This window comes from Vulpes vulpes, chromosome 14, assembly GCF_048418805.1.
Source record: "Vulpes vulpes isolate BD-2025 chromosome 14, VulVul3, whole genome shotgun sequence".
NCBI classification, from domain to species: Eukaryota; Metazoa; Chordata; class Mammalia; order Carnivora; family Canidae; genus Vulpes; species Vulpes vulpes.
The window spans coordinates 27,061,797-27,204,703 of record NC_132793.1 but is presented as its reverse complement, the minus strand read 5'-3'; the positions used below and the strand labels follow the sequence as shown (position 1 = coordinate 27,204,703).

Here is a 142,907-nt window from a genome sequence, read left to right as displayed (position 1 = left end):
TAACAAAAAATTGTTAATGAGAGGATTTAATTTTTTTCAAACTAATGTATTCAAACTCTGGTATTTTATACTTAGTTTGTAAAGAAATCAGCATGGGAGCTAAGTTGTCTACGCTTAAAGTGAAATGTTGTTCTATCAAAACAATTAAATTGTGTTTAATGGATAAAATATTTTACCTGCTTAAAAATTCAAGTTCAATTGCATGAAAAAATTCAGTTTCCAGTCATACTAGCCATATTTTAAATGCTCCATAGCTTCATGTATTAAATGGTTACTAAATCGAGTAGCACAACCCTAGACCAAGAATTCCTGGCATGTGATCCAGGATGTATAGCACAGAAGTGAAAAGCCTGTTGGGTTTACAGCATAGATGCTAAATAGCCTTGAGCCTCGGTTTATGCATCCATAAAATGGGATTAATTATACCCTTCCTTGCACTTTAGTCCTAAGGATTAAATGCATCAAGGCATCCTTGAGGGCAGGACCGGTGGCGCAGCGGTTTAGCGCCGCCTGCAGCCCAGGGCGTGATCCTGGACACCCTGGATCGAGTCCCATGTCGAGCTCCCTGCATGGAGCCTGCTTCTCCCTCTGCCTGTGTCTCTGCCTCTCTCTCTGTCTCTATGAATAAATAAATAAAATCTTTTAAAAAAAAAAAAGGCATCCTTGAGTCAGATCACTTTTCTTGGGTTCAAATCTTACCGCTTCCAAGTGATGAGATTTTAGGAATATCCCTTAAGCTCTCTGTGCCTCAGTTTCCTCATCTGTACAATGGAAATAATCATAGTGCCTACTTCATTGGTTTGTCCTGAGGATCCAATGGCTTAATATTTGTGAAGTACCTGGAATATAAATGCTATATAAATATTTGTTAAAAAGTAAAAAAATAAATGATGACCAACTCCCCTCTCCAATTAAACATAAAAATGTGCACTTTTCCTAGAGAGAGAATTTGGTTTTCATGAATTTCCTTCTCTCCAGGCTTAGAACATTCCACTAACTTGGTTTCTGAGCCAAGCAGGCTATGTTTCTATTTGCTGTGGTTCTGCTGGCCCTCAGCACTAGGGGAGGAACTCAGGCTGTGCTCCCAGGAAGGAGAGGCACAAGGGTCCGAGGACCGATGACAGCAGCTGCTTGTCTCCTTCCTTTCTCCCTGGCCTCACTGGTCCTGCCACACGCCTGAGTTTCCACTACTGGTGTCCTTCATCTTTCTATGTACTCCCCCACAGAAGTCGAACCATGCCTTGGAAAGAATTCTGGTTGGATTCCAGGTCTGGTTAAGGCCATCAGTCCTGGTATCCCTGGGTGGCGCAGCGGGTTTGGTGCCTGCCTTTGGCCCAGGGCGCGATCCTGGAGACCCGGGATTGAGTCCCACGTCAGGCTGCCTGCATGGAGCCTGCTTCTCCCTCTGCCTATGTCTCTGCCTCACTCTCTCTCTCTCTCTGTGTGACTGTCATAAATAAATAACTTAAAAAAAAAAAAAAAGCCATCAGTCCTGTGAGATGGTCGGCAAGTCACCTCCCCTTTGGGAGCCCTACTGTTCTTCCCTGTAAAATAGGAAGAGAGAGTTGGATTAGGTCAGTGTTTTCCTAAATATAAAATGTACACCAATGGTAGGATGCCAGGTGGTTTGAAGGTCTCAAGATTATTAAATAATATTGAATCAGATCCTATTCCTCCAATTACTAGTAAGAAAATCTCATTTAATAGCTTCTATGTCTTTTTTTCAAAAGATTATTTATTATTTGAGAGAGAGGTGGGCCAGGAGGAGGGAGGAAAGGCAGAGGGAGAGGGAGAGAGCTCTAAGAAAACTCTTCAGCGAACCCAGAGCCTGACACCGGACTAGACCTCATAACCCTGAGGTCAGAACCCAGAGATCACCACCCGAGCTGAAACCAAGGGGTGCTTAACGATTGTGCCACTCAAGTGCCCTAGCTTCTATGTCTTTAACACCTCACTTGATAAAGAGGAGAGAGCAGACTCAGCCCAGTGCCTTCAGCAAGAGATAGGATTTAGCTAGAATCTAAGAATCTTGTTTGCTCTCATTGTATTCAATGACTTGACTCCCCACTGAACAGTGGGGCTTGATCCCAAGACAAGGGAATCATGACCTGAGCTGAAGGCAGATGCTTAAACACTAAGCCACCTAGGCGCCCCAAATTTCCCTAATTTTTTTAAAAAAGATTTTATTTATTTATTTATTTATGAGAGACACAGAGAGACAGAGAGAGAGGCAGAGACACAGGCAGAGGGAGAAGCAGGCTCCATGCAAGGAGCCCGACGTGGGACTCGATCCCGGGTCTCCAGGATCAGGCCCTGAGCCAAAGGCAGGCGCCAAACCGCTGAGCCACCCAGGGATCCCCAAATTTCCCTAATTTAAAAAAAATGAAATGATTGAGGGATCCCTGGGTGGCTCAGTGGTTTAACGCCTGCCTTCAGCCCAGGGTGTGATCCTGGAGACCAGGGATCGAGTCCCACGTCGGGCTCCCTGGATGGAGCCTGCTTCTCCCTCTGCCTATGTCTCTGCCTCTCTATCTCTGTCTCTCTGTGTCTCTCATAAATAAATAAATAAAATCTTTTTTTAAAAAATGAGCTGATTGAAAGAAAAACACTGCAGAACTAATAGGACAATTGGGTAAACAGATTTGGGCCAATGGATCTGGGAATGATAGTGGATGATTCAAGAGTTACAGCCCTCGGCTCCGGCTCCTCTTGGGGAGCCCTTATTAGGCAACTGGGCACCTCCTTCTTCTCTGGGGCCTTCCAAGAGCTTTGCAGAAATCCTTCATCATCTGAATCTGGCTCAGGCTGGGCCCCAGGAGAGACAGGAAGGCCAGTGTCTGGGGACAACATAGCCCAGGGGTGGCCCAGTGGCAGTCGCAGCCTTGCTGGGTGACCCAGCTCTGTCCTCTGAGTGTGGGAATGTGATTCTTTGCCCATGGATGGAGCATGGCCCTGTGTGGGTGCTTCCTTTACTTCATCATACTGCATCCTCAAACTTCCCCTAGTCCCTGTTCTCATGCTTGGAGGCAGATGAGGGAACAGCCTCGGACAATGGCATCACTGGCTTAAGGAGTAAATGGGGACAGTGAGATTAGGAACCAGGCAGTCTGGCTCAAAGTCCAGGTGGTCTTTATCTACTGCTCTGTGCCACCTCCTTGGCCTGTACCAGTTGTCTGACCCCGGGGTGGGGTGTGTGTATGTCACTTAGCTAGTCTGAGACCCAGAACCCTCATGTATAAAATGGAATTGACATAGTATCCTCCAGACAGGATAGGAGTATTGAATATGGCACATCCCTACTGGGAACTGTTACTGGAGTAAATGGAGGGTTAACTGAGTTAATACAAAGTGCTCAGAGGAGTTCCTGGCATAGGATAAGCACTTGATGGTAAGTGGCTGACAGTTTCCACAAAGCTGAGGGTGTCACCGCTCCACCCATTCCCACTGCAACATGTACCCTTGCTTGCTGAGAGGGTGGAGAGGTAGGGGCACATTTCCTGGGCATCCCCCATGTGGCAGGCTGGGCCGTGTCCTTTTCAGTTGCTTTCAACTGCAACCCTGACCAGTGAATTAAAGAGTGAATTTAGGCTCTTTCTCAATAAGTAAAAAAACCAGATGTCAGAGAGGAGAAGTAACCTGCCCAGAATCACACAGCAAGCTTTGAACCCAGGTCTGTGTGTTTCCAAAGCCTATGTCATTGGCTGTTTCAGAATCCTCCACTAGATGGATTGGAAGTTCCTGGAAGTCCCACACCCTCCTCAAGGATGAAGGGTCCTCTCCCCAGCCTGTGGTGGGAGGACCCAGGGACCACTGGAGGAGAGCTGATTTCAGTTCTCACCTGCTTTGCTGGCTCACAACTGGGTGACCTTGGGCAGCCACCAGTCCTCATAATTACTGGTTTGTGTGTGTTGAAGGTGGGGCTCTGCAAGCTTCCAGGGATTCTGATTCTCTCCCTTGCCTTCCCGCTGGGAGGAGGAGGAAGCCCTAGATCGGCCTGCTCCAATAATGGAGCTGTTGCTGAGTCACTGGATCCCTGCTCTGCCTGCCTGTCTGTCAGCCTGGCTCCTGCTGCTCCCAAAGCCATCAGGGCCCCGGAAGGAGAGGGATTATGTGTGTTTGATTCAGGCCACTGCCCAGCCCTTCTGTTTCTGGGAAAAGCTTGAGGAGTGGGGTGAAGAGTAGGAGAGGGTACTGAGGTGTTCAGCCAGCAGCTAGTTGCATCAGAAAGCCTTACGCAAGGTGCCCTCTTGAGTCAGGCACAGAGTCCTGCCCCAGAGCCCCTACCCCCACTCTGGTCCCCTGGGTGTCAGAACAAGGACTGCTAGGCTTTGTAGGGGACACTGAGCCAGGCCTGGGCCTCAGGGTCTGACCCAGGGAGAGTGAGGGGAAGGAGGAGAGGGTTTGGCATAGGTGCTACTTGTCTGTGTGGATGATGGAACTTTAGGCTAAAAGGGGTCCAGAGCCAACCCACCCACCCTGTCCATCCCTGGAGAAAAAGAAGACTAGACCAGTGCCCTGGACATTGACTGAGCCCTGATCCTTAACTCTGGTCATAGACTGAGCCTTATTCCAGACTTTGGGCTCTTAAGCTGAAAATTTGGACATAACATAACCACTGCTCATAGCTGGAGCTAAATCCTGACCCCAGCCCAAACCAAGCACTGCCTTGGTCACTGACTAGGCACCCACCTTTTCCCATTCTGACCCTTGACCTAAATTCCAATTCCAGCTCATGATTAAGTTACAATCCTGCAGACAGACTTGGCTCTAATCCTTTATTCCTGACCCCAGCCCCCAGAGCGACTCCAACTGGAGCCCTAGGCCTGGTCTCTCAAGGATCAAGAGAGTCGTCCTGAGGCATAGATATCATTGCTTGGCACTTGCTGGTCTCCCTCCTGGCAATCTTACCCTGTCCCGGGTTGCAGATGGCCAAAGGGCTGGATGGAGCTGGAAACCCCATGGAGCTATCCTCAGAGTGGCCCAAGACTATGACTCAGCAGGGTGGGGCAGGACATGGAGTCAGGCAGGGCCACTGGGGATGGGCTGGGGCAGGTGCGGTGTCAGTACAGGAAGAGAGGACAGTCTCCCTGAGGTTAGAGCTACAGGTGGGGTGTGGGGAGAATCCTGGGTCTGGAAATGGATGGTGCATGGGGCCAGCCAGGACCATTGAAGTAAAGCAGCCCAGCCCAAGTCTTGTCTACCTCCATCTACTCATTTATTGTCTTTTTCCATCCCTCATCCATTTCATTCTCTCAGAGCATCCTTTTTTCCCTTCATAACACACATTATAATTTGGAATTATGTATGTATTTAATTATATGTAATCATATATTAATATTAAATATATTAATTCTATATAATTGCATATATATTACATATCTACATATGTCTCTCCCATGAAACCATAAGCTCCTTTAGGACAGGCACTTGCTGGTTTGGCTCACCAGTGTATGGTAAGTGCTCAGTAAATAGCAGCTGAATGGGTTAAATCCCTCCATCAATATAGTCATCCCTCATCCATCCATCTACTGTTCACTTATAACCCATTCCCCACCACCTACCGCTTCGAAGATGTAGATCTGGTGCCATGGGCACGAGACTGGCTGAGATGTGGGGGACTAGGTCCTGGGCCACTTGAGCAGGAAGGAGCAAGGACAGCCAGCAGAGTGTGGAGTTCCGGATGCCAGATGAAGAGAGAAGGTGTAACAAGGAGCAGAGAGGAGCCAACTTTGGGAAAGTCTACTGATCAGTTGATAGATGAAGACCGAGAATTGAGTGTTGAATTTTGAGACAAGATGCCCTTGACAACGGCAGTTTCAGGGGGTGTGGGATGGGGGGGGGTGCAGGTAGAAATGTGATTGGAGTAGATTTAAGAGAGAAAAGGAATTAGAGACAGTGAGTATAGACACTCTTTCAAAGACCTTTGTTGCAAAAAAAGGGAGTACAAAAACAACCAAAAAAATAGGCGGTAGCCATGAGGAGGGCTGTAGGATTGAGCAAAGTCCATGGTCTTAAAGATCCATCCACCCATGAATCTGTTTAGCTGCCTTCTACTGTCTACCTGTCCATCCATATTCACCTTGCATCCGCCTGAATAGCCATTCCTCATCTGTAAGCTAAGAAGTCTATCCTAAATTCCTGTGGTGTACTAACTCCCATGCCAGGCACCAGGGTTGGGGGCTTGTAGGGCAAGAAATGGAGACGAACCTGGCACATGGGAGGTACTCAGTTTAGGTAAATCGGATGAATCAAGAAGCAAGGAGCCATTGTGCCCACCCTCTGGCTCTAGCCATTGTGCTTGGTCTACCAGGAGGACATAGAATGCCAGAGCTGGGGGCATCGTTTGGGTGTCGTATAATACGAACCGGAGAGGGAAAGCATTTTGCCCAAGGTCGCATTGTGGGTCAGTGGTGGAAGTAGAATTTACACTCAGGTCTCTTGTCTTTTTTTTCTCTTCCAGGATGTTTTGTCCAAGGAGACAAGGAGTTTGCTGAGGGCAAGGAGTATGCAGGAATGTGGCACTTTCAGGAGGATAGATTTTTAAATATTTGTATTTATTCAAATTTTGACTCAAAATTCAAAAGGTACAATGGGTAATACTTGAAGTTTCCCTTTCTTTCCTGTTTCCAGCCCCCTAGTTCCTCTTTCTGGGGGCAACCAATTTTCTTACGTTTCCTTAAAGACATAGTGATGACTATCATTCACTTTACACACAGGTGGGAGCATATACACAGTCCTTCAGATTGCTTTTTTTCTTCCTACTTAATGATTTGTCTTGGGGATCATTCTACATCCCTTCAAAAAGAACTTCCTGATTTTTTACAGCTTTGTAGTATTCCACTGTAGGGATGTACTGGTGTATTGAAATCATCCCTTGTCAATGAACACTTCGTTATTTCCAGTCTGACTAGTACAAACAATGCTGCAGTATTTGTACGTGGAGGAGTAGAGAGCAACTCTGAGCTAATTTCCTAGAAATAGAATGGCTAAGTCAAAAGTTTGGGCATTTGCACTTTTTTTTTTTTTAAGCAGGTTCCATGCCCAGCATGGAGCCCAGTGTGGAGCTTGAACTCACAACCCTGAGATCAAGCAGGACCTGAGCTGAGATCAAGTCAGATGCATAGCCGACTGAGCCACTCAGGAGCCCCTGGGCACCTGCACTTATAAGGGAAATTTCTGGATGGACCGTCCATTGAGATTGTGCCAATTCCTCCTAGCAGAGCCTATGACTGCTATTACCCCACAACTTCGACGGAACAGTGCCTTATCAAAGTTTTCCATCTCTACCAATCCGATTCAGAAAAACTGAAGTGCCTTCATGCGGCTTCCGTATGTTTCTCATTCTAACAGATGAGTCTTTTCACATTTTACAGCCACAAAGGCAGATGGGGAAGAGGAAGTTATCAAAGTCAGCCCCTCCCAGGCTACCTCGGTGAGCAGTGAGCACCCTATCTGGGGAGGTGACCCAGCAAAGGTAAGAGGAAGCCAGGTGTTGGCCTGGCAGGGACTATGCTTCCAAGAACGTTTCAACTCCCTCTGCTGCCTCCATTCTCGCCTCCATTCTCACCTCCTTTCCCTGCCCAGAAGTGCCCGTAGGCTGGGCTGTCACTTCTCTATCATCTCCCCCCATGTCTGCATCCCGCCCCAAAGTTCCCACTCACTCTGTCTTCCTGTCATTTGATCCTCCTTTGGCCCAGAACTTCTGGAATGCTGGCCAAAGGTGACATCTAGCCCTACTTGGCTCCACAAGACAGGGAAAAATATCAGAAATATTTGGCTCCTAGGCTCTCTGCTCCTCTGACACTTAGTGACAGTTGAGCCTGCAGCCCCTCACTGTGGGCCAGCGTGCAGTGTGTGTGTAGTGTGCACGTGTGTGCCAACAAGCGTATATTACTGGGTAGTGCACAGATATGTGTCTCGGCAGCAGTCCACAGTGAAGGAAAAAAATGCTTGGATCTAGAGCCAGGTTGGACCTAGGTTTGAATCTTTGCTTAGGCTCTAACCAGTACTGGGACGTCAGGCCAGTCGCTTGCCCTCTACCAGCAGCAGCTCCCTGTCTGTAAAGTTGGAATGACCATTGAGGAGCTGGCCCAGGCCAGCCTGGCCTGCCTCCTCCACCCCCACCTTGTTCAGTCAACTCCAAACGTGCTCCTTTTTTTCTAGTCCTTGTACAAACCAAATTCGTCCTGCCTTGGGCCCCTGGTCCTAGCCCTGTCTTAATTTACTCACAGTACTTGCAAAGTTTGAAATGATCTCACTTGTGTATTAAATTATTTATCATCTGTCCCTCCCAAACCCACTAGAAAGAACCTAGAGGGCAGCAATGCCACATTCTTACGTCTAGCACAGAGCCAGCTCCTTCTGGGTAGTCAATGAATTGTCAAAAGAATGAATCTAAAGTGCTCAGCACAATGCCCCACATATAATAAAAGCTCAGAATTGCTGAGTATTATTTTTTTAAGATTTTATTTATTTATTCATGAGAGACACAGAGAGAAAGAGAGGCAGAGACACAGGCAGAGGGAGAAGCAGGCTCTACGCAGGGAGCCTGACATGGGACTTGATTCCTGGTCCCCAGGCTCAGGCCCTGGGTTGAAGGCGGCGCTAAGCCGCTGAGCCACCCGGGCTGCCCAGCTGGGTATTTTTATTAAGTAGGTGCAAATGGCTGTCATTACCTGTAGGGAATGAACAGCTCTGCTCAACAGTTCTTTTCTTTTCTTTAAGACTTTATTTATTTATTCATGAGAGAAACACAAAGAGAGGCAGAGACACAGGCAATGGGAGAAGCAAGCCCTCTGTGGGGAGCCCGATGTGGGACTTGATCCCAGGACCCTGGGATCATGACTTGAACAGAAGGCAGATGCTCAACCACTGAGCCACCCAGGCACCTCTGCTCAACAATTCTTACAGCAAGTATTTATTTGATCCTATGTGATGATGAGTCATGAGAGAAACAGGAATATGAAGCCCAGGGCCTGCTGTTAAGGAGGACATGGGATCACTGGGAAGACCAAGACTTGGGGAAAATAATAAGACTGTTGGGATCATGGCTCACTGCATTACTCTAACAAGACTGGAAGTGAGTATCGCTACTCCATTTTTTAGATTAGAAGCCAGGGCTCTGACAGGCCGACATGCCTAAGGTCACTCACCCTGTCTGAAGCACTGAGCACAGTGCCTATGCCCACAGTGGGGACTCAGTGGCCAAGGACATCACACCTCTGTGGGACTCCCCAGAGGCACTTCCGATACCTTCAACGCAGGACACGTACCTGGGCACATACCACATGCCTGGGCACCCAGGCAGTGGCCCGGGGCTGCTCATGTGCCTCACTACTCAGGGCTCCTGGTAGAGAGGTCTATGTGAGGGACACCAGGAGTCTATTTGCTGGGAGGCCTTTACCCCTGAGCTCCAGAGTCTGGGCTGAGGGGGAACTTTTGTCCTATGATTGGAAGGGACTGGATGGGGTCAGGGGGAGACCTAGGAGGGGGAGGAATGAGGCCATGCTTGTGCTCACAGGACATACGTGGACAGCAGGCTGTACAGGTGCTTGTGTGTGTATACATACACTATTGCACACTCTTGCATACTCTTCTCCCTACGGACACATTGATGACTCCTCCCACTGGCTGGGTCCTCCCAGTTCCCCGGTCCGATGGGTGCCATTTGAGCTCTCTGAGCTCTGCAACAGCAGGACTCAGTGCCCCCTGCCCACCCCACACCCACAGTGCCCAGCCCAGGACAGGCACTCAAGATCTGTAGAGAAGATGAATTCACCCCTTTCCTCTTTCCGTGTTCTATTACTTACCCCCTCCCTCCTGTTTCTCTCCTCCCTCCCCCAGGGCCTCTGGGATCTGGCAACAGTGTGGCCCTGACCCCTCCCAGTGCACCCTCCACATCCCTCACACAGCAAGCATCCTGCTGAGTGTGCATTAGATGCCACAGCCTGGCAGCCAACACCCCCCCCCCCCGCCCCGCCCCGCCAGCCAAACCCGGCCAGGGGGCCTACCCGGAGCCACATACACCCGGTGGACATCCTGTTTTCCTCCCTCCCTCTCCCTCCCTTGACCACAGGTCCGGAGCCAGATGCTTATGAAATCCTATGAGGATTTCCTATGAAATCCATCACCAGGCTCCTGATGGCCTGGTGCCCAGGACCTGGCTTTGAGTTGTGTGCTTTAGGGCTTGGCAAGGCTGGGACAGGAAGCTCACAGCCCTTGGTGATGCCAGCCCAGCCTGAGACTGGGAGGGGGGCCAGGGTCACCAGCCCCACCACCACTCTGAGCAAGGGAGCACACCTGTGAACAAGCACGCGGGGATGTGGCCTGTAACAGGACACAATGGTCCAAGTTTACATGGAATGTCAATGGGAACATCCAACTATGGTGCTGTTCACTTTTGAACATACCCGGTAGTGGAGATAGACACCACTGCCCAATATTGCAGGACCAGGGTTTGAATCCCAGCCATTTCCTAGCTGTTTGAGCTTGGGCCAGCCACTTCACTTCTCCGAGCCTTAGCTTTACTTACACATAGTAGATGCTCAATAAATGTAACTGCAAAAAAAAAATCAGTGTAAGTGCAAATACATACTGAGTGCATCAGCATGCCCACACACATACCATTCTAATAATTCACACACCAAACGTGTAACAGGTTTATTCAAGGGGCTCACCGATTCATAGATGGAAGTGTGTGTCTGTGAGTTCATTTGCACTGATTACATTTTCCCAACAATGTACACCATTGTCAGAGTGGTTTTCCAGAGGATTTTCTGAGCACTTGTCATAGGCAGGATAAACCAGTGTGTTTGTCTGTGGAAACATGATGCCTGGGTACCTACTGTATACTTTGGTGCTTGCCTGTGTCTGTGTAGACCCTCGTGGGCGGCTACGAGTATGACCTCATTCCCTCTAAGGTTGATCAATTGGCAGAATCTGGTCATTTCTGCTGCATCTGTCAGTGCCAGAGTTATGGGGTACTCTGGACCTGGACCATTTGGGCTCAGATGTCACCTCTGTAGCCTTGGGCAAGAGGCTTACACACTGTGCTCAGGTTCCTTTATTGTGATTTGAAGAAATGATTACCACATTATGGTGGGATGAGGACAAAAAGTGCGTTTATGCAAAGTACTGAGTACACAGCATGGCACAGACAGCACTGTGTGTGTTACCCTCTGAATGTCCTGGCACTTGTCCTCTGTGATAGGACATTACCTCGTCCTTCAGCTGCAGCCCTGACTCTGTTATATTGCCACTGTTGGCCCGCAGGGTCCAAGGGCAGGACCACGTCTGAGTCATCCATAATTATAACTTGTGTGCGGCCTGCTAATTTGAACCCCAGATGTCTCCTCTGGCACGAGGACGAGCTGGCATTTATGGAGCACTCCTACATGCCAAACACTGTGTGTAGCCCACAGGTCTTCAAACTGTCTCAAGAGACTGGCATTCTCATTGGCCCTATTTTTGTTATTTTTTTAAAAGATTTTATTTATTATTCATGAGAGACACAGAGAGACAGAGACATAGGCAGAGGGAGAAGCAGGCTCCCTGTGGGGAGCCCCATGCCAACTCAATTCCTCGGACCTGGGATCACGCCCTGAGCCAAAGGCAGATGCTCAACCCAGGTGCCCTCGTTGGCCCTATTTTAGACGGAAAAAAAAACAGGCCACAGAGAGGTTAGGGATCACCAAACTCACACAGTGCCTTGCACCCTGGATTGCTCCCCTCTCAGCCTGCTCTCTACACAAGATTTGGGACGAAGAGTTGGGGCATGAATGTTGCTGGTCGTCTCCCCAGGGCTGGCGCTCTCACCCCATACCTCCCACTGATGCCTTCCCCGTCCCTACCGATATTGCTCTGCTCCTCGGTCTCACCCTGGGGGCATCTCCGCTCCCCGCCCCGGCACAGCGCTCCGAGGGCCCAGGCAGTGGCCTCGGGTCTCGTCTTCCTTGACCCAGTTGGGGGTGAGGCGAAGGGGCCCCTCCGAAGCTGGCTTGAGAAATCACCTCGCCCCTTGGGTCAGTAGGGATGGGGAGGGTACGCACGACTCCACAGCAGGGAGGGGCAGCCCCTGGGTTGGGTGCTCAGGCTCGGGGAAAGGAAGGGGTGGAGCCGAGGGGGAACCTCGCCCCACCCCGCCCCCCAAGCCCGTCAGCCCTTCCCACTCTCCCCGACCTCCCCCCACCTCTGAGAGGTGGGATCTCCGGCTAAAGGAAACAGCGGCCCCCGGAGGTGAAGAGGGCAGCCGGCTGAGCTGCCACCACCTTGCAGGAACACCAGAGGGCGCCCGAGGCTCGCTGTCTAGTGAGTTCAGAGCCTCCAGGTGCCCCTCGGGTCTCCGGGAGCCACCTGGGCCCAAGGCCTTGTGCATTCTGCTGTTGCAGGGTGCAGCGCCCTGTACATGTCAGTTAGGTTGGATGATGGTGTCGGCTGAACCTCCCCGTACTGATACCTTAACTGATTTTCTGTCTACTTGTTTCCTCGTTTATTGAGAGTATTAAAATCTCCACAACAGCCTGGAAGCTCCCAGAGAAGTCAGTTGGGGCCACTGTGGGGCTCCTCTCACTCACCAGGTTCCTGGTTGATCCTTTGTTTTTCTTGAGTTGGGAGGGCGAACCTGATTCTTGTTACTCCATCTTGACCAAAACAGTTGTATTATTATCTTTTTTAAAAAAAAGATTTTATTTATTTATTTATGAGAGACCCAGAGAGAGAGGCAGAGACACAGGCAGAGGGAGAAGCAGGCTCCCTGTAGGAGCCCGGGGACCCTGGAATCACGACCTGAGCCAAAGGCAGACGCTCAACCTCTGAGCCACCCAGGCGCCCCTTATTTTATTTTAAACCAGAACATTTATTGTGTGACTAATCATTGAGATCCTTCAGATGGACTGGGTGCCCTCCTGGGCTGAGTTGTCGTTCCTTCACAGAATCCAGGCCTGAATCTGTGGTAGACAATTTTTAGGTGCCTCATTCAACCGGTCTCAGTGGTGGTTCACCTCTTAGCCTTGGCACTCCAGTTATACTTTCTCTTCCGCTTGGCAGGGTAGCCACGTTTGCCACAGGTAGACTTCTGAAGGTGGTAGGCCTGAGAGCCACAGCGGCAGCATGATTTGTGCATCTTACTGCGACGCCTTCCAAATGATGACATCCCCTTTGTCATCTCGCTTCTGTGCTCCAGACCAAAGAGTGCAAAAGTAATGAGAGATTTGTAGAAGAGTTGCAAACATAATAGAGGGGGTTTCTTATATCCTTCAGCCATGTCTGCTCACTGTCCTCCACTCAGTGACAGTTCCTGGTCTTTCCTTGTCTTTTGTGACCTTGGCACTTTTGAAGAGTGCTGGTCAGATATTTTGCAGCGTGTCCTTCAGCTAGCTTTCCCAAGGTCAGGCTGCAGTTATGGAAGTTGGGAAGAAGAATGCCACAGGATGAAGTACGCTTCTCATCACATCATTTTAGGGCGTCATGCTATCTCAAGACTTGTTACTGGGGATGCTAATCTGACTGTTTGGTTCAGGCGGCACCTGACAGATTTCTCCACTGTCAAGTCTTTATTTTTCCCCTTTCCACATTCTATCTGTTGGAAGCTAAGTCCAACTCACACTTCAGGGGAGGGGAACCAAGCTTCACAGCCTGGGGAGGAGGGCATCAGAGAACGTGTGGACACATGTTAAAGCCACCACAGAAATGATACCTATTTGAAGGGGAGGTAGTTGCAAATATCCTTTTTCACCTTAAAGTTTCACCCACTAATTTGAATGTTTATAGGTGGATTTGGCCTACAGCAATTACTACTGTGGTGTGCTAGGGGGGATTGTTCTAATCCTGTCAATACTGTATCTATTAACTGGAATTCTCCTGTAAGGAGGATTTGTCCCTTCTCCCCCTACCAGATTTTGAATACATTAGTTTGAAAAAAAATTAAATCTTCTCATTAACAATTTTTTTTGTTATTTGTTGAAGTGATAATATGTTAGATATATTGGATTAGATAGAATATATTATTAAAATTAATTTCACCTGCCGGTGTCTGGGTAGCTCAGTCAGTTGAGTGTCCTACTCTTGATTTCAGATCAGGTCATGATCTCAGGGTCATGAGATAGGAGCCTCCTGTTGGGTTCCAGGCTTAGTGGAGAAGTCTGCTTGACATTTTTCTCTCTCCCTCTCCCTCTCCCCCTCCCGCCTCATGCGTGCATGCATCCTCTCTCTCAAATAAAGTGAATTATTGTTAAAAACATAATACATTTTACATGGTTCAAAATTCAAAAAGGGTGAAAGACTATGTAGTGTTGAGTTAGGGACAGATGGGGCTAGGCAGGGAAAGATAAGGGAAAGGCCCAGAGTCAGGCTCCCATAAATCTCTGGGCTCCCATAAATCCCAAGGACACTGAAAGACCCAGAGGCAGGCTCCTACTCTCCCAAGTAAACAGAGATAAGGCAGCAGAAACAGAGACAAAAATGTAAATCTGGCCCCTCACTCCAAAGTGTTAAGGAGTATCTTCCTTTGATGGTTACCAAGCAACCACAGAAACTGCTCAGACCCCAAAACAGCCATATGTCATTCTCTCCAGACAGCACAAAGAGACCTCATGGCTGTGGGCTCCCTGGTTAGGTTCTCAATAAAAGGCCAGCCAAAAAGCCTTCAGCAGCAACCTTGTCAGGACCCCTCTCACTTCTGAGAGCTTTCTCTATACCTTTGCTTAATAAACTTCCTTTGCTATCCTCTCTCTCCTTGGTCCTCGGGGTTCATTCTTCGACGCCGTGAGATGAGAACAAGCTCTCCGGCTTCATTTTGGTGCTGACACCCGGCATCGGTCCCACGGAAGGGTGAGTAAATGCAGACTCTTTCCTTTTCTTTCCTGGGAGACGTCTCTCCCTTGGATAACCTCTTCTCATAACAAACAGCAAAACCGGACACGTGTCAGCCAGTTAAAGGTGAGTAGCATGACTGCCGGTCTGAAGACTCAGGGGACAAGCTTCTGGGGAAAGGTTTGGTCGATCTCCCTTCCCCAAAGGAAGGGCATGTTGGCCTACCCCTAACTAGTTCTACTTTCAGTCTTCTGGCTTTCTTAATTGGCTTTTCCCTGCCTCAGAGACTTTGCTTACTGTGGGGTCATGCTTGCAAATGGGACCTCATGTATATGAACAGAAAAGTACCAAGTGTGAGGTAAGGAAACTTATTTGGAAATTGGCTTATAATTGGCTTGACTCATCATGGGGCTAAGAATGCAAGCAAATTTACATGACCAGACAATGAGGGCTTATGCAAGAGAGCTCTGAAGAATAAGTCATTTGTAGGATTCCAGGCTAGTCTAAGGTTCATTGCAGGGTGCACTGGCAATCCAGCGCTCTGAGCCTGCCCTCGGTTACCATTGGTGGCCTTGGGGTCTCTAAGACACATAAAAGAATGGAGACTGGCCCTGGGGGTCACACCTCCAGGGAAGCCTTATCCACAAGTAGCATACGCCTCCCACTGAGAGACCCTATATGTGTTTCGCTTGCTTCCTCAACCTTCTAAAAGGAATATCATAGTTTAAACTATTAACCTAAAAAAAAAAATTTTTTTTTAAAAACCTATTAACCTCGCTAAACTCTATGATTAGGCCAAACTTTTTCGGGGAGATCCCCAGGAAACCAGGAAGATTAGGTGAAGGATCGGTAAGAGTGGCTACTCCCACCAGCCTGATCCCACCTCATCCCAAGATGTTAGGCTACTCTTTCACCTTGGGAAGGTGAACCAAGGGACGCCTTGGTTTAGTTGAGAGCTGATTTGTAGGGAGGCCTTCATAGTCACCTCTCTATAACAGGTACGCGGTAAGAGACTCCTACCAAGATCACGAGATGGGAAACAAACCATCCTTGGTGGAGACACCTCTGGATTGCATTCTGAAAAATTGGGGGAAATTTGACCCACTGAGGCTTAAAAGAAAGTGTATGAAGTTTTTTTGTTCCCAGGCTTGGCCTCAATTATCGCCTGGAGGATGGAGAGACCTGGCCTCCTGAGGGAAGTATTGAATACAATACTATCTTACAGTTAGATCTATATTGTAAAAGGGAGGGTAAATGGTCGGAAGTTCCTTTTGTGCAAGCTTTCTGTACCTTAGGAGAGCAGATAGACTTATGTAAATCTAGTAAGACAAACACCTCCCCCCTGGCCTCTGAAAAATATCAGGAGAAGGGAATGCATAATAATCTGTCCCCTGAGGCTCCTTCCCAGGAAAAACCTGCCCCTTAAACCCTCCTGCCCGCCTAATCTGGGGTTGCTTCAAACTGACAACCCTCCCAGTAAGAAAAAGGCGCACTGGCTATACCCGATACCTGAAATGCCTAGTGAATTTGGCCCCAGTAAGGTACATGTGCCATTTTCTCCCCAAGACTTTAAACAGATCAAGAATGACTTGGGCAAGTTCACAGATAACCCTGGCCAATATATTGAAGTCTTGCAAAATATAACCCAAATTTGAATTGTTTGAATTAGATTGGAGAAATGTAATGTTGATTCTTACTCAGACTTTGACCGCTGTAGAAAGGCAGGCTGCCTTGCAGGCTGCTGAAACCTTTGGGGACGAATATATGTGGCCTTTGGGGAAGGAGTACAGATTGGGGAAGAGGCTTTCCCCACGGGTAAACAGGCGTTTCCTCTAGGCGACCCCCAATGGGACTATGATAGTTCTGTGGGAGTCTGGAAACAGAAACATTTTCAGGCATGTATTCTGGAAGGATTGAGAACTAGGAAAAAGGCTTTAAACTATTCCACGCTGGCCAGAGTAATTCAGGGACGCTTTAGAGCCCCCTTCTACCTTCTTAGAGAGACTAAGAGAGGCTTTATACAGCATACCTCTCTGACCCCGGATACTCCAGAAGGGGAAATAATACTAAAAGATAAGTTTATAACTCAATCAGTTCCTGATATTCAGAGAAAGTTACAAAAGATGGCTATAGGTTGGGACAACTCCCTAAACACCCCCCTGAAGATGGCTAATTCCATCTTTTTCAATAGAGATCAGCAGGAGGCCTGAGAAAAAGAAAGGAAAGATCAAAAGAAAGCTGTTTTTCTAGTGGCGGCCCTAAAAGGACAAGACTTTCAGTCTACCTGAGAAGCTCCTGGTGCCTGTTATAAATGTGGGCAGATTGGGCACTTCAAACAGGAATGCCCCGGAAAGCCACTACGGCCCTCTCCTAGATGCAAAGGAGACCACTGGAAGGTTGACCGCCCTCACGGAGTCTGCAGGCCCGTCCCTTTCTCGAGGGATCTAGGAGGATTGATGGGGCCCCCAGGGGCTCTATGTCTCTGCCCCTGTCACTTGACACAGGAGCCTCGGGTTATCCTGGACATAGAGGGAAATAAAATCAATTTCCTTCTGGATACGGGGCCGCTTATTCTGTCCTCCTTTCCGATCCTGGTCGTAAGGTTACTGTAAGGGGTGTCTCGGGAGAAATCTGACCAAGTACTTTTCAGAGCCCCTCTGCTGTGTCTGGGGAGAAATAATGTTCACTCGTTCCTTTCTAGTCATGCCTGAAAGCCCAACTCCTTTGTTAGGAAGAGACATCTTAGCTCAAATAACAACCACAGGATTAGTGGGCCCAGGACAACTTTTATGTCTCCCTCTAACAGACATGAAGGTCAACCCTCTGGAGGAAAAACAGGACAGGCTAAAACTGCCTCCCTAGTTGTGATCCGCCTGAAGGATCCTTCCTCCTTTCTCCACCAAAAGCAATTTCCTCTAAAATCTGGGACTAAAAAGGGATTAGAAAGCATCATAAATAACTTAAAGACACAGGGACGGTTAAAGCCCTACAACACCCCTGTAACTCTCCCATTTGGGGAATATACAAGCCTAATGGTGAATGGAGGTTAGTTCAAGACCTCCGCCTGATTAACAAAGCAGTTATCCCACTCCACCCTGTGGTCCCCACCCTTATACTCTGCTGGCACAGATATCCAGTGACACTACATGGGTTTCAATACTAGATCTTTTTTTTTTTTTTTTTTTAAGATTTTACTTATTTATTCATAGACACACAGAGAGAGGCAGAGACACAGGCAGAGGGAGAGGGAGAGGGAGAAGCAGGCTCCATGCAGAGAGCCCGATGTGGGACTCGATCCCGGGTCTCCAGGATCACACCCCAGGCTGCAGGCGGCGCCAAACCTCTGCGCCACCAGGGCTGCCCTCAATACTAGATCTTAAGGATACCTTTTTCTGTATCCCTGTCCACCCTGACTCTCAATATCTCTTTTCTTTCGAAGATCCGACAGTACAAAATACACAGCTTACTTAGACTGTTTTGCCCCTGGGATTTCGGGACAGTCCACATTTATTTGGTCAGGCCCTAGCAAAGGATCTTTTGGAGTTTAATTATCCTCAGGTTAAGGTTTTTGCAGTATGTGGATGACATTCTTATTTGTGCTCCCACCAACCTGATTTCTCAAGAGGGAACAACTGCTTTATTTACTTAACTTTTTAGCCTCTTGAGGATATAAGATGTCAAGGAAAAAGGCCCAACTATCCCAGACTTCTATAAAATACTTAGGCCTAATACCATCAGAAGGCATGAAGGCTCTAGGAGAAGAAAGGACTAAGCCTATTTAAAAAAAAAAAAAAATTATTTATTCGTGAGAGACCCACATAGAGAGAGAGAGAGGCAGAGACACAGGCAGAGGGAGAAGGAGGCCCCATGCAGGGAGCCCCACTATCCCGGGTCTCCAGGATCACGCCCTGGGCCGAAGGTGGCGCTAAACCGCTGAGCCAACCCAGGCTGCCCAGATTAAGCCTCTCTTGTCTCTCCCTCTCCCTTGCACCCTTAAACAGCTGCAAGGTTTTTTGGAAATTATAGGATACTGCAGGTTATGAATACCAGGGTTTGGAGAAATAGCCCACCCACTATATCACTAAATAAAGGAAACTTAATCTAATGGAACCTATATCCTACAATGGGAGCTAAAGGCCTGACAGGCCTTTTGCAAACTTAAATAAGCTTTATTAAAAGTTCCAGCTCTAAGTCTTTCTGTGGGAAAGGATTTTAACTTGTGTGTCACGGAAAGGAACAGAATAGTTCTTGGAGTTGTGACCCAGACTAGGGGATCAACTCAACAACTGATAGGATACTTAAACAAGGAATTAGACATAGTGGCAAGAGAGTGGCTGGCATGTTTATGGGCTGTAGCAGCTGTTGCCCTCCTGATACCTGAAGTCGTTAAGATAACCTTGAAGGCAGATATAACTGTTTATGCCCCTCATAATATAACAGGACTATTGGAATCAAAAGGAGGCTTCTGGCTGATAGTCACCTCTTACGATATCAAGCCTTACTCCTAGAAGGACCTGCTATTTGCATTAAGACTTGTACATCTTGGGAACTCTGGGTGGCTCAGTGGTTGAGCGCCTGCCTTCAGCCCAGGGCATGATCCTGGAGACCCGGGATTCCAGTCCTGTATCAGGCTCCCTGCAAGAAGCCTGCTTCTCCCTCTGCCTGTGTTTCTGCCTCTCTCTCTCTCTCTGTGCCTTTCATAAATAAATAAATAAATCTTTAAATCAAAAAACTTATACATCTTTAAATCCTGCAACTTTCCTACCAGAGGAGGAGGATAAACTCGAACATGATTATGAACAAATTATAATGCAGTTTTCTTTTTTTTTTTTTTTTTTAAGATTTTATTTGTTTTCTCATGAGAGACACAGAGAGAGAGAGAGACATAGGCAGAGAGAGAATCAGGGACCCTGATGTGGGATTGGATCTCAGGACTCCAGGACCACACTCTGGGCTGAAGGCAGATGCTCAACCTCAACCGCTGAGCCACCCAAGAATCCCCAAATTGTAATGCAAAATTATGCTGCCAGACAGGATCTGCAAGAAACTCCACTAGACAATCCAGATTGGATCCTATATACTGATGGCAGCTCCTTTACAGAACAGGGAATAAGGAAAGCCAGATATGCTGTAGATAATTGAAAAGTAATTACCTTCCAAGGTAATTGAAAGCAAACCCCTTTCTCCTGGCTCTAGAGCTCTGCTAGCTGAATTAATAGCCTTGACCTGAATGTTAGGACTAAGCAAAAATAAGCAGGATAATATCTATACAGGCTTAGATATGCCTTCTTAGTCTTACATGCCCATGCAGGAAGGAGTGACATTTCCTGATAGTAAATGGGTTCCCTATAAAATATCACCAGGAAATAGATACCCTTTTAAAATCTGGGCTTTTTTCTTTTTAAGATTTTATTTATTCATTCATGAGAGACACAGAGAGAGAGAGAGAGAGAGGCAGAGACACAGGCAGAGGGAGAAGCAGGCCCCCTGCAAGAAGTCCTTGTGAGACTCGGGTCAGGTCCTGGATCCTGGGATCACTCCCTGAGCCAAAGGCAGATGCTGAACCACTGAGCCACCCAGGTGTCCCTTAAAATCTGTTTTTCTGCTCCTAGAGGTAGCAATTATACATTGCAGGGGACATGCAAAAGGGACCGACCAAGCAACTATGGGCAATGCTTTTGCTTTACCCATATGCCAAAGTCAAAAAGTTTCCAGTATTTGTTAGTATGGGTTGATACTTTTTATCAACTGGGTAGAGGCCTTTCCATGTGACTGAAAAGGCACAGGAAGTTATCAGGGTTTTGCTTTATGAAATAATACCTAGATCTGGCTTGCCTAAAGTTTGTAAAATGACAATGGTCCCTCTTTTAAGGCCACTATCACCCAGGGAAGATCAAAGGCCTGGGCATAGACTATCACTTACATTGTGCTTGGAAACCTCAGTCCTCAGGAAAGGTGGGAAAAATAAATGAGATCCTAAAAAGGCACCTAAGGAAATTATTTCAGAATAATTTTGGAGCCCCAGCTCTCCTGGACGTCAGCCCTTCCCATAGTGTTAATTAGAATAAGGAATACTCCAAAAATCCAAGGACTTAGTCCATATGAACAGTTATATGGACTTGCTTTCCTAACCAATGATTTTCTATTTGATCTAGAGACAGATGCCCAGATTAAACACAGAACATCTTTAGCTCAATTCCAATAACAACTACAACAACTATCCAAAGAGCAGCCACAGGAAAAGGGACCCTCTATATATCAACCGGGGGATCTGGTGTTGGTTAAAACTTTACCCACTAAATCCCCGTTAGTGAATAAAATATGGGAAGGACCATATCCTGTCATTCTCTCTACTGCAACTGCTGTTAAAGTTTCAGGTCTTGAATCCTGGATTCATCATTCATATTAAGAAGTGGACATCAGGCCTTGATAATCCTGCAAGTGATCCTCCAACCTATTCCTATGGGCCTATAGAAGACCTTCATTTATTGTTCAAAAGACAAAGCAAGTAAACCTAAGAGCCATGATTTGAGGGTTACTTTTACTATGGAATAATATGTATTTGGGGGCCATGACAGAATGTTCTATTTTAACATCCCAGGCCATTAATATAACAGTGGGGGAATCCTTAACACTCTAGTACTGGTCCAACTGTTCTTTGCCTGTCAGCCCCATAGTATGGGGGCGGGGGGGGGGAGAAGACACTGCTATTTACGAACAGAAAATGGCCAGTACCTCTCGTTTTACCAACTTAACAAATCAATCCTATAAACAAAACAAGAATTATACCACACAATTGGCCGCTAGCGGCACATTAATGGATGCTGGAAAATACATCTGTGTAAAATGAAAACAGGATCTTCCGGTATTGACTACAGAAGTTCTTTTCCCACTAAGGTCACTATAAACCCTAACCCCATGAAACTGTTGGCTACATCTAATTTTGGGGTACATATGGCTCTCAATGTCATGAATCAACCTCAGTTTTGTATTGCCAACAACTACTCCCCATAAAGCTTACTTTTTAAAAAAAAATTTTTTTTTTTATTTCTTCATGAGAGACACACACAGAGAGAGAGAGAGAGAGAGAGAGAGAGAGGCAGAGACACAGGCAGAGGGAGAAGCAGGCTCCATGCTGGGACCCTGACATGGGACTCCATCCCGGGTCTCCAGGATCAGGCCCTGGGCTAAAGGCAGGCTCTACACCGCTGAGCCACCCAGGGATCCCCAAAGCTTGCTTTTCAATAGTCTAGTGGATGTGGGGGGCCACCCAGGCCAAAATTTTATGACTCAACAAGAGTCTTATTACTCAACAAGAGTCTTACTACTCAGCTTCAAGCTCTCTGTAATACAGGCCTCCAATACATCTAAAAACATATAGTTCAAGCCAATTGTATATGCATAGCCTGCAATAAACCTACTAATCAATGCAACTTTACACTTCCCATCCCCAACTAGTGACTTACATCTACCAAGAGGATGGGCCTTATTTTGCGCTGATATGGCCTATTACACCATTCCTAAACAATTCTTGGGGTTATGTACTGTAGGCAAACTAGGATTGTTACTCTTCCCACTCCCAGCAGCCTGTTCCAGCAAGAACTGCCTCATCTATCTCCTGATTGCGATGACAATGTGGTTCTCATATCAGACCATACCATATTATATGATATGATATCTTATATCATATCAGTTCTGTGGAAGCAGAAGCCTTAGCCCTCTCTTTGGTGGGTCTCCCAGCACTAGGAAAAGTCTTACATCGTGAGATAAAACAAACTCTTTGCTCAGCAGAACCAGAAACCACACATCCCAAGCATTAGATGCTCTAAAACAAGAACTAAGTAAAGTTAGGGCAGGATTTCTAAAAAATCTGGCAACTATTGACTACTAGCTTCTTATTTTTTTAGAATTTATTTATTTATTCATGAGAGACACACAGAGAGAGGCAGAGAGAGAAGCAGGCTCCATGCAGGGAGCCTGACGTGGGATTCGATACCGGAATTCCAGGATCACGCCCTAAGCCAAAGACAAGCTCTCCGGCAGCCTGGGTGGCTCAGTGGTTTAGCTCCGTCTTCAGCCCAGGGCATGATCCTGGAGACCCACGATCCAGTCCCATGTTGGGCTCCCTGTGTGGAGCCTGCTTCTCCCTCTGCCTGTGTCTCTGTCTCTGTCTCTCTCTCTGTGTCTCTCATGAATAAATAAATAAAATCTTAAAAAACAAAAACAAAAACAAAAACAAAACAAAGGCAAGCGCTTAACTGCTGAGCCACCCAGGCATCCCAATTGCTTGCTTCTTCAACATCACTTAGGTGGTAAAGAGTTTCCACACATGTGCTGTTTTAATATAATTGACAATTCTTATAAGGGCTCACAATTAATTAATAAATGACATTCAAACTCAACTGGACAAAAATCAGAGTCTCTCCAGGATTGTTTGATTGGCTTGGAAACTGGTGTCAATATTTCAGAGATGCTATTTTACTCTTGGAAATATTTTTGGATTTTGTATTTCTGTGTTTGTCAGTGCCTGTGGCACTTCATGCCTTCCAACATCTCTCGGGAGCCATACTATGGACCTCTTGACCAACCCCTGGGAATGCTCTGACTGCTGACCCCTTATGCTGTCCCTTTTTCAGCCTGAAGCAGCCAGAGAGGTTGTTGTCCCAATCCCTAACTGCAGTTAAGGTTATTATTCCAGGGGGAGGGATGAGTTAGGGACAGATGGGGCTAGGCAGGGAAAGATAAGGGAAAGGCCCAGAGTCAGGGTCCCATAAATCTCTGGGCTCCCATAAATCCCAAGGACATTGAAAGGCCCAGAGGCAGGCTCCTACTCTCCCAAGTAAACAGAGATAAGGCAGCAGAAACAGAGACAAAAATGTAAATCTGGCCCCTCACTCCAAAGTGTTAAGGAGTGAGTATCTTCCTTTGATGGTTACCAAGCAACCACAGAAACTGCTCAGACCCCAAAACAGCCATATGTCATTCTCTCCAGACAGCACAAAGAGACCTCATGGCTGTGGGCTCCCTGGTTAGGTTCTCAATAAAAGGCCAGCCAAAAAGCCTTCAGCAGCAACCTTGTCAGGACCCCTCTCACTTCTGAGAGCTTTCTCTGTATCCTTACTTAATAAACTATTACTGTCCTCACTCTCCTTGGTCCATAAGATTCATTCTTCAAATCTGTGAGACAAGAACCAAGCTCTCCCACTTCAGTGCTAGTCTCTCTTCCCGTCCTCTCCCCACCACCCTTTCTGCAGGCTCCTCCCCAGAGGTGACCAAAGTTAGTAGAGATTTTAGGCATCTACAAGCAATGTCCATAAATATTCTTCTTTTTCCACAAATGGTTTAAAAGTATTCATACTGTTTTGCACCCTACACGTTTTTTAAAAAGATTTTATTTATTTGGGGGGGGGGCACTACCAGGGGGAGGGGCAGAGGGAGAGAGAGAGAAGTAGGCTCCCTGCTGAGCAGGGAGCCTGATGGGTTCCAGGACCCTGAGATCATGACCTGACCCAAGACAGATGCTTAATTGACTGAGCCACCCAGGTGCCCCTACCCTACACCTTTTCATCTAACAATATAACTTGAAGGTCAGTCCAGATCAGTACGTAAAGATATTCTCATTTTGACATTCTGTTCCACTGTATAAATGTGCCATACTTTATTAACTAGTCCTCTGCCAATGAACATTTAGGTTGTTACCAAATGTTTTCTCTTACAAACAATTCTGCGGTGCTCCTACATGTGGAATTTAACCTACCAATATACCTGCACAAGAGGGAGGGATCAAAGGGCATGTGTATTTTCCATTTTGATATTGCCAAACTGCCTTTCTTGGAATCTGCACCAATTTACGCCCTGTGCTAGGTTCCTGGGGCTTCTCTACAAGGTACTGCAAACCACGTGGCTTCAAACAACAAAAATGTCCTGTGTCCCAGTTTAGGAGGCTGGAAGTCTGAAATCAAGTTGTTGGCAAGGCCACCCTCCCTCTGAAGTCTTTAGGGAAGATGGCTTTTTAATTTTTTTTTTAAGATTTTTAAATTTGTGTATTTGACACAGAGAGAGAGAGAGAGAGAGAGAGAGATAGAACACAGGGGGAGCGGCAGAGGGAGAGAGAGAAGCAGGCTCCTTACTGAGCAGGGAGCCCAATAGGGAGTAAGATCCCAGGACCCTGAGATCATGACTTGAGTTAAAGGCAGACACTTCACTCACTGAGCCACCCAAGTGCCCCGGGAGGAAGACTTTTATGCTTCTTTTAGCTTCTGGTGGTTACAGGCAACCGTTGGCATTCTTGGGCTTATAGACACGTCACTCCAGACTCTGTCTCTGTCTCACGTGGCCATCTGCCCTCTGTGTGTGTGTGTGTCATGGCCAAATCTCCCTTTCTTACTAGGGCACCAGTTATTGGATTAGGGCCCATCTTAATCCAGTAGCAGCTCATTTTAACTTTATTATATCAGCAAAGACCCTATTTCCAAATAAAGTCACACTCATAGACTCCAAGTGGACATGAAATTTGGGGAAACAGTATTCAACCCAGTACACATCTCTACTAGCAAAGTGTGACATGAAACAGCCCCCTTTACCATTCTTCAAGGGTTCATGTGACAGTTGGCGATGGTGGGAATTAACTTTGGTTATTGGATTCTGCTTCTTCGAAAAGAGATATTCTGTGGGGATGGGGCTTTGTGGGCCCTGGCATTTATTGGGGTTATAGATCAGGGCTGGTTACCTACTAGGCAGCTGGAAAGGAGAGCTAATGCAACATAGATACTCTGAGGTGGAGGTCTACCTCCACTTTTGGAGCCATTTTGTCGGTGTGAAATTCTGTCCCTGGTCCTGCTCAGCCCTGGGCACTAACTTAGTGTCCAGGTCAGAGGTTGTGCACCTGAGCTCATGAGTTGAAGCTGCCCCTGGAACTGTTTCATCTTGCTCAGTGCTTAGTCAAGTTTTGAAACAGATACTAATGTTTAAAAATGGATACATCTCATATACAGATTTGGATTCTAACTTCTCTGGGGAAAAAAAAAATATCTGTTAACACTGTGCTTGCATTTCCACAGGGCAACAAACACTCCTAAGTACCACTGCTGGCATTTGATATTGTCTCCCCAGCTCTGGGCCTTCGAACCAAGATGCAATGCATAGGCGCAGGCTGTTTGACTGCCTGCATTTGAATCCCGGCTCTGCCCCTTGCTACCTGTGCATCCTTGGGCAAGCTACTCAGTGTTCCTGAGCCTCACTGGCCTTATCTATAAAACTATGGTTGATTTATTTAACCCATTTTTCTTGAGCATCTACTCTGTGCCAGGCATTTTTTAGGCACTTGGGATATAAACAAAGTGAACAAAGATCCTTGTTCTTGTGGAGATCATACTGTGGCAGGGGTAGACAGGTAACAATAGTATAACAAATAGGTAAGTTATAGAGTGTACTGAAAGGTTGATAAATGCTGTAGGAAAGCAAAAACCAGACTCCAAAGTGCACAGGGAATGGGATATTGGGGCAGGGTCCCATTTTAAAACAGGCTGCTAGGGAAGGACTTGCTGAGAAGCAGGCCATTTGTGCAGACTTGAAGGGGGTGAGGGGGGCCGCCAGGTTGTGAGCTGGGGAAAGTGTACCAGCAGAGGGAACAGCTAGGCAGAGGCCTGAGGCAGGAGCTGGCCTTGATGTGGGAGAAACAGCAAGGAGGCTGGTCCCGTGGGAAAGGAGACAGGAAGGGAGTCAAGGTCACAGGCGAAGAAAAGGAGAAAATAGTGTCAGCAAATCGGTAAGGCCTTACAGCCACCAAGCATTTTGGTTTTACTGTGTGAGGTGAGAGCCATGGGAGGTGCCGAGCAGAGAAGGGCATGACCTAACTTTGGTTATACATGGATCTGCCTAATTAGAGCACTGCAAAGATTAGATTCCGGGGTGGAGGGAGCACGAAGGGGAAAGCCGGGAGACTAGGGAGAAGCTGGTGTAATAATCTCAGTGAGAGGCGATGGTGGCTCAGGCCAAGGAGAAGCTGTGATGATGGAGAGAAGTGGCCAGGTCAGGCCGCATTTGCAAGGTTGGCTAGGCGCTGGGTTGGATTCGGAAGGTGAGGAAAGACAGGATCGCTCTGAGGGTTTGGCTTAGAGCCAGCAGGGAGCTGGAGCTACCACCTTCTCAGGGGTGAGTGACATAGCAGGGGTGGGGCGGGAGGGGAGGGTTGACAGGAGCATTTTGGGATAGTTAAACTGGGATTCAACATGCAAGTGAACACGGCTGGAAATACAAACCTACCATCTGGGAGCCAGGTTTGGGAATGATAGTCCTCACCTCATAAGTTGTTAGGAGGGTAAAGGAATGAATTTGTGTCTTTAAGGCACTGAGAAGAGGGCCTGGCCTCTGGTAAGTGCTCATGGGGGTTAGGTGTTCTTGTTGCTCTGGAAGAAATCCCAGCTTTGGCTCTGACTCCCTCTTCCAGAACTCCAGGCTTCACATCTCCCTGGGGATGGGACAGTAGGTTGTCAAGATGGTGGAGAAATTTCCTTTCCAATAAGTTAGTGTTTAAATCCATCCTTGAGGGATCCCTGGGTGGCGTAGCAGTTTGGCGCCTGCCTTTGGCCCAGGGCGCAATCCTGGAGACCCGGGATTGAATCCCACATCACGCTACCGGTGCATGGAGCCTGCTTCTCCCTCTGCCTATTTCTCTCTCTCTCTCTCTCTCTCTGTGACTGTCATAAATAAATAAAAAATTTTTTTTTAAAGTTTAAAAAATAAAAAAATAAATAAATCCATCCTTGAGGGGCGCCTGGGTGGGTCAGTCGATTTAGGGTCTGCCTTCTGCTCAGGTCATGATCCTAGGATTCTGGGATGGAGTCCTGCATCAGCCCCACAGCATGGAGCCCCCACATTGAGCCCCCAGATCAGGCTCCCTGCTGGGTGGTGAGCCTGCTTCTCCCTCTCCCTCTGCGGCTTCCCCTGCTTGTGTGCTCTCTCTCTCTCTCTCTCTCTCTCTCAGATAAATAAATAAAATCTTTAAAAAAAAAATAAATCCACCCTTGGGTCATTTCTCTGACCACTAGTTAACTCATCTGTAAAATGAAGATAATAGTCCCCTTTCTCAAAGAGTGATCATGAGGAGCTAATGAGAAATAGTGGATTTAAGTGCCCAGCACACGGTAGGAGCTCCCAGTAGTCTTTTTCCTCTCCACCCGTGGCACGTAGGGAGAAAAGAAGCAAAGTCAGTATCCATCCCAGCTGTTTATTGAAAGGGAAGGTAAGACTGAAGGTGTGCAGGATGGGGAAGGGGCATGGGGCACAGGGGCAGTAGTGCCTGCCTGGTAGGGGAACGGAGACCCCTCCAGGCGGGAGGTGGGACCTGGGCCGGGTGCAGCGGCGACTCTCTCCAGCTATCTTGGAGCTCCCCCTCGTGGAATGAATGGAGATGATGTGTCTGGCTGCGGAGCCTGCTGGATGGAGGTGCTGGTACCCCCAGTAGGACACATTTGTTACAAGGTAAGTTCAGGACTTGTGGATGATGGTTTCTAGGGGAATGAATATTGAGGGACAAAGACATCCCAGCTCTCCTACCCCTGGCTCTTAGAGACCATTTAAATGCATGTTCAAATTATCTTCTGAGCCATGTAGGACCATCAGGCCTCCAACTAGGCTCTCTGGATCAACCATCTTCCACTCCTGGAGGTTCCCTGGAAGCCAGGAAAGTGTCCAGCAGGCCCCCTGTTCCAGCTGTAGAACAAGAGTTGGCCCAAGAGGGGACGGAAGATGTGGGTCCAAATTCCTGCAGACGGCTAGCCTCCCTCAGCCACCTCATCTGTAAACTGAGGCTAATCATAGCCCATGATGGGTGGGACAGAGGGGCTCTGATGCCAAAACACACATAGAAAACCTTCTGTGGGAGGTGACTATTTGCACCATCCTGGAGGTGAAGTCTAAGTGAATGTTTCTGACCCATCCTCGGACATCCTGGAGCAGTTGACATAGGAAGGGGTCAGGGGATGAGAAAGACTCCACTACCCCTCCCCCCAACTTTGTCTATGGAGAGTAATGCTCATAGCTGGGGAGAAGAGGAAAGTCATGGAACTCTAGAACCTGACCCAAACCCCTCATAGTATGGAGACAGGAACTGATGGTCTGAAAGGATAAGTGGCTTGCCCGGGGTCACACAGAGTACGATGGGGATAGATCAAGGAGGATGTTTTCTGCTCCTAAAGGGTCTTGGGGAGGAGGGTTAGGTGGGAAGTTTTGGGAGGACTTGGGAAAAGTTGGCATCTTGGATGAGTTGGGGCCCAATCCTTGGGAAGGGGCACTGGGATTTGAGCTCCAGACTCTCTTGACCTAGGGTTCTGGGGGCATAAGTGGAAGGAGCCCCACTGAAAGTGAGAAGTTAGGAAGACAATCGGAGGGCAGGGTGTGGTGGGACAGAGGAATGGTCCAGACCCAGGTCTGGCTCCTCCTCTGGCCTTGTGGGCAGCTCAAGAGTCCCGCTTGGGCTGGATGGTCTGCACAGACGATTGCCCAAAGGGGCTTGCAGGTGGTGAGAACCAACACTGGCCATTGGCGTCTCGGAAGATGGGCGACAGCTGCTGTTCTGGCTCATCCCCGAAGATCTCCACGTGGCCATCAGCGTCGGGGTCCAAGGGTTCTGCCTTCATGTCCTGGCTCAGCCAGCCAGTCACGGCCCAGAAGAGGCAAATGGCCAGCAGGATCCCAGCCGCCACACAGAGTGCTGTGCCTGCCAAGCGGCAGGTGCCCAGAGCCTGGTTGTAATCGGCTGCCCGCTGATCCAACACCAGGAACTCCCCCTCTCCGATGCCCTCCAGCTTGGGCGGTACCGCATAGCCGGTGGTCAGGGCTGCCACACCCAGCAGCAGAAGCAGGGTCCCCGAAGACAGACTGATCTGGAGACAGGCAGACAGATTTGGAGGTAGCCAGGGCCGGCCGGGGGGGCGGGGGCCCAGGTGATCCCAACTGGACTTAAAGGTAACACCTTGGTCTAACTTTAAGAGATAGGAATCACAGGGGATTCACAGAACACATCTTCTAAGATCTAACTGCTGAAGGGCACAAGCTGTCAGGTTCTATTTGGAATCTTGAGGCCCCTTGGTCAATGAATGTCCTTTCTAGCTCCCACTTAGTGGGTTTTTCTGTCTACCTTGAGTTTTCCTCCATTGTTATTTGGGTCCCGTCTCATCTCTCTGTCCCATCTACTTATTTCTCAGTCAAGATAACTCCTACACATCCTTCAGACCTCATCTCAAACCTCATCTCCTCAGGGAGCCTCTCAGGATGCCCCTGGGACTGGGTCAGGGTCCCCTGCTTTGCATTTGTACAAACCTGTGTACATTTGTTCTTCAGTGCACTCACCCTGGTGCACACTTGAACATGTACTCTCATTACTATGGGACTGAGGTCGGCCTGCCCTGCTGGAATGAGAGCCTGGAGAGCCATGAGAACAGACACAGTCTGGATCCCCATGGCACTGGCACAGAGCCACAGCTGAGTGAATGTTTGCAGAATGACTAAATGAATCACAGCGAGGAGCTCCTAGAGAACAGGGACCAACCACATCTTAAATTCTCTGTCCTCAAGAGCCTAGCACAGTGCCTAGCAATTAGAAGATGCTCAAAATTTAAAAATACATACTCACGCTCTCCGGAGAATCTTCCCTGATCACCCCAGGTACTGAGAGCGTTTCCTCTCTGATCATTTGTCCTGAGGTTGTGCATTCACTCTACGTATCTTGGCACTTTGCCTCCCCTCTAGAATGAAGCCCTTTGAAAGCAGAGAGGAAGGACCCCCCTCTGCTTCAGTCCCCTCACAGCATTTGCAAAGAGCTGTGCCCATTGTAGGGATTCAGCTTACTGCCACCTTTCCCTACACTGTGAGCCCTCACTGACCACTCTCCCTGGCAGTTATAGACACTGTTTCTCTCAAGTCTTCGACTGCCCTGGCAACGGAACCTCAATATATCATTGTGAAGCCACAGTAAGATTTAACTGAGATGAAGCCCACTTCCTGCCAGTCAGTGTTTACTAGCCCCCTGGCCACCGTAATTAGTTCAGAGAAAGGCATGTGATCCAATCAGAGCCAATGCAATGCTCGACAGGACTGGAAATGGGAAAGCATTACTTCTTTTCTGAAGGAAATACTGGAGGAAATTCTGATTTCCTGTAGATGGTGTGGAGTGAAACACTGAGGATCAGCATGGTAGTAACTACCTGGGGAACATGTGGGTAGATCCTAAAGCTAAATGAGTCACAGAGTAGGGGCACCATGGTGGGGTGGGGGGCTGAAGACTAAGAGAAATCTTGAACCGCTGGATTGACCTTTGTCTGAAGTTGCTCAACCTCTGTTTTTTTTCAATAAAATGACCTACATTTTCCCTTTATTGTTTAAACCCTCTTGAATTTTTTTAAAAAATATTTTATTTTTAGGTAATCTCTGTACCCGGTGTGGGGCTCAAACCTGTAACTCTGAGATCAAGAGTTGTACGTTCTACCAACTCAGCCAGCCAGGTGCCCCAAATTTGTAAGGTTTTGAGTGACTTAACAGTAGCCATTTGCCAGTTTTTTTAAGTAGGCTCCACGCCCAGTGTGGGGCTTGAACTCACGACCTTGAGATCCAGAGTCATATGCTCTACCAGCTGAGCCAGCCAGGTGCCCCCTAACTGGGTTTTTGTTGCTGTTGTGGTTGCTTGCATGTGCAAGACTCCTACCTGCTATACCTTCCCATTTTTTTCTATCCACTGATCCCATCTCCTCCCTGCAGCCACAGGAAATCACAAAAGTTGTTCTTCCTCTGGCCTTACCTTCCAGCACAGTGAGGGCCAGGGTCGGCGGGGACACAGAATAGGAGGCCCCTCAGGGTCATCGCTGAGGGCTGTACCTGCACAGTCTTCATAGAAGAGATGCAGGTAGGAGCGGACCCCATACCATTTGCCATCTTCCACATTGGGGCCGCGGCTACAGCTGCAGGAACGGTCACAGTCTGGCATCGTGGATCTCTGTGGGAGAAGTAAGGTGCAGTGGACAGAGGGAGCGATCCGTGAGACCCTCCCAGGCCCCTGAATCTTTGTGTGTCATCTACTTTTCCTCCCATTTTAGGTAACCCACACTCATAATACAGCCTGGTCTTCTACACATACACTGTGAATGAGTCAGTGCACAGGATCTCTTAAGGCCAGTGCTTGACATTTGTAGATGCCAATAAATAAGCTTGTTTAGTCTGGAGGCCACCCAGTGGCTAAGACTGTGAGTTTTGGGGTCTGACTGTCGGGATGAAATCCCAGATCCACAACTTCTTGGCTGTGTGGCCTTAGGCGGGTGCCTTCCCCTTTCTCAAAAATTGGTTTCCTCATCTGTAAAGCAGCTAATAATCACACCTGCTTCACACAGTTACCATATGTGAGGCCAAGAAATAGTACCAGTTGTCATTACTATTACTATAATTTCTTAATATTATTATGTTTAAAGATTTTATTTATTTGACAGAGAGAGGGGGAGGGGAGCACAAGCAGAGGGAACAGGCAGAGGGAGAGGGAGAAGCAGACTCTCTGCTGAGCAGGGAGCCCGATGTGGGACTCAATCCCAGGACTCCAGGACCATGACCTGAGCTGAAGGCAGATGCTTAACCGACTGGGCCACCCAGGTCCCTCTCTTCATTATTACTTTTATCCTAAACTTTTTGGGTCCCATATCTGGAGTAAGAGGTTCTCATCCCCCATCTCCTCTCAAAATCTTCCCCTCTTTTGGTATTCTTGGGGATAACTGTCATCATGGCTGACACTTGCCCAATCAGGACAACTTCCCCAGGTGCAAGGTTCTAAAAAAATCCCTCCCCAGGGCTGCCCCTCACAAGGCCACAGCCTCCAAACCCCAAGTCATCTTGACTCCAGAGGAGGTGAAAGTCAGGGGCCTTCTTAGGTTCAAGGGTTTTTAGCTTTCTAGGGAAACCTATCTAAGAACCCCTCCTTTTTAAAGAATACATTGTTTATTGAGGTATACTTGACAAAAAGCATATTAGTTTCAGGTGTAAAACATAATGATTTGGTATTTGTGATGATCACCATAAGAAACCATAAGAAACCTAGTTAACATCTGTCACTGTACCTAGTTACCAATATATTTCTTTCCCTATGAGAGAACTTTTAAGATCTACTCTCTTAGCAACTTTAAAATATGCAATACAGTATTATTAAGCATAGTCACCATGCTATACATTATATCCTTGTAACTTATTTATTTTATAACTGGAATTTGTACCTTTGACTCCCTTCACACATTTTGCCCTGCCTATGGCAACCACTAATCTTAAGAATCTCTCTTTTCGGGATGCCTGGGTGGCTCAGCCCTTGAGCATCTGCCTTTGGCTCAGGGCATGGTCCCGAGGTCCCGGGATTGGGTCAGGCATCGGGCTTCCCTGCATGGAGCCTGCTTCTCCCTCTGCCTATGTCTCTGCCTCTCTCTGTGTGTCTCTCATGAATGAATGAATAAATGTTTAAAAAAAAAAAAAAGAATCTTTTCACAGACAGAGACACTGAACACTTGGTAATGGAAAGTACTTGTGTATCCATAGGCAGACAGGACTACAACCAAAGTAGGGGATGAGGGGAAAGGTGGGTTTGGGAAGGGGGTGTGTGTTTGCACTGGCGAAGGACTGGGCTCCTGTGTCAGCACCCCTGAACAGTTTCAAACAAAATAAAGCAATGAGCGTGGTGCCTGGGTGACTCAGTTGGTTGAGTTTCTTACTCTTGATTTCAGCTCAGGTCATGATCTCAGGGGTTGTAAGATTAAGCCCCCAAGTACTCAGGGGGTGCATTTTGAGATTCTATCTTTCCCTCTCCCTCTACCCCAACCCCTGCTCACAGGCTCTGTCTCACTAAATACATAAAATCTCTAAAAAATAAAAATAAAGCAATGCACTCACACCGAAGGATAAGACAAATTTCTAGACCCCCCCTCTAATTTCCAATCAGATGTGGCCTTCAATTTCCTTCATGGAGACACTCACCAGCACCCACATACACAGCACAGACAGATAGGCATATACATACACAGATCAGAGACATACCGTGGACTGATGCACATACACACCAGAGACACACACCAACACGGATACACAAACCTAACAGAAATACCCAGACAGGCACACATATACCAGAGCGACATATTCAGATAGACACACGTAGCACAGAGAAACAGACACACAGACACACTACACACAAAGACACTCCACACACACACACACACACACACACACACACACACACACACAGAGCCAAAGCGTGCTGGGGCGACCCTTGGAGCCCCCACGGATCCACACAAGCGCCAGAAGTGCTTTTCTTAAAAGCCTGTCTATAAATAAATCGCGGCTCTTCACAACCCTCACCCACAACTCGGGGGAAAAAGAAAAGAAAAGGAAAAGACAAAAAATACATATTTTTGGACAGTGAATGGGAAAAGGCAGAGACCAAAAACGAAAGAGAAGAAGCCGACGGGCGGTCCCGGGAGGGAGCGGGGATGGGCCCGGAGGCCGGTGGGCGGGGCCCCGAGGGGTGTGGCCAGTGCGGGACCCGCCCCGGCCCCGCGCCCGCGAGGCTCCCGGGGGTCGGGAGGGTGAATGCGGGTGGGGGGCCGCGGTCGGCGTCAAAGCAGCGACTATTCGTTAAACACCCTAGGAGGGGAGAGGGAGCAGGGAAGAGAGGTCAGGAATTGTTGGTGTGGGCCAGCTCCTGCCCCTGCAGCTCACGGCCCCTCTCCCCCTAACTATACCTAGTCACTGGATCTTGCTGGGACTGGAGAAGGAAGGTGACCTTGACGCCGCCTCCCCCTCGGCCTGGCCCCTCCTCCTCCCGAGTTGAGGTTGCAGGGAGCGGGTCCGGCGATCAGGGGGAGGAGGACAGAGGAGGCTCCGGACCCCGCTGCGGGTACCCGGGACGCCGGTTGCCATAGGAACAGCTGGGGAGGTGTCCCTGGGCAGGAGGAGGGAGGAGCTCGGTGTGAAAGGAGCGGGAAGAGGAGGGGGCCGCAGGGTCCGAGGGGGGAGACTGCGGCGGAGGCGAGGGGAGGGAGGAGTACGCGAAGGTGACAGGCGCGAGGCCTGAAGACGGATGGAATCTGCTGCCTGCGCCGCCTCAGTTCTCCTTCCCAGACCCCAGGCCCTCCCACTCCGGTGGCCGGCGCTGCCCTGGCTCGGTGAAGGGGCGCCCTGTTGGGGGGCCAGTTCCTCCCGCTCTACACCGCACCACTGCTTCTGACCGGCCCACCAGTTCCCTGGTCGAGATCAACAGCCGCCTTTCCCCCAGGAGGAAACTGAGGCACGGAGGGTGGGAATGGGTTTTTAGCAAAGAGGTGGGTAGCGTCTCGTCCTCTGAAGCCTCTGCGCATCCACTCGGCACTGAGGTGTCTCCGGGAGATGGGGCTGGTGAGATCTCTGCCCCCTGCCACTTCTCTGGGACCTCACCTCCCAAAGCCCAGGGCACACCAAGGCTCGGGCGCCGCCGCCCCGTCCCAGGCTGGACGCGGCCGGGCTGGGGATGCGGGCTGAGGTGGGGCTCCCCGGAACCCGGGAGAAGGCGGGGTGGGGGTCAGGGCGCGCGTGGAGCAGGGCCGAGCTCACCTCTCCGCCTGCTGTCTCCGCCGAGCGGGAGCCAGAGCGAGAGCCGAGCAGAAGCTGCTTTTGTCGGCGCCTGCGCCGCAGCCCGGGGGCGGGGGTGATACGGGGGTAGGAGGGGGGCACCCGCCCGCCCCAAGGGCTGGCTCTGCAGATTGCGGACCCCTGCAGGATGGATAGCCCCTGTCTCCTTCCAGAGTTTCCTTCTCACTCTGAGGCCCCAGACCGCTCGCGGAAACCCCACGGCCTCCCCGGAACGCACCCCCTCCTTCGGTCCCTCAAACTCCTCATCCGACATTCCATTGCTCCCTCAATCTCTCACCCCTCAGACCCAAGACCCTTGCCTTCACTGAGCCGTCACTTCCTCATTGCATCCTCGGCCCCCTCTATGGGTTTCCATTCCCTCCACGGAGTCCCTAACCCAGTACACAAACGCTCATCTTGCTGAGCCGCCACCTGCTCCACAGATTCTGGTCTCTCACCCATGGCTGAGCCCCCTCTCCCTCGGGAGCCCTCTACCTCTTACTGAGTCCCCTATCCTCTCTCCATTCTCTTTCCCTCTTTGACGCCCTGACCTGGCTAAGGGTCAGCCCCTCTTATCTTGAGAAGGGAGTTGAGGTTAGGGAGGAGGGGTTGGGAGAGTAGCTTCCTTTCCTCTCTGGAAGGAACAAACGAGATAGCCTCCCTTGGTCTCTCTAACCTACCCTCAGGTCTGCCCTGGGCAGCGTGTGCGGAGCCAGCCCTTGCCAGATAATTGTGTCTACTTCATTTCTTGTCCTGTGCCCACAGCCTTGGTTTTGTCCCACACTTGCTGTGTGGTCTTGGGAAAGTCACTGCACTGCTCTGAACTTCATCAAACAGCATTGCACAAACATACCTTCATGCCTTGAACATCCATTCTGCCTGTCCATGTGCTGGGGCTGGAGATACAGAGACCAAAAAACTGCAAGATGAGGCCATATCTTTTTCCATTCACTGTTGTGTCCCGAAGCGTCATGTCATGCTTGGCATTGAGTAGGCCACTCAATAAATATTTACTGAACATAGACTCATAATAATAACAAATATATGATGTTCATTATGTGCAAAGGGCTTGTCTAAGTGCTTTCCATGTATTAATTACTCATTTAACTGTGTGTGAGACAGACAGAGACAGAAAGAGGAAGTCCTGGTGCCCAAAACTAAAGGCCTCAAGTGGTGACAGGACATGAAGCTGGATAAGCAGGCATACACGACACCCTTCAGGGCCTGACAAGCCAAGGAAAAGAGTTTGCAGTTCAACCCAAGAGTCATGGGGAACCATGGAAGCATTTGAAGGAGGGATGTGATCTGAACTGCACACTGAAAAGATCCCTCTGGCTGCAGGATAGAATGCTCCAGCATGGCAGCAGAGAGACCAGTGAGGAATCTCCACATCAGAGATAATTATGTCAGCCTAGTGGACCTTGCAGAGAAATGAATGGCTCCAAGAGATGGTAGGGGGTAAAATGAACTACAGGAATAAGAAAAGATTGGGAACAACCTGTGCTGGTTTTAAAAATGGCCACAAATTCTTTAGCACTTCTCCAAAGGAGAGGGGGGAATCTACATACCCTCTCTTTGTATCTTGCATAAGCTGATGGCTGCATGGGGCAAGTGATGCTCTGACATCTAAGGCTAGGACATAAGAGGACATGCATCTCCCCTGGAACTCTGGCTCTTGGTGACCTGAGGAGCCATGCAGGAAGTCTATCTACCTTGAGGCCACCGTGCTGTGAAGAAGCAGAAACCACATGGAGAGGTCCACATGAAGTTACCAGTCCCAGCTAAGCCTGGCCTTTGAGTCATCCCACTTTAGGCATCAGATGAGTGAAGAAGCAACCAGATGATTCCAGTCCACAATGGTTTGAATCAGTTTCAGCTCTGATGATATGGGAGAGGGGATGGATGAGGTTCTAGAGGCAAGGGGAAGGGATGAGGTCAGGTGTACAGGAAGGATGGGCTTTGGGCCAGCACAGGAAAGATCCAGTGTCCTCTGAGAGCTGGGGGAAGAAGGAGGGTGGCCACCAAGAAGAGATACAGTGTGGTGGTTATGAGTTGAACTCTGCATGTAACAGATCCATGTTTGAATCTTGGTTCTGCCACTCACTGCTTACATGATTTAACTGCTCTAAGCCTCCGTTTCCCTGACCATAAAATAGATACATTAGTGATTGCTTCTTAGGAAGGTTATAAGAGTGAAATGAGATATGCATATAAAACCCCTACTGAAGCACCTGGCACAGAGTAAGACCACAACAAATGATTGTTGTCACTACTATTATTGTTACATTAGTTTATAGGTGAGGAGGGTAGGGAATTGAGTGACAAGACATCTGATAAATTGAATGCTCTGGAGAAAAATAAGAAGCATCATCTATTAAGAAAGAGGAAGGTTTTAAGGGTGCCTGGCTGGCTCAGTCAGTGGAGCATGCAAGTCCTGATCTTGGGTTTGTGAGTTTAAGCCCCATGTCGGGTGTAGCACTGACTTAGAATGTAAATTATTAAAAAAAAAAAAAAACACGAAAGAAAGAGGAAGTTTTTAGTTCAAAAGGAGGCTTAAAAAGGGTGGTGGATCAGACATAAAAGGCCACATATTGTATGTTTTCACATATATGAAATAGCCAGAGTCAGAAAATCCACAGAGACAGAAAACAGGTTAGTGGTTCCTAGGGGCTGGGAGAAGGAAGGAATGGTGAGTTATTGCTTCGTGGTTTTCCTTTTAGAGTGATAGAAATAATCTAGAACTAGATAATGGTGCTGGATGCACAACATTGTGAATGTGCTAATGATAAATTTTAAGTTATGTATAGTTTACTACAATCTTTTCAAAGGGTAGTAAAGATTTGGAATAATCAATACTGATAGTGGCGGTGGTGGTGACAGATGTCACATACTGAGCATCTCCTGTGTGCCAGCATAATTTATCTTCTCAATGACCTTATGAGGTCACTTGCCTGAGGTTACCAACCTGTCATTCAGACACAATGTGGCAGAATCTGAATTTGCCCGATGGCTTTGAGGCCAGGATCTGTAGAGACAATAGCATGTATGATTGTGACTTTCTTTGGCAGTGTCAGGAGAAATGGGAATGAAGGAGGCCACTGGAACCCCAGTTCCTGGACAGGTGGGGCAGAAAGAGGGGGGTGAATGTGGATGCAGAGAGCAGAGGAGAAAATAGACCTGATAATGAACCTCAGGATGGATCCTGGCTCAGTAAGGAAGGATGCCAATGCAGCTCAGGAGGAGAGCAGATGGATCTGTAGAAGATGCAGAAATTCCAGACAGAGGAACTCAATGAAGTCCAAAAATAGGTAGATGGGAAGGAAGGGAGCCTGAGGTCAGAGAGTGGGACTCTGTAGTTAAAGATTTTAGATGTAGAACCCTGTAAGAGATGAGAAGGTTTACTAAGCCAGTGCTATCCAATAGAAATTTCTCCAACAATGGGAATGGTCTAGATCTGTGTGTGCTGCCTAAACAGGAACCACTGGCCATATTTGGCTATTAAGCATTTGAAGTGTGGCTAGTAAGACTGATGAACTGAATTCTAAATTTCATTTGACCTAATTACTTTATTTACTTATTTATTTTTAAGTAGGTCTATCTATACCCAATGTGGGGCTTGAACTCACTTCCCAACATCAAGAGTCACATGGTCTATCCTCTGAGCCAGCTAGGCACTTCCTAACCTTAATTACTTTAAGTTTCAATAGCCACAAATGGCTAGTGCCATCATATTGGACAGTCAAGTGTCAGTGGGTCAGCCAGGGCCCCACTTGGAACATAACCGTCATCTTAGATCCCCACCAACCATTCTCTTTCACCTAGGGCTTTTGCCCTGCCCCCTAGTGGTCTCTTCTCTTCATTGTGCCACAGTGAGCTTTAATGCATGAGTCAGATTCTCACAGGGGAGTCTCACTGCCTGCTCAAAACCCTCTAATGACATGTCATCTTACTCAGGATAAAAGGAGAAAACTGTGGTAGATTAAATATGGCCACAAACTCTTCGTCACTCTGCCCTTCAAGAGATGGAGTTTATTTCTCCTCAATCTGAGCTGGCACGGTGGTTGCTTCAACCAACCAAAGGTGGCAAAAACAACGTTGTGCTTGTTCTGGACTTAGCTCTCAAGAAGACCAGTTTCTTCTTCCCTGCCTCTTGGAACACTCCCTTCTGGAAAGCTCCCTCTTGAAGCCCAGTCCCCGTGCCTTTAAAGAAGCCCAAGCCACACAGAGAGGCCACATGCAGGTGCTCCAGCTCCAGCTGGGGTTTGACAGCCCCGGACAAACCTCCAGCCCACAGCTAGCACAAAACACTGTATTGGACAGCATGGTGTGAGTGAGTCATCTCAGACATGTCAGTCCACTTGGGCCCTCGGATGATGTCACATGAGCAAAATATCCCACTAAATCCTATAAACCCACAGTATCTCAGGAGATAATAAAACAGTGTTAAGCTAGTAAGTTGAAAGATGATTTGTTACACAGCAATGACTACCCCAAACTAGTCTTACTAGGACCCGCAATTGCCCCTCCCCCACAACCTTACTTACCTAGTGATCTCCTCTTCTTCCATCTCCTCACTCACCACTCACCACCCCGGCCACACAGGCATCCTTGAATGAACGAAGTGCATCAGGCGAACTCCCATCTTAAGGTGTCAGAGCCTTTGTACTTGTTTCTCTGCTTTTACTGATCCTTCTCCAGATATCTGCATGACTAGCTTCTGGCTTTATTCAGATCTCTGCTCGTATGTCAGCTTGTCAAGGAAGCTTTATTTCAATCCTGTGGTAGAGACATAGACTGCTCACCAAATTTCCATGTGCATCACATACATTTCCTAGTTCCCTTGAAGTCAGAAAAAAACATGTGATTAGTTCTGGCCAATGAGATCCAGGTCTCCAAAGAGTTCCTTGGCGGCAGATTTTCTTGGAAGGGAAAGAACAGAACTTAAGATTCATTTAGTTAACAGAAAACCCTGAAAACAACTGAGGGTGAGAAATTGGGTTGCTAAGAAACCTCCTAGAATGGGGAGATGTTTGGCTTCCATTGCTAGGCAACCTAAAAGAAGCTAGATAGGCAGGTTTGGCTGTAAGCAGCTTTCTCCCTCCTTTTCATAGGCTCCCTGAATGCCAGACTGGATATGGTCTTAAATATTTCTGGTCCAACCACCTAACTGCCTAGATGGGGAAAGTAAGACCTCAAAAGGCAAGATGATTAGCCCAAATTCCCTGTAATTTCTCGACAAGAGCAAAGACAAATGGCTAGGAGGGTATTGTTATGGGGAGTGAACTGGCATGGCTGAGGCAGAGTTTTAGGGTACAGCTGCAACTGTAAAAGGCCTTGAATGCCAAGAATCTTAGCATTCATCCTGAGGGTAATGGGGAACCACTGAAAGGTTTCAGAGTTTGTCACATTTCTTTTTTTTTTTTTTAAGATTTATTTTTTTTAAGATTTTATTTATTCATTCATGAGAGACACACAGAGAGAGAAAGGCAGAGACACAGGCAGAGCGAGAAGCAGGCTCCATGCAGGGAGCCCAATGCGGGACTTGATCCCAGACTCCAGGATCATGCCCTGGGCCAGAGGCAGGCCTGAGATACTCAGGGATCCCCTTATTTATTTTTAAAAGGTTTTATTTATTTATTCATGAGAGACACAGAGAGAGGCAGAGACATAGGCAGAGGGAGAAGCAGGCTCTCTACGAAGAGCCTGATGCAGACTCGATCCCAGGGACCCAGGATCACACCCTGAGTCGGACACAGATGCTCAACCACTGAGCCACCCAGGTGCCCCTTATTTATTTATTTTTAGAGAGAAAGTGAGGGGAAGGGCAGAGAGAGAGGAAGAGGGAATCCCAAGCAGACTCCCCTCTAAGAGCAGAGCCGGACATGGGTCACAGTCTCACAGCCCTGAGATCATGACCTGAATAGAAACCAAAGAGTCACAGCCTTAACCCACTGAGCCATCAAGGCATCCTGGTCATGTTTGTTCTCAAAAGACCCCTCAAGCTGTTTCACCTGGGAGTGGCTTGAATGATTGGGGGCTTGAATCACCTGGACTCTCCTTTGCTCATGGCATGGGCAGATACATGGGGAGGTGCCTGCATCACCTGGAGCACAGATACAGAGCTCCTCCCATGTTTTGGGCTTCTTCATTGCATGATGATCTTAAGGACGTGGACTTCTTATTTGGTATTTTCATGCAGAAACCTACAGCATCTTTCTGCTCCATTCTACTGGTTACAAGTGGATCACGAAGGCCAGCCCAGTCTCAGGAAGAAGTAAATTTATGGGAAGGATATCAGAGAACTTGTAGCTGTGTTCTAAAACCACAACAACTGGGATGCCTGGGTGGCTCAGGGCATGATCCCGGGATCTGGGATCGAGTCCCACATGGCGCTCCTTGTACGGAGCCTGATTCTGCCTCTGTGTGTGTGTCTTTCGCTCATGAATAAATAAATAAAATCTTTTAAAAAAATAAAATAAATAAAACCACAACAACCTACTGAGGGTCTCGGTCACAGCTTAAACATCACTGTCTCCATGAAGTGATCTAACCATGCCCTTGCTCCATGTCCACATTAAGTACCTCTCTGTGTTCCCCCAGTCCCACATCCATCTCCATCAATGTATTTCCATCCCTCTGGTTATGTCTTTCTCCTCCTCAGGACTATGAGTTCAGTGAGGACAGGCCATGTCTGTCTTTTTCACCTTTGTACACCAGCACCCAGCACAGAGCCTGGCAAAAGCAGGCCCTTTATAAATGTTTGTTGAATAGGTGAGTAAATGAGTGACTGAATGACCCAAGGCAAGGAATCCCATGTAGAAGCCATTCCTCCCTTGAGAAGCTGACATACTAATTAGAGAGAATTACAAAATTAAAACTGCATATGACAAATACCACAATGATAAATGCTATTAAGAAAAAGCAAGCAGGGGATCCCTGGGTGGCGCAGCGGTTTAGCGCCTGCCTTTGGCCCAGGGCGCGATCCTGGAGACCCGGGATCGAGTCCCACGTCGGGCTCCCAGTGCATGGAGCCTGCTTCTCCCTCTGCCTGTGTCTCTGCCTCTCTCTCTCTGTGTGTGTGACTATCATAAATAAATAAAAGAAAAAGAAAGCAAATAAGAGGATAGTGTAAGGATGTGTGTTACTTTTTAAGAATGATCAGGGAAGACCTTCTTGAGGTAGTGACATTGGAACCAAGATCCAAAGACTGGACTGCCTTCCTTTCTGAAGCTCAGCGTCCTCTTCCAAATACATGGTGGTGGGGGCAGAATTCAGTTCCTTGGGGTCAAGGTCCCTCCCTGTGTTCTTCCCCACTGTCAACTGGTGCCACTCTTGAATCCTGAGGGCCAATTCGGGGGTAGTAATCATTTCAAACAGAGGCTCCCAAGTAGTGCAGTTGGTTGAGTGTCTGCCTTCCACTCTGGTTGTGATCTCAGGGTCCTGTGATTGAGCCCCGCATCAGGCTGCCCACTCAGTGGGGAGTTGGCTTGTTCCTCTTCCTCTGGCTCCCTGCTCTTGCTCTCTCTCACCCTCTCTCTCTCTCAAATAAATAAAATCTAAAAAAAAAAAAAAAAAAAAAAAGCATTTCCAGCAGAGTGAACAGCAAAGGGCTGTTCAAAAGGGCTGAAGTGGACATGTGTTTGGTAGTTTTAAGGAACATCAAGGAAGCCAGTGTGGCTACAGTATGGCAAAGGAGGGAAAGAGCAATAGAGGTGAATCTCATAGTGGGCTACAAACCAAATTATATAGGATTTTGCCGGTCATGCTGAGGACTTTGGCTTTTAGTCTGAATGAGATGGGTGCCAGTGGAGGGTTTTGAGCAGAGGTGGGACATAGTCTGATTTATAGCCTATCCCTCTGGCTGCTATTTGGACAGTCTTACTGTGATTGGAGCAAAGGAGAAAGCAAGGAGTTCAGTGAGGAGGCTGACTCAGGATACCAGGCAAGAGATGGGTGGCAGGTGGGCGGGGGGGGGGGGGGGACCATGAGAAGTGATTGGACACAGGATACATTTTGAAAGTAGAGCCAACATGAACAAGGGATATGAAGCTATTGGGAAAAAGAGGAGCTAAGGATGACCAACAGGTTGCTGGTCTTTTAGTCACATGAGATGTGAAGATGTGGGGTGGGGAAAGGAAGCACCGTGGAAACAAGAATTCATGTTTAGGCATGCCAAGTTTGAGGTGACAATTAGACATCCCAGTGGACATGACAAGGAGACAACTAGACACAAGTCTGGCAACATCAGGATGGAGATACGGACTTGAGCATATATAGCATATATACAGCTATATTAAGCATCATTCAAAGATGGCCCCAAGATTCCCGCCCGCTGGTACATGCCCAACATAACCCTAACCCTCCGTGGGGGTGAGACCAGTGAGTATGATGGAGGTCATTCTTGTGATTTGGCTACATTATATGGCCAAGGTGAAGGGATTTTGCAGATGTGATAAGGTCCCAAATTAGTTGATTTTTAGTCAATCAGATGGGAGACTTTCCTGGGTGGGCTCAATCTAATCAATTGAGCCCTTTAAAAGAGAGCATTCCCTGGGACACCTGGCTGGCTTAGTCAGTAGAGCATGTGACTCTTGACCTTGGGGTCATGAGTTGTAGCCCCATGTTGGGCATAGAGACTACTTTAAAAAATGAATGAATCAATGAATCAATGAATCAATCAATTAACGTAAGCCTTCCCTGAGGCAAGCAACTGGAAGCTGCAGGAATATTCTTCCTGGCTGTGGCAAAATAAGGTGCCATTCTGTGAGAACACTGGGAAGACAGACACTGGGAGTAGCCCTCTGGATTCAGGAGTGGCACCAGCTGACAGCAGGGAAGAACCCAGAGAGTGACCTTGACCCCAAGGAACTGAATTCTGCCCCCACAACCATGTATTTGGAAGAGGATCCTGAGCTCCAGAAAGCAAGGCAGTCCAGCCAACACCTTGATGCGGCTCTGTGAGAGTCTGAGCAGAGAACTCAGCTAAGGCACGCCTGGATACCTGGCCGGCAGAGACTGGAACAATAAATGCCTGTTGTTTTAGGCTGGTAAGTTTGGGGAAATTTGTTACCCAGCAAAAATAACCAACACCTTGGTGTACAGGTGTACTTAAAGCCTTGGAACCAAGATGGTTTAAATAGCCCAGGTCTGGGAAGCCATGGATGAGTGACTACATGAACCAAGTGAGATTGGAGTGGGACACACCCCAGCCCCATCCTCAAACGCTTCCTATTCCTTTCAGCCTCTAGGTGTCCCCAGAGTCCACACAAGCAGGTCTCTCCCCACCTTTTCCAGGTCAGAATCCATTTCCTTCTGAAATGGAAAGAAGCAAGTAACAATAAATGGTTTCCCTTCTGTTCTTACTTTCCCCTCCCCAGCATTATATATGGGGACCTGAGGCCTGCAAAAGTACCCTGCCCAAAGTGCCACAGCGATCTAGGACTATCCCAGCCAGGCACTGCCTGACAACAGCGGTGGCGGCAGCATACTGAAGGGCAAAAAGACCTACAACCTCCCTCTCTCCAGCTTTGACCAGAAGAGGGATCTGCAGTCACTGGAGGGCTGAGGCTGCAGTTTTTAACTGATGCCGCCTGGAAAGGGTGCGGCCCTGAGGCTAGGGCTGCTGGCGTGAGGTGCGAGGGGGAAGGAAGAGACCCTCTCCTGAGGTCAGGGGACACCAGAGGAACCCAGGTGCAGGTAGGGCCAGCAACCCAATTCCCTGTGTCCGGGCCCCTCACCCTCTCCACTGCACAGAGTTCCCCCCGCCACAAAGCAGACGCGGAGACAGAGTCTAGGGTGCAAGATATTTATTAGGCATAAAGACACCTGTGAAAAGAAGAGGGAGCACGCGGGATTGAGTATGGGAGGTCAAACTGTGCTGCAGGCCTGGCAAAGCTCCGGCCACCCTGGAGGGGTCCGGGGTGAGTGTCAGCAGGGGGAGTTGGTGTACTTGCGCTGTCAGGTCTGTCCCCCATGCTGAACCCAAAAGGCCAGGCCAGGCGTTTGTTTATACCCCATCTCCCTGGGACGCTGGGTGCAGGCTGCCCTGGGTGGATTGGCTCTGGCAGCTGGAGGCCATCCACTGACCTTACTTCTTTTGGCCGGGGAAGTCCTTCTTTCAAGGGCGTTTCAGGTGGCACCTATCTCTGTATTTCTCGCCTTATCAATTCTTTCCTAGAGGACTGATTGATTGCCATCTTGCTTTCAGAGAGCACGGTCACTAATTCTTGCACCTCCCCCACCCAGACCCCCTTTCCATAGGGACCTAGCCCTCCAGAGCCTGCCACACTCTTCTCTGAAATTGCCTTTGGGTATCCCAGTCCCAAATACCCTCTCTGAATGAGGTCTGCACACTTGGCCGTGGTACTTCCCAGGCACACAGGCTCTGTTCAACCCTAGGAATTCACTGGATCTGGCAGTAGAGGAATTCGGGGGAAGGGTGTCAGGAGGACAAAGAATTTTGAAAAGGCTTTCCTCTGCATCCTGAACCCACTGGTAAGAATTTCAAGGACAAGTATTGCTGTGGCTCCCGTGGCTCTTCCTTGCTCATTCAATAAATCTACACTGTGGGCCAATGATGCGCCAGGTGCTGGGACCAATGCTACCCCACTAGAAGCCCTGAGGGGACAGCCTACCACCACCTGCAGAGGCAAACAGGTAGCACCCTGACCTAACACTCCACAGGGAGAGAGAACCCAAGCGTGGGGCCCTGACTCTGACCTTGGCTGCTCGCAGGCCCTCCTACACACTGCATTGCCATCCTGACTCTGTTTCCTCCTCTGGACAGTGTAGTAGTACATTTTGGGGAGCATCTTATTAAATGCTTCTCACCTCAAACTTCATCTCACCCTGCAGCAGGCACTGTTATCATCCTCACGTTACTCCTATGAAAAGAATCAGGGTGAAGTCAACTTTCCCAAGGTCACACAGGTGCTGGGTGGTGGTGGTGGTACTGGGGCTTTGGGGCCCAGACAATGTGGCCTGACCCTTCTAATTCACGTTAAGGTCAGGGTCAAACTGGGACCCTTGGACCAGGGATGCCTGCACACTTGGGTTCATTTGAGCACAAGGATTTAAAAATTTTTGAACCAGCTTTCATTTTGCAACTGAGATGCTCATAGAAACATCCAGGTATCTACCTTCTCTTGGAAAATCTGGCCACTGTGGGCTGCATTCTCACAAGGTCACAACTGCCTGAGGTGAGCTGCTGCCCCCAATGAAGTCGGTCAGAAAGCCAGTGTCTACCCAGCCTCTCTCATTTATGTCACACGCCTGGCCTTGAGGATGGATGAGTTTGTCACCCTTAATGAAGACCAGGGAGTCCTGAGAGAGCAGGAGACAGAGGCCTAAAGGGGCCAGGTGCCTTGCCCATGGACCCCACTCTTCCTGCACAGTGCTAAGTCACATGGACTTCACTCTGGCCAACTGTCTGAAGGACCGCTGAGGAAAGGCAGAGACATGTAGAACCACAGGGCGAGGTCGGGGCAAATACACTTTATTCAGTCCTGGCATCAGACTGGCGGAAGTCCTGCTGTGGGTGCCAGTGCCCCAGACCAGAGGGACCCCTCCCCTCATCTACTAGACTAGTTCTCCAAGACCACAGACAGTGACATCTCTTCACTCACATGACGTTTTCTGGGTTTTTTCATTGTCTTTTTGTTGTTGTTTTTCTTTTAAAAAAAAAGAGAAAGAGAGAAAGAGAGCAAGAAAGAGAGAGAGAAAGAGAGCGAGAAAGGCCCAGAGCCGGAGCACCAAGCTTAAAGGAGGCAGCTGGTGGCTTTGTCAGCGACGGGAACGCGTGGGGCAGAGACCTGCGGAGACCCTGGGCAGGGGTCCAGGAGGACTCTGGGACCGTTTGTTCCTGAGATTTGTGTGTGTGAATGAGAGTGTGTGCACACCCGGGAGGGTGAACACACGCCGGTGAGATACAGGTAGTGAGGGCAGGAAGGGGTGTGGGGAGGCCGGAGGGGCGGAACTTGATCGGAGAGTTGGGGAGTGAGAGGGCAGGGTCCCCGAGGGCACCCCGAACTGAACACAACCTCCTCAGACAGCAGCCCTGTACCAAGTTTTCACGTGGAAAAACAGGCGCAAACGACACACCTCCGCTACTCTGACCCTCCCTCCAGTCTCACTGGCCCAGTCGATAGTCTTTCTCAAGCCAGCTGTTTAAAAGCGGGGCTCTTCTTGCCACTCCGGCTGCTATCGTGGCTCAGTCTCAATACCCCCCACCCAGTACCACCGTGCCTCAGTTTCTCCCACTGAATACTGTCACTGTGGGCACAGGACTCGAGTGATAGGAGGGAGTGGCGGGCGTAGGGAGAAGCCCAGGCTGGGAGTGTGCCTTGTCGTGATGGGGCACTCGGCTGGGGAGGGGTGGACAGAGCAGCAAGAACCCTGTCCCCAGACAGACTCCCATAAATGCCTTGGTGCGGAGTTTCCTTGGGCAGTCCTCTCGTGGTGCAGTTCCAGATGAAGACCCTATTCTCAGTTCCCAGGTGGGGGAAAGAAAAGGGAGGTTTCTGGGACCAAGGTAGACTGTGGAGGCAGTCTAGGGGTGCGTGTAGGTAGGCTGGGTGGGGGTTGGGGGTGGGGCGGGGTTGGGGGTGGGGTGGCGGTGGGAGAAGGAGATGCACGTCAATCTAGGCAACCCCGCAAGGAAAAGGGGCTTTGCCACCAGGGAGAGTTCCAAGCTCCAAACCAAACCCTTCCGGGCCAGCTAGTCTCCTTCTCCCCCTTCCTAGTGCTCCTCCCATTAAGGCAGCGACGCCCCGTCGGGTTGAAAGGAAGCCGCGGCTCCCGGATAAAAGATTTCTCAGGATCGCTCAACACCCTCCCCACTTCTTCCCGGAGCGGGCCACAGAGGCGTGCGGTCCGACTGAGACCGGCCCCCTCCTCCCAAGGAGCATTAAGCATGCGCGAGAAGGGGGCGTGCCCCAGCGCTCCGGGAGGGGGAGGGGGAGAGGGAGGGGGAGGAGAGGGGCCTGGGAGGAGCGCGCGGTGCCGCCCAGCCGCAGCGCCCCCCTAAACAAGAGAAGAGGCGGGCTAGGCGGAGGGATTCGGGAGCAAGGGCAGGGGCGTGTCCTCCGGCCACGAGGAGGGGCGTGTGCGAGGTGGGGGAGGGGTGCAGGTCTGTAGGAGTGGACGGGAGGTGTAAAGGAGGGGGGCTGGCTGCTGGTGGCTGTGCGGGAGGGGGCAAGACGGGGCGGGGCTTGGATGTCAGGGAAAGAGTGGGGGTTGGGCTGCCTTGGGGTGTGTCTGCGGGGGAGGGGCATGTCTGGATTCGAGGGGGATGGGCACGTCTAGGAGGGGGGAGGCTGCGCGGGAGATGGGGTGCCAGCCTCGGCCTCCGAGGGGCCCCAATACCTGATTCCTGTATGTAAACAGCTGGTTTGGGGGCGTGCGCGCCCCGCTGACGGTGGGCTCAGTAGGTGAAAACCAGGTCGGCGATGCTAGACGGGCGCCAATCCCCCGCGATCATCTCGGTAACCTCGGGGGTGCAGTAGTCCGGGAACTCGAAATGCGACGTGCCCGAGGGGGGCGGCAGGTCCGGGTCGCGGTCCAGGGCGCTGCAGTCCAGGCCGGCGGGGCCGGGGGGCAGTCTGGACAGAAAGCCCAGCGGCTCCTCCCCCGACGCCACCGTCTCCTCTTCGCCTTCCTCCGCCGCCGCCGCCTCCTCCTCCTCTTCCTCCGGCTCCTCGTCCTCCGACGGAGTGGGGGAGGAGGCGGTGACAGCCGCCCCCTCGCCCGACGGCCCCTGGGCGCGCTCCGCGGGTCCCCGGGCAGCCCGCCCCGCCGGGACCATCCTCCACAGCTCCCTCCCGGGGGTCTCGACCAGGCGCACTTCCAGCAGCTCCTCGTCGTCGTCCTCGTCGTCGTCCTCCGGCGCCGCCGCGCCGACCCCCAAAGGCCCGCCCGCTGCTCGGCGGCCCCCGCGGCCCGGCAGCTGCGGCCCGGGCTTGAGCCGGCTGCCGCCGCCGCCGCCGCCGCCGCCGCCACCGCCGCCGCCGCCGCCGCCACCGCCGGGGGGGCGGGGCCGCGCCTTGGCGGGCGCCCCCTTGCTCTTTTTGCGCGGCCGGTACTTGTAGTCCGGGTAATCCGCCATGTGCTTGAGGCGCAGCCGCTCCGCCTCCCGCACAAACGGGATCTTCTCCGAGTCCTGCAGCAGCTGCCAGCGGCGGCCCAGGCGCTTGGAGATCTCGGCGTTGTGCATGTCGGGCCACTGGTCCATGATCTTCCGGCGCTCGTGCTGCGACCACACCATGAATGCGTTCATCGGTCTCTTAATGTGGCCGCTCGGCGTCTTGCACCAGCCGGGCTCACGCGCCCCCTCCTCGGCCGGCCCGGGCCCCGGGGGCGGCGGGCCGCCGTCCCGCTTGGCCCTCGCGCCCCGCTGCTGCACCATCGCGCCTGGGCCCGGGGCCGCTAGACGCCGCCGGGGGCCGTCCGCATCCTCCGCGGCTGGGGGTGGGGGAGGAGGCAGCAGCGACGGAGGGGCGGCCCCGCCCCGCAGCTCGGCCCGGCCCCCGCGAGCTGAGGAGCGAGGAGCTGGGCGCTCGGGCCCAACGGACGGCGGGGGGAGAAGGTCAGCGGCGCGGTCTCAGGCGGGCTCGGCGCGCCCCCGCCGCCTCCGGCAAGTTGCGCCCTGCCGCACGCTGCACATTGTTTTGCGGGGGCGGAGGAATCGCACCCTCCGGCCCCCGCGGGCTCTCCTCGCAGCCTCCTGCTCAGCCGCGGCCCGCGCGCGCAGCTCCCCGCCCCGCCGCCTTCCAGTGTCTTTCTCCCCGCGCGGCCCCGCCGGCGCGCGCTCCACCCCTCCCCCTCGCCGTCTGCGGGCCGCTGCGGCGCGCGCGGGGCCGCCCCGTGTAAACACCGAGGTGCCCGCTTGGGCTGCGGCCGGGCCACGCCTCGCGCTCGGGCGGCGCGTCACCCGTTGCTGGGCAGAGAAGCTGGTATTTGCATCTCCCAATCGCTGGCTGCCGGGGCGGGGCGGGGCTCGGGCTGCGGGGCTGGGCGGTCTCGCGGCTGGGTTGGAGGGTGTCGGATGAGGTCGGTTTCTTTTCTTAGGCTGGGGCCTGGAAGGAGGGTGGGGAACGCGGAGCGTGCTTCCCATCTGCCTCTGAGAGCTCGTCCCGCCCCACGTTGCCTTTGAAATTTTAGCTTATTCAGTGACACCTGCCGCCAGGTGGGACCTCCGCCCCCTCCTCTTTTGGAGGCGTCTTTCTGAACCATCCCAGAACAGAATGTGGGGGGGGGCACTCAGGATCGGGAGAGCTCTTCAAGGGGCCGGACTCATTGTTTCACAGATGTAGCCCCTGCCTAGGACACACAGGGTCCAGCCACACAGGGGCTGGACAAATGCTTTTGAACGCAATGAACAAAGCTCTTTCACATTTTTTTTGACTCTCGTTTGAGGCGCCACAAGAGTCCTGAGAAAGAAGGGAGTATGACGCCCATTTTCCGGATTCGGAACAAGGAAGACAAGCCGACTAGGGCTCGAATCCTAGGCTCGTGGTCCCAGCTCAGCGCATCTCGCTGGGGCATTTTGCCTACCAGTCAAGGGTCCTGGGCAGGACTGACTGTCCGCTTCGCTTCTTACAGTCTTCAGGCGAGGTTCGAGGATGCGGGAGTGTCCCATCCCGGGTCCCACCCTACACCACAACGCGCAGTTTGCGGGACGGGGCGCGACGTCCCTCCCGAGCCTGGAGAAGCGTGCGCGGGCCCGGGGGCGGAGCCAGGCCAAGGGGCGTGTCCGCGACGCATGCTCGAGGCGCGTGGCGGGGAGGGGTTGCGCGCTCCCCGCTCACCACGTGTGAGCCCGCTCCGGCACCGCGGGCCCTGTGCTCCCCCGGGGGAGGTCACCTTCACGGCGCCACGGGCCTGAGCGATGGGAAGGGGCGCTGGGGCCTCGCTCCTCGGATTCAGGAGCTGGGGGGGTCGGGATCAGGGTCTCTAAAGTGGCATTCGGCTGGGGCGCAGTGGGCAGTATCCTATCGGAGGGCGGAGGGTGAGAGCCCGGGGGCAGACCTCACCCATCACCGGTGGGTGGGGACCCAGAGCACAGCACAGCCGGAGAGTGTGGGGCGGAGAGGAAGGACTGAGGTGCGGCTCCGCAGACGCGGGGGGCGGGGTGATGCTCTGGGTGCCCGGGAGGGAAATTGGAGCGTGGCCGGCGGGAGGGGGAGACTCTTAAAGGCACAGGGCTCTGGGAAGGAGAAGGCCCTGCTTCTGACCGAAGGGCTCTTCCAAGATTTATTGGGCCCTGAGAATTGGAGATACCCCAGGTTTGAACCTTCAGAACGGGAGCTTGGCCAGTTCAATCCTCCATTGGAGTCAGGATTACTGTATTGGCATCCCAGTGCCTCCTTTTCTTTCCCCTTGAAATGAGAAAGAGCAGTTTCTCCCTCCTATGGTGGTTTTACAAGTTAAGTGGGAAAATGGCTGTGAACAAATCCCTGACACCTAGTAAATGCTCAATAAATATTTGTTGTCTGGGACTCTGGGCACCAACAACGTAGAGACATCAACATGAAAATAAAATTGGCGGAGTGGGGATGTATTTATTTCAAAAAAGGATGTATATATTTCAAATCATGGGAAAATTAAAGCTTTTTAAAAGAATTTTTCTAACACTTTCACATTTTTCCCATTTAAGAATGCGTTTTCTTTTAAATGACCTCTATGAGGGCATGTACATCTTTTCAGTGCTTAAGAACTTTGAAGGTCTCACTCTGGTGGCTACTGCTATTATTCTTAGGGCTTCAAAGGATTGGCCTCCTGGATGATCCTCAAACCCAGAAGGCTTGGGTCCACCTTACGGCCTTGGTACATGCTATCAGCTTTGCCTGGAAATTTTTTCACCCCCATCCCCACATGGTTGACTCATTTTATTCTAGCCTCAGCTTAACTTGATTCTCTGGAGAGGTCTGCCCTGCTCACTCTCTGATGTAGCCCACCCATTCCCCTACATCTCAGAATTGGTTGTCTGTGGCACATTTTGTCATTATCCATAATTGACTCACTTTCTGTTTGTTTATATTTATACATAATATAATAAAAACCAGTTAACCAGGGTGCCTGGGTGGCTCAGTCGGTAAGCGTCTACTTTCAGCTCAGGTCATGGTCTCAGGGTCCCAAGACAGACCCCTGGTTCAGGCTCCTTGCTCAACTTTATTGAGATACAATTCATAGACCACAATGTTCATTCATTTTTTTTTTTTAATTTTTTTTCTTTTTTTTTTAATGATAGTCACACACACACAGAGAGAGAGGCAGAGACATAGGCAGAGGGAGAAGCAGGCTCCATGCACCGGGAGACTGACGTGGGATTCAATCCTGGGTCTCCAAGGATCGCGCCCTGGGCCAAAGGCAGGCGCCAAACCACTGCGCCACCCAGGGATCCCTGTTCAGTCATTTAAAGTGTGCAATGCTATGGTATGTTCACAGAGTTGTGCAACCATCACCACAATCAATTTTAGACTATTTTCATCAGCCCCCAAAGAAACTCTGTGCTTGTTTATCCATTTCTCCTCCATCTCCTCTACCTCTGCTCCAACCCTCAGCTATAAGCAACCATTTATCTACTCTGTCTCAGTGGATTGGCTGAACCATTTTACATTGCTACCAGCAGTGTATGAGGGTTGCAGTTTCTCTTTTCTCTTCTTACTTTTGAAAGTACAGCTTCTTAAAAAGATACTCTCTTCCCTTTAGCTTTGTCAAAAAGGCATCATGTTGTACGTAATAGTCTGGTATTTACTTTCTCACTCAGTATTACAAGGCTAAGATTCACCTAAAATATTGCACCACTGTGAGGTTGGTTCATTTTCCACTGCAGGAATATACTACAGTTTTCCTATTTGTTGTCCCATCCACATACAATTGGATTATTGCCAAGTTTTTGCTCATATGAAGACTGTTACTGTTAACAATCCTAGATGTGCCCCTGGAGCTCAAATGCAGGGTCTCCAGAGTATATCCTGGAAATTGTGATGGCTACATCTGAGAACTTGTGGCTAACTTTTACAAGTTAATGTCAAACTTCCAAGTTGTACCAATTTACTTTTTCACCACCAGCATAGAAGAGATCCTTTTCATTATTTCAATCTTTTTTTTTTTTTTTTGAGAGAGAGAGAGAGAGTGAGAGCACATTGTGCACACTTGTGTGGGAGGGTGGAGGAGTAGGGAGAGAGGGAGGGAGAGAGAGAGAATCCCGGGCAGGCTCCATGCTCCCCATGGAGGGGCTTGATCTCAGGACTCTGAGATCATAACCTGAGCCAAAACCAACAGTGTGATGCTTAACCAACAAGCCCCACAGGTGCCCCAGAAGAGATCCTTTTCAGCCACATCTTGTCCAAAGATTGGTGTTGTCAGACGTCTTCATTTTTGCTCATATTATTCTCAGCATCATTTCTACTTGCTTCATGGCACTTTTCTTTCTTTCTTTTTTTTTTTAAGATTTATTTATTTATTTACTGATGATAGACATAGAGAGAGAGAGAGAGGCAGAGACACAGGAGGAGGGGGAAGCAGGCTCCATGTAGGAGCCTGATGTGGGACTCGATTCCAAGTCTCCAGGACCACGCCCTGGGCTGCAGGCAACATTAAACCACTGCGCCACTGGGGCTGCCCCTTTCTTTCTTTCTTTCTTTTTTTTTTTTTTTTTTAAGATTTTATTCATTTATTCATGAAAGACACACACAAAGAGGCAGAGACATAGGCAGAGGGAGAAGCAGGCTCCCAGCGGGGAGCCTAATGTGGGACTCAATCCCAGGAACCCGGGATCACAAACTGAGCTGAAGGCAGATGCTCAACCGCTGAGCCACTCAGGTGCCCCTTCGTGGCAGTTTTCACATTCTGGAATTATTTTGTTCAATTGTCTTTTGCCCATATTCTCTCCACTAGAATGTAAGTTCCAAGAGGGCAGATATGTTTGTTTTATTTTATGACTCTATCCCTAAGCGAGTGCCAAACACAAAATAGGGGCTCATTAAATATTTACTGAGTGAATCAAAGGCAATGTTCTATCAGGAGTGTACTCAAATTCCTATGAGAGCCCAGAGAAGAAAATAAAATTTTGGAAAACAAAACCTAAAACTCCAGCCTGCCACTGAGATGTGATGATTATCAGTGTACACTGACTACCCTGAATCCTTTCAAACGGGGGTCCCAGAGTCTAAATCTTATAGGCCATAGGTTTTCAAGGCTGAGCTCACCACTGAGCTGTTCAATGTAGACTGCAGTAGGAAGACCAGGAAATTCTTGAAGAGATGCTGACCACCATTACCCAACAAGACAGGCCACCATCACCTTTCATCTGGTCACCTGCTAGCCTCCTTTCTGGTCCCTGCACCCACCAGGTGTCCTTCCATTTCATTCCCCTCCCTGAAGCCTGAGTGATGGTATTTTCCAGGCACGAATTTGATTGTGTGTCTTCTCTTCTTAAAGCCTTCAGTGGTTTCACCATTACTCTCAAGATGAACACCAGGCTTTTATGGGGCCCACCAGGCCAAGCTGGGTCTGACCCCTACTCACAACCTGACCTCCTCTCTCACTTTCTTTGTCTTTAGTCAACTTCCAGCCACACTGGCCTCTTCAGTTTGTGGGACAAGCTCTGCTGCCTCTCCACACAGGATGTTGTGAAGTTCATTCCCCCACCCTTTCCAGCACTCCCACCTCTTTCTCTCTCCTCGTAGCTTTTCTAGCCCTAAGTCCCTTTCCTTCAGTGCACCAGGGGCCTACCTGGTTCATGTGACACTCAGGACATATAACTTTTTTTTTTCCTTTTTTTTGGAGATGGTGTGGGGATAGAGGGGGAGAGGGAGGGAGAGTGGGAGAGAGAGAATCTTAAGCAGACCCCTCCCAGAGCCTGATGGGCTCAAACCCACAACCCCAAGATAATGACTTAAGAAAAAAATCAAGAGGGCATCACAGGTGGCTCAGCAGTTTAGCGCCAACTTCGGCCCAGGGCATGATCCTGGAGACCTGGGATCGAGTCCCACATCAGGCTCCCTGCATGGAGCCTGCTTCTCCCTCTGCCTGTGTCTCTGCTTCTCTCTTAAATGAATAAATAAATAAAATCTTAAAAAAAAAGAAAAAGAAAAAAATCAAGATGCTTAAATGACTGAGCCACCCAGGCATCCCAGGACATAACTTTTTAACACCCACATTGCCACCCAGGCATCCCAGGACAGATAACTTTTAACACCCACATCCTCTAAATGACAATATCTTCAAGAACGGTCATAAAATGCAAGAAACAATACTAAGGATAATGGCCAGAAAAGAAATGTAGATGGTTAAAATATTCTTTTTTTGAACTTTTTATATGTAATCATGTCAGCAAAAATAAACATTACAATACAAAAAAAGGAAGAGTATCAAATCAATAGTTTTCAATTACATTAATATATTCTTTAAAAAATAAAATAAGCATACATAGTGAGCAATGATAATTATGTCACATTATGGTTTAAAAACATGAAAAACACTTTTTAAAAAATTATTTACTTATTTGACAGGGAGAAAGAGAGAGAGAGTGCACAAGCAGTGGGAGCAGGAGAGGGAGAAGCAGGTTCCCCACTGAGCAGGGCTCCATCCCAGGACCCTGGGATCATGACCTGAGCCAAAGGCAGATGCTTAACCAACGAGCCACCCAGGTGCCCCCCTCCAAGAAAACACTTTAAAAATTAGAATCAGGGGATCCCTGGGTGGCTCAGCCGTTCAGTACCTGCCTTTGGCCTGGGGCGTGGTCCTGGAGTCCCGGGATTGAGTCCCCGAGTCGGACTCCCTGCATGGAGCCTGCTTCTCCCTCTGCCTGTGTCTCTGCCTTTCTCTTTATGTCTATCATGAATTAATAAATAAAATAGTAAAATTTTTTTAAAAAATCAATTAAAAAAAAGATTTTTATTTATTTATTCATGAGAAACACAGAGAGAGAGGCAGAGACAGAGGGAGAAGCAGGGTTCCTGTGGTGAGCCTGATTCAGGACTCAATCCCAGGATCCCAGGGTCACGACCTGAGCCAAAGGCAGACCCTCAACCACTGAGCCACCCAGGTGCCCTAAGAATTGATTTTAAGATTAAATACATTATTCAGGGACACCTGGGTGACTCAGCGGTTGAGCATCTGTCTGCCTTTGGCTCAGGGCGTGATCCCAGGATGTGGGATTGAGTCCCACATCAGGCTCCTTGCATACAGCCTGCTTCTCCCTCTGCCTAGGTCTCTGCCTCTCTCTCTCTCTTTCTGTGTCTCTTATAAATAAATAAATAAATAAATAAATAAATAAATAAATAAATAAATAATTCAAATTCTGTAAAACAAAATTTTATCAGGGGGGCCTGGCTGGCTCAGTTAGTAGAACAAGTGACTCTTGATCTTAGGGTTGTGAGTTCAAGCCCCACAGTGCACATGGAATCTACTTAAAAACAAAAAACACATAATTTTTATCAAATGAAAATTGTAATAAAATGTAATACAATATAGTATAATAATACAATTTTACTAAATAATAAAATTTGCAGTTACCACACTGTAGTTCATTCTTTGTTTCACTATTTTAACTTAAATACAAAAGCTTCACCTGGTCATATTGAATGACAGAGTTGAAACAAATCAAATTCTGAATCTTCAGCCTCATAATCTATGCTATCATTGCTTATTTTGAATCTATTGTTTAAACAGAGACATATGTTGTACCCAAGGGTCTGGAGACACAGTGCTCAGGAAGCTAACTGGAACAATTCTGGACTGTTGTGAACTTATTTTCAAAACTAACGTGTGTAGCTGCATCTGACTTGACATGTGTTAGGGGCCAACTAAGCTGGGAGTGCTCTGAGTTAGCTTCCTTGTAGAATATAATGTTTATTAGTGCATGAGTAATTAAAATAGAATGTTTTGAAGCTTACAAATATATTATTAAGATTCAAGTTAGACCAGGAATCCCTGGATGGCTCAGTGGTTTAGCGCCTGCCTTCGGCCCAGGGGGTGATCCTGGAGACCTGGGATCGAGTCCCACATCGGGCTCCCTGCATGGAGCCTGCTTCTCTCTCTGCCTGTGTCTCTGTCTCTCCCTCTCTCTGTCTTTCATGAATAAATAAATAAAATCTTAAAAAAAAAAAAAAGAAGAAGATTCAAGTTAGACCAAAAGCTTGATCTTCAGGGAGGAGTATTTTATCACTGACAAGGTTTAGAATTGTGGGCACATGGAGAGAATAAAATGCAGGCTGACTTTTAATCAGGTTTATTATTGTTTTTAAATTTTCTGCGGGCAATACACCCTCTCATTGCCTGCATAGCCTCACTTGGTACACTACCGCAGAGTAGAAGCTTTGTGAGATCAGGGGACCCACCTAACTTCCACTCTCACTATTGTATCCCCAGCACCTAGCAGATTTTTTTTTTAAGATTTTATTTATTTATTCATGAGAGACGCAGGGAGAGAAGCAGAGACACAGGCAGAGGGAGAGGCAGGCTCCCTGCAGGGAACCCAACATGGGACTCAACCCCAGGACCCCAGGATCATGACCCAAGCGGAAGGCAGATGCTCAACCACTGAGCCACCCAGGCATCCCGCATCTAGCAGATCTTCACACAACACAGACTCTCAATAGGAGTTCAAAGGGAAGAAGGAACCAACCCATATACCATCTTGCAACTCCACCCATCCCAACTGTGTCTTACTCTAAAACATCAGTCTGGGGGATCCCTGGGTGGCGCAGTGGTTTGGCGCCTGCCTTTGGCCCAGGGCGCGATCCTGGAGACCCGGAATCGAATCCCTCGTCAGGCTCCCGGTGCATGGAGCCTGCTTCTCCCTCTGCCTGTGTCTCTGCCTCTCTCTCTCTCTCTCTCTCTCTCTCTCTGTGACTATCATAAATAAATAAATACATAAAATATTTAAATAAAATAAAACATCAGTCTGTGAACTGGCATGGTCATCAAGGACTTTCTTAATGCAGAAAGAGAACAGTAAGAACAAGGTAATTCATTTTTTGATTTATCTAAATGTCTTCTTTAAAATTTAGAAATTATGGGGATGCCTGGGTGGCTCAGCATTTGATCCTGGGGTCCAGGATCAAGTCCCACATCAGACTCCCTGCATGGAGCCTGCTTCTGCCTCTGCCTGTGTCTCTGCCTCTCTTTCTCTGTCTCTCATGAATAAATAAATCAATCTTAAAAGAAAAAAAAAACACCAGAGATCATGAAAGTGTGTGTGTGTGTGTGTGTGTACAATGGATCTTTCTTTTACCAAATAATAGTTTAGAACTACACATGAGGCTCTTGAGCACTAAAAAACGGCTAGTCCAAATTGAAAAATGCTAGAGTGCAAAACTGTCATTCGTTTTCAAAGACTTAGCATAAAAAGTGTAAAATATTACATTAATACATTTTCTGTTGGTTGTATGTTGAGATTATAATATTTTGGATATATTGGGTTAAATAAAATATGTTAAAATTAATTTAACTTGGAGCACCTGGGTGGCTCAGTTGGTGAGCAGCTGCTTCTGGATTCCAGCTTAGGTCATGATCTCAGGGTCCTGGGATGGAGCTGCGCATCCAGCTCTGGGCTCAGTGGGGTGTCTGCTTGAGGATTCTCTCTCTCCCTCTCACTCTGCCCCCCCCCCCCACACACGTGCTTCCCTCTCTAAAATAAATAATTTAAAAAAAAAAGATTTTATTTATTTATTCATGAGAGACACAGAGAGAAAGAGAGGCAGAGACACAGGCAGAGGGAGAAGCAGGCTCCATGCAGGGAGCCTGACATGGGACTCGATCCCAGGTTTTCAGGACCAGACCCTGGGCTGAAGACCGCACTAAACCGCTGAGCCATCTGGTCTGCCCTAAAATAAATAAATCTTTAAAAATTTATTTTCACCTGTTTTTTCTTTCTTTTTTAAAAATTTTTTAAATGTGGCTTCTGGAAAATTTTAAATTACACTTAAGGCTTACATTATATTTCCAAAAGACTAGACTAATATAGAAGATGGAGGTTTTTCTCATTTTAGCAAAATAAAAAGTTGACAATCTTTTGCTTACCCCAAAGTTTTTTGTTTTTTTTTTAACCCCAAAGTTTTAAAAATGTGGGTTTTATTTATTTATTTTTTTTGAGTGGGGAGAATTTTATTTTTACTTCTTTGTGAAATGCCAAAGCCTTAAAAATCCTGCTGGAATGCTGGATGGCCAATCCATGAGATGTACTTTGAGACTCAGAGAAGCACAAGGCAGAAAAGAGAGACCATAGCTGGGGACATGTCTATGGGCAGAAAAGGACAGTGGCAGAGTCATTTTAACAGCACAGCATGGGACACCTGGGTGGTTCAGCAGTTGAGCGTCTGCCTTCACCACAGAGCGTGATCCTGGAGTCCAGGATTGGGTCCTGCATCAGGCTCCCTGCATGGAGCCTGATTCTCTTTCTGCCTATGTCTCTGCCTCTCTCTGTATGTTTCTCATGAATACTAACAACACCAGCGTGACTGATGGAATGGGGATTAATCAGATTGGGAGAAAAAAGTGGAAGGTGACTGGATGGCAGAGGGGATTTGATCTGGATAGCAGGTCCTGCCTGGTGACTCTGAAATCACACACCACTGGTACATCCCCTCATCTCCTGGAGTATAATTTTTACCCCTATAACCTGACTCTAAAATTCATTAGACTTTTTCCTTTGGCAGTGACCATATAATTTATGATGAAGGGGACACATTAATAATTATGCTAGAACAACAGAAATAAATTGGTACTGCTTGGGTAAAGCAGGAAGTAGGTCATCCTCATCTTACTGGCTAAATGTGGTGGACTCCCTTAGATGATTCAGAAGTCAAGCATGTAAATACTGGGGTTTTAAACAATCAATGTGTCCAGGATTTGAAGTAAAAATTTGTTCAATATTAATAGTCTTTAGGGAGTTATTTCAACTCATTTGTTTCAATTTTCTTATCTGCAAAATGGGAGAGTATAATAGTTCAGGACATGGGACATGGTAAGGATTCAGTGAGTGGTAGCTATAACAAAAGCAACAACAAATATACTCCTGTATATCTTCTCTTAAAAAAAAAAAGCACAGGGGTATCTGGGTGGCATAGTCAGTTAGGCAGGCAACTCTTGATTTTGGCTCGTGATCTCAGGGTAGTGAGATCAAGCGCCAGGTTGGGCTCCACACTCAGAATGGAAGTCTGCTTAAGTTTCTCTCTCTGTCTGTCCCTCACACCCTCTCTCTCTCTCATAAATAAATCTTTTTTTTTTTTAAGCACAAAAAAGCAAAACTATAGAGATAGTAAAAAGACCTATGGAGGCACCTGGGTGGCTCAGTCAGTTAAGCATCTGCCTTTGGCTCAGGTCATGATCCTGGAGTCCTGGGATTGAACCCCGCATCGGGTTCCCTGCTCAGCAAGGAGTCTCCTTCTCCCTCTGCCTCTCCCCACTGCTGTGTTCTCTCTCTCACTCACTCACTCACTCACTCACGCTCTCTCTCAAATAAATAAATGAAATCTTAGAAAAAAATACCTAAAGTTATTAACGTTTGAGAGAGAGAGAGAGAATTGAATAGATGAAGCACAGAAGACATTTTAGGGTAATAAAACTCTTCTGTAAGATACTATAATGGTGAATATATTATGCATTTGTCAAAACCCATAGACGTGCACAACTTAAAGAGTAAATGCTAATGCAGGTGAATTTTTAAAAATAATTTCAAGCATCCAGAGAGGGACGCCTGGTTGGCTCAGCGGTTGAGCACCTGCCTTCGGCCCAGGGCATGATCCTGGAGTCCCAGGATCGAGTCCCATATCGGGCTCCCTGCATGGAGCCTGCTTCTCCCTCTGCCTTTGTCTCTGCCTCTCTCTCTCTCTCTCTCTCTCTCTCATGAATAAATAAATAAAATCTTAAAAAAAAAAAAAAAGAAATAAGTGGATCCTGTAAAACTAAAAGCCACAGAAAGTGTACAGAAGTACTGCATTCTAGTTGATAAAGTTTCTCACAGGGATATGGGCCAACAATCCTGATACTGCTGCACATGTACGCTGGAGTTGAACAATTAGGTAAATGGATGGTGGATAGTAGGAGCCAAGTTTCTCACTGTTGGAGTGGGAATTTACAGATAAGCAAGGAGAGAAGGTTATAATGACTCATGTGCTAAATATAAACTCATGTTTAGTTTAATATAGATACAGATGGTTACATACAGAAATATTTAGATATGTGTTTACAAACAGGTTAGTATATACATATATGTTTCTTTGTTCTGTTAGTTTTGAAGGCTTAAAAGAAATGACACCTCAGTAGCAATGAGCATACTTAGCATCCAGATCTTAGTTTATAATACCATTCTCCAATGGGAGGAATCAGGGTTTTTGAGAAACAGCTGATTCTAGGACCTGAGCAGGAAATATGCAAGATAAGCCTGCAGTATCATATAATGCCAGAAAGAAGGAGGTTCCCAAGATCAAGAAGAAGAAGACAAAAGGGCATACAACGATGGGGGTATGTCAAAGGAAAACAGGTGTTAACTAAAAGAGCTCCCGAAGGCCAAAGGTGGAACAATTTGAGCAACAAAATTAAGTAGTATTGGATTATAACTTAAAATATGAAATAAATATCCATGAGTCCATACTGATATAAATAAATAACCGAATAATAAGTAGAAAAGACAAATCCTCACTCCAGAAAAATTCCAAATAACTTATGTAGATACTCTACCTTTAAGGAGGTTAACATAACTGCCATCCTTAGGTGTGGGTTGAGCATATTAATTCACTTCCTTCCAAAGAAGATAGAATGAAAAAGGGTAAATGAAAAGTAATTTTCCAGTGGAGAAACCTGACAAGCTCCTCTTCAGCCAGGTGGTCAAGGTCAGTACCAACAGTGATAAATCATATTCATGTCTGAGAGAAACTGCTGCGGCCCAGAGGAACCAAGGAGTCATGAGATAAATGCAATATGACATCCTGGATGGGGTCCTGGCATAGAAAAAAAATCAGGTAAAAACTAAAGAAATCTGAATAAACTATAAGCTTTAGTTACTAATAATATATCAATATTAGTTTATTAATCATAACAAATGTACCATATTTTTTATTTTTATTTTTATTTTTTTTCACACGAGGGTTTATTTACAAGCTCCTGTACCATATTTTAAAAAAAGATTTCATTTATTCATGGGAGACACACACACACAGAGAGGCAGAGACATAGTCAGAGGGAGAAGCAGACTCCTTGCAGGGACCCCAATGTGGGACTTGATCCCAGGACTCCAGGATCACGCCCTGGGGCTGAAGGCAGATGCTCAACCGCTGAGCCACCCAGGTGCCCCACAAATGTACCATATTAAAATAAAATGTTACTAACAGAGGAAACAGGGTAGGTGGGAGATAAAGAATTTTGTATTGTCTTAAAAATTTTCTATAAATGTAAAACTGTTTTAAGAAATAAAGTTTAGGACCCCTGGGTGGCTCAGCGGTTTGGTGCCTGCTTTTGGCCCTGGGCACCTACCTCTGGCCCTGGGTGTGGTGGTCCTGGAGTCCCTGGATCGAGTCCCACGTCGGGCTCCCTGCATGGAGACTGCTGCTCCCTCTGCCTGTGTCTCTGCCTCTCTCTCTCTCTCTGTCTCATGAATAAATAAATAAAATCTTAAAAAAAAAGAGAGAGAGAGAAAAGAAATAAAGTTTATTTTGGGGGCACCTGGGTGGCTCAGTGGATTAAACCTTGGACTCGTCGGGGTCGTGAATTCAAGCTCTGCCTTGCGCTCTATGGTGGGCATGGAGCCTACTTTGAAAAATTAAAATAAAAAAAATAAGATTTTTTTTTAATGACACAGGTTTTAAATACACATTTAGTTTCTTTAGACTTTAGAGTGTCAAAGCCATCACACAACATCCCTTGGAAATGTTATTTCTTCAATGGATTAAAATAAACATTCATTTATCCTACAGTTTTACTATTTGAATTCAGGCAGGAGTTAAACCAATTAAGAGTTGACTACCAATTACATAGGTCAGTATCTCATGAACTCAGCATCAAAAACTCAGCATCTTTAATATGTATGGATTTGAAATACAAACAAGGAAAGATGACTGGTTCCTTGATGATTTTAAGTTAAATCAAAATACCTATAATGAAAGAAATCCACAGAGAGCAGATATCAACCCCATTGCCTGCATTTTTCATTGCCCAAAATTGTTTAGTACAGAATGACATGTATTGTTGCATAATTGGAACAGTTTTATTCGCCTTAAATAAGATACCAGCCAAAGATCATTCAGGCTGCAACTGACAGAGGCGTTACTACTAGTTCCTTCTAATTTAGAGAATTCCTTTTTTTTTTTTTTAATCGACTCTTGTTGCTACATTGAAGCTAGAGGGAGAGCGGGGTCGAAGCTCATTGGTGGTGTGCCTGGGCCGAGGGCAGGGCTCTATGCCAAGGGACCTACCCATTGGTGGGCTGCCGGGCAGCTTCGGGGTGGGGGCGCCGGGGATGGAGCTCGGAGCCCATTGGCTGCGTCGCCGGAGGATGGTGTAATGGACCGCCACGGCCCGTGCAGCCGGTTGCTACAGCAACGGAGGCTTGAAAGAGCCACTCAGATTTCGGCATTCGCCCCCAACTCCCCCTTCCGGAGGGGGCAGGGCGGCCTGGATTTGAGGGCCGGAGAAGGAGGCGTGGGGGCTGGGAGTTAAGGGGACAGGGCCTTCCTCCGACCAAAGCTACTTAGCAAAGAAGCATTGGAACTGGGTTCTAGGAGCCTGGCCTGCGTGCTCCCAGGGGGTGGGGGGCACCCAGGGGAACCCATCAGCCAAACAGAAAGCCATAAAGAAGAACGAGATAAATGACATAAAAGTCCATCCTCCCCTTATTTTTTCATTGGTGATACTTTGCATGTGAACGAGCACAAAGCCTGGCACAGAGTAGGAACTCAATATTTAATGGGAGGGAGGAAGGGAGGAAGAGAAATGGGAGACGGAGGGAGGATCCACGATGTGGGCAACGTGGCGTGAGACAAAGTGCCCGCCCTATTGGGCTGAAAGTCCACAAACAGATCCGGAGAACTAATGGGGTATGACGGCCTTTGCAGGAGAGAGGGGTCGCCTGTGCGCTGGCACGAGGGAGGGGGCGGCATGTGGGATCATGACTGGGTATTTGGAAGACCTGACTCTGCAGTGAGACTCCTTCGGTTCCCATCCCCATCCCCGCTGGCTCTGCTACTTGCCAGCTGCCAGGGCTTCAACGCTCCAGATCCAGTGTCTTTGTGTTTGGGGAGTAATAATACTTCATTGAGTTGGTGTCAGAACCGAGTTGAGATAATGCAAGTCAAGTTCTTAATACAATGCCTGAAACATCCTAAACGTGCAATCACGTGCAATCACCGGTAGCAGTTTTCATAATTGAAGAGGGGTGGGAATCGCCTGGGTGGAGAGAATGGGGCGCTTATGGTTACTGGGTAAAGAGAGAGGAGCTCTGTGGAAATCCTACAAAAGACACCAGTTTGGATGTCATATAGAAAATCATGGGAGATGCTAGCTGGGGAGCCAACAAGAGAAAAGTAAGGAGGGTAGCTACTGTTTGCTGAGGACCTGGCACCCAGCCAAGCCCTTTGCATGAATTGCTTCATTTTTCTCACCATCCCTGATGAGGCAGTTATCATTAAGCTCATTTGGGGGGTGGGGGTGGGGTGGTGGGGGCGGGTAAGAAAACAGGCCCAGAGAGGTTATGTGATTTGTTTGAGCTAAGAAATGATACAACCAAACCTGGGCATTTATGGGCCCTGGGACAAGAATACAATTGGAGGCCTATATGTCTCTAAATAGATGTTAGACATCCGTCTGATGTGCTGGATAAAATATGTTTCCTTCTCCATCTTGACGAATATACCCTCCAAAAAACCTGGAAAGCCAAGTTCGAATTAGAATTCCAGGACCCCTGGAATTCTGTGCCAGAATGTGTTGGCCCAAGAAGAGCTACTGGATCCTGCCTTCTGCTATCTCCCATCCCATCAGTGAGGGACCGAGCGTGCAGGAGTGGACAACCCAGCTCCCATATCCAAGCTGTGTCTTGCAAGCAGCTACTTTTGAGAACTAAACCTCAGAGCTATAAGGTGTGTATTAGGTGTATTAGGCAGTGTAGCTTATCCTCAGCTGAGATGAACCCATGGATGGGACCCACAAAGGCTTTGCAAAGGAGCTTAGGGATATTTTGGAAGGGAATTCTGGGGTCTTAGGAAATGTTCTAGAAAGGGAGGACACAAACTCTGGTGGGCAGTTCCTCTTGTACCTACAGAATCCTCACTCCAGCTCCTGGGGAGGCGTAATCAGGTCTCAGGGCACTGGCTACTCTTGCCAGTGATAAGGGAGTATTGAAGTCAAGCATTTGGAATCCAGGAACCTGGTGCTCTCTCCTGTGCCTCACTGTGGCAGGGGACATGCAGGCTGTTTCAGTGATAAGCCCTCAGAGAAATAGGGGAGGATGGGCCTGACTGCTCAGGCTAGAGGAAACCCTTATCAAAAGTGAGAACACTGAAGGAGAGAATTAGGTTTTTAAAGATGAAAGAATGTGTGCTAAGGGATATTTTGAGTATCATTAAAGAAGGACAAGTAGAGGGGTGCCTGAGTGGCTCAGTTGGTTAGCGTCTGCTCTGTTAGCGATTTCAGGGTGGTAATATTGATCCTGCCTAGAGCCTCGCGTCAGGCTCCACGCTCAACTGGGATCCTGCTTGATATTCTCTCTCTCACTCTCGCTCTGTCCCTTCTCCCTCCTGCCGCACACACTCTTTCTCTTCCTTTCTCTCTCAAATAAATAAATAAATAAATAAATAAATAAATAAATAAATAACTTTTCCCCCTTTATCTTAAGAGAGAGAGAGAGAGAGAGCGAGCGGGGTGGAGGAGGAGCAGAGAGAGAGAGAGGGGGACAAGCAGACTCCTCACTAAGCATGGACTCCAAGGTGGGGCTCGATTCCAGGACCCTGAGATCATAACCGGGGCTGAAACCAAGAGCCAGATTCTCAACTGACTGAGCCATCCAGATGCCCCAATAAATAAATCTTTTAAAAAAAGGACAAAAAAAAAAAAGGACAAGGGACACCTGGGTGGCTCAGCGGTTTAGCACCTGCCTTTGGTCCAGGGCATGATCCTGGAGTCCTGGGATGGAGTTCCACATTGGGCCCCCTGCATGGAGCCTGATTGTCCCTCTGCCTGTGTCTCTGCCTCTCTCTGTGTCTCTCATGAATAAATAAATCTTAAAAAAAAATAAAAATAAGAGGAAATGGGGAGCACCTGGATGGCTCAGTCAGTTGAGTATCTGTCTTCTGCTCAGGTCATGATCTCAGGGTCCTTGGATGGAGCGTCACATTGGGCTCCCTGTTCAGTGGGGAGTCTGCTTCTCCCTCTTTCTCTGCCTGCCACTCCCCCTGGGTGTGCATGCTCTGTCAAATAAATACGTAAAATCTTTATAAATAAATAAATAAATAAACAGGAAATGGACTCCAGTCTCTGCAGAGTGTACACATTAATTCCATAATTTAAAAATAAAATATGTATATCAAATCATTACATTGTACACTTTAAATATCTTACAATTTTATTGTCAATTATAACTCAATTAAAAATAAAATTAAAATTATAAATTTTAATTTTTATTATTTTAAAAATATTTTATTTATATGAGAGAGAGAATGAGATAGAGAGAGAGCACATGCAGGGGTAAAGATTGAGGAAGAAGGAGAATCAGGCTCCCCTCTGAGCAGGGAGTCCAATGTGGGACTCAATGTGGGGCTGGATCTCAGGATCCTGAGATCATGACCTGAGCCATACCGGCACCCTAAATTTAGAATTTTTTTTTTTTTTAAATTTTTATTTATTTATGATAGTCACACAGAGAGAGAGAGAGGCAGAGACACAGGCAGAGGGAGAAGCAGGCTCCATGCACCGGGAGCCCGACGTGGGACTCGATCCCGGGTTTCCAGGATCGCGCCCTGGGCCAAAGGCAGGCGCCAAACCGCTGCGCCACCCAGGGATCCCTAAATTTAGAATTTTTAAACAGTAACATACCATATCTTGCTTTGTTCACTTTATTTTCTTTTAAAGATTTATTTATTTATTTGAGAGAGAGAGAGAGAGAACAGGGGGAGGGGCAGAGGAAGAGGGAGAGGGTACTTAAGCAGACTACCCTGCTGAGGATGAAGCCCAAAGCAGGGTTTGATCACAGGACCCTGAGATCATGACCCCAGCAAAACTAAGAGCCAGATGCTCTTCGGCACCCTGTTTCATTCACTTTGAAATACATCTTATAGGGCAGCCCTGGTGGTGCAGCGGATAAGCACCGCCTGCAGCCCAGTATGTGATCCTGGAGACCCTGGATCCAGTCCCACGTGGGGCTCTCTGCATGGAGCCTGCTTCTCTCTCTGCCTGTGTCTCTGCCTCTCTCTCTCTCTGTGTATCTCTATGAATAAATAAATAAGATTTTTTTAAAAAAAGATACATCTTATAGAGCATTCTGTATTAATATATACAAAACTGTTCTTTTATTTTTTTTAGAGTTTTTTTATTTTTTTTTAAATTTTTATTTATTTATGATAGTCACACAGAGAGAGAGAGAGGCAGAGACACAGGCAGAGGGAGAAGCAGGCTCCATGCACCGGGAGCCCAACGTGGGACTCGATCCCGGGTTTCCAGGATCGCGCCCTGGGCCAAAGGCAGGCGCCAAACCGCTGCGCCACCCAGGGATCCCACAAAACTGTTCTTTTAAACAGCTACATAGTGTTCCTCTATTTAGATGTCCCATAGCTTATCTAAATAGTTACCTATTGATAATCAGGCTGTTTCCAGGCTTTATTACCCCTACTAATTCTTCAGCGAACATCCTGGTACACTGGAATTGAGCACAAGTTTAGCTATAGATTCATTTCCTATAAATGAATGCTGTGTTAAAGATTATGTGAATTTTGGTGTCGCCTGGGTGGCTCAGCGGGTGGGCGCGGGCATTCGGCTCAGGTCGTGATCCTGGGATTCGGAATCGAATCCCCTATCGGGCTGCCTGCGAGGAGCCTGCTTCTCCCTCTGCCTGTGTCTCCGCCCCTCTCTCTCTCTCTGTGTCTCATGAATAAATAAATAAATCTTTTAAAAAATAAATAATTAAAGATTTATTTATTTATTTATTCATGAGAGACACAGACAGAGAGAGAGGCGGAGACACAGGCAGAGGGAGAAGCAGGCTCCATGCTGGGAGCCTGACATGGGACTTGATTCTGGGTCTCCAGGAACATACCCTGGGCTGAAGGTGGCACTAAACCACTGAGCCATCCGGGCTGCCCTTTTTATTTATTTTTAAAAAGATTTTATTTATTTGAGAAAGAGAGAGAGAAAAAGAGAGAGAGAGAGAGAGAGCATGTGCGGGGCGGGGGTGGGGGGGGTGGGAGAAGCAGGCTCCCTGCTGAGCAGGGACTCTGATGTGGGGCTCCACCCCAGGACCCTGGGATCATGACCTGAGCCCAAGGCAGAGGCTCAACCAACTGAGTCACCCAGGTGCCCCATGTTTATTTATTTATTTATTTATTTTATAGCATTCGTTCTTTTATTTATTTATTTATTTATTTATTTATTTATTTATTTATTTATGATAGTCACAGAGAGAGAGAGAGAGGCAGAGACACAGGCAGAGGGAGAAGCAGGTTCCATGCAGGGAGCCTGATGTGGGATTCGATCCTGGGTCTCCAGGATCGCGCCCTGGGCCAAAGGCAGGCGCCAAACCGCTGCGCCACCCAGGGATCCCCCCCATGTTTATTTATTTAAGGTGGGGGCAGAGGAAGAGTGAAAATCATGATTAGGCTCCATGCCCAGCTCAGAGCCTGACTTGGGGCTGGATCGATCCCACAACATCAAAATTATGACCCCTCCTGAAATCAAGAGTCAGACACTCACAAGACTGAGCCACCCAGGCTCTCCCCATGTTTTATTTTAAAGCTTTGTAAAGTTTGCATTCTCCTCCATGTTTTATCTCTGTTTATTTTCATGAAACTTGTCCTCCCCTAAATATTCTCTGTCGGGTTGACAATCCAGTAAGTAGCAGTAGTATGGATCCATTGCTTTGCACGTATCTGGTACACTCTCATGACACTCCACCCTAAACTTGGTATACTCTGAGGCCTGTTCACCCGTAGCTTCCTCTTGTACTGCTCCACCCTCCACCATACTGAACTCCTTCTGCTTATTTTTTGTTGGCCATACCTAGAGTTTACATGAACAGATGTAATGAGTCCTCTGGCTGAGAATGAAGTTCCAGAGGCACCCACGAGCCTCTTGGCAAAAGGAGTTGGATGCTAGGCTGACTCCCTAGAGCAATAGGGAGCCCCTGAGAGAGTGTCAGAGTACTGGATTGGCATTTTAGGAAGGTTATTTGTTCCTTTGTTTGCCTACTGCTGCCATCACTATGCCTCTAAATGGCCCTCACCAGTGACCTCCACGTGACAGTCTAATGGGTACTCTTGAGTCCTGACTTTACTTAATATTTCTCAAGGCCAATTTTACTTGATCTCTTGCAGCACTCAATAATGCGGTTGTTAATACCTCTGACTGGAACTTTCCTTCCTTGGTTTCTGTGTCTCTACACTCTTCTTTCCCTTCTCCCTTCTGGCTTTCCTTTATTAGTGTGTTACCCTATCCTTTTCCATCAGGGAAAACTCACATGTCAGAGCTGCTTAAGGTGTGATCCAAATTGCTATACTTTCTCCCCTATGCTTTCTCTCATGATCCGTTAAGAGACTGTAAAAATCAATTTAATGGGTCATGTGTTTATAAAATAATGAAGCAATAGAATGAACAATGTCAGGGCACACCACCCACAGGGTTAATATTATTTCTTTATATACATATAAACTTGTTTATTTTTTTAAAGATTTTATTTGAGAGAGAGCGAGCAAGCACAAGTGAGGTGAGGAGCAGAAGGAGAAGCAGACTCCCCGCTGAGCAGGGAGCCTGATGCCAGGCTCAATCCTGGGACTTTGGGATCCTGACCTGAGCTGAAGGCAGATGCTTAACCAACAGAGCCACCCATGTGCCCCTAAAATTGCTTCCTCATACATAAGTACATATGTCCATATGTCTGATGGCCACAATCTAAAATCTTTTTTTTTAAAGATTTTTTTATTTATTTTTTCATGAGAGACACAGAGAGAGAGGCAGAGACACAGGCAGAGGGAGAAGCAGGCTCTTTGTGGGGAGCCCAATGTGGAAAGGAGTGACTTGGGACTCATGGCCTCAGCTGAAAGCAGAGCTTAACCACTGAGTCACCCAGGCGTCCCTAAAATGTCTGTCTTATTGTGTGTGGGATGTGGTTAAAGAATTTGAAGGCCACTGCTATAGGACTCTTGTTTATTTCTCTAGCCCAGAAGTTTCCTTAGGATTTCAGACTTGTGTTAAACTACCTGTTCTATACCTTCTCTTAGACATTTTGTGTCCCAAATCTGACTCAAGACTTTCATCTCAAACTTGGATTTTCTCCTCTGTTCCGAATCTTGGGAAATGGACCCACCATCTTTTTTTTTTTTTTAAGATTTTATTTATTTATTCATGAGAGACACAGGCAGAGGGAGAAGCAGGCTCCATGCAGGGAGCCCAAAGTGGGACCTGATCCTAGCACTCTGGGATCACACCCTGAGCCAAAGAAAGGTAGGTGCCCAACTGCTGAGCCACCCAGGCATCCCAGGATGTAGAGATTAAATAAATTAAACTTAAAAAAAAAAAAAAAAAGTCGCAGGCTCTACTGACTGAGCCAGCCAAGTGCGCTGATTCCCACTGTTTTTGTGCCTTCTGGTGCTACACATGCTGGAAAGTTCAAACACTTCCTGACTCCCTTGCACCTCAAGCTCCAGCAAGTAGATATACTTGGCATGAGGTCTGAAGGTGGAAGTAAGGCAAGAGTCAAATAGTTTCAGCTGTTTCTGCTCATAAAGAAGGTTGTGGAGACACTAGTGTCATGTCTCTGGCTTCAAAAACATATTTCATTGTCCTGACAGAATTGGCAGTGGTCTTCTGATCCTGGCAGCCTGTCCTTGGATGGTAGGTTCAGTAGTGTGTTCTCAAACTCAACCTTTCCAGTGAAGGCTTCCTGGCTCCTTTCCATGAGAGGTAGCAGCTGCTTTAGTAGGTTAGTTCAGTTAGTTCTAGGAGTCATTCCTAATACCCTACCTAGGCCCCATTATTTTCTTCAATACCTAGAGTGGTTTGTTTCTAAACCTGGACTGAATACACTGGGCTTCATTTGGTTTCTAGAATGGGCCATGCCTCCTCTTGCAATAGGGTTGTTATACTTGTTATCCCTTTTGGCTAGGCTAATAACACCCTTGCCAACCACATCTCGTTTTTTTTTTTTTAAATATCTTATTTATTTATTCATAAGAGACACAGAGAGAGAGGCAGAGACACAGGCAAAGGGAGAAGCAGACTTCATGCAGGGAGCCTGATGTGGGACTTGATCTCAGGACTCTGGGATCCTGCCCTGAGCCAAAGGCAGATGCTCAACCACTGAGCCACCCAGGCATCCAATCAAGTTCATCTGTCAATTAACTCCTTACACAACTTTTTGATCTCAGTTAAGATGTTTTCTCTGGAAAGTTATCCTTCACCCTCAAGACCAGATCAGTCTCTGTTTCTTTTAGTGCTTGGTCATAGTTTGTAATTATGTCTCCGTGTGCCTTTAGAATTTGAGTCCCAGGGACCTTGACTATGTTGCTGTATTCCATTGCCTAGAAAGAGTTGGTGTTTATACATGCTAAGTAAGTGGATGGAATGGAGGTGGCTAGACTGGAGGGGGTCAGGACAAAGACCTCTTAAGTAACACTGACAGGCCCAGGGTTGCCTCTTCACCGCCTTTTCCCAAGCATATCTTTCTGTGAGTCTGCAGCCACCCTGAACCCTGTGTGTTCTGGCCTCTGGGCCTTTGCACAGGCTGTTTGTGATGTGGTCAGCTCTGCCCTCTTCACCTGGCTTATTCATCTTGTAGGCTTCAGTCAGGACATCCTCTCTTCCAGGAGACCCGTACTTCAGACAATATATACTCAGCATATTTTTTCAGAATATTTAAAAATACCTCACATTATTTTAAAAACTGCTTATTATCTATCTGTATCTCCCTCCGCAAGTAACTGTCTCATTGCTGTGTGCAAAGTGCCTGGCAGGAGGGCTTGGCTCTAATGGCCCCAGCTCTCTGTTGAAAGCCGGATTAGGGCGTCAGCTAGTCAGCCAGCCTCAGTCTGGGGATCTCTGCACAATCCCTAGGAGCCCATGAACAGTGAAAGATTGTAATTTGGGGGTTGCTAGATCAGGAGAGGAAGCTGGGGGAGGTTTGTTCCGTTCCGGGCCAGGGCTCCGTCCCCAGACCGCCAGGCAGGAGGCCCTGGAGCAGATCCTGTGGGGGATGGGCAGGGAACTAGTTTCTTCCTCCGCTCCCGGCAGGAGAGTTGAGGGGTGGGGGAGGGCAGAGAGAGGGAAGATTCCTTCCAAGGAGGCTCCTTGGCACAGGGCCCGCTTGGAGGGAAGGCGGGTATGATGAATGCAGGCTTTCTCCCAGCCTCCCGCTCCAGGAAGGAGGGAAACCCATGGCAGAGAAGGAGAGAAGAGGGGGAGGGATGGAGAAGGGAAGGGTCTGTATGCTTTGGGAGACAGAAAAGAGGGGCTGAACTGGTGTGGACAGGCAGGGCTCCTAAGAGCCCACCAGGCCTCACCACCACCTTATCAACTCTGGAAATATCCTCAAATCACTGAGTTAGAGAATTAAGACATTGAGAACTTTAGTTCTTGGCATTGGATCACTTTAAGAGCTCAGAGCTGAAAATCCTTCAGTCAGTTGTGTCTGGGGTTTCCAGGGCTGGGTTGGAGGAGTCTGCACTCTGGGAAGTTTCCTGGACTTTCTCTTTCTCCCTTAATACCTGAAGAGATGGCATTTCTAAAAGCCTAGAAATAGTTTAATTCCAATTCATGGCACTCAGAGTAACTGTAAGATGATGAAGCTAACATCTTACTTCTGCCTTCCCCATTTTAATCTCCTGAGGCCAGAATCCATCTCTCTCAAGTTAGTACCATTCTGAACTGTGGCCTCAAACCTGGCTGCGGTTCAGAATTGCTTGGGGCTGCTTACTAAAACTATTTTCACTCACACCAGCAATTTTGATTCCTTGGAGCAAAGTTAAGGCTTAAAATTTGAGTTTTTGCAATGTGCTGAGTGCAATGCATCCACAGGGTTTAGGAAACAATTCCAAGGGGCCTGGCACAACAAAGTAGGTGCTAAGTATAGCCAGCAGGGGTTGGAAATGTAGTTGCAGCGTAAACAAATGTGTAGAAGTATAGATTGAACTAGAGTCGGTGTGCCTGAGGATCTTACACTTTGAAAGGAGATAGGGCAACAGTGTTAGCAATACAAAAGATAAATATTTATTCAGAACAAAACTTTTTAACAATCGATTTTACATTCTAAGCCACAAGGAAATAGCAAAACATAAAGCAAAGGAAAAACAAAGACTAAAAAGAAAAGCAGTGTACTGTCTCTTCTATTTTAACTTGGTAACACTTATTGACCCAATGCCCTCTTGCTTGACCTATTTTGCAAGCACATTTTAGAATTAACAGCTTACTTATGATTCCAGGTTAAAATCACCTTTCTCCTGCGAGTCAGGAAATTGCAGATGAGCTCCAGTTAGAGGCTTCTCTGGGGTTTCTAGCTATTGAGGCTAAGGTGCAAATGTAAACCTCTGGTAGGTCTCCTTATTCAGGAGCACTCCCATTTCTAAGTGGTGGCAATGAACGATGAAGGGTAAGGCCCCAAAGGACTTGGCACTTTAATCCAGATATGACACCCCAGGAAGCAATGAGTGCATCCTAGATTATGTTCCTTTGTCCCTTCCTTATCTCCCAAGTATTCAGAAGCCCTGCTAAATCCCTTTCTGCTTCTCCCTCCAGATGATTTCTTAGCATTCTTCTGGGCTCATCATTCAGGAGGGATCAGACTTTCTGGGCCCTCAAGTGTTGAGGAAAATGTTGTGAAGTGTGAGAGGTAGTGGAATGAGCACCGGGCTTGGGGTCAGGGAACTCTACTCTAGGCTAGCTCTGGCACCAGACAGCTATGTGATTTTGACCCAGTCATTTAACCTCTATGGGCCTGTTTCATCTGTTGGAAGTCCAAGGGATTGGTCTAAACCAATATTCAGTTCTTTTCCAGCAAGAAAATTCTAATTCCATGATTCTGTGAAAAATGGCTTCTGAGCCACTGAACAGCTGTCCCAAAGTCCATGCATTTTAATGCCATAAGAGAGGCCCTTGGCCACCATTCAGAGCTTATTGACTCAGATTACATACACTTCTAACAACACTGGTTTCACAAATTCTCAGACCACATAGAATAGAAGCAGCAAATTAAAAGGGGAAGGGAAGAGCTGCAAAAAGTAGACACCCTGACAGAAGCCACAGTCAACAATGTTCTCAATTCAACAAACACTGATGGAGTGCCTACTACGTGGTGGGCCCCGTACCCAGTGCTGGGGCATAAAGATGAGCAAGGCAGCCCAATGGGTGAAAATCCCAGGAGAAGACAAGGCGTGGGGAGTAAAAAGTACAAAAAAATAAAAACAACCCCACACAAAACCACAAAAAAAACAAAAACCCAGATACAAAAACGAAAACAAAATTTTAAAAAGGGGGAGGCGACACTACAGTCCTCGGTAGTTACTGATGACAGAGTCACCAATTCAGAAAAGGCTGAAATGGAGTAAACTCGGTTTAAGAAGGCAGATAGAGAGAGAGAGAAAGATGTCTCTTGTAGATTTAAAAAGATCTCCTTCGAAAACGATAAAAAATGGTTTAAAAAAAAGTTTTGGCACTTAAGAGGGGTAAGCTGGCTCTGTGTTCACCCTGGCAGGCAGGCGGGTGTTCAGTGCCCAGCCACCCCAGTTAGCTGAGCTGCCACGGAATTGTGAACTGCTTTGGGACACTGGGCAAAGGCGTGTCCTCGCTTTCCACAGAGATTACACACGATGCCCTTCCGGCAGTAAGGGCTCAGGTGCCCCTCCTCCCCGCACCTGAAGCACCTGTCCTGCGTGCAGCTGCCGCTCATGTGGGTCCGGGAACCACATTTAAAGCACGTCTTAGGCTGACCCTTGTACCAGCTGTAGCCCCTCTCGGCCCCCAGGAAGAAGGCCCCCGGCAGGTGCCTAACCCCGCCCTCCCCCTGGCGCAGCTCGATCTCACACTTGTACTCCCCGGTCCAGATCCCAAACCTGTCGGTCACTTTCACCGGCACGGCCAGCACATCGCAGTGGCGCTTGAGCCAGGTCACGATATCCTCCACGTCCACCGTCTCGTTCCGGAAGAGGATGAAGAGCGTCTTCAAGCTGGACTTGCTCCGCCCCAGCACCACAAAGTTCTCCCAGCAGTCCTCCTGCTCGCGCTTCTCCTCGTAGACGCGGAGAAACAGGGCCAGCTTTTCCGCCGAGCGGAAGCTCACGTCGAACTCGCGGCTGCCCGGGATCTGGATGACTGCGTAGATGTCGCTCGGGTCCATGCCGATGGAGCGCAGGATGAGCGCGCCTACTACGAAGTCCCGCGTGGGGCAGGCGCCCTCGTCTCCCTGGAAACAGATGCGCACGAGGAAGCGGCCCTTGCCCGGGCCCGCCGCGGGGCCCGCTGCCACTGCCTGCTCGTCCTGAGCGGGCCGCTCGGCCGCGTCCTCGGCCGCGCCAGGCCTGGCCGGGCCCGCCATGGCCGCCGCCTCGGCCTTCTTCCTCCGGCCCGCCTCGGCTGCACCCTTCTTTTTGCGGGGGTCCGCCGCCTCGCCGGCCGGGTCTCTCCGCCGACCCTTCGGGTCCCCGCGGCCGGCCGGGGGGAAGTCGCCGAGGCCCGGCGCCGCCAGGCCCGCGGGGCCGCCGAGCCCGCCGCCCACGCCGCTGCCGCCCTCCTCCTCCCGCCTCGGCGGCCGCGACTCGCGGAACTCGCCTTTCTTCTCGGCCAGGTTCTTCACCACCTGGGCCCAGCCCATCTTCTCGCGGCCGCCCTCGGCCTCCTCGCCGCGGGCCGCGGGCCGCGCGGGGGGCAGGAGCTGCGGCCGCCCCCGCTTCCTCTCCTCTTCCGCGCCGCCGCCGGTGGCCATTTTACCTCCTTCCCAGCATCCTCCACTCGCTCCCGCAGCCAAAGGGCGCCCATCCGCGCGCCCGCCCGCCCGGGGCTGTGGGGGGTTTGGGGTGTGTGTGTGTGTGTGTGTGTGTGTGTGGATTTTTTTTTTTTTTTTTTTTTTGAAATTCGACGCTCCTCTCCCCCGCCCAGCTGAAGGTATTTACCCGCGGCGCGCTGCGGCCGGCGCCGGCCCCGAGCCCCCGGGTAACGGCCGCGCCGCGCCTCCGCCGGCGCGCGCTCCGGCCCCACCTCCTGGGCGCTGAGGCGGGAGGCGCCGCCTGGAGCGCGTCCCTGTCCCTCGCGAGGGCTTGGCAGCCCCGGGCCGCGCTCTCGAGGATTCGCTCTTTCGCACGCGGTCCTCGATCTCATTCAGGCGGCTTTACGGACGGCCCTGCGGCCCCGAGGCGGCCCCGAGCTGGGGAGGAGCTCGCCCATTTTGTTTCCTTCTCACCGGGAACAAAACGAAACTAACCCCTCCTCCTCTCCGAGCGCACGGCCGTGCATTGTTTTTCCAACGTTGGTTATGGACATTTTAAAACCTAGAGAAAGTAGAATTTTACAGTGGACATTTTACCTTTAACTTTGGACTATTTTAACTTTCCATCATTAGAATTTTTACTATGCCTCATCCCACTACACTTATATCCATCAGTCCTTTTTTTTTTTTTTTTTTTTTTTTAGATACCTTTCTAAGTATTACTGCATTATTTTTAAAAAAGACCTCCATCATACTCATGGCGACAATGGTAATATATTGAGCTCTTAGGTGCCCGGTGCTGTTCTAAGCATAGTAGGACATTGCAAGATTTATGACATGGAATCTTCCAGAACCACGCTGTAATTTACACCCATTTTGCAGGAGGCAGGGGCTTGGAGACAGGGTTAAAACACTTGATCAGGTGGCAGACTTAAAATAGGCGACCTCATGTAGGTGACTTCTATTTCTAAAACTGCCTTGCTTCTCACGTTGTGGGTTAAGGCTGTTTGCATCAGACTCTTCCAGAAAATGTGGTTAACACAAAGATGCTCGGCTAAAGTTGGCGCTGGACAGAATTCCTATTCCTCCTTCATCTGTCTGAACTGGTGCTTTGGAAGTGTTGATAAAGTCTAGCTGTTGGAGGGGATGTGTTTAACAATATCCTTTGTTAGCTTTGTTTTCTTTATGCAAGTCTGTGTGCATTTCAGGGTGCTTCAGTGACCATTGTGACTTTAGTGAAAGAAGAGGTGGACTGTGGAAACAGGAGGCCCTAGTGTGAATCTGACTGCTTTGAATCTCAGCCTTGTCACATGGGGCCAATGACCTCAGACATTGCTTCAGTTTGCTCATGTGTAACAAAGGGATATTAATGTCTACTCTCAGAGGACTAATGTTGGGGTTCAAGGAGAGAGCCTGTGTCAAAGTGCTTGGTCTGCAGTGGGTTCCCAGGAAAGATTATGTTTCCTTCTGTTGGTGTTGAATTCTTTCTTGTTTCTCTGACACTTCTAGTTTTGCTTAGCATTATAGAGTCCCTGTCAGTTCTTGTCTTAACGACCTTTCGACCTTTCTCTTCACCCTAATTCCACATATTTGCCTCAGGGAAGCCAACATCCCCAAGTCTTGTGCCATTTGGACCTTGCAGTTGCACACTATAACCTCTGGTGTGCTTTCTTCCATCCTTTCTCTGCCACTTATTCCCATGATCCTGCTCAGATCACTACCAGAAGCATCCAACTCTTAAGAGTCACACGATCCACTTCTTTTCTTCCCAGCTCACTGGGAAGATATTTACAAAACTAACAGAACCCATGTAATTTAAAATAACCTCTTCTATATCTCTTACCCTATCCTCCCACCCGAGCAACTATCATACACATATCTACAGGATGAGGCATGTGCCTTAAAGAAGAACAATGTGCTGGGTGAGCTGGAGAGCAGTATTCTATTTGAAGGGGCAGTCACAAGTCAACTCCCGCTGATTGTTGCTCTCCATAAGTGAGAGCCTGCTATAGCTAGGTACTCCATATACTAAAGAGAAAACCGAACTCTATTTTATTTATGGGAAGCATTCTTCCTTCTCCTTCCACAAGTCTGTCTCAGCTATATTTGGATCCTCTGTACAAAATTTAGAACCAATATACTAAGTTCCAGGAAACCACTTTTTGGGATTTCAATTGCAATTGCATTCAACTTGTACCAGAATTAGCCATTTTATAATATTAAATTGCTCCATCTATGACCTCACTGGATTTCTCATTTATTTAAGTCTTATTTTTATAAATTGCAATAACATTTTATAGTTCCTTCATAAAGGCCTTGCATAATTAAAAAATTATTGTAAGGTATGATACTTGATTGCTCTTATAAATATATTTAGAATATTTGTTATTGGCATTTAAAGGGAATACAGTTGAATTTTGTGTAATAGCAACAGTGCTGACATCTTAAAATTTTTCAGTGGTTTTTAGAATCACTGTGCTTTTTTAAAAAAATTATTTTTATTTATTTGAGAGAGATAATGAGCGGTGGGGAGCGGTTGGAAGGGGCGGAGGGAGAGAATCACACTCCCTGCTGAGCAAGAAGCCTGCTACTTGCTCAGGGCTCCATCACAGGACCTGGAGTTCATGACCTGAGTCAAAGGCAGATGCTTAACCCACCCCTCAGTTTGTTTTTCTATGATGATAGTCACATTGTCTGAATAACGAAGGTTTCGCTCTTCTGTTCAGATCTTATACTTTTTCTTATCTTACTACACTAGCCAAAAACTGTCATATAACCAACATATATTAGGCATTTTTGTTTTATTTCTGACTACAAAGAGATCTATATTTTGAAAATATTTGATCTGTGGATTGGGTTCTAGGTCCATCTGGAACTTTACTAATAACATCTTGTATTGTAAGATTTTGTTGGTATGTGTATAGCCATTCCTTCCACCAATTCCATTTTTCTCAGCTCAAATTTTGCAGGTCCAAGATTTCTGTGTTCTTTTTTGGTTATTTTTGGCTTTATTTCTTGTTGATTATCACTGCCAGCAATTTTCCCTATGAGTTGGATAAAAGACTGAACATTTTAATTTATTTTTCAGTGACTTTTTTTTTAAGAGTGAGTTTTCTGACCTTTTTTTTTTTTTAAGATTTTATTTATTTGATAGAGCACAAGCAGGTGGAACAGTAGGCAGAGGCAGAGGGAGAAGCAGACCCCCTGAGCAGGGAGTCTGATTTGGGGCTCGATCCCAGGACCCTGGGATCGTGACCAGAGCCAAAGACAGACGCTTGACGGACTTAGCTACCCAGGTGCCCCTTCAGTGAATTTCTTTAAAAACTGTCAGCCATTCTCCTTAACAGTGTTCTAGCAGTCAGACTGGCCTATTGTGGAGATCACAGAACCAGGGGCCAGGCAGGTACCCTCTGAGCAAATCAGTCCAGATGGGTACCAAGGCCATCTACAAAGGGGAGGCACAACTCATTTCTGGCAAATTACTGCCATAGAAGGATATCAGAATTGGTCAATTTGGCACCTTAGTCTAGATTTTATTTATTTATTTTTTAAAAGATTTTATTTATTCATGGGAGACAGAGAGAGAGAGAGAGAGAGAGAGGCAGAGGCAGAGACGCAGGCAGAGGGAGAAGCAGGCTCCATGCTGGGAGCCTGATGTGGGACTCCATCCTGGGACTTCAGGATCACACCCTGGGCGGAAGGCGGCACTACACAGCTGAGCCACCCAGGGATCCCCTTAGTCTAGGTTTTAAATGACAGTCTTCTGGAATTGAAATTTTTTTGTTAAAATATTTTATTTATCTATTTGAGAGAGAGTGTGCGAGAGCAAGCGAGTAGGGGGAGGGACACTGGGGGACAGAAAGGAACAGGCAGGCTCTGGGCTGAATTCAGAGCCCAACACAGGGCTCTGTCTCATGACCCTGAGGTCATGACCTAAGCTGAAACCAAGAGTCAGATGCTCAACTTACTGAGCCACCCAGGCACCCCAGATTTGGACTTTTTAAAAAAAAGCTCATTAGGAAACTCTGGAGGAGGCATGATTTGAGATGGACCTTGAAAGAAGTAGGTAGAGCAAGAGAGGAAAAAATCTGTGGGCCACATTTTGGTAGGCAGGTCTCTCTGTCCTGCAAGGTTGTAGTGTGGGTGTGAGAGGAAAGGAAGGTGTGTGTATGTGTGGGTGGTGGTCGTAAGTGGTATGATTCCAGATGTACTTTGAAAGTATTGCTGACAGACTTGATGTGGGATGAGAGGTGAATCAAAAGATGAATCAAGGGTGACTCCAGGAAGAGGGCTGCCATTTTGAGTTGGAGGAAGAGTTGCATGTTAGACTTGCCTATTAAGGGATACCTGGGTGGCTTAGTGGTTGGGTGTCTGCTTTCAGCTCAGGTTGTGATTCCAGGGTCCTGGGATCGAGTCCTGCATCAGGTTCCCCACAGGGAGCCTGCTTCTCCCTCTGCCTGTGTCTCTGCCTCTCTCTGTGTCCCCCTTTTTTATTTTATTCAAAGAGACACAGAGAGAGGCAGAGACACAGTCAGAGGGAGAAGCAGGCTCCATGGAGGGAGCCCGATGTGGGACTAGATCCCGGGACTCCAGGATCACACCCTGGGCCGAAGGCAGTTGCTCAACCACTGAGCCATCCAGGCGTCCCAGTAAATAAAAATCTTAAAAAAAAAAAAAAAATTGCCCATTAGGCTCTCAAGTTGAGATGCTAAGTAGGTGGTTGGAAGTGTGTGGCTGGGGGGATCCCTGGGTGGCGCAGCGGTTTGGCGCCTGCCTTTGGCCCAGGGCGCGATCCTGGAGACCCGGGATCGAGTCCCACGTCGGGCTCCCGGTGCATGGAGCCTGCTTCTCCCTCTGCCTGTGTCTCTTGCCTCCCTCTCTCTCTCTCTCACTGTGTGCCTATCATAAATAAATAAAAATTAAAAAAAAAAAAAAAAGGAAGTGTGTGGCTGGAATTCAGTGGAGAGGCTGGAGATACGAATCTGGGAGGCATCCTGCTAGAGCTAGCATCCAAAGTCACAAGACTTGAAGGAAAATGGAGTGTGAATGGAGAGAGAGGGCTGGGACTGAACCTTGAGACACTCCAATAATAAAGGAAGAAGGGGATGAACCATCAAAGGAGAAGAGAAGAGATCAGGAAGCCACTTGAGAGTGGTTTTTAGGGCACCTAGTTTAGAAAGTGTTTCAAAGAGGGAGTGATCTGCTCTGTCAAATGCTGCAGATAGGCCAAGTAAAACGACAGAGGAGTCACTGTGGCGTTTAGCAAAGCAGAGGGCACTGGTGGCATTGACAAGGGAAGTTTTAGTGGAGAGGTGGAGAACGAAAGCCTGACTGAAGAGGTGGAAAGGAGCGGGCAACAGTAGGTAAACCTCTCTATGAATTGTGCTGTAAAGTGAAGCAGAAATTGCAGGGTAGTTAGATGCAAAGTGGTCACTTTTTAAAATCGAATAAAATATGTTGTTATACTAACGGGAATAATACATATGGGAGTAATACAGGATGATGGGAGAAAACAGAATTGCTGGCGCGGTCTCTTAGAGAAAAATGAAGAGGGTAGGCTTCAGTGCACAGTTGTAGGAATCGGGCTTAGGCAGTTTATACTGTCACAGGAGGGAGGCGATTAGGTGGGTAAGGAGGTGATGTGAAAATGCGAGTTTACTGATCCTCACGATTTTCTTAAGTGCTCTAGGAAGCAAAGTCATTAGTCAAGAATAAGGATGGAGAAGAAAGCGCTGGGGGTTTGATGAGAGGAGAAATATGACAATTCTTTAGGATGATGGGCAGGGCCAGCTGAAAGATTGGAGTAGGACTCGGAGAGGTTAGTCCCTCTAGGCACTCGGTAGCCTGCGTCCGTTTCCTTGGAGACGGAGAGGCGGGACTGGTCTCGCTGGGAAGCCTCAGCGGCCTGGGTTACCACGCGGTGCACGCTGAAACAAGAAAGTTGGAGACTCCGAGTAGAGAAGTATCGCAAGAGATCAGGGCCCCACGGACCCACGACTCTTCTCCCATTTTCCCCAATGGCGCGCGTCTTCCTGAAGTAGGTCGAGGAATCGAAGCGTGGCGGAGTGCGCATGCGTGTCCCCCTTCGCTGGGCCCGCGCGGCTTCTCTTGACCCCACCCCCTCCCTGCCGCCGTCTCGCCAGCCCCGCCCTCCCTCGCCAGCCCCGCCCTCCCTCGCCAGCCCCGCCCTCCCTCGCCAGCCCCGCCCTCCCTCGCCAGCCCCGCCTCTCCCTCGCCAGCCCCGCCTCTCCCTCGCGCTCTCCCTGCCCCCGCTAGCTCCCGTTCCTAGTGAACTGTGGTCTCTGTGGACGTCCCACGCCTGTTTCACGCTTGCTGCTTACAGTCCCAGGGATTGGGAATGATGGAAGTTCTTTCCCGCCCCAACTCTTTCCAGACCCAACCACCCTGGGATTCGCTCCACGGTCTACAACTTCCAGATTCCGGTGAGTTGGGGAGGCCTTAGGAGGAGATGGGGGCTTGCTGACCCTGGAGCCTGGCCCTCAGTCCACCACGGCCGGGACTGTCCCGGCCGATAGAACCTGGAGCCTTGAGTGCCAGGCCTACGTGTCTCACACATTTGCCGTAGGACCCGTGCCATGCCTCCAAACACCTTATCAGAATATGAGGGTATAATACACTGCTTCTTAGTCATCTCTGATTGCTCCTCTGGTTTCCTTTTGGGTCTTTTCCCTGCCTTGTGTTTCTCACAGCCTGGAATCCAGCTTAGTAAATTAGGGCTGGCTGATAAAACAAGTGATAGCTAACATTTATGGAGCTCCTAACCACATGCTTTACAAATATCATCTCTTGGAATTCTCCCATCAACCTGTGGAGGTAGGTTTTATAATTAGATCTAGTTTACAGATGTGAAAATTGAGGCTCAGACCTCAAAAGTCACTTGTTCAAGGTCACAGATATCTGTAAGGGGCGAAGCTAGGATTTGAACCCATCAGGCTATGTGACTGATTGTGTTGTATCTGGTAGGATTATGTTCCATGGCAGCGGTCCAAGCAGAAAACCAAGCCATCTACTACTACTCTGCCTCCAGTCCTGCAAACCAGAGGCCACCAGAAAAGCACAACGAAGACTTTGACTAGCGTCCTGCCAGGTGGGCAGAGGCACTTAATGGGTGATAAGCAGATTGGGTCAGGATAAAGTGTATGGAAAACGCTTCACCTTTGGTGACATCAATTATGTTAGACTAGGCTAATTGCTGTAACAAACAATCCCCAGGTTTCAGGTATTAGTACAGAAGCTTGTTTCTCATTTATGTCAAAGTACATTTGTGGATCTGCAGGGGAGGAAGTAATCTTTCTACATGATCATTCAGGGATCCAGGTTCCTTCAACCTTTATGGCTCTGACAGTTTGTAAGGTCTTGAAGTCCTCTGCTAGATACTTCTGCATTCAGCTGGTAGAAAGCAAAGAGAGAGAGGGCGTGTGTAAGAATATGGGTAGTTTTGTGGGCAATTTTTTTTCAGGACTTAGACTTGACAAGACATATATCACTCCCACTCATATTCCAGTGGCCATAACTCAGTCATATGACCACCAAAAGGGAAGATGAGAAATGTTGTCCTGCTATGTGTCCAAGAGGAAAGGAAACAGGGTTTTGTCAACTCAGGATAATCTCTGCCATGTTGTCATGTTGTCTAGGGGAGTTCCCAGGCCCTTGGCTCAGGCTGACACAGATTCATATCTTGGCTCTGCTGTTCTCTATCTTGGAAAGCCATTTCTCTCTCTGAGCTTTAGTTTTCTCATTTGTAGAATGAGGACCTGATAGAATTGTTGCAAGAATTAAATGAGATCTATGTAAAGCATTGTTGCTCTCAACCTTTTCAGACCCAACATTCCTTTTAATAACAAATACTTTGTAATATTTCTTTAGTATCTGAAATAAACTTCATAGAAAATATAACTGATCTATGTATATAATTAAAAAACTTAATATGCTTCCCTAAGTGTAAAGTAAAGGAAAAGTAAAGGAAGGTTACTTATAGTTAAATAACATATATTTCAGTATGTAAATGCTCAGGATGAACTCTACTAGATGACAAAGCTTACCCACAGATGTGGAGTCATGTGTGGTGAATTTAACCACTGCAGATGCAGACTGACTCGTGGTGGGATATCAGAGACTCAGATATCCAGAGGGATTTGTCATTGCATGACTGCAATGGTGCTCACCTCTTTTTTTTTTTTTTTTAAGATTTTATTTATTTATGAGAGACACAGAGAGAGGAAGAGACATAGAGAAGCAGGCTCCATGCAGGGACTTGATCCAGGGACTCCGGGATCACGCCCTGAGCCAAAGGCAGACGCTCAACCGCTGAGCCACCCAGGCGTCCCTGGTGCCCACCTCTTGATAAAGTTCTAAACAGAACAAAGTATAATCTTCCCTTGATGGTAGCTGCTTTCTTGGAAAAGTCAGCATAGCCATAAAACCCTGCAAAATATTCTTTGTGTTTATATGTGAAAGAGTTAAGTTCTCAATCAGATCACTATAAATAAGATTTTTACCAATATCAGTATGTGTTAGGGCTTTGGAAAGTCATACAGGACTTAGGAGAATTCTGTGTTCTATGGCGCTGTCCTGTTCTGGGGGATATATAGCATCTTTGGCCCCCACTGCCAGATGCCTTTTGGACCCCCAAAATTTGTGAGAACCACAAATCCTCCCTGCCAATGTATCTAAAACACCCCTGTCAGGGCAGCCCCGGTGGCGCAGCGGTTTAGCGCTGCCTGCAGCCCAGGGTGTGATCCTGGAGACCCTGGATCGAGTCCCACATCGGGCTCTCTGGATGGAGCCTGCTTCTCCCTCTGCCCATGTCTCTGCCTCTCATTCTCTCTCTGTGTCTCTATGAATAAATAAATAAAATCTTAAAAAAAAAATTAAAACACCCCTGTCAAAACTCTTTGATGTGAAGTAAAGTACCCTTGGTAGTGACAGAATTTTTGTTTTAGGCTCTAGACCCTAGTCATACAGTATCTATAAGGAAACTCTTTCCTTTCTTTCACTGGGGAGGGAGTGAGGTATGTAACACACAACCATGGTAAGAACAAGAGCAATTAACATGTACCAAGCACTTACTTTGTGCCAGATACTATTCTCAGCACTTGACCCATATCACTTCATTTAATCTTCTCAACAACCCCAAGGTAGGTGCTGTTATTCCCACCTTCTCTTAGAGATGAGGCATGGACAGGTGTAACTTTGAAAGTCACATAGGTAGAAGGGGGCAGAGCCAGGCTGTGACATTTGGCAGTTTGGCTCCAAGAGGCACAATCTTTTTTTTTTTTTAAGAGTCGGGGGAAGGGACACCTGGGTGGCTCAGCGATTGAGCACCTGCCATTGGCCCTGGGCGTGATTCCGGAGTCCCGGGATCCAGTCCCACATCAGGCTCCCTGCATGGAGCCTGCTTCTCTCTCTGCCTGTGTCTCTGCCTCTCTCTGTCTCTGTGTATTTCTCATGAATGAATAAATAAATAAAATCTTTTAAATAATTAAAAAAAAAGAGTCGGGGGAAGGGCCGAGGGAGAGGGAGGGAGAGAATCAAGCGGGCTCCACAATGAATGTGGAGCCTGATACAGAGCTTGATCCCAATTCTGAGACCATGACCTGAGCCGAAATCAAGAGTGGATTGCTCAGCTGACTGAGCCACCCAGGCTCCCCTTGAGGATGCACAATATTAACCATGTATTTGTGGAGAGAGTATGGGTGCTAGAGAAACATGGACCTGAGTTGGTGTTGCAGTTTCCCTTCTTGCGAGTCCATTTAGGTTACTTGTCACAGCCCTGGTCCACAAGGATTCCTGCCTTTGTGCAAGTGAAATCATCTGTATAAATTATAATGATGAATATAGCTACTGCTTGCTGAGGACTTGTTTTGTGTCAGGCTCTGTTGTAGAGGCTTCATTCATTCATTCATTCATTTACTTATTCATGTGTTCATTCAGCAGCTTTCATTTGCTAAGTACCCATGTGCCCAGCACTGGGCTAGCATTGTTGACTCATGGTAAAGGAATTTGGGTTTATGCCTGTGTAGAGTTCACAGATTGGGTTTCTTTTTTCTTTTTTTTTTTTTTAAAGATTTTATTTATTTATTCATGATAGTCACAGAGAGAGAGACAGGGAGACAGAGACACAGACAGAGGGAGAAGCAGGCTCCACGCAGAGAGCCCGATGTGGGATTCGATCCCGGGTCTCCAGGATCGCGCCCCGGGCCAAAGGCAGGCGCCAAACTGCTGCGCCACCCAGGGATCCCGACAGATTGGGTTTCTAACTGTGTAGAGTTCACAGTGCTGACCTCAAACATGTAACTACACAAAACTTTAAATGCACTGGAGATAAATGGATAGAAGGAGGTCATCATTTCATTCATTCCTTATGACCTGGGAGATGATATCACCATCTTACAGATGAAGGAACTGAAGCTTAAGTTGGTAACATGTCTTATGCAAAGTCATGTCCTTGAGGGCAGCTTTGTGTATTAAAAAAGATAAATCAGGGATGCCTGGGTTGCTCAGTGGTTGAGCATCTGCCTTTAGCTCATGTTATGATCTTGGGGTCTTGGGATCAAGCTCTGCATTGGGCTTCCTACTCAATGGGGAGTCTGCTTCTCCCTGCTTATGTCCTTTCTCTCTCAAACAAATAAATTAAAAAACTTAAAAAATAAAGATAAATCAACTGATTCTGCCAAGATGGAGTAGCACCATTCCTTTTGGTCCTCCCTTCTACAACTGAAAAAAGCCCTGGACATAACACAATGAACAGAAGAGGACTCTGAAAACTGGAAAGAAGAAGATGGACTGCCAGAGTGGTGAGCAGTCATCTGGCCTTTATACTACGTTTCAGCTGGTGACTATTTGCTAAAATGAAGATGAAGTAGGATCCAGAGTATTATTTAAAACATTGAGGATACAGGGGCAGCCCCGGTGGTTCAGCGGTTTAGTGCCTGCCTTCGGCCCAGGGTGTGATTCTGGAGACCTGGGATCGAGTCCCACGTCAGGCTCCCTACATGGAGCCTGCTTCTCCCTCTGCCTATTGTCTCTGCCTCTCTCTCTCTCTGTGTCTCTCATGGATAAATAAATAAATTAAAAAAAATAAAACATTGAGGATACAATAAAAATCACTTGTCATACCAAAAATAAGGAAAATCACAGCGAGAGGAGACAGACACCAACATTGACATGATTCAGAATGATTTAACTTTTTATTTACAGATGACATGCCCATCTACATAGACAATCTTAAGGAATTATTAAATTTATTTATTTATTTATTTTTAAAATTTTTATTTATGATAGTCACAGAGAGAGAGAGAGAGAGAGAGAGGCAGAGACTTAGGCAGAGACTTAGGCAGAGGGAGAAGCAGGCTCCATGCACTGGGAACCTGATGTGGGACTAGATCCCGGGTCTCTAGGATCGTGCCCTGGGCCAAAGGCAGGCGCTAAACCGCTGCACCACCCAGGGATCCCCGGAATTATTAAATTTAAAAGAAACTAGAATTAATGAGCTCATCAAGATTGCAGAATACAAGTACACAAAAATCAAGAACATTTTGAAAGTTTCTTTTTATCTATCTATCCATCTATCTATCTAGAGCAAGTGAGAGCTGAGGGAGGAGCAGAGGCTCTCTCCTTGAGAGAGAATCCCAAGGAGGCTCCACGCACCTAGTGCAGAGCCCCATGCAGGGCTTGATCTTGTGACTCAGATCATGACCTGAGCTGGAATCAAGAGTTGGACTCAGCCACCCAGGTGCCCCAATCACGTTTCTATGTGCTAACTGAATATGAGGAAAGCAAAATTAAAATACATTTATAATCCAAAGAAATATATATATACACATACACATATGTATATATATTAGATTTATTTATTTGATAGAGCACAAGCAGGGGGAGTGGTAGGCAGAGGGAGGAGGAGACTCCCCCAAAGCAGGGAGCCCAATGTGGGGCTCGATCCCAGGACCCCAGGATCATGAGCTGAGCTGAAGGCAAATGCTTAACTGATTGAGCCACCCAGGTGCCCCTAAAATATATTTTTAAAAGATTTTATTTGTTTTTTTCAGGTAATCTCCACATCTAATGTGGGGCTCAAACTTAGAACCCTGAGATCAAGAGTTGCATGTTCCACTGATTGAGCCAGGCAGGTTCCCCAGAAAATGAAATATTTTGGTCTAAACTTAACAAAGCAAGTGTAGGACCTATATACTGAAAATTACTTAATACTAATGAAAGAAATCAAAGAACTAAATAAATGGGAAGACATACTATGTTCATAATTAGGATACTCAACATAGTAAAAATGCCAGTTCTCCCCGATTTGGTTTATAAGTTTAATTTCTGTCAAAATCCCAGCAAGTTGTTTTGTAGACAGGTTTATTCTAAAATTTATTTATTTTTTTATTTTTATTTTATTTTTTTAAATTATTTATTTATGATAGGCACACAGTGAGAGAGAGAGAGGCAGAGACACAGGCAGAGGGAGAAGCAGGCTCCATGCACCGGGAGCCCGACGTGGGACTCCATCCCGGATCTCCAGGATCGCGCCCTGGGCCAAAGGCAGGCGCCAAACCGCTGCGCCACCCAAGGGTCCCTATTCTAAAATTTATATAGAAAAACAAGGCTCTAGAATACATAACTATTCTGAAAAATAAAAATAATGTGGGAAGAGTCACTTTACCTGATACTGAGACATATTATTATACCCAAAGTAATCAAGATAGCATAGTACTGGCAGAGAGATAGACAAATAGATCAATGCAGCAAGATAGAGAAACTAGAAATAGAGCCATACAAGTATGCCTAGCTGATTTTTGATAAGACTGCAAAAACAGTTCAGCAGAGGAAAAAAAAAACCTTTTCCAGAAATGGTGCTGGAGCAATTGAACATCCATGGGCAAGAGGAAGAACCTTGACTTGAGTTTCAGAACTTAGACAAAAATTATCTCTAAATATAAATGTAAGATGAAATAAAAATTAAATGTTAAATGTAAAACTGTAAAAACTTTGAGAGAAAAATATAGGAGAAAAAAGCCTTTGGGATCCATGGCCAAGTCAAGAGCTCTTAGGCTTTCAACCAACAGCTTGATCCATAAAAGAGAAATGAAATAAATGGATAAATTGGACATTGTCAAAATCAAACACTTGTTCTGTGCAAGACCCTGTGAAGAGGATGAAAAGACAAGTTACAGACTTGGAGAAAATACTTGCAAACCACCTCTGATAAAAGACTTCTGTGTGAAACACATCTAGAACTCTCAAAACTCCATAATTTCTAACAATTGAATTGAAAAACAATTCAGTTAGGAAATGAGCAAAAGAGGGGTGCCTGGGTGGCTCAGTCAGTTAAGCATCTAGCTTTGGCTCAGGCCGTGGTCCTAGGGCCATGAGATTGAGCCCTATGTGGGACTCCCTGCTCAGGGGGAAGTCAGCTTCTGCTTCTCCCTCTGCCTACCACAGAGGCAGAGGCTCTCTTGCCTCTGCTTGCAGGCTCTCTTTTTATCAAATAAATAAATAAAAACATTAAAAAAATATTTTATTTATTCATTCATGAGAGACAGAGAGAGAGCCAGAGACACAGGGAGAAGGAGAAGCAGGCTCCATGCAGGGAGCCTGACATGGGTCTTGATCCCGGGTCTCCAAGATCACGCCCTGGACTGAAGGTGGCGCTAAACTGCTGAACTACCGGGGCTGCCCAGTAAATCACATCTAAAAAAAAAAAAGAAATGGGCAAAGGAGGGGTACCTGGGTGGTTCAGTTGGTCAAGGGTCCAGCTCTTGATTTGGGCTCAGGTCATGATCTCAAGATCATGGGATGGAGTCCTACCTCAGGCTCTGCTTAGTGCTGAGTGGGCTGGGGATTCTCTCTCTCCCCCCTGCCCCTCCCTCCCACTCACTGGTGTGGGCTCAGCTCACTCTCTCCCAGAAATAAATAAATAAATCTTAAAAAAAAAAAAGAAAATAGGCAAAAGACATGAAGGAGAGACGTTTTACTGAAGAGGATATCCAGACGGTAAATAAACACGTGAAAAGATGCTCAACATCATTACTCATTAGGGATATGCAAATTAAACCACAACAAGTTGTCACTACACATCTATCAGAATGGCTAAAATGAAAAATAGTGAATAACACCAAATACTGGCAAAGAGGAGAAACTTGACCATGCATGCATTGCTGGTGGGAATGTAAAATGGTGCAGCTGCTCTGGAAAAAAGTATGGCAATTTCTTTTTCTTTTTTTTTTGGAGAGAGAGAGAGCTTGTGCACACATGTGAGGTGGGGGAAGGGCAGAGGGAGAAGGAGAGAGGGAATCCAAAGCAGACTCCAGGCCCAGGACAGAGTCTGACCTGGGGCTTGATTTCATGACTTTGAGATTATGACCTGAGCTAAAATCAAGAGTCAGATGCTCAAGGGACTGAGCCATCCAGGCACCAGAATATGGCAGTTTCTAATGAAACTAATCTGCAGTTTTCATCATGATCCAACAATTGTACTCTTGGGCATTTATTACAGTGAAATGAAAATTTATGGCACCAAAGCCAGAGCATGAATGTTTCATAGCAGCTTTATTTATAGTACTCCCAAACTGGAAGGAATCCAGAAGTCCGTAATGGTTAAATAATTCCATACCATGGAATACTCTCCATTAATAAAAAGGAAAGAACTATTGATATAGTCAATAACTTGGATGAATTCACAGAATTTTCCTGAGTGAAAAAAGCCATTATCAGAAGTTATATACTTTGTGATTCCAATTATACAGCATTCTGGGAATGACAAAATTCTAGAAATGGAGACAGATTAGTGATTGCCAGGGGTAGGACAAAGGTAGGGAGAGCATGGTAAGGGGAGGGAAGAGGATGTGACTATAAAAGGCAGCATGAAGGATGCTTGTGTTGATGGAAATGTTCTGTATCTTGTCCATCCTAATGTCAGTGTCATGATTCTGATATTGCAGTTAGTTTTGCAAAATGCTACCATTGGGAGAGACTGGGTGAAAGATACATAGGATTTCTCTGTATTCTTTCTTTCTTTCTTTTTTTTTTTAATTTTTATTTATTTATGATAGTCACACAGAGAGAGAGAGAGAGGCAGAGACACAGGCAGAGGGAGAAGCAAGCTCCATGCACCGGGAGCCCGATGTGGGACTCAATCCCGGGTCTCCAGGATCGCGCCCTGGGCCAAAGGCAGGCGCCAAACCGCTGCGCCACCCAGGGATTCCTGTATTCTTTCTTTTTTAAAAAAGTTTTTAAATTCTAGTTAACATACAGTGCAATAATGGTTTCAGGAATAGAATTCAGTGATTCGTCTCTGTATTATTTCTTAAAACTGCATGTACTTGAACTTATCCCAAAATAATAAGTTTAATTAAAAAAAAAGATAAATCAAGGCTACTATCACTAATGAAAATAAATAGTCATTATTAAAACTATAAATCTCTCTAAGTACTTAAGTTCAACTTACTAATCTTAAAATTTTTATAAACACTCCTAAGGGGGATTTTGGAACTTGGTTAATTAGGTTCCCCTAATCCTTTTAAGCCACATTTTAAAATTTAATATATTCATTTTTCATTTTCAGATAGTTCACTTGTCTGATTAACAAAAACCATTGAGGATTTAAATAATTCTTGTACATCTAATAAATAAATTTCTAGGCATGGATCTATGTTCTCTTAAAAGTTTTGGTAATTTATACACATTTAATAAGAATGTCTGGGATGCCTGAGTGGCTCAGTAGTTGAGCATCTGCCTTGGGCTCTTGGCGTGATCCCAGGGTTCGGGACTGAGTCCTGCATCGGGCTTCTTGAGGGGAGCCTATTTCTCCCTCTGCCTGTGTCTCTGCCTCTCTCTCTCTGCTTCTCATGAGTAAATAAATAACATATTAAAAAAAAGAGTGTCTAAAACATTTAACTTAAATCTGAATAAAAATCTCATTTAAATTAGAACTATAGGGGAGCCTGGGTGGCTCAGTGGTTGAGTGTCTGCTTTTGGTTCAGGTCATAATCCTGGGTTCCTGGGATCGAGTCCCACATTGGGCTCCCCACAGAGAGCCTGCTTTTCCCTCTGCCTATGTTCTGTCTCCTTCTTTGTGTCTCTCATGAATAAATAAATCTTAAAAAATTTAGAACTATAAAATTAATTTATTGATAATTCCATTTTTAAATAATACAATTAAATACCTGATATATACAGGTAATTCATAACTGTAACACAAAATTATTTTAATTTACTTCATCATTTCAGTAGTTATTAGTAAAATTTTTCCAGGGTTAGCTATATTGATCCATTAAAGAAATAATATTTTCTGAAAAGTACCGTGTTGCACCTGGAGCAGGGATTTTGGTGGGAGTCAAGAATGTGGGCATAGTAGTCAGATGATTTGGGTGATTTGTTTTAGGCTAGGCCTGAGAAGAAGCAGAGGTTCTTAGAACATGCCCTCCAAATGCCTTATTCTGATCTGAACTATTTCCATATGTCCTTGTCTGGCAGGACCACAGCTTTTATAGGTGTTTCAGACAACTAGTTGGGAGTTTAGCACAGCTCCTGGGCCTTTGTGTGATGCTGTGGTCCTGATGCCAATCCTCAGGTCATCAGTTATGACAGTGACCATTAGGAACGCATACTCAGCACTGAATGTGTCAGGGACTATTCCAAACACTTTAAGGTATAGTAACATCTTATTTAATCTTCAGGACAACCCTATGAGGTAGGCATGATGATGACTTCTGTTTTATAGGAGGGAAAACCTGAGGCACAGAGAGGTCATGTGACCTACCCAAGCTCAAATGGCTGGTAGAAAGCAGAACCTGGGTTTGAACACAGACTGTCCGGGTCATTACTTCTTGCCCTTGCTACCGGGCAGTCATATGGAAGTCCTTTGCATTTCTCTGTCCTTTATATCAAGGCCCAGAGTGGGGCCTGGGAGCTTATTGATTGATGTGAGTCCCATGCTCCACCTCACTGACATGTATTATTAGGTTGGGAGTGGGTGGGGCTGGGGCTTGGGCCATCATCACCTGGATGGTGCATTCCCTGGGACCAGACCCTAGGCCTGCCCGTACCCTCACTCCCTCTCTGCTCTTTCTCATGCCCTAGGGTTGTATTCCAAGCCCACCATGTTGATGACAAGCCAGCTGAGGAATCCACAAGAAAAGCACAGAGGGAAGTTGGACTCTGAGAAGGCACAGGCTAAAATTCAGCTAATGAGGGTATGAGCATCCTCCCCACCGGTGCTGGGACTCTGGGTACGGATAGGAGGACAGGGGGACAGTGAGAGCAAACATGCACTGAACATGCAGTTTTGCAGATGCCGGGCTTGACTCACTTTCTCTTCAGCAGTGCCGTGGGCATGCTTATCATCACCCCCTATTTTACAGGTGGGAAACTGAGGTGCAGGGAGATCAAAGACTTGTACCAGGTCACATGGCTAGAAAGTGATAGCACAAGGGATCAAAGCCGGTTAAGCTAGGTGTTTGCCTTTGTGTTGAAGACCAGGAAAATGATCAGAATCACCTGTTTATTTTTTAAAAATTTTATTTATTTATTCATGAGAGACACAGAGAGGCAGACATAGGCAGAGGGAGAAGCAGGCCCCCTGCGGGGATCCTGGAATCATGACCTGAGCCAAGGCAGACACTCAACCACTGAGCCACCCAGGCATCCCCAGAATTGCTTTTTTATTTCACTGCATTAGGGACACAATCTGGTGGCTTGTTCATTTGAAATTTTTAAATAAATTAACCTTTTGTGGAAAACTGCACCTTGGAGCAAAGCTCAGAGGCTCACTATTACATTTTTCACATCATCTGATACAGCTTTAGATAATTCGTGTTCTCACATCTATTGCTTTCTTATGGCTTCTGAACAATGTTTCAAAGTATTTGAAATGACTAAAAGGGGAGGAGTCTTTTGTGTCCCTAGCAGAAAGTAGAATATTAAATACATAAATGCTATAAAATATTGGAGACGAATTCGTACTTTCTTCAAGAAAGTTTTTTTTTTTTTTAACTTATTCAGAGGCAGAGAGAGAGAGAGAGGCAGACAGAGAGGCAGAGACACAGGCAGAGGGAGAAGCAGGCTCCATGCAGGGAGCCCTGTGTGGGACTTGATCCCAGGTCTCCAGGATCACACCCCAGGCTGCAAGCGGCGCTAAACCTCTGCGCCACCAGGGCTGCCCTTCAAGAAAATGTTTAAGAGCTCAGTGAACAATGACTACCATATAAGAAATAAGAAAGAATGTATTTGCTTTGAAACCTTTCTTCCCTTTAACCTCCAGTTTTGCGGAATGGTTCAGAGGCGGCCCAGCGTTCTTAAAGGAGGAACTTGTATGTCTGGTGTTATTTTTATCCTGACTTTAGAACTTGGACAGTTTAGCTCTGCAGCCTGGGCTCCCAACCAATTCCTAATGTTGTCTCTTGTGATCATTCATTCATTTAGTCAATAAATATTTATTGAATACCTACTATGTACCAGACTATGTTCTAAGTGTGAGGATTCACCAGTGATGTGGCCTCTGACCTTAGGGAGCTCATATTCGACTTTGAGAGACAGACGGTAAACAAGACAAATAAGTATATAATATGTGCCATGATGCTAAGAGCAATGAAGAAAGGTAAGGGTAAGATTTGAGGCTAGAGAGACACAGAGGAAGGGTGGCTGTGACTGTTTTAGGCAGGGTGGTCAGAGAAGGCTGCTTAAGAGGTGACATCTGAGGGAGGAATGTTCCAGACAGAGGAACCGCAAATACAAAGGTCCTGAGGTTGGTGTGTCTAGAGCAGGAGACGAGGAAAGATGGTGGGTTTGAGGGTATGGGTGATGAGTTGTTTGCAGCTCTGTAGTCCAAGATAGAGCTTTATGCTTCTATGCTGAGTAAGGCAGTAAGACCATGGAGGATTCTGAGTAGATCAGGGATGTGATATGACCTAGGTTTTCACAGGAGTCCTTGGTTTGCTGCTGCTGTGTGGAGAATGGGCTGTGGAGACAAGGGGGAAACAGGAAGGGAGAAGAAACTACTCATTTGGTTTGCTTTTAGAGTTGGAACAGGATCCTGACTCTGCCCTTTAGTCTCAGCACAATTACTTATTCAATCTGCAGCTATTGAGGGAGTGCCTACTATGTGAGGGGCACCACACCAGGGGTTGGGGACACAGCTGTGAACATGGCACTCAGAATTGGTGCTGTTATGGAGCTTACACTGTAGTCGGGGGACCAATAATAAATGAATTAAAAAACTCCAAAGAATATTTACTCATCAGTTTATTCAACCCATACTAATGGAGCTCCAGGCACCATCCTATGTGCTCTGTCCTACCTCTGTGACAGAACACCTAGTGCCCCTGCCCTCTTTCTTGGCTGTTACATTCTAGTTGGGGAGACAGGTAAGAAATAAGAAAATGAAGAAAATAAGATAATAAGAAAAATATATAATAACAAATTGGGGCTAAGGGTCGGGAGGGAAACAAAGCAGGGTTTCTGCACTAAATCTGGTGGTCAGGGAAGATCCATTTCTAGAGCAGAGGTCATTAATTCTACAGTTTATCCAAATCCCCGGGGGTGTGTGCTAAGGATACAGATTCCTGGCGCCAGCCCCAGAGAGATTGGCTCCGTGGCCTTCTGTGTAACAGGGCTAATAATAGTGCCAAGTGAAGTAGTTTATGTGAAGTGCTGAGCATAGTTTTGGGCACATAGTACACACTCTGTACGTTTGCAGTATTACTCTTTTTTTTTTTTCAAGGATTTTATTCATTTGACAGAGAGAGAGAGAGAAAGAGAAGGAGAGCTCAAGCAGGGGAGCAGCAAGGAGAGGGAGAGGGAGAAGCAGGCTCTCCGCTGAGTAGGGAGCCCAATGTGGGGCTCGATCCCTGGACCCTGGGATCAGGACCTGATCCAAAGGCAGACACTTAACCAACTGAGCCACCCAGGGGCCCCTGCATTATTACTCTTATTATTATATGAGGAATATGGGAGCTGAGCACCAGGAAAGGGTGGCTTCTAGTGAAGACAGAGAAATGAGGAAGAACAGAGGAATAAAGAGAGCACATAGGTCTGATGGTGGTGGAGCACTAGAGCCAGTTAGAACAGTATCAGCTCCAGTTCCTGAGTGCACCTGAGTGTGCCAGGCACCGCCACTAAGTGGCTTGATTGTGAATATTATCTCATTTGTTTTTTTTCAGCATCTCTAGGAAGCAAGTGTTAGCTTCCTAACCTTTAGAAGGAGTATAGCCGGGTTCTGGGGGCTAACTCATTTGCCCAGGTTCCCTGAGGGAGTAAGTGGCAGAGCTGGTATTTGAACTAAGTCTAGGACTAACATCCAAATCTTTTTTTTTTTTTTTTAAAGATTTATTTATTTATTTATGATAGACAGAGAGAGAGAGAGAGAGAGAGGCAGAGACACAGGAGGAGGGAGAAGCAGGCTCCATGCTGGGAGCCCGACGTGGGACTCGATCCCAGGACTCCAGGATCGCGCCCTGGGCCGAAGGCAGGCGCCAAACCACTGAGCCACCCAGGGACCCCTCCTTAACATCCAAATCTGAATTACCACAAGGTTCAGCCAAACCTTGCCACTTTAGGCTCACTTGCTTCTTTGTCTTGATGTGGTGGGAAGGCAGACATTGGGAGTCAGAAGTCTGGCTTTCCAATTCCGGTGCCGTTATGTACAGGCTGTGTGACTTTAGGCAAGTCACTTAACCTCTCTGAGCCTCCATTTAGCAATAAAATAGAGGAGTTAGTAAACATAGGACTTTTGGATAAACTGATGTCATGTGCCATGTGCCAAGTGAGGCACAGTGCCCAACACATAGTAGGCCCTCAACAATTCTTGTTATTACTGTAGATTTTGTGTACCTGCTGGAGGTGACCTGGGGCAAGCCCCTTACCCTCTCAGCCCCCTCCTTTCCACTGGGTGATGTATGAAATGAGAGAGTACTCATTCACCCTAGCTGACTGATGAGCAGTGGTAGCGATTATCATCCATTTTGCTTCCCCTGCTTCTCCAGACGTGGCCCATCACCTCTGCCTCTTTCTTACCTACCTGGGGTGTTTTTTTATTAACTATGGTTATTACTATATTTTTTTGATTCTCAGAGGCTAGTGATAATAAGGTGCAGCTTTATCTTATTTCCCACGAACAAATTTTGTCAATTAGATTGTGGCATGCCACCAGTTGTAAGAGGCGTCCACCTCTGAGATGTAAAATTAGGGGGAAATGGACGTTTCAGAACGGGTGAAATAGATCCGGTGCTGTGACCCGCAGACAATGGGGCCGCATTTACCAGTGGAGACCACAAGGGGGCGTGCGTGCGGCGGGAGCGAAGCAGTCCCTGGGCTCATGCAGGCTCAGGCAGGCTCCGGCGGCCCCGCGCAGCACCGCTTCCCAGCCTTGCCCTCCCCTCCGCCTGCAGACGTTGCTCAGGAACCGGCGAACCTCACTCCAGGAGCTCCGCAGCCATGAGGTCTTCCTCACCAAGCTCAACTGGGAGCTGATCAAGTCCATCCAGGACATGGAGGACAGCTCGGCCCAGAAAGTGCGCGCGATGCTGCAGAAGCAGGACAGCCTTGCGGTGAGGTTCAACCGCCTCCGCCCCACCGACCTTGGCCTCCGCCCAATGCACCTCTGTCCTGCCCGCGGCGCCGTCCCCTTGAGCGCTCGGGCGCCCTCTCCCGGCCGGTTGCACAAGCTGCTAACACCCTCTGGAAGATGCATCTCTCAAACCCTTCTCCCCACCTACTTGGGCTTTGGAACCTTACCGAGTTGGGGGCTTATCCCAACGCCAGCATTTATTGGCTGGGGGACTTCGAGTTAGCCTCTGAGCTCTGTAAAATAGAGCACAAAGCACTTATCCTTTTTTTTTTTTTTTTTTTAATTTTTTATTTATTTATGATAGTCACAGAGAGAGAGAGAGAGGCACAGACACAGGCGGAGGGAGAAGCAGGCTCCATGCACCGGGAGCCCGACGTGGGATTCGATCCCGGGTCTCCAGGATCGCGCCCTGGGCCAAAGGCAGGCGCCAAACCGCTGCGCCACCCAGGGATCCCATAAAGCACTTATCCTAAAGGGGTGTTGTAACTACAACCACCACCATCAGTACTCACACAGTGTAACACTAAGTGTTCTGTTCGTATCCATATAAATCCTTCTAACAACCCCATGGGGTGGGGATTATTATCTTTATCTTGCATAGGAAAAAATAGAAACGCAGATAGGCTGGATAACTAGCTCAAGGTCACCCTAGCTCACTCACCTAGCAAGGGTCAACTGGGGCTTGAACACAGGCTGTTGGCACCAGGATAGGCTCCTTCAGACAATGGTGGTGCTTATGGTCTACAGGGGGAGCAACTTTCTGGAGATCCTAGGGAGCACCCTCTGCCTCTTCTGGGATACCCTTGGGAAAGCTGCCAGAACAGAGCTAGAGTCACAGAAAATGATTTCATGGAGAATTAATGCCCCCTGGCTGCAGTCTGCCCAAGCAGAAGAGGGACTGAGCTCCCTGGAGCCTGTGAGATGAAGACAAAATAGGTCTTGGGGACTCAATCTGCTCAGGCAGCCATAGCAAAACACCATAGACCCAGGTGGCTTAGACATAAAAGTTATTTTTCGTAGTTCTGGAGGCTGGAAGTCTAAGTTCAAGGCACCAGCAGGGTGGAGGTCTGGTGAGGCCTCTCTCCTTGGGGTGCAGATGGCTGCCTTCTCTCTGTGTTCTCATATGGCCTTTCCTCTTTGCTCACATGGAGTGTGTTCTGGTGTCTCTTCCTCTTCTCATAATCTTATCAGATTCTACACCCTTTTGACTCCCTTAATTACCTGACTAAAGGCCCTGTCTCTATGTACAGTCATGTTGGGGGTTAGGGCTTCAACATATGGGTTTGGGGGTAAACAATTCAGTCTATAACACAGGTCAAGGACTGCAGTCATTCAGCCCTGGGGAACTTAGAATATTCTCCAAACTTAGACAAAGTCATTGTTGATCTTATGGCTTCAATCCATTAATACATTTTTTGTTCATCCTGAGTGCTTCCTATGGGCCCTTGGGAAACAGTGATCAGTGGGATACCTTGTATACATTAAGCTCTCATTCTAGTGGGGTCACAGGCAGTGAGAAAGCCGTTTGTGTGTCCTGCTCTGAGGATGGGGGATCTGGGGACCTGAGTGGGGCTTCTCACCCAGACACAGGAGGGTCACTTTCCTGGAGAAAGTGATGCGTGGGTTGAAACCTGCAGAAGTAGGTGCTAGTTGGTAGAGAGCAAGAGAGTTCTAGGTAGAGGAAATGGGTGCACAGGGCCTGTGGAGAGAAGGAGCATAGCTAGCTCAAAGAGCCCCATGTTGGCTCAGGCCAGCTGGGGGAGGGCTTTGTCAGCCAAGGTAAGGAGATTGGATCTTATTTACAGGGCAGAAGGGAACCCCTAGAGGGTTTTAAATAAGAGAGGGATGAGGCCAGCTTTTTTTTTTTTTTTTTTAAGAACGATCATCCTGACTGGAGTGGAGCATAGATCAGAGGAGAATCGTTAGGGGTACCCCCAATAGTTAGGGGTAGCTATTGTAGTATTTGAGGTAGGAGGTGAAGAGAATTTAATAAGATAGTGGCCATGGGGATGGAGAGAAGGACATGTTTTTTTTTTTTTTTTAAGATTTTATTTATTTATTCATGAGACACACACACACACACACACAGAGGCAGAGACACAGGCAGAGAGAGGAGAGAGAGAGAGAGAGAGAGAGAGAGAGGCAGAGACACAGACACAGGCAGAGGGAGAAGCAGGCTCCATGCAGGGAGCCTGACGTGGGACTCTATCCCAGGTCTCCAGGATCAGGCCCTGGGCTGAAGGCAGTGCTAAACCGCTGAGCCACCCGGGATGCCCAAAGGACATGGTTTTGAGGGCTGTTGAGGGTTAAATCCATTGCACATGGTGACATTTAGAGGGAGGGGGGGAGTGGGGACTGCTGCCTGGTTTTGGGCCAGTGCCTGGGTGCAGTAGAGCCACTGGCTGCAATGGGTTGTAGGAGAGGGTCCAGTCTGGAGTGACTGGGCTGGCCTCCAGTCAGGTTGCTAGGTCAGGGAGTGGATTTGGATCTGGGGACTCCTCCAAGGAAGTGCCACGTCCCTTGGGAGCCCATGCTTGGGCAGCACCAGGAGAGGTTGTGGGGCGAGATGACCTTGCCACTCCCACAGACTGTCATCGACATCTTGGAGTACTTGAACAAGAAGAAGCTGCAGAAGCTCAAGTGTGAACTTAAGGAGTGGGAAGAGAAGGAGGAGTCCAAGATGAAGCGTAAGAATCCCTGGGGTGAATTCCTTGATCCTCTCCCTGACTCTGGGGAAGTCAGCAGGGCATTCATCTTGCACCCACCTTTTGGAAACCAGTTGGCCCAGCATCTCCCCTCTTAGGCAGATGGGCTCACTACGATGCAGAGCTAATAGCTTACTTCTTGAGCTACTTCTTGGTCCACTGAAGCTTTGTATGGATGGGCACACTCTCAGCTCTTGCAACTACCCATGAGGCAGGGACTGTTCACCCATTTTACAGATGTGAAAGCTGAACCTAGAGGAAGTGTGGTAGCCTGCTAAAGGTCTTAACAGCCGGGAGCCAGAATCCAGGCCCAGCCTGCCTCTGCTTCCTGCCACGGTCTCTCTGGGAGTCAGTGGCTGGGCCAGGTCCCAGGCCTCTGGCCTCTATTGTGCTGAGCCTGTGGTTTCTTTCCCTGGAGCAGACTGGATGCCTTCCAAGGGGAGGGGTGGTGTGTCAGCCAGCCTCAGACCCCGGGGACACCCCCCCATGGAGGGAGTCAATACAGACTTTGTCTCAGTGGTCACCTCAAGGAAGTCAGTGTCACCCCATCTCCCTGAGTTTGTTGGGCTTGGGAGCGTGTGCCTGAGGAGACAGGCCCAGGGAGGGACAGTCTTGGTTAGGCACACAATAAATCAGCTGCAGAGCTGGGACTACTCTAGGGATCTTTTTTTTTAAAAGTATTTAAAAAAATGTTTATTTATTCATGAGAACACAGAGAGGCAGAGACATAGGCAGAGGGAGAGGCAGGCTTCCTTCGTAGAGCCTGATGCGGGACTCGATCCCAGGACCCTGAGATCATGACCTAAGCTGAAGGCATACCAACCACTGAGCCACCCATGTGCCCCTAGTCTAATGATCTTGCCCTGGTTTAGTTTCTCTTTCCTACCCAGTGTTGCCTCTTCTCCTGCGGGGGGTAAAGGAGTCTAGGGACTTAGCTTTGTGTGTGAGCTTGCTTCAACCAGACCCCAGTCCATTGGCCAAGGAGAGCTTTGCCTCTGGGATCTCCTGGGAGGGGTCCCTGAGGGAGGATCCTGCCTCCTGTCCCTGACCTCTGCAGACCTGGCGCAGCAGGTGGAACAGCTGAACGCCCAGATTGAGAACACCTACAAGGAGGTGAACTTCCTGAGCACGTACATGGACCACGAGTATCCTATCAAGTCGGTCCAGATTGCCAACCTTACGCGCCAATTGCAGCAGATAAAGGACAGCCAGCAGGTAGGCGAGTTCCTGGCCTTGCCCCGCTGGCCCATCCTGGACACAGGCCTGGCAGCTCACACCCTCCTGTGGCTCCTAGGATGAGCTGGATGAGCTTAATGAGATGCGCAGAATGGTCCTGGAGTATTTGTCTAATCAGATTCAGACGAAGAAGAAAAAACTCCTGAAAGCTCTGGTGGTGGTGAGTAGCCAGCTGCTGTGGTGGGTGTCCGAGTGTCACTGCAAACCTGCTTCCTTTCCTGTCCTCCGCCTCCTTCCCCCGTGTGCCCCACTAGTCTCTACTGGGCTCTGCTGCCCAGCAAGAGGCACATGGGGGCCAGACCTCTTCTCCCTTTGTAGAAAAGCCAGCAGCCCCACCAGGAGGCCCTTCTGAAGAAGACTCGGGACAGCCAGTACATGCTCAAGTGCATGGACAAGTTCAGAGAAGTGAGTAGGCATGGAAGGTGAGGGTCTCTTTGTGAAGGAGCAGAAGGGTGGGGAGGGCCCCGGGCTCTGTGGGAGTCAGGTTTGTCCTGATCTGGTGCTTGGGAGGTCTCCACCTCTGGTGCTGGCCTCCCTCCTTGCTAGTGCTGTTACTGTCCATTGCCATTCATCTGAGAAGGAGGTTGGCGCAGGTCCAGGCCTTGCCTCATTGACCAGCATCACTGGTGACGACCCGTTAGCAACATTGCCAGGCATTGCCAGCTCACCTATCATTTCACTGTCATTACCACTCCCTATCTTTGCCCCTTAATTCTGGCCACTGAGCATCACTTGTTAGCCGTTAACCGTCAGCCGTGTTAATGAACTTCACTGTCACCCCCCTTTTCGCATTCATTTTCATTACCATCCTCCATCCACTGTCCGCGTGAGTGGCCTTCACCATCTCTGCCAGCCCCCATTCATTCTTATCACCAGGTACTAATCCCCTCTGCCACCTGTCTCCATGCTCTGAGATCTTGCCATTTTCAGCACCATCAGATGTTGGCCCTACTTGCAAGCAGCCTTGTGCTGCATGGAGGGGCAGAGCCCAGGAGGCCCTGTGATGAAAGTTTGGGCATTGTCAATATAGAGATGCTTTCTCTTTTTACTATTATTATGAAAAATTTCAAATATACACACAGCAGAGAGCCCAGGAAGCTGTGCCATTTTCCTAGATGTCCTTCCTCCTCATCGGTTTACCCTGTTCTCCCTTCTGTTGGGGGACGTTGGGCTTCTCCTTTTTCCCTGCTATGCTTCTCCCCTCAGTTTATCCACCAGTTTGAGGAGGAGATACCCATATTGAAGGCCCAGGTGGAGCAGCTCCAAGTCCAAGTCCAGGAGCCCCGAGAGATCATATTTGCGGATGTTCTGCTTCGGAGACCCAAGTATGTGATCTCTTTTTGGAGATGCTTAAACCCGCTATGCTGTGTCCTTGAAGTCACTCTCTGGTCCCCAGGAAGGTAGCCTGGTGTAGAAGGCAGAACCCTGGACAGGGGGGACCTGGATCTCACTTGGGTCTCACCTTGGCTCTGCTGCTGACCATGGGGCAGATGTGACCTTTCCCATCTCTGGGCCTTCATGTCCTGTTAGTATACAGGAAGATGAGTCACATAATCGTTTTGGACTCTTCTGGTTCCCAGATTCCTCATTTCTACCAAGTGGGTGGACCCCTAAGCTCCTGGGTTGTTCAAGAAGTTGGAGTTGAGTAGGGTGGTTGGCTCTAGGGAAGAATGGCCTGGAAGATACTCCATGAGGAGAGAAGGATGTTTTCTCTGCGTGACTGGCTCCTGGGCTCCCGAGGAAGAACTTCCTTCCTTCCAAAGCCAGTTCTCTGGCCGCCTTTCTTGGATTAGGCTCTTTGTGGCAGAGCTTGGGGATCCCACTAGGCCAGGCCTCTCCATGATGGTATCCGGGACCTCAGAAGATAGATACTGGCTAGAGATAAAAGTTTGGGCATTGTCGATATAGAGATACTTTATCTTTTTACTATTATTATGAAAAATTTCAAATATACAGACAGCAGAGAGAATATTTTGATGCTTACTCGGTTGCCCATGCCAAATTAGGAGTTGTTATATTTTTGCCATATTGGCTTCATCTTCGTTCCTTCATTTTTTCTTGTGAGGTACTGTAGATTGCAGACATCCTAACATTTTATGCCTATGTACCTCCATGTGTGTCAGGAGAGTATGGAAACCATGAGAGTGGATGAGAGCTTGGGACAAGGTAGAGAGAGCATGTAGTCCTGTGGCCTCCTAAGTGTGCTGGTCCCTGAGATGGGGGATATATTGCAGGTGGGAACCCCTTGCTCTTGCCCTTTATGTGCAAGAAGGATACCCATCAGGTACTGAGCACTTTTCCTACGTCAGCACAGCCCCACTTAGTCTGCCTGCCAAAGATTGAGGTTGGAATTATTGATTATTGTCCCCCTTTGACCAATGAGGAAACTAAGGCTGCTCTGGGTTCCGGCACACAGTGAGTGCTCATTACACAGGTGCCGACCGAAGGAGTGGGGCTCAGAGAGCTGTAGAATGAATGCTCAAGGTGACACCTACCCAGGTATCCGAGCTGATCATTCTGACTGTAGAGAGAGTGCTCGTTGTGAGAGGCCCCTGCATTTCAGAGCTCAGTTACTGCTCTTTCTTGACCCTAGACCTCTATAGGGGAACATTAGTCATGCCAAACCCATTCCTTTTTCATTCTTGGTGTGTGTGTGCGTGCACACCCACATGCACACTTGGGTTGCAAGGTCACAGGTCTTTGGGGATGGGGCTCCCCAACTAAGTACAAGTGTTGTGGAGAACAGGATTTCCCCAAGGGTGTGCTCCCCTACTCTGCAACTCTGGCGCTCCTGCTTGGCGTCTCATATCCTCTTTGTTCTTCCTTACCAGGTGCACCCCAGACATGGATGTCATCCTCAACATCCCAGTGGAAGAGCTGCTCCCCTTCTAGATGTTGGGGCCTTGGGCCAGCCTTCCTTCCCTGCTCTTTTCCCCATACCCATAGCCTTGAATTGTCTCCTTCCATGACCACTTGCCCACTCAGACCCTAGTGTGCTCTCCCTCCCTTACTTCTCTCCCTCCCTCCCCCTTTTCCCTCCTTTCCTTCCTCCCTCCCTCCTTCCCTCCTTCTCTTCCTCTACCTTTCTTCCTTTCTCTCTGGTTGGTGCTGCTGCCTGGGCCAGGTGGGCATCCCCAGTCAAGTCTGCCACTCCTTTTTACCAATAAAGCTGGATTTGTATTTGCTCTTTTGCTTGGAGATTTCCAGCTCAGCTTTGAGAAGATGTGGTAGGAATGAAGTTTGTCTTAAGATAAGGGGTAGGTGACTGCTGACTCTATCTGGGCCACAGAACTTCTCGAAAAGTGCTGAGTGACACCCCCCCTTCTGACCTGGCTCTGGGCTGCTCTGTCCCTGGTGCAGTGGGAGCCCAGCTTCCCTCCTGATTTGTGCTTGGACCTGTTGAGCCAGTGCCAGGGCAATGCAAATGCCAAAGGCCCGCCATCTTGGCCTCACTTGGGACAACTCTGAAAGGCCTGTTCTGGCTCCAGAACTCTCTGTCTACAATTGTCCTTGGGCCTGCAGGGCAGCTTGACTTCTCCCTCTTCCCAGTCCTGCCCGCCCCCGCCCCCTCCAGTTGATTCCTATTTGCTTGGTAATAAACATCCTGCACCTTACACTCTGCCCCAGAGCTGGCTTCCCCAGGGACCCAGACTGCTGTAATCCTCTGGTTGCCCACCAATCCACTCTGTGTACAGAGTGACTTTTGGTTACAAGCTACAGAACACCTAATCAGATTGTCCTAAACAATAGAGGGCTCAGGTAAATAAATGTTCTAAGTGAGGTGAGGCTTTATCCAGAAATAAAGTGACGTCACCAAAGACCCAGTTTCTGTTTCTCTACTTTGTTCTGCGAAGCATTCTCCTGTGGTTGCAGTATGGATGCCCGCATCTCCTGGGGGTGGTGGTTTGCAACTCCCTGTTCATGTCCTTCTGGAAAGAGTATCTTTGTCCCAGAACACGTGACCTAGATTAAGCTAGTAGGCACCTCCAAAACTATATGAATTGCAAACAGAAATGGACAATGTTTTTTTGCCTTTTTTAGAAAAGATCTTATTATTTTTAAAAATTATTTTTTTAGAGAGGGAGGGGTAGAGAGACAGAGGGAGAGAGAATCTTAAGCAGGCTCCCCACTTAGTATGGAACCTGATGTGGGGCTCAGTCTCACAAACAGATCGTGACCTGAGCCAAAATCAAGAGTTAGACGCTTAACCTACTGAGCCACCCAGGCACCCCTAAAGATTTTATTTTTAAGTAATTTTCACACCCAAAGTGGGGCTTGAATTTATAACCCCAAGAGTCACATGCTCCATTGACTGAGCCAGCCAGCACCTCAGAAATGGACAGTGTTGAACATAATAAGCACAAACACTTAGCTAGCACTTACTCTGTGCTTTTCATATACCCAGTCATTAAGTCCTCATAAAGTCAACCCTATGAGGTTAACGTTAATACGTTAATGCTTAACGTATTGTTAAGCATTTCCATCTTATGGGTGAAAAACCCAGTACATGAAGAAACAAAGTGATTTCTCCAAAGTCACCAGGCATAAGGTAGCTCACTCTTTTTTTTTTTTTAAAAGATTTTATTGATTTGAGAGAGAAAGAACACAAGTGGGAGCAGGGAAGGGGCAGAGGGAGTAGGAAGCCTTGACACAGGGCTCAATCCCAAGACCCTGAGATCATGACCTGAGCCGAAGGCCAACCGGTAACTGACTGAGCTACCCACGTACCCCAGCGTAGTTTACTGTTAAACACTATACTGTTAGGAGCTCAGGTGAGCTGGGGAGCTGAGCCGCAGGTGTCAGAGCAGCCACCTAAGACAAGTCAAAAGCAATAGTCAAGGCTTTCATTGCTTACCTCATGCAAAGAAGCTAAACCAGAGAAAGTGCCAACATCCACCCTGTTGCACTTTCCCTATGGAATGGCATCCACAGTCAGGTGGACAAGTGCCTGGGGGTGGTCTCACTGTTGAGGGAGCCCTGAACAAAAGGCTTCTGCAGTTTTATGAATCTGGGACCCCCCGTCAGGGGTTGGGTAGGGAAGGGAGAACAGGCAGGGCTAGGAGAAGGAAAGTTCCAGGTCTTGAGGTAGATTGGAGACAAGTGTCTTCAGGACCCCTCTTCCCCCGCCCCCCCACCCCCCGCCTTACAGGGAGGTCTTGGTGGAGGCACCAGAGGTGGCTGAGTTCTTGGCTGCTTCCCACTCAGAGATTGCCAGGCACTGGCTGGGCATGCAGGCTGGGGTGCTGAGGGTAGCCTTTTGTTTCTAGAGTCTTCATGTATTCCTGGTGTGCCCCTGCTCTACCTCCAGGAGCAGTAACTGCAGGTCAAGTCATCTGTCACTCTGGCTTCCTCTTCTGCCCCCTTCTTCCACTGTTAAGGGCTCTGTGGTATTGTATCCACTAGGATAATTCAGAGTGATCTTTTTCCAAGTCAGCTGATTAGCAACTTAATTTTTTCTACAATCATAATTCCTTTTTGTCAGGTAATATAACACTCCCAGATTCTGGGGGTAGGATGTGGACATCTTTAGGGGACTATTTTCTGCCTACTCCAGTCTGCCTTCTGGACTCCAAAGACTCACATCCATCCCACATGCAAAATACATTCACTTCATCCCCAAGTTTCATCCCATGATAGCATCAACTCAGAGTAAAAAGTTCTCATCTGAATCTCATCAGCTCAAAAGTCCCCTATCTCATCATCTGAACTAGATGGAGGGAGGCTCTGAGAATAATTCATCATGGGGCACAGTTTATTTCCATCTGTGGATCTAAGAAACTCAAGAAACAGGTTACCTGCTCCCAAAATACAGTGGTGGGGTAGACATAAGGTACCTAGAAGTTATAGACTTTTCCATTCATTTTTAAAAAAGATTTATTTATTCATGAGAGACAGACAGAGAGAGAGAGAGAGGCAGAGACACAGGCAGAGGGAGAAGCAGGCTTTACACAGGATCCCGATGCGAGACTTAATCCCGGATCGCGGGATCATGACCTGAGCCAAAGGCAGCCACCCAACTGCTAAGCCGCCCAGGTGTCCCAGACTTTTCCATTCAAAAGGGAGAAAATGAAAGGGAAAAAGGAGTCACTGGTCCCATTTCAAAATTCATCTACTGTCTAGGCCTCTGGGCTTGTGGCTCTTCTCTCTGGGCTTGAAGCTACATCTTCATGGTAATTTTTCCTTTCCTATGCCAGGTAGTACCTTTTTGTAGCTAAGTTCCATCAGTCTTTTTCCTGCCTAAAGGATTGTGGAGGTGGGCGTCCTGCCTTCATTTTGTCTTCTGGCATCTCTGTCTCTTTCATTCCAAGCTGGCAGTGTTTCTGCTGATGCGACACCCTCAGTAAGCGTGCATGTCATAGGAATTCAATCCATTTGTCTTCTCCACGTAGCTTTCCAAGAGACTCCCATCCCCACTTGTGAATTTTGCTCAGCTGGCTAAGGATCTGTGAGTCACACGCTTCAGCTCTTCAAAGAGCCTTTAAAAATTGTGGTAAAATACATGTAACATAAATTATCCATTTTAACCATTTTAAGTGCACCATTCAATGGCCGTAAGTACACATACAATGTTGTATGAGCATCACCACTGTCTCTCTCCAGAACTTTTTCATTTTCCTAAAGAGAATCTCTGTACCCATTAGATAATAACTTTCCACCATTCCCTCCTCTCCATCCCAGGAGAATAGAATAATATCTATTCTCCTCTCTGTCTCTGACTTTGCCTGTTCTAGGTACTTCGTGTAAGGGAAACCATACAATAACTTTCCTTTTGTGTCTGGCTTATTTCACTTAGCACAGTGTTTTTAAGATTAATTCATGTTATGGTACGGGGCAGAATTTCATTCCTTTTTAGGGAGTAATATTCCATTGTGTGCCTACACCCCATCTTGTTTATCCATGCATCTGCTCATGGACATTGGGGTTGTCTCCACCTTTTGGCTGCTGTGAATAATGCCGCTATGAACTTGGGTATACAAATATTGATTTGAATCTCTGCTTTTAGTTCGTTTGGGTATATACCTACGAGTGGAATTGCTAGATTATATGGTAATTCTGTTTCACTTTTGAGGAACCACCCATTTCTTCATATCCTCATCAACACTTGATATGTCCTTCCTTCCTTCTTTCCTTCTTTCCTTCCCTCCCTCCCTCTCTCTCCCCCGTTCCTTTTTAAAAAATAATAGTCATTGGGATCCCTGGGTGGTGCAGCGGTTTGGCGCCTGCCTTTGGCCCAGGGCGCGATCCTGGAGACTTGGGATCGAGTCCCATGTCGGGCTCCTGGTGCATGGAGCCTGCTTCTCCCTCTGCCTGTGTCTCTGCCTCTCTCTCTCTGTGTGTGACTATCATAAATAAATTAAAAAAAAAAAAAGTCATTCTAATGAGTGTAAAGTGATACCTCCTTGTGTGTGGTTTTTTTTTTTTTAAGATTTTATTTATTCATTCATGAGAGACACAGAGAGAGAGAGAGAGAGAGAGAGAGAGAGAGAAAGAGGCAGAGTCACAGGCAGAGGGAGAAGCAGGCTCCATGCAGGGAGCCGGATGTGGGAATTGATCCTGGGACTCCAGGATCACGCCCTGGTCCAAAGGCAGAGGCCAAACCGCTGAGCCACCCACGGATCCCCCTCCTTGTGGTTTTGATTTGCATTTCCCTGATGACTAATGAGCATCTTTTGTGGGCTTATTTCAAAGAGCTTTTTGTATGACTAAGTCCTCTGAACTTTTGATCTTTCTCAAGTATTAGCAAAAGTTTGTACAGCCGCACTCTCAGCGTCTTTCCCAGAACATGCTCTCCTTACAGCGAATCTCCTCATGTTAGTATCCGTTGTCATTGCACAGTCTAAGTATTCCCCAAACCAGCAAATCCTGGTTCCTTTTGAGTGAACAGCTCTTTCCCTCACTTCGTCGCTCTTCTCTCCATTTTACTGTCAATAGCAAGAAGAAACCAGGCTTCGCCTTCAACGCTGATTCTACTTAAGGATACCAGTAGGAATTAAGAGGACTTTGAAGGCCCTCAACGGTATCATCCCCCACAGGGTATTGGGTGTGCACTCACGGGAAGCCCGTGTCGACCATGGCGTGGGCATACTGAATATCACCAGCAGATGGCGGGAAAGGGCCAGTAAAATTAACATGTCAACGACTTTAAGGGTGGGCCCCCAGGTAATGGATCCCCTGCTGGTAAATCGCTAATGACTCGTTTTATTGTAGAGTTCACATCGGTCGGAACCGATCATTTTGACCACTGGCCTGGCGAGTGGGAGGCCTTTGTTATGTGCCCATTGCTATTGCCTGCTCCATGCCTCCTACCATCATCCCTTCCCTTTCTTCTGTCCCTGTTTCTAGTTCCACGAGCCTTCCTTCAGTCCATCAGACAAACCCATTTCCAGCTCAGCCTTTGCACCGGCTGGTCCCCTGATCTGAATGCTCTTCGTCACGTCTTCAAGAGACTGGCTTATCATGTGTTGGTAGTTCAAATCCCCTATCTTAGAGAGGTCTTGCCTGACCAGTTTCTTTCCCATCACACCACTCTGTTCTGCTTTATTTATAGCATCGATTACTGCTGGACATCCCACATTCATTTACTTCTTTATGTGTTTGTTACCTGAGCTGGCCAACTGTAAAGTAAGCAGCAAGAGGGCAAGCAACGTGTCATTCTGGCTTATTGCTACCCCTGGTGTGGGGAGCAGTTCCTGGCACATAGTTGGTGCTCAATAAATATTTATTAAATTATTGAATGGATGACTGGCTCTGCTATTGTAAAGCTAAGGTTTCAGTGTGACACTTGCATTGTCATGGAAACAAGGTCCTGACCTGGGAAAATGCTCCAATGAGGAGCCAAAATGGAGGGTTTGGCTAGCATACTGCATTATGAGACGATCACCAGTCTTGAGCTTCTGAGGACAGGACCAGGGTACTTGGTCCTGACCTTCTATTGAGCTGAGGCAATGAGCAGGACATCTGTAAGCTCCAAGTTGGCCCTCATGTTCACAGAGACATGTCCCTGTGTTAAACAGTGCAGAATCTTTTTGTGCAGCTTTTTTACTGGTTGGATTGAAATTGCCAATTGTCTTTTAAGAATGCAGCAACATTCACTAAAAAATAAAAAATAAATAAAAATGCAGAGTAGGAACTAGGAGCCTGGATGGCTCAGTAGGTAGAGTAAGCAACCTTGATCTCAAGGTTGTGAGTTTGACCTCCATGTTGGGTGTAGAGATTATTTAAAAATAAAATATTAGGGGTGCCTGGGTGGCTCAGTCCGTTAAGTGTCTGCCTTCGGCTCAGATCATGATCCCAGGGTCCTGGGACGGAACCCCACATCTGGCTCCCTGCTCAGTAGAGAGCCTGCTTCTCCTTCTGCCTGTGCTGTTCTCCTGCTTGTGCTCTGTCTGTCAAATAAATAAATAAAATCTTTATGATAAATAAAAATAAAATATTTTAAAGATTTAAATTTTTTTTTAAAGATTTTATTTATTTATTCATGAGAGACACAGAGAGAGAGAGAGAGGCAGAGACACAGGCAGAGGGAGAAGCAGGCTCCATGCAGGGAGCCCGATGTGGGAATTGATCCTGGGACTCCAGGATCATACCCTGGGCCGAAGGCAGGCACTAAACTGCTGAGCCATCCAGGGATCCCCTAAAAGAAATAAAATCTTAAAGAAAAGCCTGCAGCAGCACCTGGTGCCCAGCCCACTTGATTCCTGGGCAGGGTTCAATGACCTCCATCTCCTGTGAAAGTGCATTGTGACTAGCTCTGAGTTGGCCCTGTACTCATGGGATTTCAGCAGAGCTCTGTTTTAGGCAAATTAGGATTTGCGTAGGGGGATAAAAAGGGGAGATATTGCAAGATGGAAGGTGAACAGATGTAAGTTCTCACTGCTGTGGATGGTGGTTCTGTTATTACTAGTCAACATCTTAGAGCTATGTGAATTTTTTTTAGTAAAAGCACGTTAAAAATATGGATTAGAAATAAGTGTTTAAATAGCTATTTATATAAGTTTAATGTAGATATGCATAGTTATGGGCAGAGTCATTTTGGACAAGTCAGTGAGAGAAAACTGGTATAACACCGACTAAACAATTTTCTCTTTTTAGCTGTTTACAGTAAAAACAATTCTAAATTAAAAACAAATCTGGATAGCACTCACAGTCCTGAACTATTTTTGAGATCTGGAGCATATTAGTTTGACTCTAGACTCATGTACCTAATGCTGGCTCTCAGCCTTAATTTCAGCTGTTTAATGGAGGGGCAGGGAGATGCTTTCAGAGACCCAATTGGTCCTGTTGTCCCAGAACACTGAAATACAGTCAGAAATTTCAAGATGGTTCCTGACTTCATATCTAGGGATCCCTGGGTGGCGCAGCGGTTTGGCGCCTGCCTTTGGCCCAGGGCGCGATCCTGGAGACCTGGGATTGAATCCCACATCGGGCTTCCGGTGCATGGAGCCTGCTTCTCCCTCTGCCTGTGTCTCTGCCTCTCTCTCTCTCTGTGACTATCATACATATCTCATCTCTAAATTTCTGGGGACACAAGTATCTTTGTAGTAGAGGTAGCTTGCTTTCTGCTTGTGATGGACTAGCAGGAGGCCACTCTACCTCCTGTGATAACAATTCAAAATTTTCATCTGGGGAATCCACCTTGGCTCTATTCTCAGTCTCTGCAGAGGCTGGCTCTATTTCTGAATTTGAGGGTGGAGATTTACGACCAAGACTAAGGCAATCATAGTGTTCTATCCCCCCAGCCACTGATTGATTTAGAGATGGACCTAAGACCTACTAAGTTAGGCCAATCAGGTCTCCTGATGCTCAGGTCTTGGACTTCTATTTGTGCTGCAGGGGTAGTGAGCTCTCTTTCCTACTGGATTTCCTATTGGAGTTGATACATAATTGTAGCTGCTTGAAGCCATTATGTACATATAGCCTGACAACGAATCCAATACAGCAGGAGGTGGCATATGACCCCTGGCGGTGAAAGGAAGACAGGTTCTTAAATGGCATCATGTAAGCCCTCACCAACAGCCTTGATGATTGTCCCTGGTCCTTCAGTTGGGTGAGCCAATAAATTACCTGAAGAATGTTGACTGATATGTAGTTTAATTGCTCCTTTTTGTAGTTAAGACTGGAATTTACTTTGAAATACATCAAGAAAATATGATGACTTGTTAACAGCACTTTCTAAAGTTTGTCCTCTTAGGAAAAGGCAGATACATAAAATTCAAACATAATTCTTACTTGTTAAAATATGTGAATGAATTCTGGAAATGTGGCTTCATGGCTTTTAAATTCTGTGATTAATTCAATCAATATTGCATGCCTAGGGGTGCGCCTGGCTGGCTCATTTGTTAGAGCGTGTGACTCTTGATCTTGGGTCGTGAGTTTGGGCCCCATGTTGGGTGTGGAGTCCACCTAAAAAATTGTTGCATGCCTACTCTGTGTGCTAGGTGCCCATTCCAGCAAGGTCAGGGAGCTCAGCAATGGGAAATAAATGCAGTCCCTAAATATTTTTATTTGCTCGATTGACATGCCTCACTTAGTGGGAATATCAGTACTGCCTTGAAGAAATGAGCATCTCATCATCTAATAGCTTCAAGTTCAAATTATTCTGAAGTTTGGTCACATTAGTAAAAATAATTACCTTATTTACTATGGGAGCCAAGTCTGGCTTCACGGATGTGTGACCTGTGCAGTCACACAGGTCCCCATACTCAAAATAACTCTCTGCTTGGTTTTAATATTCTACTGTAACTGTCTTGAAATTCTTAATGATTTCAGAGCAAGGGACCTTAGATTTTTACTTTGCACTGGGCCTCATTAATTATTTGCACTGATGGCGGTCCATCAAGTTGAATCTCATATTCCTTAAATCCCCCAATTTTTTGAATTGCAGAAGCAACTGAATGCATTCTTCATTCAACTTATGCCACCAGCCTGCATTTCCACCATCAGATGCTAGGAAAATGAATGAATTTCTGTACCGTTTCATAGCCTCAGGACACACCAGATGATGATTAAGGGCACGAACATGGAGAAATGTCACATCTTTTACTTCTTTCATCATGTTATTTGACTGATGAGTGATGTTGTGGGAGAGGAGTTTGAGTAACTGCTGGAACATTCTCTTCTGGTTTGCATTGCTCTAGTGAGCTCAGCTTCTTCATATTTGTGCCAAAATTTAAAAATTATTTACTAGTGAAAGAGCCCAAAGAATTACAGGTGCTAAAATTAGGCCCAAAGTTTTTTGCTAAAAAATATGAAGAGAGACGCACTTTGTTCACAGATCACAAGTTGGATCCTTCTTGGAGAGATTCTTTATCTAAGTAAAAATGGCTCCAAGGATGACACCTGGGAGGGATTGAATGCCCAGTGGGGAAAATTTCTTTCTATCTCTAAGATACATGGCCACCATGACATCTTCAAATTAAATAAGGTTTAGGGGACAATGATAAAAGGCAGCTGTGCAGGAAGCAGAGGGAAGATGCCTTACGTGCCTTGGGAGAATTTCAAACTCCCTCTGACTTGAAAGGAAGAGATATAATGTTTGTCCTTCTCTGATTGACTTATTTCACTCAGCATAATACCCTCCAGTTCCATCCACGTCGAAGCAAATGGTGGGTATTTGTCGTTTCTAATGGCTGAGGAATATTCCATTGTATACATAAACCACAGCTTCTTTATCCATTCATCTTTCGATGGACACCGAGGCTCCTTCCACAGTTTGGCTATTGTGGACATTGCTGATAGAAACATCGGGGTGCAGGTGTCCCGGTGTTTCACTGCATCTGTATCTTTGGGGTAAATCCCCAGCAGTGCAATTGCTGGGTCGTAGGGCAGGTCTATTTTTAACTCTTTGAGGAACCTCCACACAGTTTTCCAGAGTGGCTGCACCAGTTCACATTCCCACCAACAGTGTAAGAGGGTTCCCCTTCTCCACATCCTCTCCAACATTTGTTGTTTCCTGCCTTGTTAATTTTCCCCATTCTCACTGGTGTGAGGTGGTATCTCATTGTGGTTTTGATTTGTATTTCCCTGATGGCAAGTGATGCAGAGCATTTTCTCATGTGCTTGTTGGCCATGTCCATGTCTTCCTCTGTGAGATTTCTCTTCATGTCTTTTGCCCATTTCATGATTGGATTGTTTGTTTCTTTGGTGTTGAGTTTAATAAGTTCTTTATAGATCTTGGAAACTAGCCCTTTATCTGATAGGTCATTTGCAAATATCTTCTCCCATTCTGTAGGTTGTCTTTTAGTTTGGTTGATTGTATCCTTTGCTGTGCAAAAGCTTCTTATCTTGATGAAGTCCCAATAGTTCATTTTTGCGTTTGTTTCTTTTGCCTTCGTGGATGTATCTTGCAAGAAGTTACTGTGGCCGAGTTCAGAAAGGGTGTTGCCTGTGTTCTCCTCTAGGATTTTGATGGAATCTTGTCTCACATTTAGATCTTTCATCCATTTTGAGTTTATCTTTGTGTATGGTGCAAGAGAGTGGTCTAGTTTCATTCTTCTGCATGTGGATGTCCAATTTTCCCAGCACCATTTATTGAAGAGACTGTCTTTTTTCCAGTGTATAGTCTTTCCTCCTTTGTCGAATATTAGTTGACCATAAAGTTGAGGGTTTCTTCTGGGTTCTTTTCTGGATTCTCTATTCTGTTCCCTTGATCTATGTGTCTGTTTTTGTACCAGTACCACACTGTCTCAATGACCACAGCTTTGTAGTACAACCTGAAATTTGGCATTGTGATGCCCCCAGCTATGGTTTTCTTTTTTAAAATTCCCCTGGCTATTCCGGGTCTTTTCTGATTCCACACAAATCTTAAAATAATTTGTTCCAACTCTCTGAAGAAAGTCCATGGTATTTTGATAGGGATTGCATTAAATGTGTAAATTGCCCTGGGTAACATTGACATTTTCACAATATTAATTCTTCCAATCCATGAAATATCAGAAAGGGAGACAGCACATAGACTCCTAACTTTGGGAAATGAACTAGGGGTGGTGGAAGGGGAAGTGGGTGGGGAGTGGGGGTGACTGGGTGACAGGCACTGAGGTGGGCACTTGATGGGATGAGCCACTCTGGAAAACAGTATGGAGGCTCCTCAAGAAGTTAAAAATAGAGCTATCTTATGACTCAGCCATTGTTCTACTGGGTATTTACCCCCAAAGACACAGATGTAGTGAAACGAAGGGGTACCTGCACCCCAAAGTTCATAGTAGCAATGTCCACAATAGTTAAACTGTGAAAAGGAGCTGAGATGTCCTTCAACAAATGGATGGATAAAGAAGTTGTGGTATATATATATACAAAGGAATATTACTCAGCTATCAGAAAGGATGAAATCTTACCATTTGCATTGATGTAGATGGACCTGGAGAGTATTATGCTAAATGAAATAACTCAGTAAGTCAATAAATCAGTCGGAGAAAGTCAATTATCATATGGTTTCACTCATATGTGGAATATAAGAAATACTGCAAGGGACCACTAGGGAAGGAGGAAAAGCTGAATGGGGAAAAATCAGAGAGGAAGACAAACCAGGAGTCTTAACTCTGGGAAAAAAACTGAGGGTTGCTGAAAGTGAAGTGGGAGGGAGGATGGGGTAACTGGGGGATTGGAGAGGGCACGTGGTATGATGAGCACTGGGTGTTGTTATACTATATATTGGCAAATTGAATTTAAATTTAAAAATAATTAATTTAAAAAAAAAAAAAGAAAGGAAGAGATACTCTTGAGCGAGAAAAAGCCTAAGTGGTTAGCTTGTTCCGAGCTTTCATTTAATATGAGACTCATTCCCCAACCCTTTTTCTACTTTTAAAAAAGATTTTACTTATTTATTTGTGAGAGACACACAGAGAGAGGCAGAGACACAGGCAGAGGGAGAAGCAGGCTCTATGCAGGAGCCTGATGTGGGACTTAATCCCTTCACAAGCTCAGCCAAAGGCAGACACTCAACCACTGAGCCACTCAGGTGTCCCACCCCAACCCTTTTTGAGGAAAAATTTCAAACATACAGCAAAGTGGAAATAACACCTTTTCCCCACCACCAAGGTTCTACTCTTAACAATGTACTATACTTGCTTTATTACATGTCTATCCTTCTGCCCAGCCCCATCCATCCATCCATCCATCCATCCATCCTATTTTCATGACATTTTTCATTAAAAAAATTATGAGTTCTATTTTTTCAATTGTGATTAAAAAACACAGTATTTACCATCTTAATCATTTCTAAGTGTGATTTAGTAGTTTTACATATGCATACATTGTTGTGCATCTTATCTCCAGAACTCTTTCAACTTGTACAGCTGAAACTATACCCATTAAACTACAGCTTCCCATTTTCCCCGTTTCCCAAGGCCCTGGCAACTGCTTTTTTACTTGCTGTTTTTATGAATTTGACTACTCTAGATATCTCAGTTCAGTGGAATCCCACTCTATTTGTCTTTTCTGCAACTGATTTTTTTCATTTAGCACTGTGTCCTCTAGCTTCATCCACACTGTAGCATATGTCAGAATTTCCTTCCTTTTTAAGGTTGAGTAATATTCCATTGGCAGTATACACCACATTTTGTTTTCCCATTCATCTGTTAATGCACATTTGGTTGATTCCACCTTTTGGCTATTGTGAATAGTGCTGCTATGAAAACTGCTGTGCAAACATCCTTCAAGATCTTACTTTCAATTTTTCCCTAGCTTTTTTGAGGAATAGTTGACAAACATAATTGTATATATTTAAAGTGTATTAAAGTACTATTTCTGTTTTCTTCGCCTATCCATCATTCTATCTAGAAATTTCTTTTTTAGTAACAGAGCCCCAAATTTTAAAGACATCTTGCCTCTAGGAATAAAGACAGCATTTTCTAGCTTTTCTGAAAGCTGGTATGCCATGGGATTAAGTTAGTCAGTTGTATGTAAGCAGAAGTTTTGTGTGGGACTTTTGGGAAAGTTTCCTAAAGGCGAGGTCTTCTCTCATTCCTTTTGTTTTCTGAAACAAAAGCATGATGGCTGGAGCCCAGCATCCATTTTGTGCTATGAGGTGACCTTGGGTATGGAGGCTTTTCAGTATGGATGGTGAAACAGCAAATTAACAACCTGGGTTGGTGATGACATAGTGGCCTGTCAAACCAATGCTGGAACTGCTTTCTGCAGAAGTCTTTTGTATAAGAGAGGTATAAACCTCTATACTGCTTACCCTTTTTTGGATTTTTCTATTATATGAAGCTGGATTTAAGCCTGAGAATAAAGGAGGTTTCCGGGGAGTGGGTGGTGATGGAAAAAAAAAAAAAGGAGGTTTCCCACATTCTTTTGTTTAATTAAGATTTTATTTATTTATTCATGATAGACATAGAGAGAGTGAGAGAGAGGGAGGGGCAGAGACACAGGCAGAGGGAGAAGCAGGCTCCATGCCGGGAGCCTGACGCAGGACTCGATAATGGGACTCCAGGATCATGCCCTGGGCCAAAGGCAGGTGCTGAACTGCTGAGCCACCAGGGATCCTGGTTTCCCACATTCTATTTATATATGTTCTTTTTACAGCCCCCAGTTTTTTCAAACACAGACCTGTAATAAATTCTATTCTTTTACAATCTAAAGTTCAAAACATCATTTTAATTTTTATATATTTTATAATGTCAAAGACTTTTTTTTTTTAAATTCTTTTTTTTTTTATTATTTATGATAGTCACAGAGAGAGAGAGAGAGAGAGAGAGAGAGGCAGAGACACAGGCAGAGGGAGAAGCAGGCTCCATGCACCGGGAGCCCGACGTGGGATTCGATCCCAGGTCTCCAGGATCGCGCCCTGGGCCAAAGGCAGGCGCCAAACCGCTGCGCCACCCAGGGATCCCTGTCAAAGACTTTTTTAAAAAAGATTTTATTTATTTATCCATGAGAGATACAGAGAGAGAGAGAGGCAGGCAGAGGGAGAAGCAGGCTCCATGCAGGGAGCCCAATGTGGGACTCGATCCCGGGACTCCAGGATCAAGCCCTGGGCTGAGGGCAGGCACTAAACCACCAAGCCACCCAGGGATCCCCAAGTCAAAGATTTTACTGTATGAACTTTGTCGTAGTAATTAATTGTTGCTTCTGGGTACATGGTAGGTTTTTATTTGTCTCCTTGTGGTGGGATGGAACGATGTGACTAATCCTGACCAATTAATTGTAAGAAGTGTCTACTGTCACTTGAGAAACAGAGCATATAATTGCTGGTGGGAGGCTCTTCAGAGTTCTTTTTACTTCTGGAATGGTCTCTGGGAATATTAACAGGGTCCCGGGGACAATGAGGAGCAGAGCACTCCATTGCCATGTGATGGTTGTGCACATGAGCAAGAAAGAAACCTTTAGGGGTGCCTGGGTGGCTCAGTTGGTTAAGCGGCTGCCTTTGGCTCAGGTCATGATCCTGAGGTTCTGGGATCAAGTACCCCATTGAGCCCCCCATTGAGCCCCCCATCGAGCCCTGCATCAGGTGCCCTGCTGAGGGGGGAGTCTGTTTCTCCCTCTGCCCTCCCCCAACTAGTGTGCAAGATCTCCAATAAATAAACAAAATCTTTAAAAAAAAGAAAAAAAAAGAAGGAAACATTTTTTCTTTAAGACCACTGAGATTTCCAGGTTGTTGCTACTGCAGCATACCTTAGCCCAGCTGTCCTCAAAATATGGTCAGTGGACTCCTGGGCAGCCTTCAAAACCCCTTAAGGTGGTCCTCAGGAGTGGCCCAAGTATTTTCATATTGACACAAAGGCATTATTTGTTTTTCGCTGTGTTAGCGTTTGCACTTGTAGCTCAGCAGCAGTAGTGAATAAAGCTGCTGGCACCATAGCATGAAGCCTGGGGTGTGTGTGTGTGTGTGGCGGGGGGTGGGCAAGTTGTATACTTCCGTTCACAGTAAAGCAAACAAGCAGACAAAACACCCAACGAACAGCAAAAACCTAGTTTTACTTAAGAACGTCCTTTATGAAAATTATAATTTTAATCCATTTTCATCCCTTGAGTACTATAGGAATGAGGGCAGAGTGCTCCCAACTGTGCTGTTTTGGCATATTGATTGTTTTAAATAAAAGTTACTTAAGAAACAGTGGTGCAAGGGCACTCAGACTCTCCTCTGTCCCCGGAAAGCAGGAAACAAATCTCCCATGTGAAAGATACTGTCCCTATTCTAAGAAGTAAAAGACATCTTTATCATCAGAGACAGGGACTTTAAAGTTGAGAGAACTTAGAAACAAACTTTGTTATTTTTTTCTAATTTACTACCTTGGTCTAAGTTCTGCTTAGAATTCTCTACTGATTAAAGCTCCCAAACACCTGTTTTTTATACCCTGTCAATTAGTCACAAATTTATTTTTTGTCTAAAATGTATAAAAACTGCCAGGTTTTTATATCTTTAGGTCTCAATTTTCAATATTGGGCTCTGTGCACAGGTAATAAAATCTTGGTTTCCACCCCCCTCCTGTTACCATATCTCATGTAAATTTAATTATTGGTCTAGCTGGATGACTTTAAAGGATAGGGGAAGAATATTTTCTTCCTTACAGAACATATCTTTCTAATATTCTGTGTGATGAAATGGGGAATACATCTAAAGCAATTTTTAAAAAGATTTTGTAAAAAAAAAAAAAAAGGATTTTGTTTATCCATTTGAGAGTGAGTCAAAGTGCTCACGCGAGAGAGCACAGTGGCATGGGGAGGAGCAGAGGGAGAAACAGACTCCCTGCTGAGCGGGAAGCCCCATGCGGGCTCATCCCTGACCCTGGGGATCATGACCTGAGCTACAGGTCGAGGCTTATCCGACGGAACCACCCAGATGCCCCCATTTTGAAGTATAATGGTTGTCTCAAGTTAAAGATACTTTGCCATTGAATTATGGACTGTACTAGCCATTCTTCATGAAACACTATTTTGCTTGGATGAACGACTTACACACAAACTATAGACTCTACCTAGATAGCAGCCTGGGAAGATTGATGTGGCCCGCTGATGATCAGGGTGACTTTTTTCTGTTATGTCTGGATCATCTCAGTGCCTGTGATGTGAAGTCTTTCCTTCCACAGGGCAGAGGTCACTACTATCAATATTTTGTTCCTATTTCTTATTTTTCCGGTATTAGTTGTGGTAACATTAGCTCATATGGTGAACAAACTCCCAAATTCCACATTTTCACCTAATTGTTCATTTCTCACATACACCCCAATCTGCAGTTTGAGGGGTGGCTGCTCCTCCATGCATCCATTCAAGTGGATGGAGGCGCTGCCTTTTTCAACGTGAGACTACCAGGGCCTCCCCTGGGTATCGCCTGCCTCCCGAGGATATTCGTGGAAGAGGGGATATTACCCAGGAGGAGTTCGCAGGTCACCCGGAAGTGGTATTTTTTTTTTTAAAATTTTTAAATTTATTCATGATAGTCACAGAGAGAGAGAGAGAGAGAGAGAGAGAGAGGGGCAGAGACACAGGCAGAGGAAGAAGCAGGCTCCATGCACCGGGAGCCCGACGTGGGATTCGATCCCGGGTCTCCAGGATCACGCCCTGGGCCAAAGGCAGGCGCCAAACCGCTGCGCCACCCAGGGATCCCCCGGAAGTGGTATTAATCACTTCCGGCTACAGGCTGTTGGTCAGAACTCCGTCACATGACCCCCTTTGAAGAAGACCAGGAGATGTAAGGTAGAGGCAGCGCCAGGGGGGAAAGAACTTAGTTTGGGTGAAAGCTAGCCTCGTTCTGTCATTTTTCTTGTGGAAAAAGATTATCATTTCTTTAGTAGGGAAAAAGGGGGCAGAGTGTTCTTTCCGTTCTGGGAACTGTAATCTCCCCTTCAGCCACCCTCTGACGAAGGCTGTGGCTGTAAAAATGGATGTAGAGATGATGACATTTCATGTGGTCAGGAGTTGCAGGCAAACTGTGGTTGTCCCAATGTGGGAGGCTTATCCTTTTTTTGCACTATTTTATTTTGGACTTAAAAAATTTTTTTTTTTAAAAATTTATTTATGATAGTCACAGAGAGAGAGAGAGAGAGAGAGGGGCAGAGACACAGGCAGAGGGAGAAGCAGGCTCCATGCAGGGAGCCCGATGTGGGATTCCATTCTGGGTCTCCAGGATCGCGCCCTGGGCCAAAGGCAGGCGCCAAACCGCTGCGCCACCCAGGGATCCCTTATTTTGGACTTTGGAAAAGTCAAGGCATTTATATTTGTTAATTAATTAAAAAAACATTTTATTTATTTATTCATGAGAGACACACAGAGAGAGGTAGAGACATAGGCAGAGGGAGAAGCAGGTTCCTGTAGGGATCCCGATGTGGGACTCCATGTAAGGACCCCAGGATCACGACCTGAGCCAAAGGCAGACACTCAACCACTGAGCCACCCAGGTGTCCCAATAGCTTTAGAATTAAATACCAATTATGAAAAGTCTTTAGATACACATGGGTACTTATCAGTGATTAAAGTTCCAAAAGACATTTGAAAATAGCAAACAATATATCATCTCAATGCAAATAATATTAATGCTAAAAATTACTATAGAAACTTAATTTTGTTAAATATACTCAGAAAATTTTAGTGGAATTTTAGTTCCCATAATTTAATAGTATAACCTGGGTATTTTATTTTATTTTATTTATTTATTTATTTATTTATTTATTTATTTATTTATTTATGTTGTATATATTTTTTATTGGAGTTCGATTTGCCAACATATAGTATAACATAACCTCGGTATTTTAATACGTGAACTAGGTTGTAAGTCATTAGTTCATTATTCATGCCAGCCGGAGAAAACTGTTTCTGAATGCCTCACCTGACTGGGTTAGGCCTTTATGGATAATCTCCATATATTAAGGCCACTTTGATGTGAGCCTTTAATTAAATCTGCACAATCTCTTCATAGCTGTACTTAGATCAGTATTTGATTGAATTACCAGGGGACAGGAATCTTGAGGTGGGAGTAATGTTAAAATTTTGCCTACCACAAAACCCATGTTTATATTACATTTGTATATCCTCAGGTATCATTATAGAAGATCTAATGTTGTATAGAAAGGCAATGGAAATTAAAACGTTATTGGCAGTTTGCTTTAGTATAAAAATCAAATACAAAAACCAGAATAGGGATGCCTGGGTAGCTCAGTTGGCTAAGTGTCTGCCTTCTGGTCAAGTCATGATCCTGGGGTCCTGGGATAGAGCCCTGTTGCAGTCCCAGCACCCTCTCCCTCCACCATGTGACTATACTTGAAGGTGGGGCCTCTGAGGAAGTGATTAAGGATAAATGAGGCCATAAGGGTAGGGTTCTGATCCTTCAGGATTAGAGTCCTTGTAGGAAGAGACCCCAGAGCCAAGCTTACTGATCTGCCCTATGAAGACACTGACTGAGGATTGCCATCCATAAGCCGGGTGGGCTCTTCCAGAAACCTGCCCTGTGAGCCCTGGATCCGTGTCTTCCAGCCTCCTGAAAGGTAAGCAAATAGACTTCTGTCCTTTAAGCCACTCAGTCTATGGGATTTTGTTACAGTAGCCTGAGCAGACTAATGGACTGAGAAATATCAACATTTACATATCAACAATCAACATTTACAATATAACTCTTTCTTTCCCTCCTTTCCTTACCTTACCTTACCTTTCTTTTTCTCTTTTTTTTTTTTTTTTTTTAAAGATTTATTTATTTGGGCAGCCCGGGTGGCTCAGCAGTTGGCGCCACCTTCAGTCCAGGGCCTGATCCTGGAGACCTGGGATTGAGTCCCACATCGGGCTTCCTGCGTGGAGCCTGCTTCTCCCTCTGCCTGTGTCTCTGCCTCTCCTTCTCTCTGTCTCTCATGAATAATTTTTTTAGAAAAGATTTTATTTATTTATTCATGAGAGAGAGAGAGATTGAGAGAGAGGCAGAGACACAGGCAGAGGGAGAAGCAGGCTCTTTATAGGAGCTGGATGTGAGACTCAGTCCCAGATCCCAGGATCACGACCTAAGCCAAAGGCAGCCACCCAACTGGTGAGCCACCCAGGTGTCCCTCCTTTCTTCCTTTTTAAAAAGATTTATTTATTTATTGGAGAAAGAGAGAGAGAGAGCTTGAGGGAGCAGGGGAGGGGCGGAGGGAGAGGGAGAAGCCGACTCCCTGATGAGCAGGGAGCTGGAGGCAGGGCTCTGTCCCAGGATCCTGGGATCATGACCTGAGCCAAAATCTAGAGTTGGCTGCTAAACTGAGTCACCCAGGTGCCCCTACAGTGTGATGATTTCATACATTTTATTATTTGCCTTTTATATTTGAAAATAAGGTAATAATTATTAAAATTTAAAAATCAGGGGGTCTGGCAGGCTCAGTCAGTAGATCATGTGACTCTTGATCTTTGGGTTGTAAGTTAGAGCCCCACCTTGGGTATAGAGATTACTTAAAAATAAAACCTTAAAAAAAGGAAAAAAATCACTATATAGGCTATATTAGAAGAAGAGTGGTAGTTTACTCTTTTTCTGCAGCTTATAAACCAGGTCCATAGGATGTAGGTGTTTTTTTTTTTTTTTTAAGATTTTATTTATGTATTTGAGAGAATGAATAAAGAGAAAGAAGGAGCAGAGGGAGGTGCAGAGGAAGAGGGAGAAGCAGACTCCTGCTGAGGAGGGAGCCCAACAGGAGGCTGGATTCTGGGATCATGACTGTAGCCGAAGGCAGATAGGTGCTTAACTGACTGAGCCACCCAGGTGCCCCCAGGATGTTTTTTAAAAAGGAAAAGGAATATTTTCTTTTAAAAAATCTCAGGATTTCAGCCTTGGAAAAAAATGTCTTGATAGTAGCTACTGTACCATTTTTCTGGGCATAATGCCATGATATATACATTATTTTATCAGTTTCATGACTTGCTGCCAATTTGTAGTTTGGTAACTCATAAGTTCAGTTCCTTCTGTGAATATGATTATTCTGAAAGATAGATTATTAAGGACAATTCAATTTTATAAGAGCCTTTTGGTTTTATTGATTAAAATTCATCTTGAAGTGGCAGAGACACAGGCAGAGGGAGAAGCAGGCTCTTTATAGGAGCTGGATGTGAGACTCAGTCCCGGATCCCAGGATCACGGGATCCTTAGATTATTAAGGACAATTCAATTTTATAAGAGCCTTTTGGTTTTATTGATTAAAATTCATCTTGAAGTGGATGAATAGTACAACCTCTTAACGTATTTTCCCTCCTCCTTCTCCCTTCCTGCCCTCTCTCCTTTTCTTCCTGGCCAAGGATACAATCATCATGCAATTACCCTTGAAACAAGATTCAGAATTATTTTTCTTCTTTGCAAGGAAAAATAGCTTGAAAAGAAGCAGAAGCAAGCTAAGCTCTCATACCTATTAAAACAGTGATTGAGACTGAGCATATTTAGAGCTCTGGGTTCATCCTTCTGAGCATTCCTGCTTCTCACAATTACAGTTCCTTGTAGTAAAATGACCAAGAGAAGAAAAGGGAAGGAAAGAATCCTTGTCTTTTCATAGGAGAACTGTTTGCTTAAGGTGTGTGTGTGTATATATATATATATAAAGTTTAGGTATAGCTCTTGAGTACTTAATATTTTAATATTTTATGTTGATATATATATATTTTTTTTATTTACGATAGTCACAGAGAGAGAGAGAGGCAGAGACACAGGTGGAGGGAGAAGCAGGCTCCATGCACCGGGAGCCCGACGTGGGATTCGATCCCGGGTCTCCAGGATCGCGCCCTGGGCCAAAGGCAGGCGCCAAACCGCTGCGCCACCCAGGGATCCCTTATGTTGATATTTTGTAAGAGGACCATGTTGATATAAATTAAAAGTTCTCTGTGGTCTCAGTAGATCAAAGAAGTTTCTCCCCCCAAATGACTTTTTAAAAAATATTAATTAATACTTATTTTTAAAGATTTTATTTATTTATTCATGAGAGACACAGAGAGAAAGGGCAGAGACATAGGCAGAGGGAGAAGCAGGCTCCCTGTGGGGAGCCCAGTGTGGGACTCCGTCCAGGACCCCAGATCAGGACCTGAGTCGAAGGCAGACATTCAAACACTGAACCTCCCAGGCGCCTCCCAAAATGACATTTTTTGTAACTGTGTTTTTTACTTTTTAATTTCAAAAATTACCAGATAGTAAAATGGACTCTTTTGAGTATACAGTTGTCTGAGTGTTAACTGCCACCCAAATCAGGATGCAGAACAGTCCTCTCACCTCCCCAAATTCCCTTGGTCTCCTTAACTACCACAGGAAGGGATTCTTTCATCTTTTGCCCAGGAAATCAAAGCCTGGTTGGCAGGCCAGATGAAGCAGAGGGAAAAGGAGCCAGGTGTCTTCCAGATCAATAGGTGATTTTTCTATCCTTCCAGAGTGGTTTTCAGCTCCTCCCAAGTCGTTGAATCCAGCAGCTCTTTGTTCATACTCTCTCCAGAGCAGACGGTTGGCTTTCTCTTTATATTAATTTCCCATCGTATTTTGCTCTGAGTAAATACTGTGAAGTGTAAAATTTCTGCTTTTAACTTTATTTTTAAAATTTTCGGTTGCAATCTAAAAAGACTGCCAATTTTTGTGAATCTTCCACAGGTTTTTGGAGAGAAATGTTTATTTGTTTATTTTTTCTAGTCATGCAGCATGTTTTGTGTTTTAATTACTTCAAGGTTGTTAATTGATTAGTAAAAATTATTTATTTATTTATTTATTTATTTATTTATTTATTTATTTTTTGTACTTTCTGTACTTGATATGTTGATTTCTAATAGAATTGGAGGTCATTTACCTAGAAGAGATTTTTTAAAAAAGATTTTATTTATTTATGAGAGAGAGAGAGCATGAGCAGGGACAGGGGCAGAGGCAGAGGGAGAGGCAGAGGGAGAAGGAGAGGGAGAAGCAGACTCCCCACTGAGCAGAGTCCAATACAGGCCTCCATCCCAGGATCCTGGGATCATGATCTGAACTGAAGGCAGACACTTAAATGACTGAGCCATTCAGGTGCCCCTACCTAGAAGAAATTTTAGGAGACACATTATGGGTGGGAAAAACTTTATAAGTAGAAGTGTTATACAGCATCTTCTCTAGGATCCCTTCAATTCTATCTCCTCCATGCACTGTGGGTGAAGGAGGTAGAAATAAAGTATAGTATCCTATCTTTTTCAGGGGCTGTGTCTTATCCTTTGATGGTTCACCATTGGTCACCACAAGTAATTTTGATATTATACCTTAAAAATGCAATCTATCTAAATTTTGTGTATCATTGGAACTGTTCCTTTTTATAATTATATATATTTTTTAAATTGAGATATAAATGACATATTAGTTTCTAGCATGCTTTAAAGCAACTTTCCAATATATAATTCAGTATTATTAATTATAGTCACCATGCTATCCATAACATCTCAGGACTTATTCATTTTATAATTAAAAGTTTGTACCTTTGATCCCTTTACCCTTCCCTTCCAACCACCAATTTGTTCTCCGTATCTAAGTTATTTATCTGTTTTTAAAATTCCACATTAATATAAGAAATAGTGAATGGGACTATAAGGGAAGGAGAGGAAACTGAGTGGGGAAAAATTAGAGAGGAAGACAGACCGTGAGAAACTCCTAACTCTGGAAAACAGGCAAAGGGATGGAGAAGGGGAGGAGGATGGTGGGATGGGATAACTGGATGACAGGCACTGAGGGTTCTTGATGGAATGAGCACTGGGTGTTATATGTTGGCAAATTGAATTTAAATAAAATATTTAAAATTTCCACATTATTATAGTTATATTCTTAATTCTTTGGAATATCAGAAGGATAAGGAATAGACCATTTATATATGTAATTTATATATATAATAAAAATATAAAAAATGTTTTTGGCCATTTCTAGTCATCGTGCCCCATGGGTCCTTGTGAATCCTTGACAGAGAGTGAGGGAATGAGTAGGAAACTGGAAAATGTTTTGCTAGTTTGAGTTATGATACGCTTTCTAATTGTCATGCTTCCATTAGAATATTACCTTTCTTGTGTTTACTATAGAAAAATGAGGAAGCAGAAAAATTACACATGTAAATAATAGGAAACATTACCCATAATCCTATATCTTTGTATATCCATTGAGGGCCTCTTGCTGTCAGAAATGTTTTTATGATGATAGAGAAATCATTTACTTGCAGTCCCATGCTATTTTCTAAAGAGATTAAGTGCTAAGAAGGTCACCTACTGACCAGATTAGGGAGTGCAGGATGTGAATGGAAAAAGCAGTGGGAGGGCAAGATGGCCTTCATGTAGGGAGTGGGAAACGTGGGGGAATTAGAGGGAGCGGGTTGGGAATCTGAGGCAAGGGAAAGAGCTGTGATGAGTGGTGGAGTGGAGTGACTGCCAAGACTTCAGGGCCTGTGGGCTGAGGTCAGTGACTGAAAAAGAACTTGGAAAAAAACAGGATTTTTTTAAAAAAAGATTTTATTTATATATTATATACACACACACAGAGGCAGAGATATAGGCAGAGGGAGAAGCAGGTTCCTGTGGGGAGCTTGATGCAGGACTTGATCCCAGGACCCTGGAATCATAACCTGAGCTAAAGGCAGATGCTCAACCACGGAGCCACCCGGGTGTCCCAAAACCAAGGATTTTTAAGGGAATGATTGTGAAGACTTGCTGGATAGGGTGATGAAAAAGGTCTTCTATATGTCCCCATGAAATCTTCAGTAAAACATTTATTTCTCATGACTGCATTGTGGAGCTGAATCTCCTTTGGGATGCCTTGCATTTCTTCCTTGAGAAGGTTATGGATCAAAAATAATAGCTGTTCATAGAGCCCCACCCAGCATTTTGGGGACCTGTTTGTGTGTGCACATGTATCTTTGCTATAAAATGGGATCAACTCTATATGTGATTTTTATTATGTTCTTTGACTAAATAACAGTTGGATTCATTCAGTATGAGGGGAAGAAAGCTTTAAATTTATCATTTTTAAAGGATGCATAGCATTATACATTATGAATATATCAACTTTATTTAACATTTCTCATTCCTGGACATTTAGGTAGTTTCCAGTTTCTCATTCTTCTAATCTATGCTGCTATGATTATATTTGTACAATACATTAAAAAATGGATTCTTAAAAAAAAAAAAAAAGGATTCTTGTTATTTTCTCAGAATCTGTTCATTCCTAAAATCAGAGTCTCTGAAGGGCATTTGCGTGGCTCAGCTGGTTAAGCATCTGCTTTCAGCTCAGGTCATGATCTCAGGGTCCTGGGATTGAGCCCCACATCTGCATCTGGCTCCCTGCCCATCAGGGAGTCATGAGAGACACACAGAGAGAGGCAGAGACAGGCAGAGAAGGAGCAGGCTCCCTGTGGGGAGCCTGATGCAGAACTTGATCCCAGGACCCTGGGATCAGGCTCTGAGCCAAAGGCAGATGCTCAACCATTGAGCCATGCAGGTGCTCCATCATGCTCATTTTTAAACTAGCCAGAATTGAGATATGAGGTAAGGTATTGGCATTAAGCTTTGTATGGTTAGCTGGTTTCCAGAATTGCTTGGAATTGTTTAGGCCTGAATGTTCTGCTTTGTTTCTCTCAGGTGGAATTTGGCATCTGTCACATAAATGTTATACAAAATTGATGGACGTCAGATGTAAGAGGAAACTTATGCATGATCCTGCTTTCCATTCCCCAAAAAGTCATAATTTCATAATTTTCATGAGTTTCATTGTATCATTTTAAGAGATAGTTTGACATAATGGCAACCATAGTATAAATGCTGTTTTGAATGTTATTAGAGTGTATTTAATTTCATAAGTATTCCCATTTGTCCATAATTATACATATTATTAATATATAATATTTCACCATTTAGAGCTTTCCTATTTTCTTGCCATTTAAAAACATTTATTTTTATTTTTATTTTTATTATTTATTTATTTATTTATTTATTTATTTATTTATTTATTTTCTTGCCATTTTAAATAACATTGCATTGAACACCTTTGTACCTTTTGCTTCTTTTGAGTAACTTAACAAATGGGCAGATTCCTAGAAGTAATGTTAACTAGATTAAACAAATAGAAATTCTGTTTTTTTGTTCTTATTTCCACTTGACTTTGCAACAGGGTTATGCCAATTTTATATTGTGGGTGAGCATGTTTGAGTCATAAGCATCATTGTAAAGAGTATTAGAATGTTGGATCTATGTATTTTGTCCATTTTATTATGCAAATGAGTAACTGAATGCCTCATCAGCTGGTTTACATGGCTGACCAAAACATACAATCTTGGTCCTTTCTTTCTCATTTACTGCTTTGTGGCAGCCATGGAGGTGCTCTGCTCAGACCCTTCTCAAGAGATGCTGCTGTGAGAATGTGGTTGGTGGACAACCTCCAGCTGCCATACTTCCAGATCTATGGTAACATTCACCAAGGCCATGTTCTCCAGGGTCTGCTCCCAGCTCATGACTATGCTCCGTGCCATTCTAGAGCTTGGTGATCTTTGCCCTGTGGGGCTCCTCTGAGGGGCAGTCCTTGCTTTGAGCCTGTCCATCAGCCTTAGATCTGCAGTCTTAGGCTCCTCCCCTCCAGTCCTCTCTCCTGTCTCCTTTTACAGGTATTGTAGTCTGAAGGCTCTTCTGCCTCCTTCTGCTCCTTACCTTCCTCCATCACAGGTGTTTCCCCCTCAAAGAATCTTTCCATGTCTAATTCCATCTTGGCATTAGCTCTTGGAGGCCCCTAACTGACACATATCCCGTGGATGAGTCCACAGGGCAGTTATTTGCATAGGATAGATAGAAACTCCAGAATTAATTAAGTGAATGATGGAGTGATGTGGAGGACAGGCGCTTTGAGAAGGGTCATAAATTGGGGCCACAGAAGGAGGGAGCCTAGCCTTTTATGGGGAGATGCCAGTACTTGGAATACTCGGAGAGGACAGTGGTTGTGGAGTTGAAGCCATTTGTTGCTCCACATTTCGGCTTTCTGTCGTTTTTCTGCAGGGGTACTTAGCTCTGTGGACAGGAGATGCCGTGATGTCCTTTATGGGGTCTTTCATACAACACAGTCGGTACCTGTCGCAGATGAATATGGATCTTTCCTGGGAGTGGCAGTGCAGCTTGCAGCGCCCGGGGTACTTGCGCCCGCAGCTGGTCCCGCCCCCGCTGGCTGCAGAGGAGAGGACAAGAGTGGAAGTTAGGGGACTGCCCAGGGGTCGGAGCTCTCTGGGAGCCTCTGGTGTTTTATTCCGAGTCGTATGCCTGAGATAGCCGGCGAGTGAATGTGGGAAGGCAGGGAAGAGAAGACAGAACTTGCCTCGACTGCTGCGCTCTGGGAACTCTGGGAGCTCTGTCTGCACCACTCTCTGTGGCTTTGCCTTGAGCTAAAGCCTGTCCTGGGGCTGTAATTGGTACCACAGAATGTATGTGTGACATCAGGGCGTGGGGAGCCAGGTCTTCGTGTCAGGGAGGAACTCAAAGGGCTCGAAAGGGGGAAGTGGGGCACTTCCTACCTACAGCATCCACTCTTATGGTGTTTCTGCCTCATTTGTTTTCAGGGAGTATGAAAAAAATATCAGTCAACCCAGGGAAAAGAAAAAAAAAAAAAAAGGTCAGATAATTCCCCAAGGCATTAAAAGAAAAGTAATGGTTGCTACTGACAGGGTGTTTGTGCATTCATACACTGCCTGTCTCCAGGGGCCACCTTCTGGCTAAATCTGAGGGCTTTATCTCAGCTCCGTCTGCTGTCACCTCAGCACTGGTTTCTTCTGTGAATCCTTCTCCTCTGGCTTTCTACACATCCACTGCCTGGCTCTCTGCTTTCTCTCTCTGGCTCTGCATGCCCTCCTCATCCCAGGGTTCAAGTTGAGCACATTGCTTGCCATCTTGTGTGAACTTGCCTTCTGAGAGGTCTCTTGGTCCTGCCTGCCAGCACTCTGCAGGGCATGGGACCCCTATGTCTTCCTCCCCTGCTCAGGCCCGGTCTCTCCTCGGAGCACTAACCCCAGGGCTGATCTTAAAGGATGAAAACGGCAGAGAGAGATGCCTTCTTAGCATCTTCAGACCTCAGACATAGGGAGCTCATGTAAAGTGAAAGAAGGATATTTCAGACCAGGTTGAGGCTCACTTTTGTTTCAGAACAGGAAAAAAGTTTGAGGGATTGGTTTTTGTATAAGTTCATATATAGGGTGGTGGCTGGGTATGGGGTATTGAGGCTGGTAGTGAATGCTGGGAGATCCCTACCTTAGGTTGGAACTTAGTAGGGTGAGTCCTGCCTCTAACCCTCAACTTGGCTTGCCTGTCACCAGATCTGTCAACCAGCTCTGCTAGTGTTCCTGGTCCCCTGCCCTTCTCTCTCTTCCTTCACCCATTTTACCTGGAGTCACCAGGAATCCAAAGGATGCAAAGACCAGGAGCAGGAGCTTCATGGCTGAAGAGATGGCTTGGGGAGCAGGTGGTGATTTGATGGAGTCTGGACCCTCTGTGTGATATTCTTGGAGCTACTGCCTTTATAGGAGCCACATGATGCCAGGATACTGGGCAGTGAAGCAGAGGAAGGATTCTTTGCCACCCAGAACAGTCAGATTAGATCATAATGTCTACTAGTCTGGAGCTTTGATTGATTGAGCGCCTGTATTCTAGGCTGTTGGGAGAGGAAGAGGCAGAGCAAAGAGAACATCAGTTCATAGCACCCATCTTTCAACCTGTGCTTTCTAGCCAGTTTTGGCAAGGGTGTGGGGGAACCAAGTACTCTCTTGCATTGTTGCATTGTTGCTGTGCTGATTGGTATTGTTTTGTTTTTGGAGAGCAATTTGGCGATGTACATCATTTAGCTGAGATAAACATTGTGTACTTGCACAATTATGTCCATTAGACAAAAGTCTAGGAAGAGAGTCTCTGAGGCAAAATGCAGGGATTTTTCAAGATGCCTGCCTTCTGATGTACATTGCTGACTCCTCCAGGGTACAGGTTGTGTACCCATAGGGCAAACAAGGAAAGTCATTTTTACAAATTGGAAGAACATCTCAGGAGGGATTTAGTGACCAGTCTGGGAAATGTCCCATTTAGTCATAAGGGAATTTACCCAAGGGAGCAGGCCTGAGCTCATCTGCAGAGGTGGTCACTGGGCAGACAGTTGCCTGAGGATATAGCCAGCGCTGCTACTGGAGCGGCCACCAGGTGGAAAGAGCATGGCCTGAGCAGGGCTGGAACTAGTCTGAGAGCCACGGGGCTCCTTGGCTACCTTTAAAAATGAAAAACTGGAACCCAGAACAGAATTACCACTTTGTGGTATTCCTCCAACACCCTCTATTGTCAAAGCCTAACATGGGCCAGTTGGCAAAAGAGGCACATTTCCAGGGTCCAAATCCAGTATTACAAAGTAGAACAAAGAAGGGTGGATTTGGAGCTATGAGAGAATAAATTGGGAATCAGCACATCTACACACTAAGGATGGCACAGTAGAAGGATCCAAGGATGACTTCATGCCACCACCAAATCACCCCCTTCTTATTGTTGGATAAATAATAGATATTTTTGTGTGTTAAGCCACTGTTAGTTGAGTTACCTGTCTCTTGCAACCTCACACATTTCTAATTGGAACAGGAAAAGCGTTGGGGTGTTTTTAGTGTGCTGCCCTCCTAGTGTATGAATCTTTGCCATAGGCCTAATAACTGTGTGGTGTTCCATTATATTCTATATTTAATTTCACCCATTTTTACCATCATTTAGATTGCTTTTGGTTTTCTGCTACTATATTCACTGCAGTAATTTTCTGTCCACCCACTTCTGCATCCACTCATGTGTAGGGGCCCTCTAGATTTGGCAGATTGTTCTCAGATCTAGTTGCCTGATTTTGTGGTTTTCAAACTATAGCATGTATCTGAGTCACCCAGAAGATTGGCAAAAATACAGGTCTTTAAGTTTTAAATTTATTTTTATAGGAGGTGAGGGGCAGAGAGAAACATTTTTGTTTTCCTTTGAGAGAGAGTTGGTGAGGGAAGAAGGTAGGGGCAGAGGAAGAGGGAGAGAATCCCAAGCAGACTCCATGCTGAGTGTGGAGCTGGACACGGGGCTCAACTCTGGGATCTTGATCTGAGGCAAAATCAAGAGTTGGATTCTCAAAAAAAAAAAAAAAAAGTTGGATTCTCAACCATCTGAGCCACCCAGGCACCCCTAAGATTGGCATTTCTGAAACATTCCCATGGTGTTGACGCTGCTGGTTCAGAGATCACACTTTTTTTTTTTTTTCAATTGAAGTATAATTGAATACATTATATTAGTTTCAGGTGTAGAATATGATAATTTTATATTTGTATAATATTTCTATAGATTTGGAAGTGATCACACTAATAAGTCTAGTTAATACCTATTACCATACACAATTATAGAATTTTCTGGTGATGAGAACTTCGGATTTACTCTCTTAGCAACTTTCAGATATGCAATACAGTATTAGTAAATATAGTTGCCATGTTGTACAGTCCATCCCCATAACTTATTTATTTTATAGCTGGAATTTTGTGCCATTTGATCCCCTTTGTCCATTTTGCCCACCTCCCTCTATCATCTCTGGCAACCAGCAGTCTGTTCTCTATATCTATGAACTTGGTTTTTATTTGGTTTAGATTCCGCATATAAGTAAGATCATATTATATTTGTTTTTCTCTGACTTATTTTTATGCTCTCAATCCATGCTGTTGCAAGTGGCAAGATTTCATTCTTTTTTATGGCTGAATAGCATTCCATTGTATATATAAATCACATCTATCCATTCATCCATAGATGGACACAGGTTGTTTCCATATCTTGACTCTTGTAAATAATACTGCAGTGAACATGGAGATGCAGATACCTTTCTGAATTAGTGTTTTTGTTTCCTTCAAATAAATATCCAGAAGTGGGATTTCTGGATCCATGGTAGTTCTATGTAATTTTTTGAAAAACCTCCATATGGTTTTCCAAAGTGGATGCACCACTTTACATTCCCACCAACAATGCAAAAAGGCTCCCTTTTTGGAGACCACACTTTGAGATCAACTGGCTTAATCTTACATGCAAGGCAGGTTATTCTCCTTGTTGGGACACATGTTAGTACTTTTATTGTTGTAGTCCACTTTCATTTTTTTCACTTTCACTTCTTTCTACTCTTTTCACTTAGTTTTGTTGATGTCATCTATGTGTGTGCACATGTACACACACATGTATGTTTATATTTGTTATTGTTGGGGAGAATATAATTAAAAACAAAATCTCTCCTCAATCAATAAAACCACCCCACAGAGGTAGAAGAGAAAGAAAAAAGTTTTGTCACTGAATAGCATTAAACCAGAATGTGATGCACATCATAGACAATTTGCTAAGAGATTGAAAAGACTGAAATCTTAGCCATTTCTGTAGCCAAGCAGATATATCTCATTACGGACATGTTCTCAAGGTAAACAGTCACTAGTCCTCAAGTAAGAGGATGTGAAAGTACCATTTGTCACACATAGCTCATCCTAGATTCACTTGATAATTAGAGTGGGTCTTTGTGTTTGCTGATTGGTTTCATCCAAAGGAAAAACAAAATTCTTGCATCCTTGTGGCACGTGGTACTTTTGAAACTTGGAGCAAGGAACTCTGCTGAAGTTAGGCTCCTACCTACCCGCAGAGGTGCCATCTTTTCTTGATGACTGCATTTCAAAGAAGTGGCTCCCAGGTCTTCGAGAAAGACATTCCTGGGTTGGAAAGTGCTCAGAGGTCCACTTACATTTTTAAAAAGATTTATGCACATTTTAAAGAAAGAGAAAGAGGGACGCCTGGGTGGCTCAGCGGTTTGGCGCCTGCCTACAGCCCAGGGTGTGATCCTGGAGTCCTGGGATCGAATCCCACATCAGGGTCCCTGCATGGAGCCTGCTTCTCTCTCTGCTTGTGTCTCTGCCCCTCTCTCTGTGTCTGTGTCTCTCATGAATAAAAAAATAAAATCTTTAAAAAAATAAAGAAAGAGAAAGAACTTACAAGTTTTCTAAAGTAAATGTTCTAAAGAAGGAAAGGGAGGGAAGTGTAACAAGTCTCAAGCAGGAGAATTAAGGCTCTTTTTTTCCCCAACTTTACAAAAACTTTTATTTTTATTTTTAAAAGACTTTATTTATTCATGAGAGACACAGAGAGAGGCAGAGGCAGAGGGAGAAGCAGGCTCCTTGCAGGGAGCCTGATGTGGGACTCGATCCCAGGAGCCTGAGGTCACACCTTAAGCCAAAGGCAGATGCTCAACTGCTGAGCTACCCAGATGTCACTGCACAAACTTTTATTACACAGAGACTGTTACATATTTGGATACGTCTCTACTTTGTACACAATTATTCATGGTCTCCACAGAAAGGCTGCTTTTTAATTTTTATCTGGTGATGGCAAGCACTAAAATCCTGGTTTTAACAGAATAGTAGTACAAACATCTCAGTGATTTAAGTCAAAAGCAGTACATTGGTACATGGCTCCTGCATTCAGTTATCAAGAGCTTGCAAATGTTTTTTTTTTTTTTTTTTTGCAAATGTTTTTTTATTCAAAAATAAAAGCTGTCAGTAAGCATGGACAATGATGACAGTAAACCATTATATGTTGTCAACTGAAACCAGTAACTGATGGTTGTACTGATTTTCTTAAACATCATCCAGCCTTTCCTTCAGTCATTTCCTTCAGTTGACTTTCCAAAGTTATTATTGTGGAGCACAGCCTTTAACTTCCTCTCACAGCTCATTAATAATGATAAAGCACTATTCTAGGAATCAGAACATGCCACCTCCCATACCACCTCCTATAACACCCATTCTGCTCATTCCTGGATCTGTGTGTTCTTCAGGAGTTCCGGTGACTGCAACTTCTGCCATAGTTAACAGACAGGCCAGTTCTTACCACCTTAATGGGATCGATGACTCCTTTTCCCACTATATTCACAAAATCTTTAAAGCATAGCGTCATAACCAACTTCTGGATAACTTTGCATAATTTTATCAATTATTAGTGATCCTTCGACCCTTGCATTCCTAGTAATGGTCACTGCAGGAATTTTGAGTGTTCTTTTAATAATTTCTATACTAGTTTTTTAAAAAAGATTTTTTATTCATGAGACACACACAGAGAGAGGCAGAGACATAGGCAGAGGGAGAAGCAGGCTCCCTGCAGGAGCCAGATGTAGGACTCGATTGCAGAATTCTGGGATCGTGCCCTGGAGCCGAAGGCAGACGCTCAACTGCTGAGTCAACCAGGCATTCCTATACTAATTTTCTGATCTGCATTAGCTGGAGTTGAGTGTTCTCTTAATAATTTCTATACCAGGGCAGCCCGGGTGGCTCAGCAGTTTAGTGCCGCCTTCAGCCCAAGGCATGATCTTGGAGACCCGGGATCGAGTCCCACGTCGGGCTCCCTGAATGGAGCCTGCTTCTCCCTCTGCCTGTGTCTCTGCCTCTCTCTCTCTCTGCATCTCATGAATAAATAAATAAAATCTTTAAAAAAATTTCTATACCAATTGTTTGATCTGAGTTAGCTGGAATGCTACATAGCTGCATTCCAAGGCTGGAATGTACTGAAGCAGGGCACAACTGCCTCCCAGAGTAATGCTTACTTCAACAGCTGCTTCTGTAGCATTGAGGGCGTGTGTAACTCCACCTTTCTTTTCTTTCATTTCAACATCACTTGTGCCACCAATCTTTAGCTACTCCATCTGAGAGTTTTGACAGATGTTCATTCAGTAGCAGTAGTGGTGCCATCCCTAGCCTCTTCATTTGTGTTATTGGCAACATCTTGAACAAGTTTAGCACCAATATTTTTATATTTATCTTTTAAGTCAATGGACTTTGCAAGAGTCACAGCATCTTTTGTTACTTTGGGACTTTCCTAATTCTGTTAATAATCACTCTATTCTTCCCTTTGGCTCCATAGTAATGGCTACAGCATCAGCTAAAAGGTCTACACCCTGAAGTGTTAAGTCTGGGCACCTGCACCGAGTTTTACATCTTTGGCATAGGCCCAAGTCAGATGGGGAGCCAGTGCCTGGACACTGGCCTAATTTGGCAAAGGACTGCAGGTAATGAAAGCATTTCTGTGGCAGGGTGTGTGGGTGGTGAGGCAGGCCATCAGAGGCAAGAAAAGCAAGGCTCTTATTTTTAATTTGTATTTACTCTTACATTAACCTGCTTTCTGTTTTCTTTAGGGAGGATTTGGGTGTGTAGCAAATCATGGTCATTATGTACATGCGTTTCTTTTAATTTCAAAAAGTTAATTTTGATGTTCTTTCTATAGATTCTTGAATTGGTTGCTTATTTTTATCTTCCTTTTATGTGTTTATGTTTTGTTTCAATTACATAAATAATATATAATATACTTTCTTTTAATATTTTGACTTTTTTTAAAAAAAGATTTTATTTATTAACTATGAGAGACACAGAGAGAGAGGCAGAGACATAAGCAGAGGGAGAAGCAGGCTCCCTGTAGGAAGCCTGATGTGGGACTCGATCCCAGAATTCTGGGATTGTGCCTTGAGCCGAAGGCAGACACTCAACCGCTGAGCCACCAAGGCACCCCTAATCCTTTGGCTTTTTTTTTTTTTTTTTTAATTTTTTATTTATTTATGATAGTCACAGAGAGAGAGAGAGAGGCAGAGACACAGGCGGAGGGAGAAGCAGGCTCCATGCACCGGGAGCCTGATGTGGGATTCGATCCCGGGTCTCCAGGATCGCGCCCTGGGCCAAAGGCAGGCGCCAAACCGCTGCGCCACCCAGGGATCCCTCCTTTGGCTTTTTAAAACAAGTGTATGACTGCACATTGATAAGAATTGCTAAAATAAAAATTCTCAACAATACTAATTGTTGGCAAGGATGTGGAGAAGATGGGATCTCTTTCATTGCTGGTGGGAATGCAAACTGGCACAGTCACTCTGGTAGGTGGTTTGTCAGTTCCTTTTAAAATTAAACATTGGGGAATCCCTGGGTGGCTCAGTGGTTTGGTGCCTGCCTTTGGCGCAGGGCGTGATCCTGGAGATCCGGGATCGAGTCACGTCGGGCTCCCTGCATGGAGCCTGCTTCTCCCTCTGCCTGTGTCTCTGCCTGTGTCTCTGCCTCTGTCTCTGCCTCTCTCTCTCTCTCTCTCATGAATAAATGAATAAAATCTTAAAAAAAAAAGTTAAACATACAGTTATCACCCATTGGACCTAGCAATTCTGCACCTGGACTTTTGGCCTAGTGAAATGAAAACCTAGGATCACACCAAAATCTATAAACAGATGTTTATAGCAATTTTATTTGTGATATAGTCCTAAACTGGAAAACCCCAAATGTCTTCAATGAGGGAAAGGAGAAAAAAATCTGCACTATATCTCCAAAATGCAATTCTATTCAGCAGTAAAGAGGAATGGGTTATTGATGCACATGGAAAATTGGATAAATCTCAAAGACATGCTCAAAACATTTTATTTAGGTAACATTCTAGGAAAAGCAAAACTATAGTGATGGAAAGTAGATGAATGGTTGCCACAGGTTCTGGTGGGATAAAAGTTTGAATACAAAGAGGAATTTTTTAGTCAATGAAGCTATTATATGTTTTGTTTGTGGTGATGGTTGCATGAATCTAAACATATCAAAATTCCTAGAACTGTACACCAAAAGAAGAAAAGCCACATTTAGTCAGTGATATTGAACCAATTACAAAAAATAATTGTATCATCCTGTACTTATGGTTTTTTAGCTTCCTTTCAAAAATTTAATATGTCTAGTTCTTTTCATATCTAAAAATGTGGGTCTCCATGGTTCTTTTCTAATTTTACATCATTTTACACATATGGATATACAGTGGTTTAGCCAAAACAGTACCCTTTGATGAACATATATTTTATTTTTCCAGTTTCTCCTTTTACAACAATGGGAATGATTATTTACTTTAAATAGTTTTCTTTTTCTTTCTTTCTTTCTTTCTTTCTTTCTTTCTTTCTTTCTTTCTTTCTTTCTGAGAGAGAGTATGAATGGTGTGTGTGTGGGAAGGGCAGAGGGTGAGAGAGAGAGAATCGTAAGCAGGCTCCATGCCTGGCACAAAGCTGGACATGAGGCTGCATCTCGTGACCCTGAGATCATGATCTAAACTGAAATCAAGAGTCAGATGCTCAACTGACTGAGCCACCCAGGTGCAGGTGCTCCTCAATAGTTCTGTTTGTGGTATGCTACCAGTTTGATACATGGGTTAATTTGATTTCTTTGGGTTTTAATTTTTAGGTATTGCTTTTAAGATGTTGATTTCCTATAGTAGGTGAAATATTTAAGTGATTCCAAAGTTAAATATTCCAAACAGGGTATATTTAGAGAAGTCTAGCTTTAAAAAAAAATCCTTTTGGGACACCTGGGTGGGCTCAGCAGTTGAGCGCCTGCCTTCGGCTCGGGTGGTGATCCTGGAATCCTGGGATCAAGTCCTGCATTGGGCTTCCTGCATGGAGCCTGCTTCTCCCTCTGCCTATGGTCTCTCCCTCTCCCTCTGTGTTTCTCATGAATAACTAACTAAATAAATAAATAAAATCTTAAAAAAAATAAAAAAAATCCTCTCTGCTTCATTTCCTTCTATTCCTGTAGATAGATGTCCACTTAATTTTTTTCTTTTCTTTTAAAAATAGGTGTATCTAGTGCTTTTGTTTTCACCTCCCTTCCCCTCTATCCCTCTCTTCTCGATATGGAGAATTCCAAGTTACTTAAAGTCATTGAAGCCAGAAACAAAAGTGCAGCAAAAGCTAGAGGCAAGAACTTCATGCCTGAAGGATGGGGACAGTGTAGTGGGGTGGATGGACAGAGCTACCTATGTCACTTGCCTGAAGCTCTATACTTTATGACTTCAGGTGAGATAAAAAGTTGGGCAATGAGCAAGTAATAAAGTAAAATAAAACAGAAATCTCTGCCATCATGGCAAATGGATTTGGCCAGACGGTCTCGTTGGCTATCGCATACATTTACTGAGTTCTCACAGAATATCTGGAAGACAAGCACCCAGTCTTTGAAAGTACACTTTCTAGCTACTGTTGGTAAGGGTAAGGCAAAATGGGGACAATTGTGTACTCTGTGAGATTAAATTAATGCAATATATTTTGGAGAGCAATTTGCAATATATATTCAATGTCTAAAACAAAGTTAAACAAAGCGAAACTATAAACATTGGGGTGCAGGTGTCTCAGTTTTCCACTGCATCTGTATCTTTGGGGTAAATCCTCAGTAGTGCAAATGCTGGGTCATAGGGTAACTCTATTTTTAACTCTTTGAGGAACCTCCACACAGTTTTCCAGAGTGGCTGTACCAGTTCACATTCCCACCAATAATGCAAGAGGGGGGCACTTGACGGGGTGGGCACTGGGTGTTATACTATATGTTGGCAAATTGAACTCCAATAAAAAAATATATATTTAAAAAACTGCATCGAGAAAAAAAATAAAATGAAACTATGCTACCCTTTGGCCCAGAATTAATACACATGGAAAAAATGAATAAGTTCACAAATATGTCTAAGTACTACATTTCTTTCTTAGTATTGTTTAATGATGGTGTGAAAATCTAAATGTCCATCAATATAGAATTTGCTTATTTATGGTACAGAACACATTAGAATTCCATGCAGCTTTAAACAGTTGTAATAATTGAGGACTCATGAGATAAAAAATTGTCAATGATACATTAAGTGAGAAAGGAAAATTATGGGATAGGATGAACTAATCTTTGTTATATATATTTATACATATACATATATGTGTTTAAAATATAAAAATATATAATCTAGAAAAATATATACCCCACATTTTAATGGCCTTTATCTTTGGGAAGAATTATTTGTGATTTTATTTTATTTTTCATAATTTTATGTTTTATATGAATGTTATAAAATTAATCTATGTAACTTCAAAATTAGAAAAATTTAATTTGGGGCACCTGGCTGGTTCAGTCAGTAGAGCATACAACTCTTGATCTTGGGGTTTTGAAGTCAAGTCCCATATTGGGTGTAGAGATTACTTAAATTAAAAAAACTTTAAAAAAGTCAAACTGGGCAGCCCCGGTGGCTCAGCGGTTTAGTGTCGCCTGCAGCCCAGGGCATGATCCTGGAGACCGGGATCCCACATCGGGCTCCCTGCATGGAGCCTGCTTCTCCCTCTGCCTGTGTCTCTCTGCCATTCTCTCTCTCTCTCTGTGTCTCTCATGAATAAATAAATAAAATCTTTAAAAAAAAAAGTCAAACTACTTCCATGTAGGGAGCACATCTTTGAAAACCTTTTTTTTCTTAGTTCTTTATTTTAATTTTTCAAGTTTTTAAATTGTAATTGACGTAATATATTCGTTTCAGGTGTGTAACATATTGATTCAATAATTCCATATATTACAAAAAGCTCAATGCAAAAAGTAGTTGCCATCTGTCACATACAAAGTTATGTCACATACAAAGTAAATGCAGTATCATTTACTATATTCCCTATGTTGTACTTTCATCCCTGTGAATTATTATTAATTTTATAGCTGGAAGTTTGTACATCTTAATCCACCTTACCTATATTGCCTTTCCCCTCCACCACCCTGCCTTCTGGCAATCACCAGTTTGTTCTCTATGAGTCTGATTCTACTATTGTTGTTTGTCTTGTTTTCTAGATTCCACATATAAGTGAAATCATATGGTATTTGTCTTTTTTGTATGACTTATTTCACTTAGTATTATACTAAGTCCATCCATGTTGCAAACAGCAAGATTTCATTCTTTTTTTATGGCTTAGTCATAATCCACTGTGTATATATATATCACATCTCCTTTATCCATTCATCTGTCGATGAACCCTTAGGTAGGTAGCTTTCATATCCTGGCTATTGTAAATAATGATGTAGTAAACACAAGGGTCTATATATCTTTGTGAACTAGTGTTTGTGTTTTCTTTGGGTAAATACCCAGAGGTGGAATAATGGTACTT

General features: G+C 46.2%; 4 protein-coding genes and 1 non-coding gene across 8 annotated transcripts; 1 reads left to right on the top strand and 4 right to left on the bottom strand.

Moving 5' to 3' along the window:
- Positions 1–28,022: 28,022 nt before the first annotated feature.
- On the bottom strand, positions 28,023–40,417 carry NRSN2 (neurensin 2). 2 transcript variants are annotated; one of them, XM_025986082.2, is made up of 3 exons: positions 39,975–40,417; positions 31,604–31,798; positions 28,023–29,693 (listed from the first exon to the last, which is right to left on the bottom strand). In XM_025986082.2, exons 2-3 carry the CDS (start codon positions 31,787–31,789, stop codon positions 29,268–29,270), a joined length of 612 nt encoding a protein of 203 aa, XP_025841867.1. In that variant the 5' UTR covers positions 31,790–31,798; positions 39,975–40,417; the 3' UTR covers positions 28,023–29,267. The 2 variants fall into 2 exon arrangements, with proteins under 2 accessions (XP_025841867.1, XP_025841868.1); XM_025986083.2 differs by lacking the exon at positions 39,975–40,417 and adding an exon at positions 35,413–35,739.
- Positions 31,381–31,453, bottom strand: TRNAQ-CUG (transfer RNA glutamine (anticodon CUG)). The gene has a single exon. It is a non-coding gene; the product is annotated as a tRNA-Gln (tRNA).
- A 4,804-nt stretch (positions 40,418–45,221) lies between the features above and the next one.
- SOX12 (SRY-box transcription factor 12) lies at positions 45,222–50,294 on the bottom strand. Its single transcript, XM_072736167.1, has one exon. The coding sequence runs from the start codon at positions 49,829–49,831 to the stop codon at positions 48,851–48,853; it is 981 nt and encodes a 326-aa protein (XP_072592268.1). The 5' UTR covers positions 49,832–50,294; the 3' UTR covers positions 45,222–48,850.
- Positions 50,295–71,761: 21,467 nt separating this feature from the next.
- Positions 71,762–76,659, bottom strand: ZCCHC3 (zinc finger CCHC-type containing 3). The gene has a single exon (XM_072736165.1). The coding sequence runs from the start codon at positions 76,535–76,537 to the stop codon at positions 75,323–75,325; it is 1,215 nt and encodes a 404-aa protein (XP_072592266.1). The 5' UTR covers positions 76,538–76,659; the 3' UTR covers positions 71,762–75,322.
- Positions 76,660–82,329: 5,670 nt separating this feature from the next.
- On the top strand, positions 82,330–105,879 carry C14H20orf96 (chromosome 14 C20orf96 homolog). Of its 3 annotated transcripts, XM_025986089.2 has the most exons (12): positions 82,418–82,574; positions 82,932–82,980; positions 83,248–83,371; positions 83,522–83,645; positions 93,638–93,750; positions 97,942–98,100; positions 100,708–100,807; positions 101,883–102,040; positions 102,120–102,221; positions 102,380–102,466; positions 103,268–103,386; positions 104,893–105,879. In XM_025986089.2, the coding sequence occupies exons 3-12, from the start codon at positions 83,324–83,326 to the stop codon at positions 104,951–104,953; spliced, it is 1,071 nt and encodes a 356-aa protein (XP_025841874.2). In that variant the 5' UTR covers positions 82,418–82,574; positions 82,932–82,980; positions 83,248–83,323; the 3' UTR covers positions 104,954–105,879. The 3 variants fall into 3 exon arrangements, with proteins under 3 accessions (XP_072592267.1, XP_025841874.2, XP_025841871.2); XM_072736166.1 differs by lacking the exon at positions 83,248–83,371 and having other exon boundaries at positions 82,330–82,574; XM_025986086.2 differs by lacking the exons at positions 82,418–82,574; positions 82,932–82,980 and having other exon boundaries at positions 83,201–83,371.
- Positions 105,880–142,907: the final 37,028 nt, after the last annotated feature.

Excerpts from the sequence above, each read along its gene's own strand:
- SOX12 (XM_072736167.1), bottom strand. The coding sequence starts at position 49,831 with ATGGTGCAGCAGCGGGGCGCGAGGGCCAAGCGGGACGGCGGCCCGCCG.
- C14H20orf96 (XM_072736166.1), top strand. The coding sequence starts at position 82,555 with ATGGCGCGCGTCTTCCTGAA. Across the intron at positions 82,575-82,931 it reads ATGGCGCGCGTCTTCCTGAA|ACCCAACCACCCTGGGATTC; the intron begins GTAGGTCGAGGA and ends AACTCTTTCCAG. Across the intron at positions 102,467-103,267 it reads GCATGGACAAGTTCAGAGAA|TTTATCCACCAGTTTGAGGA; the intron begins GTGAGTAGGCAT and ends TTCTCCCCTCAG.
- ZCCHC3 (XM_072736165.1), bottom strand. The coding sequence starts at position 76,537 with ATGGCCACCGGCGGCGGCGCGGAAGAGGAGAGGAAGCGGGGGCGGCCG.
- NRSN2 (XM_025986082.2), bottom strand. The coding sequence starts at position 31,789 with ATGCCAGACTGTGACCGTTCCTGCAGCTGTAGCCGCGGCCCCAATGTG. Across the intron at positions 29,694-31,603 it reads GGCCCTCACTGTGCTGGAAG|ATCAGTCTGTCTTCGGGGAC; the intron begins GTAAGGCCAGAG and ends GCCTGTCTCCAG.